The sequence below is a fragment of the Diuraphis noxia genome, unplaced genomic scaffold (genome assembly GCF_037042655.1).
Source record: "Diuraphis noxia isolate RWA-SAM2 unplaced genomic scaffold, SU_Dnox_SAM2 contig0007, whole genome shotgun sequence".
NCBI classification, from domain to species: Eukaryota; Metazoa; Arthropoda; class Insecta; order Hemiptera; family Aphididae; genus Diuraphis; species Diuraphis noxia.
In genome coordinates, this window is record NW_028301717.1 from 189,139 (window position 1) to 333,317 (window position 144,179).

Here is a 144,179-nt window from a genome sequence, read left to right on the forward strand (position 1 = left end):
GTATTAAAATATTTTATAATTTAATATGCGTAATGCGTATACCTACATCTTCTCGGATATCTTTGTAACAACCATAATGCACGACTGAACGACTTACCAATATTACCAAATTGGTATCTGCAGGTAGTGAGATTATACAACAATAAGGAATCAGCTCATACCTACCATTAATGACTTGGGAATCAACTCGTATATACCTAATAATGACCCGGGAATCAACTAATACATAAAATAGGTCTCAGGAATCAACTCACTTATCGCGATTCCTCGATAGATGCTTATCCACGGATTTATTTTGAATAAATAGTGACCTCAAGCACCAACACGAAACGTATTAATATTTAAAAAATGTTTTAACAATACTCATATCTTTATATTTTCTCATTCATAATTAAGCTCAAACAAAATCAAATATAAATGTAGCCAATGTAAGAACCTTTATATATAATAATATATTCTAATTTATTATTATAATTATTTTTCTCTTATTAAGTACGTATTGACGTATTGTAAATGTTACTGTTATCGATATCCACAAAATGATTCACCAGTCATGCTCTACCATTTTTTTTCATTTAGAAAACGCCTAAGTATTTTGAATCGACGTTTTGAAAGACATATAGTAATAATCACTCAAACTCTATCAACATTAAATATGCACATTATTTCTGATGACATTTTACTTGAAGTTTTAAGTGACGTGAGACATAGATGTTATCGACAGAATTCTTATGAGTTATAAACTTATAAAGTTCTGGGCGTTTATATATTTCCGAGTTTTGTTTAAAATGCCACAGAAATTCATTAGCAGAAATGCAGAATAGGGCACACGAGTTTATATGTGTATTTATATTTTAATGTCAAATAAGCGATCAAAAAATTTCATTCGATAGAGAAACAGCAGAAAAAGTAAGAAAAGTCTAATTTTTTTTTTATCCTAATTTATTCGGCTTAATTTAGTTAGGTACTAATCTACGACATCACATGCGAAAAACTTAAGTACCTAATATCTTATTGTCTTAATAATACCACCCGTCCAACTCTAACCGCGATATAATTTAGTCATTATTATTCAGTAGTCGTGCTGCAGATCTCGTACCTGAATAGTGTATATATATATATATATATACATATTATAATATTATAATGGTCTAAAACACTTATAGAAGACCATTTATAAATATACGCAGATGCAATTTTTATAGTCTCATAAGATACTAATAATTTTTCAAACATCACACACGCAAATATACGGTTAATATTTTTATTACGCGTGACTGTCGTGTTTTTTCCTCCTTAAAACGAGTATTTTCGACAGGTGTTGAGTCTATGACACCGTCCTGTGCGATTAATTAACCGGATGTGAAGGAGTCATTATTGTTTATAAATTATAATATCTTACCATACGATTGCAAAACGTCCGGTGTATATTTTACATATTATAGTGTATCATCATTTACTCGTAGACTTAAACCTTCGCCGATTTGGTGCGAATCGAATCCTAAGGAATCGCGAGCATATTATCATCTATATATAGGTACCTAAATACACCACGGAGGTGAGAGAAAAAATTTAACGAAATTTTCTCCACAAAAAAAAGGAGAACTTTGGTTGTGGAATATTGTTTTTATTTTTTCCATATTAGTTAGAACAACAAAAAAGAGTTGTTCAAGTTTGAAAACTATACAAAAATAATAGATTTTCCAACAGTAAAAACTTTTTCGTATAAATGATATAAAAAAATAAATAAAAACGATATTTCATAGATCATGTTCTCATTTATGTATATTGTATATCAATTTAGAGTTTTGATTATCACTATATAGCCCGAGTGGTTCTATTCTGCGTGAAACGATTTTTTCTAACGATTGTACACGTGTTGCGTCCTCAGAGCTAGCGTTCTGAACGTTATTCCATTATTACTATCGGTGGTTCGACTTTACACGTAGATTCATAGGAGTAATTATGGGGGATTGAGGGATTTACTCCCCACCAGTTTTATCCGTAGACCACCCCAGCTTTTTAATCATATTTTAGTTTAAAATATAAATTATCATATTATTAGTCGAGAAAGACATCGTGAGTGAGCCAAAGGTAAAATTTCAAAATAATGATATATTCCTGCTCTGCTTATAATAATAAATAACAACATTTCACTATTTCATTCAATGCTTGACAATTTAATATACCTATGCGGCAAACGAGACGGCTTATGACACTATACACGCGTATATTTATACGTTCGAAATATTATATTAAGCGTACCGTACCTATTGTAATTTGCGTTTTGAAGAGTGTCCGGACAATATATTATATACGTTTTATGTCAGAGCAATTTACGTGAATAAAATTTTTTTTAATGATAATACAAACGTGATCGTAGGTACGATCAAATTAAAATTAGTCATTGTATAGCATTATACTATATATGTATATTATGCTAGCGCTTAGAAGTAATAACTTTGTAATCACCGGTGTAATGTGACATCACTCTTATTTCTGTTTTCTTATATGTGTAAACGAATACATTTTGCTAAAATTTAGTAAACAATTAATGTGTATATATTATGACCCTGTACTACTCGATATTTAATTTTTAAACACAACCTCGAGCGGAAAAAATGCGTACATTACAATGCAGAGCCTCTGAACACACTAAAATTCGTGACGATCAACGTAAAAACTATAAAAACGTGTGCACCGATTTATTATTGTAGGCGCCTATACAGTGATGGTTCTAGAGAATGATTCAGGGAGTGAGGGGCATAAACATCATTCGAATTTTTTTTAAAAATATTTTATGATATATTTATACCTATTCAAATATAATTCAAAATCAGTATTGGTCGGAAATCATGCGAATTATTTTTAATAATTTAAATTTGTAAAATCATTCAACTTATTATTTTCATAAAAATAACGACCTATTTAATAATCAAACGCACTATCTATATTGAAAATTTTATTTTCAGTTTCTCGATATCAGTAGGACTAGCTGGATGTAGATATCGTTGATAATTTACCTGCATTAGCTTTATAGTCTCAGTAGGTTGAATACCATGTTCAGTAGTTTCATTTTACGACATATAGATGACCTAGCTGTATGTCGTATGAAAAATTTAAAACATTCGGATGAATAAGGACGAGAAGAATTTTCTGTGGAGGTGCCACGGTCGGATGCGCAATTTCGATGTAATAATCCGGTACTATCGTATATACATACCTAATTAAATGCATTATTAATTATTACCCGTTTCGCGTTATACTGCAGAGGAAACATCGAAGTTGCATGTGCTCGCTTGGAGTGTCATGCTTTTCTCCTCAAAGTTGTAGAAAATAACAATTGCCCTCAGTGATTTCCCGCGGTGGTATAAACCATATATACCATATACTCGACATGGACGACATGCATGTATGTAATAAGTATACTCGACACTTCCGGTTTTTATAACACGTATTACATTATATACAATATGCGTTAACAGTATAATATTGGCACTTGCAACGAGCGCTGCCAAAACGCGTTTGAATCAGACGACGCTTGCCGTATACGCGTTTAGGGAGTTTATGATCCGCGAAACAGCTATATAATGTTATGGTCGACGAGCGAGGGGGTGATAATATTTAGCATCCCACTGGCCGGTTTCCAATAAACGCGAAATAACAATCCACGTCGTACAATATACTGCAGAACCGGACGTCCGCGGGCGTATACAATATTATACATATATACCCAACAATACAACACGCATACTATTATTATTGCTGCTGTTGTTGTTGTTGTTGTAATAGACACGAAACCTGGAACCGATGAGAAAAAACCGACTTATAACCGAAAACGTCGCGAATATATATTAAGTAGCTCTAATATTGGCAATTCTACGACCCGAAGTGTTTTCGATTATTGACGGCAGCTTATAGCACTGCAGCAGCTAGTTTTTACCCTAATCGTGGTAGGTACATAATATTATATAGCGACGTTGCAGATCTCTTATCGCCGAAGTGCACCACGTGAAACCAATGCAATCGATTTTTTTACTTTTTTTCCCACCCGAATTCGCCGTCGGATATCTGTCGTATTATGTGAATTGTTATAGAAAATCTCGGAAAAATAAAATGTTTCACACAACCACATAGCACCCGTTATTTGGTCGCTCATCGTATAGCAACTATATTAACGAGGTAAGATAATAATATATATTTTAAGCGTATAGTACTTAGTGTTTAGAATAATTGTTTCGGACAAAAAAGTTCAGTAATTTAACTTTATAGGAGTAAGAAACTATTGTCGTATCGTACATAATATAATATATGAACATAGACATTATTAATATTGAAAGTATTAACTAGGTTAAGTATAAATACGTATGTAATGCGTAACACAATTTATTATTTCAAGACTTTCAAGTCTCAATTACGCAGTAAGTTTTAGAATGTGTATAACAAAATATTAACTAGATTAAGCAATAATATACTTATAAGTGATAGGAGTTGCCAAATATTTATGGGTCTTTTCAGCCAGCTCGTTTGATGCGGTCACTGCGACTCTGTTGGCTAAAACAGTAATTTTAAGTGCAGTTGTGTCTCAATTATTGTGTGTATTTAGTAGTTTATAGATAATTGTATTTTATTTTATTTCATCATTGTCTTACTATGTAGAATTATTTTCATTTTTATTTTTTATTTTTGTTTTTCACAATAATATAATATAACAAAATACAAATACAATACCTATTTACAAAATATATATTTTCTATAAGTATCTATTTTTGTAGTGACCTATATGTCATAATATTATGAAATAATTTTATGATGCATGTATAGCTTGAAAAACTCGGAGAAAAGCGCAATCATTCAAGGCAACGCGCGACGCACTATAATTTTTCTTTTTGTAAATGATTTCCTTTTTCTTTATCTTGTTACACACACATATATATATTTTAAGGGAATAGGATTTAAATTTAAGTCTGTGCGCATAATTTTCTCTTAATCCACCTAGCTAGCATGTTGATTCGCTCTAATATCAAAAAGCACATCTCGCTTTTGAAACTAACGAACGAAAATTTGCTTTGTCTTACGGTTGGACAACAGACGTGTCACACGTCACGTGTGGGTATATTATATTACGTATATGCACGTACAGTGTTATAGGAAATGTTATGCACATTTTTTTTCTTTTTTTGGTTCGTGTTGGTTTTGGATCCTACGCCGTTCTCCAATTGCAGGGAACGTCATTTATAAATAAAAAGACCCACGAAACAATCTGGAAGGACACGATGAGCTGGGTTACTGGGTCACGTGATGTAACAGCATTATAATCTGTTTAGTCTGGACTTGTCGGGCACATTTGGTATAATTAACAGCCAAACCCAAACTCGCAGACGGCGATTATATATGTATAACAATAACTTCTTAATAAAGCTGCTATTATGTGAAGATGGAAATTGAACAATATATTATATTATATTACAATTAATTCTTAGACGGGATGAGCGAGCAGACGATTGCGTGCCACGTGGTGTATTTAATATTGCGAGGTTAACTCAACATTACGATTTATGGAGACAAATAACTAAATATGTCGGACGTCACGGGGATGGAAAAATGTTTAATTCTACCCTGCGTGTAGTCACATATGTATTGAAATACAGTTATCAGACGCCCTTATATTATGGATGTTTATTGTGCGGCTACTATAATATTATTATAAACGCGTGACAATGATTTGGACGATCATCCCTCCCCCGCAGTACCCGTCGTGAGTTAGTGCATATTTATTATATTATTATATCGTCTGCCAATGATTCCGTTCGACCACTTTAACGGATCATGAGGGTGAGCGTGATGATTGACCTGCTGCAGCATTACAATATGTTATATGTACGGAGTGAGTTGCCAAGCTTGCATTTCATTCCCCAATCGTCGTTTAATAACAAATAATTGTTCAAACTCCAGCTTTTGGAATTTCTAAGCAGATTGCTGGTACTAACAGTACCATATTTTCAAATATATACATGTTCATGCACTTGCTTGTACGATTTAGAAATTGTACTGTGATGGTGAAGGAGAACTTTATCACCCTTTGTATTGTTAATATTTCAAATCTAATGATTTTTTTCAAAAGTGTCGATTCACTTAGAACGCAATTTGAACTAGTTTATAGTTGTCGAGTTATCAAACTTAAAGTATTTAATACAAATTTATGCTATCTATGGTAATATTAGGGCGTATTGAAGTTAATTTAAGGGGTTATGATAAATCGAAAATTATAGTAACTTTAATTATTTATCTATTATAATGTACAATAAGATATTATATTACACATGCCGAATACCTGGGGTAATGGTAGTAGGCTTAAGATTATACACGGATAATTTGCCTTACTATTAACAAGGACTTTTATCCTTACCGTACCTATGTGAGTTTAACTGTATACAGAGTGAACCATTTAACGCAGGACAATCATTATTTCAAAAAGTATTAACATTTTTCAAATTTTTATTTTTTATATATCAAAATGTTTTAACTGTCTAACATTTTTAATACCCCCTATTATTTTAACCCTGCGAAACCACTGTAAACTTTTAATTTTTAAATGGCAACCTATGAATAAAATTTATAAAATTATTTATTGTTTTATGAATTTTAATATTATTACTTTAATTTTTGACTAATCCGTTGCTAAGATTTAGCCCCTCAAAGTTAGGTGTATTTTGTAGGTGCTATTGTATTTTTCATTTGTAAAGACCAGGTGTTACAACATATAATAAAAATTATGTTGTCCAAGTTCATAGGTAACCATAGTAGGGATCAAGGTGTATTGATATCTATAATAAATATTTATTTTCATACTAATAAATAATAATAAATGATAAGATAAGACGATAAGACATTATATCCTATCCATGTGTTTATTATCTTATATTTATGTGTGTAATGTAATAAGTGTTTATAAGCCACCCTGATTACTCTGATTCAAAGACTATTGATTTGTATGATTGATCAAAAATTAATAACGACCAGAGTAAACAAATACAAAATCTTTTCTAATATCGTTTTATTTTTTTATATCGCATTATTAAACTGAAATAAAAAATTCAAACGCAGAAGTTCTTAAAAAAAAGTTTTATGATTTTTTGCCAATAAATATAGGTGTTGCCATTTAAAAATTCTAAGTTGATTCATATTTATCATATGACAAAAAATTTGAACGTTTTAGGAATATTAATTATATGTAGATTTCATTAAATTTCAACATTCTTAGCAAAAAAAAAAAACTTAAAACTTTTCGAAATAATAAGTGTCTTACCTTAAATGGATCATCTTGTATATCAGGGGTGGCTAACTTGCGGTTCGCGTCTTATTAAAAAAAAAACCAATATTTACTTATTAACGACAAAATTATAAAAATTACAAAATGTATTTATAAACATTTTGGTTCTTGATATCACCGTATTAATCATTTAGCTGGTGGACGTATTCATATTAGCCACCCCTGGTATATACTGTATAGAACACTAATACACTGAAATCTCCTTTAACGGACACCTCTCAATAGCGGACACCTCCAAATAACGGATGGAATTTTTGGAACGGTGAAATGTGTACTCACTGTATTTCCCCTCTTAATAGCGGACACCTCCAAATATCGGACGACGTCTAAGCGACCAATAGTGTCCGGTAATTAGAGGTTTCACTGAATTTCGAATTTTAATGTCAACATTTTCAAAAAAAAATCATCTGACTATAAAAAATTACAGTAAAAATCGGGATGCAACTATAGGTTACATAATTTGAAAAAAAATTGTATCGTCTACACGGTATAAGTATTACGCTTCTTAAGCGCAGTATCGAAATCTTGTTAGTATCTAAAAATATTATGTGATTATAACTGTATACCCACAACCTAATATCAAAAATGACGAAAATCAGAATTCGCAGTATCATATAATTATTAAATTGGTGGACAAATCCAAAGAGGGAGGGGGGAGTTGAGTCGTTTAATCCATCTTATCCTATACATACTTATATATAATATACTATAGCTGTACCATTCGAGTAGGTATACATTACTATATCTATATATACGTATGCGATTGGTGTTTACAGAATCGATTTACCGGAAAAAGAACTTGTCGATTCGCATCTGCGGGGTTGGGGTCGTATTTGTATAATATATGGCAATAATAATCTCAACGACGAATCGCCCTAAATCCGTATACGCATCGCACGTCACTGCGTCTGCAGACTCGGACGCGCGTTTTAGTTAAATCAATCACGTGGACGTAACATTACGCAATTCCATACATACAGGGCGATTCTTTTATCATTTCCGCTCATGTTATATCAAAGACTATTAATGCTACAACATGGTTTCAAGTTATTACAAGACAACGCGACGGTTTAAAAAAAAAATGTTAAATTGATATACGATATTCATGGATAATAATATTACATAGTTTGAGATAAAATATAATAAATCGATATTTATGTCAATTATGTAAGAGTCACTCTTCGAGTAAAAATATAACATACTGGCTCATAGATTTTCGGGCAGCAGACAATAATTCGTTTGCACCAGAGGAAACTACCCAATATATTAGCCATCAGGGGTGGCCAATTTGCAGCTCGCGTGATAGTCGTATTCGGTTCGCGTCTCGTATAAGAAAAATAACCAATATTTACTTAATAACGACAAAATTATAAAAATTATGAAATGCTTTTATAAACATTTTGGCTCTTGATATATCTTTATATTTATCCATCGTGTGGTTCATGGACGTATTCATGTTGGCCAGCCATGCAAATCTGCAATATGTATTGTATGTAACAACATTTTCGCTAAATACTTCATATAATATTATACACCACGCGTATACACACAATAGTGTTATTGCGTATCTATTTATATATCATCGGTACATACCTACGTGAGGAAATTAATAAAAAAAGAAAAGAAAAAACATCGTTTTTTAGTTTTTAGGATTATTATTATTTTAGAGTCATCGCCGTCAATAATCATGACGCGGCGGATAGATATAATATAAAAGCAGGTACCTAATATTAATAATAATAATAAAATATTACAGTCGTCGCACGAAATAGCCGATCGTCGCAGTCCTTGTGCAGCATACCTATGCCACACCGTCCCGCCGCCGCCGCCGCCGCGTGTGTCGTATCATTGGTTCGACGATAGCTCCGCCTAAACGCCTAATTATACCTGCTCGACAGTAGCTGCTGCCGCCGCCGCACGTATACACATAATAATATTATATATTATACACAATACACACACATATGTATATAATATTTATATATATATATATATATATATATACGTAAACAGGTATGGCACGGTGGTATAGGTATACAATTTATGGGTAGGAAGGTACACACACAGATGCGTGTCGCGCGCTAACCCACCTATATATACATGTATAGAAATACGCGTTATATCGCCATACGCATCAATCGACCGGTAGTTATAAAGTATATACATTATTTTTATTTTTATTTTTTTTTTCGCATTTTATTTTTCCTCTCCCGTCCATCGTTCTCATTGCGCGAAATTCCTCACGAATATATGCGTGTGCGCTGTGGATTAAATCCGCCCGCGAGAGCGCGCCCGAAGAGGACTGAGAGGATAATATTCGTACTTAATTGTGTGCGAATTTCCATATACGCTACTCGCTCCCCCGCTCGACCTTCCACCACAATACCCATATAGTCGGCAGGGCGTATTATAATGGTCACGAGACACGATCGAGATGCACACGTACATTATATACAGTAACATACTAACATACGTATAATAATATGTGTAGCAACGGTGTGTGTCGTGTGTGTGTGTGTGTGTGTGTGTGTGTGTGTGTGTGTGTGTGTGTGTGTGTGTGTGTGTGTGTGTGTGTGTGTGTGTGTGTGTGTGCACGGGTCACGCGACTGCACCGTAGAGACTTCAACGAGATTTTTCTGAACGTCTATCGGTGATCGATGACGTCGAATTTAATATTTTAATGTCGTTGAAATATTATAAAAATTTATATCATCGTAGATTAAGTTATATGTTGTTAAATTTTATAATATGGTTTTATTAAAAATCACAGATTATCATAATGTTAAATGTAAAAATTTATACTTAATTCGCTTAAACACATATCTATTATTGTCTTTCTAGGTGGTTTTCAACGAATATTATATTTTAATAACATCTATTATATAGTATACCTATTACCTACCCGACGAAAGTTACATTATAAAAAAATATTTCATCTACATGGGGGCGACCGTGATTTTAAGGGGTAAAACGGCCCGGTACAAAAAATAAAATAAAAATATTTGCTGTTACGTCTGATCTGAAATTCTGCACCAACACGCACGCGTTTTATAATATATTTATATATATAGGTGACCGGACGGGATGATTATCGATCCCAACGTGAAAATAACTGCAAGTCGTGTCGTCGTGATGGTGTAGCTGATGTCATAAATTATATATATAATGCACATTGGCGCGCGCGTCACTAGCTGTAGATAATAATACACCACAAGCATACACCCCCGCGGGTTCAGTACAGACCGAGGACAATTATTACTGTTGCGTATAGTTATAATATAATAATACCATGTGTTGTTATATATAACTAGTCTGCAGAGAAAGTTAATGATTTTTAAGTTTTTTAATTGAGATAAGTCGAGTTTGATAATTTAAAAACTTTATATAGTCAATATAGTTATGCTAATTTTTTTTTACTCAGTTAAGTTAAAAGCTATATGAAAACTCGATATATATACTAACTTAAGGTATTATTGTTTTTTTATGTTTTGATCTATAAATATAACCAGTTATAGATAGTTTAAATTAATAAAAAGTAAATTATGTGCAATTTATGTGTATGAATAAAAATTGTATTTTATTTATTATTTAATTATTTATAAATTTAAGATATAGCTAGGCGTATTGAATTCGATTAAAAAGTAACTAGTTATTTATTAAACATGTATAGCAATAAAAATCAATTGAGTTAAATTAATGAAAACAAATTTGAAAATCAAGTCAAAGATTTATAATTAACCTAAACTAACTCGTTTTATAATGATAGTGAATCAGAATCACGTATTTTGTTGATTTATCGTTTGTACTTTTCATTTTAAAACTCGATAGTTGGAGATGAGATATCAATTTACAGGATTAGTGCTTAGGGTGGATGTAACAGTACTATTTGATAAAGATAGTAATATTTGCAACGGAAATTTGTTAAATAGAACTGTTACACCTTATATAGTTATGTTTCATATTTTTTTTATGGCTGTCTGAAGCATTTTGCTTGGATTACTTCGATTCCAAGTATATATACGTATAAGAATAATGTGGAGTCTAAAATAAAGTTGCGATACTCGACAAGTCGCCCAAATGAGGTTAGTGCGGAGGGGAGGAAATACTTATAAATGCATAATACACATTTCATTTAATTTGTTTTCGTCGATTTACAGATGATGAATGCGGGAAGTAATTTTATGTGCCAAACACGTTAAATCTATAATAATATTATGTGAAATAATTTTTATTTATGATAAAATATGTTATGAAGTTATGACGGCTATAAAAACATATTAGGGTTACCAGGTATTTATTCAGCAGAGGGTGGGTGACCCACCCGCGGTAAAATCGCCACCTCTATAAGATCTGCGTATGAAGAAGTTCGTTATGTATTTAAAATACACATTTTTATAATAATATTATACATAAACCAGTTTAAAACTATACACGCTCGCGCACAACTTCGCGGCGCACGTGATTTATATAGTTTTATAAAATGATAATATTATGCATCAGAAATAATTAATATTTTACACGTATTACACTATTATAATATTATATACAGTTATTAATCGTCGACGGTTCTTAATAGGTTCTAATCATAAACATTATGAATAGCCGCACAAGCGAACAAATGAGTATTATACTTATTATTACACACATTTAAACATATATATATATTATATATAGGTACCTATAAACACGCGTGCCACGTAGCGAGTATCATATAGGTAATATTATAATATTATATTGAATTTGGTTAATTCGCCTCGCCGTCAGATGTTTGACGTGTTTAAATACTGTTGCTGCACATCACAGCACACGCACGATAATAATTAAATATTAGTAGGTTCCACCGGTTCCAGCTATATAGGTACCTTATATAATATTATTATACTCGCTGTGTAACCGCAGTCACGTCCGTCGCTAAGTAGGTATACGACAGAGTCGATTGATTTACGATTACCCGTCAGCTAGTTATGTGTAAAGTATTTGATTAAAAGTATTGACAATTTTTCCGATTATATTCCGATGCGTATTATAGTATTTCGAATTTGACCCATTTGTGTTTTAAATATAGGTAGGTATAATAATTGTAAACATTTTAGATGCGAGCTTAACATCGTAAGATACTTTGATGGGGAATAAAAAAGATAAACGGGGGAGGGGGGAGGGTACTTAGAGACATTTTGCGAAATCCACAAGGTTAGCGACTTTCCCCTTTACCACCCTCACCCCTTGAAGATGTCCCTGGTTCATATTTTCAAAAGTTATACGCGAACATAACATTATAATATGTACCTATACCTACCCGATAAATAGGCAATATTATTTTAAGCATGTCAAAATTACCACGTCGAAGTGACGTATTAAAAATCTGGCGCCGAACCATATCTTAATGTATATCTTTAGGTATAGCCTAATGTAATTCGGGACCTGAGTACCCAAAAAAAGTACAAAATATTTGGATTTGTGACCCCAGTACCTTTACACCCAATGAGTGCATAAAATTTAATTTTGTGACTGGATTCTATAGAGCAGTCACACGTCTGTATATGTGAAATTTCTGCGACGCAAATTCCGGTCCTAAAGACAATGGCCTGAAACTTTAAACATATATTATACTAAAATGTATGACGTGTAATGACGATGTTATAAACATGACGCAGCACACGGTTATAAAGTTTCACGTCTTGTCGCATAGTGTTATACACAACTTGAACATAATAATAATAATAAATTATTATTATTATATTGTATTGTAGTCGTATCGTGTCCGCCGCCCGTCACCGTGGTGTGATATATAATATTATTATATTGTGTTTGACACGCGCGATATTATAATAGAATAGAATATTATAAACCGTTATTATTCCGTCGAGCCTTGGAACCCACAAAGTATAATTATATAATATGATAATTTATAATATTCCCACGCGGCGTCTGAAAATCGCGAGCTCAGTTGTACGGTAGGTATACTATATAGGCAGAATATTATACAGAAGACACAACTTTCCCAATATATATTAATCTTGGTACTTAGAACATAAACATTGATTTATAAATTATTTTTCAAAGGCTCTAAGAGCCTAGTAAAATTTATGGGAAAAAAATGTTTGTAAAATAAAAAATCATGCAGTTAAGGCTTAAAATATATGTAACAGTCCAACGATGAACATAATAAATCATATTCAATTAAATACATTTCATTATGAAACAATATTTCAATCGATAGTGTTTCTATTTTAAGACGTTATTATATACATTTCGTATTTAAAATACATTTTTTATGTGTTCGATTTTGAGTAATAATTATAGGAGTACCTATTGCAGTTATGAGCTCAACATTCTAAACGCAGAAAATTAAACTAAATGAATCGGATAAAATTGTAAAAAAAAAATAGTCGCCTTCTATAGGACTAATCCATGAGGTTACCATTGTATACCTAATACCTATTAGTACGTATGTATAATGGTTGAATAAAAAAGATTTGATGGATTTTTCCTGATTCAACCAGAAAACAAAGTTGAATGTAAAAAGATTTATTTATTTATCTTATTTCGTCGAGTAAAAACTATATACATATACATATAGATAATAACGGACAGTAGCGAAATATGAACGCTAATCACTTGAGAACTCAGTGATAAGATTATAAAGTTTTTTTTACCCCAGAATATGGGGCACATTATTTTTTCAACGGCAATACTACTATTAATGTATAAATAAAATTATAATCATAATAATTTCAATATTAGTTTTACGTAAATAATTATAATAGTATTAACTTTTAGTTACCAGCTATACGTATCAGTAATTTACAGGGTCGTCTAGGGAAACGGAAAAATGTGAAAGAATTCTAATAAAAGTAAAAAAAAAAAGGTTTTACAAGTTATATTATTAAAAACAAAAAGGTAAATTATATGTCATTAAGAGTCCCAAGGTTAAATTTATTTTATTTTTTAAATAATGTCCGTATACCTATAGATGTTGTCCATTCGTATATACATATGCATTCCTGAAATCGATCGCTGACATAATATGTGTTGTAGTGTTGAAATTCCTGGCGAGCCGCAGTCACACTGTCGCCATTTTTGTAAAACGCATCTAAAATTATCAAATAACAAGCATTAAAAAAAACCTCCAAAAATCTTCATTATAAGTATTAAAATAAGCAATTAAAAATCTTTAAAACAACTAATTATGAGATTTAAAAAATGATAAATCCCTTTCTACTTAAAAGTCTAAAAAATAAAAATAACATCATAGTCTCCCCTTAAGAGTTCCCATATCAAATGAGGGTCATATTTTGATGCAAATACAAAAAATTAAGAGACTGATTCATTTAGCCTATGTTTAAAATAGGTGCACCAAAATATAAAGTTTATCGAAGTCTTTTTAAATTTACAGATATGTAAAACTAATAACTATTGATAAATTATAGATTTTACCGTGTTTTATTAAAATACGTTTAGAATCGTAATTTAGAACGGTCACATCGAGCTTTCTTTGATTTGTAGATAGATTAAGTATTGAATATTGGAAATGTATTTATTCAGTTTAGAAAAATAAATAATTTAACTATACAGTAGAACCTCGATTATCCGTGTTTGCGATTAACCGTGCTCACTCATCCAAAAATTTAAAAATAAGTATGGACTGTAGATATATATGTAGTTATAATCTACCCTGAAAACCCCGGATGGTCAAATTATTGTCTACTATCTACCACCTAACGTAACTTCCATAATACAACCAATGGATCAAGGCGTGATTTCCTGTTTGAAACGAAGGTACAAAAAGATTTTTCTCCGTTATCTTTTGCAAGAAGATTGTTTTGATTCGATGAGAGAACTTTTGAAAACGTGGACGATAAAAGATGCCATTTTTGCAGTATGTAATGCTTGGGAAAATGTACCTGCAACTACGTTAAGACTTACTTGGGCGAAAATTTTGAATCAAGACTATGATGACGAAGAAAGTATCGAAGATACGGTCGATAAGGATATAAAAGCTTGCAGTCTTGATCTAGCTACATCTATTCCAGATTTCACTAATGTTGATGAAGACGATATTGTTGATTGGCTACAAAAAGATCTTGAAAAAATACAGACAAGCCAAGCAATGGAAGCAGTTGATGTCCTCTTGAACTTCTGCGAACAGGAAAATTTTGACTTCCATGACGTTATTGGCTTAGGAAAAATTAGAAGTGAAGTAAGGAAAATTATTTCAAACCAAAAAAAAACCAAGACTGATAAATTCATATTTTAAGCCCTAATGACTTGTATAAAATTATTGCATGTACATTATTTATATTTCTAATTATAATTGAATCAAATTTTTAAAATTTCATTATTATAAAATTGTACCTATGTATTTGTAATTAAAATTAAATAAAAAATGTCATTATTATAAAAAGTCTCGATTAACCGTGATTTTCATTTATCCGTGTGACCCCCCTCACCATCATTACCCCGGATAATCGAGGTTCAACTGTATTATATATTTATGTACCCTGCAGGCTTCCAAATAAAATGTCGGGGCTCGGTTCTAAATGTTTTTGGGGACGCTATACAAAACTATTCCAATAAAATACAACTCATTATAATAGCCATAAAAGTGTCCCTTACATAATTCTTACTTAATATTATATTATGATATATATATTTAGTGAGTATAATTATTAATTTCTATCAAAATTTCAAAATTTCAAAAATCACAAATTCATTTCAATGGGCCCCAAAAATAGTCCCTGTCTAGAACTCTATAGGTCCAATAGCCCTCCTTTGTGTGCAACGTATGCACTTATACCTACTCTGAATATGCTCCGTATTGTCTACTGCTACTCCCAAAAAACTTTTTACGTCGATTGGATCGCAGTCCCGCATATCTGAAATTTTAGTAGTTAATACTTAATGTCTTAATGTGATATTAATATAATAGTGGAATTTTTTCTTTTAAATTTAAATTATTCTTTTTAAATTATGTATTATACTGGACAATAGTTGTAGCTTATTGTGTATTTTAATTGAAATTGTATGAAACATTAAAATACGTTAGGTAACCGGAAATTTATTAGGTACGTTCCCAGAGTGAGCTTTTCTTGTTTTTTTGAATTTATTTCACATAATATAAAATATGTTTGTTTATTATTGAACATCGAAAATGTATTTAATAATTTTTTTAATGAATATTATAATATAATATATTATATAACATTTATTGTTTACACACCTAGCCGTGCTAGCCTGAACAATGAACACCGTACCTAACTGTCTACGCTATTATTTCTGTTCTCAAAAAAAAAAAAAAACTGTGCACATATATTGGACCGCAATCCCGCTAGTTGTGATAGTATTGATTATAATAATATATAACATAATAGAACTACACAAATACACAATAATATAAGCTCGTCCCACACTCGTTCATTCCTTTATTTTATTATTTCTACGGATACATCGCGAGTTTAGCGCGTACTGTGCGATAAAATTTCAAATAATAATAATTTAATAATAATTACTTATATTAATGTAACATTGCATGTATACAAGACGTCTCCGGATACACAAGAAATTATAAAATATAAAACCTTATCTAATAACAACGCAGCTATTAATATTATTATAGGTATTTTTCCTCACATATAGAACGCGCATACCTATCTATAATCCACTCGAGTCGATATTGGGAGGAGTTTTGGAGACGACGTCATCCCGAACAATGTGAAATATTATTACCTATGTTTTTTAAGCACATTTTTACGCCCGTGAACACGCGCGCGCGCTCTCTTAGTTTTCGGACCACGTGACACGACGACAGTGTGGGTAAACCTCTATATTATCATATAATATTGTACACGTTGTTATATTATTATTATTATTATTATGTGTATATAATCGTCGTTATTATTCGTGTGCATAGTTATTATAAATATTGTTAAGTAATAATAATAATAATAAAACTGGATAAGTGGTGCTCTGGGGTGGTGTGTGAGTAGGTAGATAGGTGTACGTACCTATTATAAAATATACCAGACATCGTGTAGCCAGCGGATTACAAGAGACCGCGCGCGCGCGACCACTTAGGTATGTACTTACAAGTAGGTATAAAATATACCACTCACGTATATATATAGTATACGTGCTTTATATTTTGTCCTATACGGATCCAATTAGGAGACTACGCGACCGTCGCGCATATAGCAATATTATATAGACCTAAACAACGCGCGTTTACGATATTTTATACGCTAATAATATATATATATATATATATATATATATATTTATTTTTGTTGTAATAACAGGTTCTAAAATTTTGACGTTGGGTCGAAACGGAGATAGGAACAAAAAAAAAAGAGTTTTTTAACATCACCAGAGCATAACGCGCTTGTGTGTGTGTGTGTCTAATTGTTGTGGAGGCAAAAAACGAAAACATCGGAAAAAAAATCCAAGACGCTGTTTTACGGTCGGGTCAGCGCTGCAGCCGTTGGCGTTTGCGACGACGAAATACCAGAGCTATACATATTAATATATAATACCGCAGCAGGTATATGAATATGTACCAAGGTATACCACGCGTTCCCACGACACAGCCCCGCCGAATGGCGTTCGATGCGATGTTAAAATTAAACACCGTAACTCTTTTTTCCCCTCTCCCGGCGCGTTTGCATTTGGCGTAAAATGCCAACTCAACCTGCTCCTCCTGCACCTGCGGCTCACTACTTGGGGTGCGTTATTGCAGGTTCGACCTCCTCCATTTGGCGATAAAAAACGACGTTTTTTTTGTATTATGTGACGTTGAAATATCTAGATCGATATATCGTAGTAATATTTTATACGAAGCTCGTATAGATAACAATAATATACGGTTATGTGCGCCACGCGGCGGACAATAGCCACGACGATTGCATTTATAGACATTTTGGTATGTAAATACTACAGTTATTCATAGGAATAAATTTGAGTCAGGGGGATGAGGGACCTTAGTCTCTTAAATATTTTCGAAACCCCTCAAAGTATTTCCTGGGCGATTGTAAACTCTCTCGATGGTAAACTCTCCTGGGTCTACTCCAGTACTACCTGACAAAAACGTGTAAACTTTCCCGGGTTTATTCCTGTACTACCTAACGAAAATATGTAAACTCTCCCAGGTCTATTCCTGTAATACCTGATGGAAACATGTAAACTCTCCTGGGTCTAGTAAAAATCATAAAATAAATTTAATTGACATTCAAGTTGCGTTTAAAAATAGTCAATGGCAGTCAATCATATATAATAACAATATAAATAATTAATGTCTTTAGCTGCTATGAGCTATAATATTATAGTCAAAATACAATAAAAAATAAAATTTCGAAAAATCTAATATACATATAAGTTTCTTTTAAAAATAGTCAATAATAATAATAATAATCATGACATAAGTTACGAATACAAAATATACGTAAAAATGTTAAAATTATTGTATTTTTTAATAAGAACATACAGATTTTAAAAAAGTTAAGGAATCTATTTTTTTTTCTAAAAAAATGTTTTAACATTTAAAACAACTCGGGAGAGTTTACATACCTACTTCCTATAAGTAACTACGAGTATAAAGTTAACCCGGGAGAGCTTGCACATTTACTTTAGGTAAACATAATTTTGACCCAAGAGAGTTAACTATTTTTAAAAATCGGGAGAGTTAGCACCGCCCTATTTCCTAACTTGCAGGCCTATAACATGGTAATAAGTATGTTAATACGCGTGTTAATTTATATATCCAGCGCTCTGATTTCACCAAATTTACGCCCGTACGACTAATGATGTGTTGCTGTTAACATTTTTGGTAAATTATTCATAAAAAATTGTTGAAAAGACCCAACAGCAGTTGGCGCGGGGAAACATAAAAATTCTGCTGAGCATAATGTAACTGCACTCATCATGATATGCGTTTTCAAACACTAACAGCACATAATACGTATACCTATATATCACCTTAGAATTTATATAGCTAATGGCAGGTACATTGTGTATCAATCCAATAATCCGTGTTTGTAAATCTAACTGTAAATCTCGACCAGGATCACGGTTACAACCTCGTACAACCCAATACCCGGTATCAAACTTAAATCGACCAGGCAACTTATAACCTAATCTAGTACAAATAATACGTGTAGTCTGTTACGAATATTTATTTTAATTGGTTCAGATTTTCATACAATTGTATACGGTGGACATCTTGTTAACGTACAAATAATAAGCCAATGTATTATGTATTAAATTATCATGTTGTTTATCTATGAACTTGACGGTATAACACAAAGATGATAAATTCAACTAATTGGGTTCCGGAGACCTGCAAGCATATAATTGTGCTTATACCAATATTTTCTTTTACTTGTTCAAATTCTGATTTTTGGAATTTTGAAGTATAATTAAGGACCTGCACATTTTAAAATATTAGAAAAACATACTTAAATTACTTCCATGCGATTTAAGGCTTGTCCTGTGAGGCTGTGGCAATGAAAACTTTTTTTTTACAAATAAAAACCATCCTTTTAATTATAAACTGTTGAGCTGATGATTTTCTCAAACATTTAATGTAATACGTAGGTATTTTAAATAGAAACTTTTTCACGTGTTACACGTGTTCTCTAAATTGTTGAACAAACGGTATATAACACAGAATGCTGAAAATCTGCTACAGTGGCTGATATCACGCGAAAACCAGAAATTAATTATGTCAAAAATAAATTTTTTTTTAAAATTTTATATGCGGTTTGAAGATAATTATTGTTTAGTTATAAAATTTTAGCCAATTATACATTAGTTTATCCTTGTAATAAATAAATATATTTTTTTAACTCACCTTTAAAAAGTATCACTCTTTTTTTCTTTACTTAATTTTTATTACAAGTCATTATCTATCTTTTCTTATTTTTTCTTGTCACCAAGTTTAGTTAGGCAACTCTTCCTCTCCGATGCTAAGAGGTTTCACCTCAGTGAATAGCGATACTAGTTTTATATTTTTGTGTACAATTTCCTGCACCTAGCTGTGCAACATTTAACCTAGAAAAAAACATTTATTATTATTACTATTATATTGCTCTTTAAAGCGTCAACGGTCGATACCGATTTGCATAGTATAATATAGCAACTATTAAAATTTTTTTAAAGCGATTTTAACCTATGGTGGAAATAGTTATTTTAACACTGGGCTGAAGTTTATATACCTATTAACTAATCGATTCAAAATATTTTCGAAACAGGTCTCCTAATACCTTCGGGTGGGTAGTAATAATATGAAATGGTGATTAAGTATACTAAGTATATAACGATTTGCACAAGCGTCCATCACACATTCTGGAAAATAACGCACACGATACCTACGTGCGACGAAATATAGTTTGCAAATAAAATATTTATAATACATTTTGTGCAGCACAAACATCCGTTTCGGATACGAAAAAATATAAAATATTTACAACGCACTGCTGTGTTGAACGGTGTATATATAAGTACTGCAGAGAATATTAATTATGGGTGTATATACGGGGTGATCCATTTAGACACACTAATTTATTTCAAAAAACAGCTGCAACATCGTTTTTTTTTTTTACACATAATTACTAGACGAAAAGGATTTTGAAAAAAAATTATATTTTTTACCATCAATTATTTATCATTATAATTTTTTAAAGTTTTTGTTGTCTTTTTGAATGACAACTATTTACATTTTCAATTTCACATTCTGAACTAGAAAATTATTCGTAATATTAAAAACTATAAAAATCTAATCTTAGATAAAAAGTGTATTAGTATTACCACCTGATACGAGTACGTATTTAAAGTTTAGATGAGCGGAACAGTGGACCTGCATTTTGCGAGGAATATACCACCAGTATATACACCTGCAGACTACAGTATACTACTCCACAACTCCACTCATAATAACTTTAAATGATTTTGTTTAAAAATTTAAACGTATGTTTTTATAGATCGACGATATATTCTCCAAAAAAATATTCTGCTTTGCAGTATTAAGGAATTAAAAATGCGAATGTTGTCATTAACATAAGTAAGTAATTATTAAACTGATGATGCGCCGCGTGCATTCGTCGAACTCTACAAAATGGCTATCTTAATTTTTTTTGGAAATAATTAAATAAAAAAATATATTTTTAATTTTTTTACAAAAACATTAAAATAAATTAAAAAATTATATAATTGTAGTTCTTAATTTCTTATCCCCGTGAATCTTATTATAAAACCAAAATTTTAATATTTCCATTATTTCGTGAGATATCAAAGTGGGTAAATCCTCGTGGGACACCTATAGCTGTGTATGCAATATTCTATTGTTTTTTTTTTTTAATCGATCGGTTTTCGATATGGTGATTATGGTGTCGGAGTTGTATATTCAATGACACTGTATACGCAGCATGGAAACGGCTATAGCAGGATATTTTTTCGTACATTTTTTGGAGGTCATACACGAGGCGCAAAAAACGTGCGTGCCGATAATATTTGTTAAATTCGATATTGGACGTGTATAATATATAATTATTTAATACTATTTTGAGTACACTCGCGGCCCGCCATAAATTTTTTATATTATTCGGGTTATATATGTGTAAAGCACTAAAGCCGTAAAGGTATAGAAACAATATGATAGAATGTACAATATACCCACACGGTAAAAAGATCGTTATCATTACAATAGTAGAAATATTATATTGTCTATAATTACTTGCGTTTAGTCATTATTTTTAGCTGATATAACGTCGCTGCAGTCACGGCAGACGATTTTTTGACAACTACGTTTTTTTTTTCGAACAAAAATTATAAAACCAAAAATAAATAAAACTACAACGTGCAAAGTGCGTTAAAACTTAAATGTAAACTTCAATATTATGTTAAATATCCAATGGATATCCAAAGTTAAAAAAATCCATCTGAAAGGACTATAAAATAAATGAAATAAACCGACCGATTAATAATGAAATTAAATAATAATTCGAGTATATATGTGATTGTCAAAATAATGTTTATCATGTATTTTAATTTTATTTCCTGTATATAGTATATAGGTATATATGTATTATATATTATTGATTATAATATAGGTTACCTACTTTGTTATCATTTATAGATAGGTAATGCAGTAATTGAATTTGGCTCTATTAGTAACAAATAAACATTTGTTTTATGTATTGTATTAGACAACAATAATTTAACAATAACAGATAACAGTTTATAAATTATAAAAATATAATATTTCAATACGTATATTATTATCAATTTTTTTTTGGCTACTTTGGTTTTTTGACATTATATAGAATATTAGACATTATTTTTTTTCAATACCGCGAAAACTCGATATGAAAATTCGATATGTTGTCAATTGTGATATATTACATGATTATTGTTCATACGCTTCTTCCACATAAATTGACATCAGGTATATAAAACATTTGTAACAATGGTTATACATTTTTAATAATTATTTAAAATTAAAAACAGAAACGGCGTGGTGCTGCAATCTATTCGGGAAAGTAGTTATTTACAATTAGCAATATTATTCTATCTCATTAATATATTATTGTATTAAACTTGAAACGAACAAAGTTCCCAATAAAACAACGACGTATTATATACAAATATATTATATTGAAATTCGTCTACGGCGAGTAATATAACTCAGAAAGTGACGGCTATCGTTTTATTTTATTTTTTTATTTATATAAGTATTCAATTTAACAGACCGAATAAATTAGTTTACGTCGTGCAGGTTTGCGGAATCCACAAAATAGCCGTGAACAGCACTACATTATGCTCATCCAAATTATATATGCAAGCACCACCATCACCACTATCGGTGTCGAAAATCCTCGAATCATCGATAACACAAAATATATTTTTATCAACTAAAATCCCGAAATCTGGTTCTCCGGAGTGGATCACTTATTAACCACATTTTAAGACCCGCGCGATAACTCCTTCGAGCGTATTAAATATTTATATATATTATAATTTACAATATATAATAATATGACAAACATTCGAATCGAATTTACGCCAATTTTTTAAAATATACTTCGATGTACCGAAAATACAATCACGTGCACATTGTTTTAGAAAAAAATAGTTTTGCGGTACGGTGGAAGTCAAGACTTGAGAACACATCACATTGAGTAAGTGATGGTAGGTCAAACATATCCGGTTATGTCAAAAAATAGTTTTGAGTAAAAATTCTTTTTTTTTCTGATTATATTACTATTGCAAGTGCTGTCCGATTTTCAATTTTCGATCTCCCATCATATTCTATAGTACAAACTTGATCCAAATCAGAAACCTTCCTCTAAAGTTTTGAAGCACCGAAGCATTTTTTCTATTAAATGTACGATCACTATGATCACAAAAACAAACCACACACACACTACATCGTTGTATAAACCAATACGTTTATCACTCTGTTCAAAATGTATATAAAAAAAAGTCATTAAAATATATAGTGACATAATTATGGTCAGATCCACACGCGGGACAAGTCTTTCGTGCGAATATCATGAAATAATAAATGGTGTAGATCACAATATAATAACGATGCGGAAAATGACAACACGATAGATACAATATTTCGTCAGCTCGACCGCCGCAGTCGGTATTCCTATATTATAATAATAATATTATTGGTTGCTTTTATTAATATATATCAATTATAATAATATATTGTGTATGCATAAAATAACAAACCAACGTACCGCCGCGGAGTATGGTGGTTAGTGTTACGGACTGATAATTTCGGTATTTTGCGATGACACAATCTCGCGTGTCGTAACAATGATTGTGATTATAATTGTGTTTTGTAAACCATACTCGGGCTGTCTAGTGCACATTATTATACATATTCTATAGATACGTATCACTAAATAAAAAACCTTTATAACGCGTATTTGGACCAATCGCAAATCACGTTTTTTTTAAATGAATTCGTTATCGTTTGTGAGTTGATGGAATACAACACCGCCGCTCGCAGGATACAATATTATACGTACCTATATACGGAGCGATCCATTTGAACACTATTATTACTACCGTGCTCACACATTTTCAGTATCGAAAATATTTGTAGTTTATTGGAAAATTGCATGCAGCTCCAAGTACCTAACACTTAATTATAAGACGTAATTACCTACATGTTTTCAGTTAGTGTAGTTTTTTTACACTAAAATAACTAAGTTTTTTTTATTAGGCATTTTAGACAGCTAACTGTAGTTTAACAGCTAATGTTGTATTCTAAAAACGTCAACAAATATAAAATACATAAGTAGGTATATAAATTATATATTTTCATTTTTTAACGTAAGTCTAAATATTTCAAAGTTAGGTATTGAAATTTTAACTCAAAATTCCGTGTTGGGTTCTTCTGTGCTCAATACATACTGCCACTGCAGTTTGAGGACTGTGGATTTTTTATGTATTCAAAATTCTTGACGATAACATCACACAACAAAGTATAGTAAAAATAAATTTCGTAAATGCATAAGGTTATTTCTGTGTATTGTTTTTCGTCCAATTCTTCGACGGCTATCCGACAGTCTTCAATAAACGGATACTTCACCACCTTGGCGACAAGTCTTCCACGACTCTCGTAGTAGCTATTCACCTTATTGTAATACATGACAGCCGACGACTCGACCTGCTGCAGCAAATCAAGAATGTTTTTTTGGACGGATACTCCGAAACTGTTTCCGTCTTCAATTTTCGGTATCGATAACGTTATCCAAATTCTTATCGAACGGTTGTCTCGGACTAATTGCATGATGCTGGGTTTAAAGATTTCGACGATTTCAGTCACATTTTTATTGGACGGCACGAGCATTAGTCGTGGTGCTGGAATCGTGTCTGCAAGTGGAGTTTCTCCCTCATCGGCGCAACTAATTGTACTGTTTTCTGATTCGGCGATTGCAGTTCCGGGCACTTCAAATTTGTAGTTTATAAAATTTGACGTATACGATTTTCGGGCGTGTTGAGCAATTCATAAAAATGTATTATTCGTTCAGGAAATGTTTGCAAAACAACATTTTCCGCGTCAGCCTTAAGTTTTTCGTGAAATTCCTCAGTCTTCGTAGAAGCTTCAGCAGTCTGCAGCGCCATGGTGGTCCTCCGCGAATGAACGATTTGGCAACCGCTATGTAGATTGTATTCAGATCAATATAGAATAATTGGATGGACACGAGTCAAAAAAGTAATAAATTATCTCACGATGGTAGCTCAAGTAAATAGATTAATATTTAATAGAAAAAATTAATCACCGTGAGAAACGCGCAGATATTATATTGTTATATAACAAATTGTTTTTTTTTTCATTTATTTAGCAACAAAAATTAACAGTTTGAATGACGAAATAAATAATGGAGTAAGTGTAGATAATATCTACTTTATTTACTTATCAATCAATTTATCATCTATTTGGTTTGGTTTAATTGTCAACCATTTGGCCGGATATTTTATCGCTTTTTTTCTTAAGGCTTTTACCATCTGACGCTTTACTTCTATAATAGTGGTAAACCTACTGGTATAGAATCATCAAAGAAAGATAATGCAGCAGTTTCTTCGGTTTAATACCACAAGTATTTTTTTTTTAATTATCCCGCGGCAACTAAGGCCATTGGGAAGTAGGTAGTACTGTAGGTTGTTATGGAACTGAAAGTTGGTTTTACATGTGGGTGAGAGTTTTTGGCAGAATTTATATTGGGGCACCAGTAGGTTTCTGCCATGCCCCGGAGTGGGGGATGGCGGCACTTGTTCTCCGGACACCGTGACTTGCCCGGAGAAAAATGCCGCCCGATGGTCGAGGATCGAACCCGGTCCGGCTGAGCCACAGCCGACGAGGTAGACCACTCGGCCACCTCGGCCCCCTATATTATTATTGTGGACATTAAATTTGTATTGTGATTATTATGTTGCCAGTGATAAAATGAAGGCAAATATATATCAAATTAGTTGATGGAAAATTTCATACGGGAATTTTGGAATTTTGTAAAATTATTTTAGCCTGCACTATAATAATTAATAAGTATGAAAAAATACTTTAATAATTGTGTTTTCTTACAGTCAAGTCAATATACTTCACGAACCATTGGAGATATTAAAAAATATCATATTATAATTATAAAAATTATAGGCAAATTTACTTCAAAATATATAATATAAAGAATGTCGATATTTCTCAAGGTTAACGAAATATTTATGGAAATGTGGAAAATATTGAAAAATTTATGGAGTTCAAACTTAAATTATAAATCGGCACGGGTTAACCTTAACCGATTGGTTTCAAATTTTTTGAAGTTATTTTTTATACATATACGCACACATTTAGGGGGTGAGACCAGAAATATTAGGATATTTTTTTTTCATCATATATACCTATATAGTTAAGGAACACCCTAGTAGATATACTACAAAAATTTTGGATCCATTAGGTATTCGACTTCTTAAAAGCCATGCTGCAGTTAAATTAAATTCTTACTTGAAATATTTTTGCTTATCAAAAGTTAATTGTTTAGCGTCAAATAAATAGTTTCTGGAATTAAGCTGTATAAAACACCTAAAATAAATCAAGGGTAAAAATATTGTTCTATATGATATGTTAAAGACTTATTATCCGTATATGATGTATATAGGTGCTTATATATTATAATGTACATACATCATTTAATATACACAAAAAATTGTCTTATAAAAATTTAGTGCAATCGGTTGGAATACTAAAACAGATATTACTCCTGCATAGGCGCTGCAAATAATGTATATACCGTGTGTTCATCAATTTAGGGAACATGAATTTCTCGACCGGATTAAGTTGGAATAAATCGAATTTTTATTTACAAGCTAGGGGTATAAAACCATTTATAATTATTTATTATTGGTTACTCTTTGAATATTTTTACGTATACAGTTGTAATCAATTTTAATTAAATAATTTTATATCTATATTATGTTAATCTTATTTATAACACGTATATAAAAAAAAAAAAAAAAAAACGTAAAAATATTCAAAAAGTAACCAATAATAAATAATTATAAATAGTTTTATGCATTTTATAATGAATTTTAAAAATGTATTATTTATTAAAATTTGAATGGCTCTCATTCAGTCAATTTTGGTTTTAGAGCCATGGTTAATTGGTCAAAACTACTTATAAAAATTCAGTCTATCCGAATTTGGTATCAAAAATACAGGTCGCTATTTAAAAATAATAAGTTGCGTTGCGTAGTATGCGCATACCGAGAGGGTTAAAAATTTGAAATTTATCTGAAATTTAATTACAGATTTATCTGTGTATTTATACACCACTATAGCTTGTAAAAAAAATTTGATTTATTTCAATATAATCCGGTCGAGAAATTCAGTGTTTCCTAAATTGTTGAACACTCGGTATATATATGTATATATATTTTTTAAGGTGGGATACAACAAGTTAGAGTGTGCTAGTGTCCCGGTTATCTCACTATTTCCATCTATGGATTACTCGATCCGTATTGATGATAGATATTATATTATAAGTTATACGATTGTAATTTATATTTTAATAATTATTATCGATATGTATTACAATAATATGATCACTGTACGTAAGGTATTTTTTTATTACATGGTGAGCGTTTTGGATGAAAATTCCTTCCAAACGTTCATATCACATCGCTTTATTGTATATTACATAAGAACTTGATATATAGAAACATAAACCTTCCCTCATCACCATATTTGTCGTGGTAAATTTCAAAGACCAGCATAGATACATTTCAAACGGATTTTATAATTAGAATATATATGAAATTAATAACTAATAATATAATATTGTTATTAGACAGGTTGCTGCGTATTGTTCTGATATTATATTATGACGCTATCGTGGTTTATGCTAATCGAGTCTCACACCTGAACAGTAAAAAAAAAAAATAATTTACAATTTGCGTTTGATTATATAAACGAAAAGTACACCAGTTGAGTTTGCGACTGCAGGAAACAAAAAATAGCCAGTTTATTGTACTTCGAACATATTTTAAGGTCGATAGACCAGTTGCGATTGGTCATTTTCAGGGTCGATAGACCTGCAATAGCCGTTAGTCATTTAAATTTTATATGTGTACTATTATTATAGCGCCTGCATTTTCAATACAATTTTATTGGGGAAAAAATGGCACGAAGACCTGTTAGGCGTGTTATAAAATATAAAAGTAAGATCTAAGGCATCCGCTGATGCTTTCATTGATATTTAAATTACGATGAGCATTTTAAAGCTATAAATTGTTAGTAATAGTTTTAAAAAATCGTTACTTGCAAAACTAATTCAGTAAAAAAACCACCGAGTTGATAATCTTGCATTTAAATGTTATAATAGCTAGGTCATGTCTGACTTAAGTTCTAAAATTAACTGAGTAAAGTGGATTTTTGTTAACGTAAAATTGCCTTATTGTCTGACTTAAGACTGAGACAACACATGTGGGTGCTCACCTATACGTAACAATTTGATGCATAACATGCAATCCCTTGTATTGTATTAGTCGCAAATTTATCATATTGTCCATATTTAATATTAAAATGCGCACTACGCGTCAAAAGATTAGAATATGCTAAATTGTATTAAAAAAAAATAAAAAATAAAAATATCCATAGCCGTGAAAACAAGAAGATTTACGAAAACCAGACAGTACAATAATACTCTGCAGTCGGGTAATAATTGTGCGGTATTGTGCAATATTATATTGAAGCGATCAACAAAATATAATTATATCAAACTGATCCGATAGTGGTGAGGGACGAGGGAGTATAGGTGTAATGACTAGTGGATGGAATGAGAAAATGCGTGTAACCACATACGTGTTTATAGGTTATAATATTATAACACAATATTGTGTACCTATATATAGGTACAATACGAATCAGCAGCAGCAGCAGCAGAGTACGTGTATTTATATATGTGTACACGAAAAGCGAATAAATGTAAAACAAATGCAGACACGTTAGAAAAAAAAAAACGAAAACGAAAACGAAATAAATAAAAAAATAATACCAGTTTGTTTAAATTAAATGAAACCGTGAACGCGCGCGCGCACACCAGAATGCGCGTATCGATCGAATATAAATTACCCAATGTATACCGACTATTATAATAATATTATTGTCTTGCGACGCGCTGACGATTTGGGTCAGACGAATCGTTCTCCTCTCTTTGCACATAACAATATTACATTACTCACATCAAATCGACTGTGTCCAATCAAAAATCGAATAGGTATAATATATAGTACTTATAATTCTGCGCGATTACTGCAGCTTTTAAACGGGAATACGACTGTACAACTGCTGATAATGTTATTGGGCTGTAGGTATTGAAAACGTCAAACGACGTCGACGCACTGTGACGACCGACATAATATTTCTATTGCGAGTTGCGATAAAAGTGTCGAAAACGTATAGGGCGATGCACCACAACACTATCGAAATTATTGTTCGCACCTCGGACGAATCACACCCGGTATTAATCACGATTCGAAAATAAATATTATTAGAATTCACTGTTCAAAACATTACGAAGAACAAACAATGTTAATTGTTATAAAAATTATGTGACATCATTATACGTCCTACTGTGATCGTGGGTCGTTTAAAACAATACGTTATTAAGCGATTCCATAAAAGTATAAAACGTACTTTTTCCACAGCTTGTGCGATAACTGATAACATCGAAGCAGAAGAAACGTGTTTGATAGACTGAAAGTTGCCCGTAATAATGACTGAATGCATTATTGTATAATATAAAAGTCAGAAACAATAAAATATAACAACTTTTAAAGTTCGTTTCACACGATATTATTGTATAGTTATTTCAGTGGTATCCCTAATGTGTGCGATAGCTTGTATATTATAGCTTATATAGGTCAATGTGAATTTCAAAAACGTGTACTAGCTAAACGTGCATGCCGTGAAGAGTTTGGGAACCTCTACACTTGATTATATGCGATATTCAAAACTATCCATAGTAGTTATACTCAACTATTTGATAATATTATATGATGCATTTATGATTTTATTTTGTAGGAATATACCGTATATAATGAAAAAAGTGTATTATTTTCATTATTTTTTCAAGATTACATAATATCATATAACATTTATTCGATTTTGGCATTTTAAACACAAATAAATAAAATTGAATGAAAATTATGCGCACTCGGATCACGAAAAACACGACTAATGTATGATTTACGAAAACCTATTCAGTAATAGACTAGGTACTATATTATACTTGTCCCGATAGGTGTCAGACAAAATAAGAAAACGACTTCGTCAAATTACATGGACTATACCTAACTATAACTATAAATAAAACGTTATTTCGAATCTATTGACTATACAATTAAAACTTGTGGCTTACTTAGCTATATTTTGGACTGATTAGAAAAAACACGCGAATGCTTATAAATCCGAGCCCTACATGATAATATGACGTTATCGTGTGAATTAGGCACAAGTTTATAAGATATCGCGTAACATTATGGACATAATTTACCGCTCTATATTATACGGAATCGTCCGATTGCACACAGTAGCGGATTAATCGTTGGTATTTATTTGATATATATTTAAAAAAAAAAGAAGATGGCGAACGAAGCGATAAAGCAAAATTAATTAACACTATAAAGTCTCTTAAGATTATCATCGAGATCGTGTGTGTGTGTGTAGGTACTCACGTCTGAGTTGGCCGCAATAAAATATTGATCGCAGAATCTCCGACGAATCTTGAAGTTCCTGACAACCGTGCGACAGATGACCGTGTAGGTGGGTACTGCGCAACTGCCGGCCCGTCGGTTTCCATCGTCCGGTTTCCTCGATAATCGTCGTTTATATACGAGAGAGATAATGAACCGTCCGGTGAAAATATGAATTACAGAAAATGTTATTGTCGTCGGTCGTGATGGCCAATGAGCGAGGGGGGGGAGGGGAACCGTCGCGAATTCTCATCAGCCGCCGCCGCCGATTGGTCGTCATCGTTGCGAGGAAAAACGGTCGCGGATTTTTTCTCGACACATTCGTGCCGTTCTAACTGCAGTGTTTCGGACGAAAATCATACGCGGTATGTCATAATAATATATTATCTCACTGTCGTAATATTCTGATTAATTCCAGATTTTTAATAGCAACTGAAATCGCGGCATAACCAGAATAATGGCGGTGATTTTTCCAGAATTATTATTGGCTTCTCGTGCGGCACAGATTCGCTTTAGGACTGTGTACCGCGATAACAGCTGCTGTTGGAGGCGGTAAAACATCTCGCAATGATGCATGTTTTAACGACAAAATACAGTGATGTAGCCTGTTTTGGCGACAAAACACAAAACTATCCATCATAATCATAATATTTTACCCCGCACTTCAATTGAATAAACAAAAAGCTCCCTCGATTTTTTTCTCCATCTCCACTTTTCATCGCTTGTCTAGCCGAGAGGTTGTGCCTATTACAAGAACTTATTGGTATATCAGTGTTGCCCGCGTGAACATAAAAACCGACGGTACAATAGATAATTAATGGTACAACCTATTGGTACAGTAAAAAATATGGTTGATAATTTAATTTCATCAGCCGTCGAAATTAGCAGGAATAAAAAAGAATTTTTAAACGGTCGGATTCTGGCTACACTGATATACCGAAAACTTTTCACGATTTTCGAGTTCTCATGATTCAGCGATTCGCCTGGTTACGGCGTGTGCTTAAACAGTGAGAGCCGATAAAAATCGTTAGTATAAAATATTAAATATCACTGCGTCGTCGAACGGTTCTTAAAATAAACTACTTGCACATAGTATAAAGTGATTCACTGATTCTTATGATATTTTAAAGGTGAACCTGTTTTCAAATGTTTTTTCCGAGGGTAATGCTTCATACGTTATTCCAAGCAATCGGATTTCGAAGAAAAAGTTTATTAAATAAGTTTATTCTATAACTTGTTAGTGTGTGAGCTGTTGAGACGTAAAGGAGAACGTCGTAAATTCGTAAGTACCCACTCGTTACAAAATATTATATTTTTATCGCTATAGTTTTAAAACTTTCAACATTTTTGAATGACAAATTACAATCTTAATTTCACATCTCAAAGCTGGAATGTTACTAATATTAGTCGGTTAGGTTAGGTTAGAAGTATTTTTTTGTATTTTGATCTACAAACATTTGAGGTTCAGTAGATTGTATAGTGGACCAACACGAGACGTAATCAGAGTTGGGAAAAATTTTATCTAGATAATTATTCGAATAATTTTCACAACGATTTATTCGAATAAAATATTATTCGATTAATTTTCGTTTACTTAATTGATTAAACATTGGTTGGTAATTTTAAACACGCAAATATTAAAAACAATAAATTAGGTAATTGTAAATTTTATTTTATTTTTTGAAATAAATGCAAAAAATAGTATAAGCAAAACAACTTTTAAACTATAAATAAAAGTTATGAAATAGATATGTTTTCTTTAATTTGGATTACTAATTACTACAGTGTAAGATATGTATTTATTTTTACTAACTACAATTAAATTAAATAATAGTAGGTACCTAACTAAATAATTATAATAATAGTAAAAAAATATTCATAATGAATTTTAAATCTCGATAAGTCTTGTATAGAAGCTTACTATAATTATAATTTAAATATTAACAAATAACTTTATACTAACGACCACATGAATTTTTTATCCGAATAAATCGTTGTGAATATTATTCGAATAATTCTTTTTTTTAATTATTCGAAGAATTGTGAAAAATTAATTCGAATAAAATTTTATCCAAATAATCGTCTAAATAAAAAATTATTTGAATAATGCCCTATTCTGGACGTAATGCATCCCCATGGCCAAATAACTAGGTATGATTTAAGATCTTATAGTTCCGTGATACGAATGAAGATGACGTCAGCCGGAAGGAATCATTAACAATTTTATATAAAATCATAATTCGTCTGACAGGATCCTACTCGTAAAACTGCCGGTTGACGTCACCATATTTCAGTGGCAGAAAAGATAAATTTGTTGGCCTTTCCATGAATGCACTCATTAGACCAAATTTGTTAATCATATTTGATCACATATAAGATGTAGAAAGACCAGACAAAAAATAAATGTATGCTAATTAAACGTATGACAAAAATTGTAAATATTTTATGATATAAGAAAATCATTTAAGAAATATACTCGCGTCAGCAAATTTTAAGAAATCGTATTTAAAAAAAAAAAATGAACTACTTGGCTTAGATAAATATTTTTTTATCCAAAATTTGTTTAATAAATTTAATTTTTTTTCAGTTCTAAAAATAAATATAAAAAAATGTATCATACAAGTAGCGCTAAGGTCACTTTATGAAAAAAAAAAAATATATATATATTAATTAGAACAAAAGTTATTCCGCAATAAAAGTCAGTTAGGTACACCGGCCTTGTATATATAACCTGATTAATTAGCCATGGGTTACCCGGTGCCACTTCACTCAGCCGATCACATTATTTCAAACACTTTTGATTTATAACTTGGGTGTATGTATTGTAAATCTCATAAATTACTCGTTCGAAATTCGTTCCAAGTATTTTTATACATCGAAATACCTACCTAAAAAATATTCTGTTTTGGAATAAGAAATTAAAAAGGCATGCGAAATTGCACAGCAATCGAAATAGTGGTGGAAAAATATTTTCAAAAACATTGGCGCGTTTTCTGAATTAATTGGTCGGCTATATACGCGTTAAATCGATCACTCGGTATATAGGTACGCATATAAGTACCTACACCGCAATCAATATAAATAACGCATCACATATATATAGTGAAACGCATATAATACGTGTAATACAATCATTACCACCCAATCTAATCAAGTCACGCTTGTGTGCCGAACACGGTGTTTTTTGACGTCCCTCCCCCTCGGCGGCGACGATACTTTATTTCCGCGCGCGATCGAAAGCCGTTAGACCGCAGTCGGACAACGCAACAATAACATGTAAAATACGACATAAATAATAACGCTCGTACCTATATTATAGTTTATGGTTCATCGTATACGATGGGCGTGCCTAACTTATCATAATAATATTATAATATTATATATACTATGTTGTTATTATTTTTACCGCAGAATGATGGGCGGGGTGCAAGGGAGTAAACGAGTAGTATATTATAATGCCGCTAAGTTGCGTCGACGATTTCGGTTTAGGTCTATATCCGCGTGATCTCTAGACTTCTGCAGCAGGATTTCCGATTTTAAGTTATTTTCTTTTCGTTAAACCGTGGTCTTGACCTATGTATACAACCCATAACTAGATCAAATAAAATAAAAAACGGTACCCATTAAAAATAATATATAAATATAATACAATGTGAAGATAAGCATGTCCGTCGTCTAGATGCTGAAAATCTTACACTAGTGATGGGGGGGGGGGGGTGGATGGGGCTGTAAAAATATACAGGGAGTAAGATTTACCTGCAGCAGTTATGTGCTAGTTATAATAGGACACCTACGAGTATCTAAACAAACCGGCAACTGATAATAACGATTAATTGATAATAAGCTTTTGGTGGGCCATTTTAAAATTTCACAAGAACCCCTGCGCTGCCGGGGGAGGTTTCAAATTAGGCGCCAACGTCACAGAATCGCGTAGAATCTAACGAATAAGTCGTTCGAATGATGCTTTTTATTTTTAGAGTTTACCTATACGCATTATCAAACGTATACGTCAGTCTATGGAAGGTGCTGTGTATATAGTACACGAACTTTTTAATATTATAATTCTAGTCAGCATTGTCTATGTAGTTTTCTCGAAAATTTTTAAATCGTGATGCGACGCCGCGCGTTTTTAAAACCGACCGAATTTCGCTGCGGAGGTTTCGCAGTTTTTGGACGCTCAAATTTCACAGAATAGATAAATTTCTCTATGGATGCCTCCGAAATTGGAAATAAGGAAAAGAAAAACTTATATCATACGTATATCCTGTATGTACCGCACCCCTGTATCGACCACGTAGTAGGCACTCGCGTCGCGTAGTGTTCCGTAAAGTCGTTTCGGACACCGATTATTATACGCCGCGGTGCGAATAAAAGGAAATAGGACGACGGCGGTGGCGGCGGCGCGGGCTTCCGGAATAATCCTCGGCACGTCCGGTCGGTTCGAAAACGGCTGCAGCCGGGCAGAGGACCCCGCGCGACGTCGTCGCAGTCTTAAAAACGTTTATTTCTTCCCTAGCTCGCATTCTCTTACACACACACACACATTTATATTGTATATATATATACATACGATTTGCGACACGACTTATTGCCGCCACTTACATGTAATGATATATACACCGCGATCGTATAATATATAATATATAATAACGTGAGGCCCTCACGCCCGACCCGATCGGCTGGAAAATCGATTTTCCTCCGCTGCCGCTGTCGTTTGGTGTCTTGTATATATATATATATATATATAACATTATAACCCGTATTAGTCACATCCGGTGTGGTGTCCAGCGACACAATATCTTTGTTCGCTCACGTATGTGCAGTATACAGGAGGGGTCGCCAAACACATTTTTTCGCGACTCTATACCCCGCGATTGTCGCGGTAATCTGCAGTTTTCGGGGGTTAATCTGAAAACATAGCAAATAAAGCAAATCATTTCATAATACGATATTCAATGACTCTAAAATTTCGTATAAACTGAACTACTGAAGTCGAGTTCGACCATCTTCTCCGCGAAGGCGCGAAAGAATCTGAAAAGCAGATTCCTGCTGTACTGCAGCCCTGCAGCGATGCGTTCAAGAAAACCCTTTTTGCCCCCCCCCTCCCTCTCAGTACATTCATATATACATTCTATATAGTTCGTCGGGCCTACATTACCGATTTGCGATCGCTCTGTATACACAATATTATACGCTTTTCCGGCTCCGGTCACTGTGAAAGGCGTTCGAGCGCGTTATAATACAATATAGTATAATAATACCTAATGTATATGTTTAAGTCGCGCGCACGTATATACATGTTTATGTTGTACGAAACGATCGTAAAAACCATCTGAACTAAATCCCGAAGATTTGATTTTTTTTTCTTTGGTCCGTTCGCCCTTGCGACGTATTATATCCGAAACACTATATATATATATTAATAGACATGCGCGAGCGGCAGTATAAACGCTCTGGTAAGCAGTGATCGACCCGCCTGCACGTACCCTAACCCGAACGAGTTTCGTCCGAAAAAGTCGTTTTCCGCAGTGATTATTTCCTGTTCGTTTTCCTCTCGCGAAAATCGGATGTGACGTTTATAAATATATACGAGTTTACGTACTTATAACGAGTAAACTACTCGTGGCTCCATCACAGCCTGCAAGATTGTGCCGATAGACGTCGTATTTATAATATAAAACTAATTATTTATTTACAAATATATTATGCGCTTAACACTATTACCACCGTGTGACTTGTCTTGGTGACTCGGTGGCTTTAACATCAGTTATATTGCAGTTGGAACTGCACACTTTATGAGGCACTCAATATTATATTTATCGCAGCGCATCATGTGATGATTAAAATCGTTTTCATAATCTCCGTAGTCCATGTGCAGGAACTTTAGGTTTGTTATATGCACGTGGTTACATTATTTTTAAGTTTCCTGTATTATTTCAACTGTTGATAATTATTTTATTTTTATTATTTTATTTGGGGAACACGCGGCAACATAATAGGCAACATCATTGGGTGAGGGGTGTTACGGTAGGGGTTATTTTGTATATTTTGTTTGTAGGTTTTTTTTAAGTCGGCAGAGTCGTAACACGTGTTTGCGTATAACATGTGGCGAGGATATACGTTGCTAGAAATTCTGGACGATGGTCACCCATCCGGGAGCTAGCAAATGCGACCGGTCGTATGCTCAGTGCGTTTCTGCAGATTGAGTGCCTCTAGATAATTATAGATTATTTTCACCGATTATTATTTATTAATATTTACATAATCCTATTGAAAGGAAGTCCCAAGAGAGACAGGAAGGCGATCGCGCCAATCAAAAAACTAAAACCATAGCACGCTATTCGATATTTTCCTTTTACAACGAATATCCATAACAATCATAAATATGTTTTTGATATAATAAGTAACCACGACAACGAGCCCAAAAACTTATTTATGTAAAAAATGTAACAAACAAAAATCTAAGAACATATTATGACGAAAGCTTAAAAAAAATAAATTTTATCTGCAGTATAAAATATTTTAAAAAAAGATGAGCACATAATATGATGACATATTATATGTCATTAGAAAATACGGTCAGAGTGTAATACATTATTCTTATGGCTATTATATATATGACAGCTGGAATTCTCAAATATTAAAATTCTAAAATCAAATTTTTAACGTGACTTGACCACGATTAAATCTTAATATTAAGCAATTAAGCTGTTATCAATATTTTTGTACTCGTTAGTTTTCTAAAACTGATAGGAATATATTGATTGTTACTTGTTATTCAATACGTTTCGGGCAAATATGTTGTGTTCTTTTAGCCATTTAATATATTACAATAAAAATATGTGTTTCTTGTTTATATGAATAGCGAACAAAACAAGATGTCAATTTTGTATATAGTTAGTGAAAGTTTTATTTATCATCGTTTCCACTGTGATAAAAATATGAAAACAAAAAGTTTGTTTTATATTATTTGTTTTTTCCCCAAGTTTTATTTGAAATTGTAATGGTGAAAAAAGAACCATATAACTTTTAACTGATAAAATTTTCTATATAATTAATTCGAGTTACTCTATCTTTGAAAAACTTTCAACTCTCAGTGCAACAATGTTATAACTTAATAAAAAAAAAAATATATATATATAATAATAATAAAAATGCATAACTTTTATTTAAAGTATTAAAGTCGGCTCGAATACCGTATAAACGATTAAACATTTAAACAAAATATACAAAACTGCAGACGCCTTGTTCTGTATAACTTCGAACTAGCGTTCAATTTTATTTAATTCGTTTAAGATTCTTAAAAATGCAATATAGATAGAGAAAAAAGACTGAAAAAAGTCACGAAATTACTATATTCTGTCGACAAAGCGATACGTTTAACAGCAAGCGAAAAAATAAAAACAATAATAACAATACGGTATTCAACGAACCCGCATGGTCTCCTAATTACCATAAAAAGTCGGCGTTATGGTGTTGCAGTCTCTCGTCCGGTGATAGACATAAGCGCCAAAATGAGATAAGAAAAACAAAAGTCGTATCGAACATAAGCGCCAAAATCTTAGGCGTGCCATGGTTAATAGATATTAAACAATAGTTATTAATTTTAGAACAGATTTATTAAATTTATGTTGATTTGCATGTATACAATATATATATTATTATAATAATTGAACAATTTATTATAGAACATTTTTTTTTTTAAATGTAACATTCCATTTTTTACAAAAGCAATTCTTAAAAAACTACTTAATATATAAAATATTAATTTCGGCGCAAATTATATTTTTGCACTTTTGGCGCTTATGCAATAATATAGCCCTCTCGTCAATGTATGATCCATCGCATATGCATATGATGCGGCGGCGCGATTCGAATGATAAAAAGTATGCGATTTCGTGCCAAAATTAAAGCGAAAAGCGCGAAAGGATCAATACACGCGCGTGTACCGATCGAGTGTGTGTACGTGCGTGTGTATATACGCTGCAAAAACGGCGTGTGTTGATCATTAAAAAAAAAATAAAAATACGAGGTCGACGATTTACGACCTTTTGCGTACGGCAGATAGAAGGGAAAAAAATATTGAAGTTTGTATGCTATTATAATATTATATATATATATACACACACACGATATCATATGCGAGACCGGTTTTCGTGTTATTGGCGACCGCGACGTAACGATAATATTGAGGTATATAGACGGTAACATGGCAGCAATCCGCGCGTAATAATAATTAGGATTTAAACGCTTGAACCTAAAGGCGCAAAGAAAACGTACTTAAAAATATATGATTTACAAAGTATAGTATTAGCTATATATTATGATGCGAGTGTATGAACAATAACGTTACGGATATTTAAAAAAAAAGCTCCCAAAGAGAATGCGCTTAAAAGCTGTTTCCGACATAATTTTTGGTAAAAATTATTTAACTAAAAGTATAATTAGTATTAGTTGTATACTTGTGCATGTTTTGTCGTTGGTGCGATTTGTACCACGAAACGATCGATATAATGTATTATCATGTTTTATATATTTCAGTCTGCAGCCTGCGCGATGAGATGAAAATTTAGTTTTGCAGCCTGTCTGCATGTCATTGTCATATACCAATGCGCAGTTTCCTCGACTTATGTCTGGTAAGTAGAAGATATAAGTTATATAAGGATACACATTTTTTACCAGACTTTATATTGTAAAATTTAAGAACAATGACTTCAAAATATAAAAATCCGAACATTTTTCCATAAATTAAAAACACAAAATAAAAGTTTCAATTTAAATTATATTGATGCACATTAAATACGTTTTTTGAGTGATCCACGCGTATTCAAGTCGGCGTCATAATAATGATATTGTGGCTAATCATAATATGTATATGTAGGTATAGGTACCTATAATGAAATGGGAGAAACCCTCTACGCAAGTGCCGCACCCTTCTCACAGATATCCTCAACCATATGAATGACGAAACACGTGAAGTATGGTGTATAGAGGACCCTTAAAAAAAGAGAATACCCGGGACATCCACTAAAGATCTTTCAACTCGACCCCAAGCGACATCCTCCATAATACGAAATACTGAATTTCTTGATGCTGCAGTGAGGAATCTGTGATGAGATCGCATTGCAGGTGCAGGTGTGAACTGTGGACCAACATTTTCAACACTTGATTGCATATTAGCTTTGTTGTTTAAAGAACATTCTCTTCTAAACAATAATTACTGACGGCCACGTTTCTATATATATATATATATATATACAGTAACAAAATAATATTTTAGTAAGTATATAATATTATATTATTATAGTACCTATATAATAAATAGGTTATAGTATATATCACATTCTATACTATGGGATTTTGTCCATTCCGTTTTCGTTTTTGGAGGAAATGTAAACTTAATTTTTAAAATCCAACAATTTGAGGAATTTTAAAGGTAAATAATGAGCAGGTGTCTCTCTGTAAAAATGTTCTCAACTTCGTTAAAACCAACGAATATAGTAATAAACAGCAGTGGTCATAATATTGTTTTCAGACTTGTTTTTTGGCTGCCAGCATGTCGTCTCTTATAGTCTTATGCGTATTGTGAAACCAGAAATTTTACTAAATGCCTAGGAAAATAGTTAAGGAATTTAATTTTCATGCAATTTCACTATCCGCCGAGACTTCTAGTCAAATGACTATTTCAAGTAATAATTAAAACAAAACAAATTTATATTGTTTAAATAATTTAATTATAGGTAGGTATATTTTCTAGTAATTAATTATTGCTGTTTTACATAAAGAATAATATTATTGTTTATGATTATGTAAAATACGTACCTAAGTACCTATATGCAGTATCGTACGCAGGATTTTAGTTCGGTAAGGGTTTTACATGAGTAAATAATTCAAATAATTTGCTTAACAGTATTTGTTTAATTGTTTATAAAAAATTATGATTAATAATAAATCAAAAATTTAATTTATGTCTGTTAAAAATTACAAATCGACTCTGCGTGTATTGAAATGGTGGTATATAAAATTTTTGTGTAAAACATTTCAGGGAGGGTCAGGACCTTGGAACCTTATAGGTTATACCAGTAGCGGCTCATAGAGTAAATACTCTGGGGAGCTTAGGTTATATAACATAAATTCCATATAACAAAGGACAAGAAAAACCTTTTTATCGAAAAAATAATGTGAATAAAACGTCTATAATTATACGCGAACTACGCGGCACGGCAATTATTATTTATTACTGTCGTTAACTCAGGTTCAATAGCGTCTATGATACGCAGCTTATTCTCCCCGGCTCCCTCCGACCTAACAGCCATGCCATTACATGTTACGATTGCAACTGACGAGCTTTAGTTTCACTGAACCGGCGACCGTCGTAATGAGCCGTAATGACCCGCAGAATGACTAAAATAGTAATTCTATTAAGATAACTATTAATAGGTTTTCGATTTTGTGACTTTCGCGTTATAATAATAAACAATGAAAACGATATATTTTAAATTCAAACGAAAATAATATTTATCTAGGTATACATTATTAATTTTAATTAATCATATTATTTGCGAGTAACTAGTTCATTTTTAAGGGGAGACGCAGTCTCAAAGTCTCCCCTGACGAGCCACCCCTGAACCCTTACCCCTGCGTACGCCGCTGGTTGGTATGAAATATTTTTTATCTAGTGTCCACAGGTGTACGAGTATAAAACATGAATGAAAAGTTATGTTACAACTAAACATTTTTGGATTTTTAGATATTTCTTGTTGTTACGTGTTATCATTTGCTGGCATTTGCTGGAACATTTGATAACATTTTTCGAACAAAATGTTTCATTTTTATCATTTGTCTGACTTGAAATAGATATTTAGTTAAATTTCTAGTCATTCAATAAAATTACTAGGCATTTAACTATAAATATCTAGGCGGATGGTGAAATTTCGTAAATATTAAATTCTCCGACTAATCTATAATAATAACAATCTATAATATGTAGGTATAACAAAGGATCGATTTGACTTTTGAAAGAGTCGGTTCGACTTTTCCTTTTACGACTCTGTTAAGCATGCTTAGCGATAAATATTGTCGCCGCTATATAATATTGTACAGCCTTGGACAAAATACAATATTGCAGTGTGTGGGTAGATATTTATTTACCTTGAAAAAATGCCATCACAAACTTATTCTTGGTCCAAAATGTATATATATATATATATATATATATATATATATAATATATAGTTACTAGAAATATTATATTACGTATGTGTACGTATAAAATATGACAAATCCGCAATCGCTTTAGATAACATTGACATTAAAATTTTATAGTTGTACAGACAGCAGAGTACATATTATAATGTTTCTTTACAGTCGAAAGCAAGAAAATAAAAAAATATTGAAAAACGACGCATGCGGGTCTCGTTGAATTTTCGCGATTTTCTGACCGCGAGAATATAACGACCGCGCGGGTGCCCACGAATCTCTATTATTTATATATACTGCAACAAGGCGACGTCGTGGGAAATCGATAATATTATATTATATAAACCCCGAGTGCATATATCTATATGGAGGAAAAATATTAAGGACGGTCTCGCGCGCCGAGAATATTATCATTATTATTAAAAACGATAATAATAATCATCGGCATAATAGTAATCGTTAAATCGCGTTTTAAATGTTTTTTTTTTTAATAACAGTTATAATAACGGCAGTGCTGCACGTCGATATCGGTTTTTTTAAGGAACATATACACTGCGCCGCGCGCGCATATACCCGGTTATGGGTTACCACCTATATAATATATATATATATATATATTGTGGGTGCGTATCGGTGCGGGTTATAATTATAATCGGAAAGGATAGGATAATAATAATATTATCGTGTACACGGAGGTATACACATACTGCATAATATATATTATTATTATTATTATGTACTACTAAGTTATAGGTTTAAGGTACATACCTATGTATAAACGACGGGCGCGACAACGGTGTGGGAGGAGGAAAGTGTTTATGTGTACAACACGATGACGACCCCTTCCGCGCGGCGCGAACCTTCGTCTACTATATAATAATAATAATATTTTATATTATGTAGTCTTCGCCCTTTTTCGTCGGAATATTATCATACACGCGCGTGTGTTTTACATATAATAATAACAGTACAACTATTATACACACATAATTTCGTTATTAGGTACATCATCCGATGGTTTATAATTATTGAGTGCGCGCGGTGGTTAGGTATATATTATATACATATTATATAATATATATGGCCATTAAACACTGGAGCTCTCTGCAGTGGTATATATATATAATACTATGTTTATATAATGTATATATATATATATACGATAACGATATATAATGTCGGCAGAGGACTAATTATTATTAATATATATTATATGGTTTACCGCCGCCGCCGCCGTGATATGATTAGGGCGCTGGGATTTCAATGCGTTTGGATTTGTATTTTTGATATGATAACGTCGTGTTTATTTTTTTCTATTAAATATGACCTATTTCTAGGAATGTGAAAAACGAGTTTGTTGTTTTTACTAGTATCACATCGAATCTCTGCGCAGAACGATTTTATGATGTACAACATTGTCAACATTATTTGCCCAATGTTTATATAAAGTGTCGATCGGGTTTTTTTTTTTTTTTTATCAAATATCAAAATTCTATTGTGCATCGGGTTTCAGAATCGAAAATTACTTTAAGCGCATTTAAAATTTTTTTTTTTAGATAATTTAAACCTATAAACTATAAATTATAATTGTATGTAAGTATTCGTCACGCGTATACGACATTATCAGCGCTGTAGATTTAATGTTTTTCGCACGTATATCGACAGATTTCCATTTTGAATTCGAAATTATGCAATAAAAAATTACTTGTTTTACATATTTTATACATATTACTGTATTAGCGCATAATATAAATACATATAACTGTTTTTATGTTTTTATATTGCGTATTTCGGGAAATAATATGGATTTATCAGTTTTTTTATCAATATATAATAAAATATTTGAATATTAATAGTTTTTAATATATTTTTTAAAGCTTATCTATTATAATGTCCAACAATAATATTTGTATTTAATATTTTACATAAATTTTTTAGGTGTTCCTTTCAAGATGCTATATAAACATAATAATATATTATAACTTTGAATTTATTTTAGTAACTAAATTTTGCATAAATTCGCAGTTTGAAATTTTTCGTGGATATATTTTCCGCCATAATATGCAAATTGAATATCAACATTTTTGAGTGCAGAAGTGCACGGGTTTTTTTTTTAATGCATTCAATTCACAACCCTAAACATAACTATTATTTGCATTGCCATGACGAGATATTGTTGTAATCGAATAATTTATTTTTAAAAAACGATTTCCATCATTACATTTACACCATGTTCAACCAAATTTTAGAAGTATTAAAAAATGTAATCAAATAAAACAAACAAAGCATCATACCTAACACTGATTTAATATTTCTGATAACGTACGGTTATAGTGCCTCGGAGTAGGAAACCCGTGCACGATTTAAAAGGGTGCGATTATTATTATTATTATTATTTTCACCGAGGCTGGGCGTTTAACGAGTTAAAAATTAAATTGAAGCCGAAACACAAAGTTAGTTTTAATTAAGTCACATAATAACGAGATGGTATATTTGTTTACTTTTTTTTCCTTTTTTTTTTACGTAGTCAACTTAAGTGTTATAAAATATAAGAGTCTACATCCAGTTATTATAGTATATAATAATTATTGTGATATAATATTATTTTGTTATTATAGGGTAAACGATAATGTACGAATAAGTTAAAAATGTTTTTTTTTTAGGATTTTTCTCCCAAATATCGTGTGCTGAACAGATAGAGCCGATTTTTAAGTCTATTATAACTGTAAGCAATAAGTTAATTTCGTTCATACCTAAGCGAATATTGTATAACAGAAAGACCGGAAAAAAATTATACTAATTAAACGTATGGCAAAAATTGTTAATATATCATATATGATAAGTAAATAATTTAAGAAATATACTATTGTCAGCAAATCCTCAAAAATTATATTATTTTTAAAAAAAGTTATTACGTTTCAAATTAATTTAACCGAAAAAATATTGAATTTTAAAAAAGTTTTAAAAAATAAACAACTTGAATTAGATAAATCATTTTACCATCAAAATTGTTCTTATAATCAGATTAAAAAATAGGCTATTTTGAATTTATCCAAAATATTTTTTATTAAATTAAAATTTCTTTAATTTCAGTACTAAAAATTAAACATAAAAAAATGTATTATTATACATGTAGCACTAAAGTCACTAATGAAAAAATAAAAAATATTAATTTGAACAAAAAGTCAGTTCTATCTGTTACACCTTTTATACACTATTGTTGACTTTGAACTCGATAATCTCAAAATATTTGTCGACTTACCCGTACTCGATTGCACTGCAGAGTTCACTGACCTAACCTAGACGTATAATATTATGTGAGGTAAAAAACATAAGCGCCAAAATGAGACAAGAAAAAATAAGTCGTATCGTACATATGCGAATCCTATTAGGTACCTGTGTGATGCCACGGTGAATATAGGTATTGAATAATAGATATTAAATTTAGAATAAACCAATTTATTAAATTTATATACATATTTTATTTGCATATAATAAGTGCATTATATTTTAACAATTTATTATTGAAATTTTTTTATAAAATCGCAACCAATGTATTAAACGCATATTGATTTGCATGTATATTATTATGATTTATTATTGAACGTTTTCTTCTTCTTCTGGCTTTCATAACTCACCAAGAGTTTTCGCCGCCATCACCAAATCACTCCACTTATCACGATCCTGCACAATCTCCCTCCAATCCTGCACTCCAAGATCTTCCAAATCCTTTTCTACAACATCCAACCATCTCTTCCGAGGACAACCCCGTGACCTTTTTCCTTCTGGTTTCCAATTCAGTACCATTTTGGTTACTGCATCAGAATTCCGCCTCATGACATGTCCTAGCCATGAACGTTTTCTTAATATATATATATTATATGTTATAACATATTATACATTTTTTTTTAATAAGATAACAATTTTTAAATAACTATACTTGTATAAAATATTAATTTTGGCGCGAATGCTATGTCATTTTTGCACCTCTGGGCGCTTATGTCCTACAAATGTTGGCGCAAACGATATAGGTATGTTTTGTACCTATAGCTTTGGCACTTATTATGTCGTATAGCCATTATGCCCATCACATAATATATATATATATGTATAACGTGTCCTGTTAACACTAACAGTTTTCGAAAAATGACGATATAGTGTGTGTCTTGCGTTAACAAAAGAATCACTCTGTATACGGCCTGCACATCGCATAATATATAATATACCGATATGGCCATATACATTATACGTATAGGGACACGTATAATATTATTATGATTTACGAATAATAATATTTCTGTTATATAGAAAACAGTTGTTCGCGAAAACACACACACACACACATAGACAGATTACTATTCGAGTGTGCATAAATATATATACACACATGAATTACATATTATATGTAACGTGCACGTACGTCGTCGTATGTAACATGTATATATACTCATAATATTATAAAATAATACTATTTACATTCAAACGGTGCACAAGCGTTTTCCATAAAAAAAATCCAAGTGCAGTGCGCGCGTCATACGACATTACAACGCATATATAATAATATAACATATTAGAATAATATTAGGCCAATGGCCATAGACGCCGAGGCTTATTATTTATTTGAAAAAAAAAAAAACTAAATAAATAAAAAAACATATTTATTATAATAAACGCGCGCCCTCACATCTGTGTACAACGCTTAGCGTATATACTTGAGCGCATGCCAATCGCTGCCCGTACGCCGTCAATCGCGACGTATATACGATTATCGTTATTACAATATAATATTTAATAATATTATCGTAAATAAATGTGTGTGTGTGAGCGCATAAAATGATTTTTACAAGTTATGACTAATATTATTGCAGTATATAAGATCGTCGTCAAACGCATACAATCACACACATGGTCAGCGTTATAGCCCAGCCTCGGGTTATTGTTATTATCATTATTATTATTTTTTTAGTTATCTCTAAAAAAGTTGACTTGATATATATTGTATGTAAACTGTTTGATCAACCGAATTAAGTTACACACTTTCAGAAAAATATTAACTATAAGCTCAGATTAATGTCACATTTTTTAAACTACTCACCCTCGTGTTTGTGTAATATCAACTGCAAAGCTGTCTAGTTGTTGTGTGTATGTAGTCACTGTCACAATGAGCACATTAGAATTTTCGATTTTCAAAGTCGTAGTCTGTCGTCTCATCTGCTTCTCTTGCTCAGAGCAGTTGAGCTCCAACACTAACCAATAATATTGTTTTACGTACTATCCTCGATAGTATACCTATACTGCGGTATTGTATATTAGTATATTTTATCAACGGGTTTTTTTAAACCAATCAATTAGGTACCTATGTGGTATCACGTTTGATACACAATTCGTTTTTTATTTTTATAATTACACTCAGAATTTTAATATTGTACAATCACACTCAGACTAATCATCATGACGACTAAATTGCATATTGCCTAAATATTGCCTCTTATATTATATTACTCACTATAGCATGTCCAAAATAAGTCGTTTCTTAGTTATCAAAATGTTTGTACTAAGGATAACAATCCATAAAAATGGTCTAACAAAAATATAAAATATAGACGTTAAATTGTATTTAGCATTAATTATACTATATTGTGCCATTTTTACAGACAACTAATATTAACGACTGAAATTTTGAAATCATCACAATATTGTCAGTATAAACCTATTACCATAAATATGTTATCCTCATAGAACATAATAAGTTTGATTGCGTTATTGAAGAAAAATGGGAGTGAGCGTGTTTGGCAAATCACTCTGTACAAAACCAGAAATATAACCGAATCGCTAACTTACCTATATAGTTATTTGTTATGAAACATAATTAATTTCTCAACTAATTTAGTTGAATATATATATTGGAAAAGTTATAAATTAATTTTATTGTTATAATTACAGCCCTGCAGACTTGAAAAACGCGACCACATGCGGATACCGGACAAGCAAGTCGCTGCAGCTTTGAGGTATATTATTCATTCTAAATAATCGTTTTTGATCTATGGCGTACAAATCAAACCGTTTTGCAGGCGTCCCAAAGTGCAGCGGTTAACTGCAACATTATATTTTTTTGTCATATAGTCCTCACTACCTATATAATATTAAAACAGTATACTTTTGTACCTTATTTTGAAACGTACGTATATTACACCTGCTGCGATGAAGTAATAAACAAAAAACCACAAATATTTGAGAGAAGGAATGTGTTCGGACGACGACGAAAATTCCGACGAAGGGTCGAATGACGACCGTTACAACCAGGGCGTTCGGATTTTATAGTGCCAATACTAAAATTAAGCGCCTTAATATGACCTTAAAAATCTCGAAATAAGCGATTGACCTAACCAACGCTATAATATGCTCTAAAAACATGCGGAAAATAACAAAAATTCAAATGTATTCTGTTTACAATTAAAAAAAAAAAATTCGTACAAATGTACGACAGAATATATATTGGGCTAAAATATTTATATGCGATCGGTAAAAACGATAATGAATCATGATTAGGTACTTACAGTTCGATGGTTCAATTCACCGGACTACTTAAAAACAGATTTTAATGTAAACAAAAATGTGAGTATTTAACTATTTTTCCTATGGTTTCAAATAAAATATAATTAGAATAAATGACTAACTTTTTACTTATACTTTTCATGTCACACATTACATATTATTATAACTTATAAGATAATATATTCATGAAAATTAAACGTTTTATCATACGAATAATTATCATAGAAATAGCATAAGAATAGCTCACTCTCTGCCACTTAAATCCGCGTGTCCTATATAACAATATAATTAGCAAAAGTGCTATATAAAATCCGAGTCCTGGTTATATTAGCTAATTATAATATGCGGATGGGTAAAATATTATTATGTGATGGACACCGCGAGAATACTATTTCGAAATAAACTAATAATATTATTGTCAACGCCGCCGCGGACTTGATGTGCAACCTACCCATATTATATGTGCGTCACAACACACGCACACTTACTCATGCCGCAGCACGTCTACAGGGCACTTCACACGCACGCACACTTGTAAAATCCGTTCAGGTCCGAATGCTGCTCAAATACACACACACACATACACACACACACACACACATACACACACACACATATATATACAGTTTACACTATAGGTATAATATACTTGATATACTTATCGGGCGGATCTCTCGCGCTTCGTCTTCATCTTTGGAGGTCTGCGCCGCCGCCCGTCTGCAGATCGACCGGCGCGATAATAAACGTATAGATACCTATGTGTCTGTATAGCTTTACTTTGGCACTGTGTCAATGCGACTTCAGCGTTTATACGGTGTGTGTGTGTTATATATATACGTTTAGGAGGTATAACCTACGAGTTACGCGCGCTTATTGTACCTACAATTTTTTTCCTCGATTTTAGACGTGCCGCCAAAAAAACCAACGCAGCGTGTAAGTCCCGTGGATAATATATTTATAAATAGCCTGCTTGCCCAACATCGTGGGCCACCGAGCGACGTATCATATATATATATATATATATATATATATATATATTATTTTTTAGGAGTTTTTTTTTAAATTTCTTGTCGCCCCACCATGCGGATTACGTTTCGTTTTCCGCGAAATAGTCCTTCCGAAAGGACCCGTGATACCGGGAGTCGAGGAGATTAATTGTTATTTAAGAGGGGCGGGGCCTGGGTACATCATATAATGTCCAGGGGCCTATTACATACGTATATAGGTTTATAATATATACTATATTTAATAGTCATATAGGTATAGACATCAACTACGGGTTAAGCGCGCTGATTGTGATATTTTTTTCTCGTTTTTTTTTTTTTTTTTTTTGTTATTTACCGCCAAAAAACACCGCAGCGCATAACTCATCTTATCGTGGAGGAGATATTTATACCCATAACAGTCTGCTGCAGAGTCTCGTATCGTCGTGAAGCGACGCAAAAATGTATTATTTTTAGGAGTTCTTTCCAAATTGTGCAATCTAATGACACGGGCACTGTTGATACAGCCGAACAATTATTTGAGATAACAATAAATACACACGAGACCCCCCTCTTGTGGAAGCTATGAGGGGCCATCTTTCTCTCTTATATTATATAAAAGTAAAATACTACCACTACCCATTGGTTACGGGTTAGGTTATAGGTTTGCCAGCATTTATAAAGCCTATCCAGGCTATCCATTTTTATGTTCCGAACATTATATGCAGAACACTCAGCTTTTCACAAAATATTATAATACATATCATTTTGGCACGTCTACAGGCAGAGACCAAAGATATTCAAAATTCTTCGCGCCGGCGAAGATGTATGGCAAAACGTAGCATTGTACTCGTCGACCACAGTACGCAGGGCATGAAAAATGTTAAAAATCCAAACCCAAGAGACAATATCTTAAGCAGAGACCACGAACTTAAAATTATTTGAGGATTTTATAGATTATATATAGGTACCTAGCTAATATACTTACTTACCATTCATTTTGTACACCACTTGAACACAGTTTGCGCTCGACCTGCAGCTAAACGCTTTGCATTGTTGTAGATAATGTGATGATCATGTTTTATGTTGTGCTGTATAGTTATTATTGTTAATAATCGTTTTTGAAGATTTTAGTGGTTGGCTACGTTTAAAGATTTGTATACAAACAATAGCGACGGTAATGATACCGGCACAGCTGCAGCGGTAACAAAATATATCAGACATGAAGGTTCGCGACCAACCTACGTTAGGTTTTCTGTTCGTCGCAGTCCGGATTTTGGCCAGATTTCAAAACATTACGAAATATTGTCACCTATATAATAGGTAAGTGCAGACATGAGGAAAAGTAGGACATGGATATTATTATTATTATATATACATATATAGGTATTAGGTACAATATTATAACATTAAACATTACGCCGCTCGTTTGTCTAAATCGTTTAATGTTTCTAAAATAATAATAATAATAATGATAATAATAATAATAATAATAATAATGATGATAATAATAATAATTATAATAATAATCTAACTAAATATCGTATGTACAAAGCTTTTCTCGGTTTACATCAAACGGTATACACACATTCATATTTATATATTTGTATAAATTTATTTACATCGTAATAATCGTTTAATATATATGATATATATTCTGTAAATCATAATTTAATAAATTTTACAAACTATAATAAATTATCTCGTAATATTATATATATATATATATATATATATATGTATACTATGTACAAATCTGAGTTCTAAACATCGTTTTCTGTACAAGTTCACATTTTAGACTAGCTCATAAATAATATTCATCTATTTGTTTTATATGTATATATTTTTTGTTTTTTTTTTTTTTCGTATAAAATATGCGTTTTATATTGATGTTAGACATTGTACGCGCGTTTCAAAAAAAAAAAACAACAATATATAATATTATATAAAATAAAAACTGGTTGTTTTGAGTAAACACTACATCGCCGTCGTATATAATATGTATAAATGGGCATTATAGGCGAAAAGAGAAATGAACGTAGTTCACCTTTGTTTATATATTATATATCATACATTTTTTTGTGGGTTTTATCAAGTTTTAAAATAAGGAGGATAAAAAAAAATTAAGAAACAATACATAATATTATATATTCTTGTTCGAAAATTCAGGTCGGCCATCAATAGGTTATCGATATGCGAAACGAGGAACAATAATAATATTTTATATATATTTATAATTATAATTTATAATAATAATGCTCGACGACGTACGAAAACTATATATAATAATATTATATACTTATACTTACATACATACATACATACATACATACGTTATATGTATACTGGCCATAAGTAATCGCGATCCTCCACAAGCGCGCGTATGTGTGTGTGTGAGAGAGAGAGAGAGAGAGTGTGTTTTTATTTTTCAGCTTCTCTTTTTAACCGGAATATTAATAGGAACTATGAGTATATATGTATATTATTATGTAATATGTATATTATATAATATTGATGATAATAATATTGATAGTAGTAGTAGTAGTAGTAGTAGAAGTAGTATTAAAATAATAATTATAATAATAATATGTAATACTATAATGTTTGTCATTCGCCGACCCTGCTGTGGTTAGAGTGCCCGGGAAACGGCAAATCCAATAATCACGCGTACTCGGATCTCCAATTAGCCTATATATGAACAAACAAAAAGACAAAAACCGTTAACAATAAGGCGACGAAAGCGTTATAATAATCATTAATCCGTAACCCTCTTTTACCCCCTCCGTTGCCAATATCGTATTTTTCGTTAATTATTGTTAATAACTAATATATATGGATAATATATAGAGCAGCGGTGTCCTCACTAACATTTTAGTAAGGGCCGATATAATTTTTAAAAATAATTTGCATTTTTTTTTTAATCATATTTATTTTAATTTGTACAACATGTATAAAATATTTGTTCAATAATAAGCACAATAAATGAACAATGTATACTGAATTTAATGATGAATAATAAACAAAATAATAATAATAATAATTAAAACGAGCCAAGATATTATATTGTTAGGAAAGGGTAGTGTGGGAAAAGTTCATGAATTCATGAATGAAACAAATGTTTTTTTTGGATTTTAGAATGTATACAGTTTAATTTTAATGCGAGTCGCATTAAGGTTGTTAAAGGGCCGCATGTGGGACCGCTGGTATAGGGAGAACTATAATATTATTCAATTCCAGTGGCGCACAGAGGTATTTTAAGAGCACATGCAGTTAAAAACAGTTAGCCACCCCCCACCCAATTTTTTATTTATAACAAATATTTTCACTTGTTATTCACTGTAATTCAAAGAAATCAATTAGGATAGACTATAGTTTGTTATATAAATTTTTTAATTTCCCTGTGAAACCTGCAGTAGTACACACCCACCCCCTTCGAGAACACATGCAGTTGCATTCCTTGCTAACCTGTCTGGGCGCCACTGATTCAATTATACAATGAATAACTATTGTGCCTATATTGTTTTATATATAAAATTAAATTTTTTTTAAATATATTTTTGTAGAATTATTATTCGAACTTTTGCCACCAGCCGACTAAGCAAAGCAACGTTCCACCAAATGTATACAAGTGATTCACAGGTAATTGGATTTTCGAGTAAATATAGTTTAACAATAATTATTGCACTTACCATCGCGTTTGACGATGTGGGCAACCCGAGTCCGGTGAGCGACGCCATGTGGTGGTGGTGCGGGTGTATGGGCGCGGTGGGTGCAGCCGGCTGCGTGGCCTGGTGATGGTGATGATGGTACATGGCCGCGGCCGCAGCGGCCGCGTGGTGATGGTAGTGACTCATTGCCGCGGGGTGCGGGTGCAGAGCCGCAGACGCCGGATGGTGATAACCGGCGCCAGTGCCGTCGCCGCGCATCATGCCGGACAGCGACAGGCAAGCGCCGCCGCCTCCGCCACCGCCGCCACCGATGCCGCCGCCGATTCCGCCGCCTAGGCCACCGACTATCGAACCCTTCTTCTTCTTGGACTTGGACGACAGCTTCCGGTTTCGTGTCTGTATTCCTTCCTTTTTCATCGTCAACGGCCGATTAACCTGCAGCATAACAATAGAGAAAAATGACGATCATTGATAAAAATCGTTACATATTTTTACACGCGATAATAATATAGCCGTTGTTTACAGGAAGCTACAACCATTTAACAAATAGCAAAATCATTTACAAAGATAAGTATGACAATGTTAAAATGCATCCAGTATTCCAGTGGACGAATATGGCGCAGGACGAGACAAGAGCTTTCTATAAATGATGAGTATACCTATACCTATATTTATTTTATTTTTGAAACTTAGTTTAGATTTTAACGCGGATCCTTTAAAACTATTATAATTCTAACAACAGGCAATGATATGATACAATACTGCATACAAAATAATAATATATTTATTATATTGAATTTTCGATTTTAAGAGCAGTTATATTATATCCATCAGCGGTGAACTACACTCGACGCTGTCGTCTTTCGTCAACGCGCGGGCCACAACAGCAGTGCGTTTTTATAAATCTGATGTCCTATCGTATACACTACTGCACCAGAACGTATATATATATATATAATATATAAAGGTATTATTGTAATATGATTATATTATTATTATTATATACTGTAAGTCGCGCGTCACACGTGATATTTGCTTCGAGCTCTGAGAGAGTGAGGCTAATTCGCCAAATCCAATATAATATATAATATAATAATAACGGACGGATTCGGTACGCGCCGCCGAACGCTTTGCCGGCACAATGGTAATCGATTTGCGGAAGAAACGCCGGAATAAAGAGCAGGACGGTCGCATTATCGTGTCAAACGAAAAATACCGTCGACACACAATACCGGCGTTTATATTATATTATAAAAAAAAAAACCTACACAGAGTATCAATCTTCATATTATTATTATTATTATTATTATTTGTATAATATATTATTGTTGCTGCTGCTGCTACTGGTCGGGCTCCGGTCGCGGTGCACACATATACATATACTGCACACACATATTATTATATCGGTCTTTTGTGCACGCGTATACTGTTTCGTAGCCACCGATAATAGGTTTTTTATTGTTGCACATCGCGGTGCATCAGCTGCCGCCGCCCATTCCCATTGATACGCACTTAAAAACGTTGTACCATACATAATCCGCGCACCGCGATATTGCGAGTGTGTGCTCGTCGTCACACAGTATATAAAATGTATAAAATATTTCCTCGGAGGCACCCTCTCGGAAAACGACCCTCGACGCAAACGATAAACACACACACACAACAATAATATTATACGCGACGAGCTAGGGACTTCCGCGATTCGGCGACACGCATGTACACGTGTATACCCATCGCTAAATACACGTATATATATATGTATATACGCACCGAATAAGTGTTTTTCGTAAAACATCTCGACGGGGTTGAGATTAGAGGTTATGTCTCGCGCAAACCGCGAAATCCTAAATATAATATAATATATACGTGTTTATGCAGCGCAGTGTTGGCGATGACGAGAGGTCGCTCGCGGAAAACCGTTTCGGGAATCCTCCCCCCCCCCAGAAAATCGACGAAATAAACTCACTCACTCTATCTGTACTTGGTATCTACTTACCTGTATTATCGCAATGTTATATACAAACGAGCAACAAATAAGAAACCAAGATACCAAGGGGGGTTGGTCCATCACCTATATCACCCCCCCCCCCCTCTGCAAATACACCACAGATGGATTTATGCCGTCGCGGCCTTACTTTTTTCGTGGCACATCACTATGACATAATATATTTTATGGGCGCGGCGGAGATGACGATGACGGTACGCGATCTCCCACAAACGATTATTATTGTCGCGTCGACGACGGAAACGGTTCGATATTATAATAAAATAATATAATATGTACAACGATATTATGTTTCTTTTTTTATTTCTATCGCGGCCCATCGTCGGGCACAATGGAAAGAGCCGTCGGGGTCTCATCGACGAAAACGACGGCGGTCGTACACCTCTTCTCACGCGCGAAGAGCGGTTAACGATGATGATAATAATAATAGTAATACGAAATCATTATCGTCATCATTGTTGTTGTTATAGTCATCGTTATTTTCCGATGAGGTTCGAAAAACATGACCGACGCGCGCGCAAGAGGTGTTGACCCGCGGTAGGGGATTTGGTTGCACTAAATAATTTGACTTTTCGTTTACGTTGTATAATATAATTAGTCATTAGCGGTTTGCGCGCCGTCGACCGACGTGGCGGCGGCACCCGCGGAGCGCCATCGCGACCCATTGTCTCAGGCGCGGTTTGTACATTATTATCATATTATATATTATTATTATTATTGTGCGCGCCTATCCTCTCTTCGGCGGCGGTGCCGTTCGTCATTGTTACAATATATATATATTATATTATTATTTACGACGATCTCTCGCTGGCCGCCGTCGACCGTGACGGAATTGATTTTTTCTCAGGGGGGTACGGTACACAATATCAAAATCAGGCACACCACCACAGGCGCAACTATAGACATTTTTAATGGGGCTGGAGGGGGGGGGGGGAGATAATTATCCTATAAGCACCGCAAAATCTAATAATTATTATTCTAAACCAAAAATTGGAGCGGTGGACGCGCCGCTGGCTACGTACCCGACAATGTGCCCTCGCATGTCTGTTATACCAAGCCGGTCGGTTAGGTTAGGTTAGGTTAAGTATTTTATTAGTATAGGTAGCTATAGGTTTCACTAAAGGCAAACATGGACTGGTAAAAAACGGCACGTGATGCTATGTATAATTTAAAGGGAAAATAACAAAAATGTTTGGGGCTGATTTAAAATAATACGTAAATTATTCATGAAACGTTAAATCGTTTTATTTTGTTTCAATAAAATATTGAAAACACGTAAAAACCGTAAATATAGGTACCGAGTTGCAACAAGCATTCAAACAAAATTGTTTACAATAGTTTAGATAAAAAACAAATGTTAAATCATTTAATATATTATTTTAGGGCGCTTGCCACTACTCGGGGGATACGAGACCGCGGCGGCGCTAAGACGTCGGCCGGAGGGATATACGAGCCCTCCACAAAAAACGTACACAACAACGAGCCGTGACGTGGAATAATGAGTATCGATGATATTGTGCATTATTATATTATGGAGGCATGGAGGTTTGTACAGGTAGGTTGCGCAGTGCCGAACGCGTGTGTAATATTATATACAATATTATAATCTCATACATAAATCCGAGGAATTCGATTCCGAATACCTATCGTAGCTGCGGCGACCCGTGACGACGAGACGGTTTATTTAACATTGTTTTAACATTAAAACGACGACGATATTAAATTAATATATTCGAGACCTGCACCCCTCGCACGGCCTGTTAAACATACGCGACACACACAACGACGAACAAAATCACAAACTGAACTGACCGACGACCGTGAATAATGTTTTATCGGAATAATAATTTAATAATCAACGTCGTCGGGGACGACATTTTATCGGACGATGACAAACAACGGCGTTTCGGCCGTCGTAACAAGATAATCGAGCACCGTGTATTATAATATTATAATAATGAAAAAACATGTCGACGGGCGGTCCCGGTGCAGTATATAACCATTATGGTACCACGTCAAAACCGCATCAGCTAGGGCGCGCGCGCACACACACTCGATCGAAAGCTATTTAGCATATTTTATATTCATATTATACCTACGAATAATAATAATCGGTCATGGTTTCTATACTATTATATTGATATTATTGTGCGACGAGCCTGCATATCGTGTTTTATGTTATACTTCCGTATCGTCCGTTTACCGACTATGGTATTTATTTTTTTTCGTCAAACGTCCGTCTCCGGCGCGGTGGCGGACGTCCGATCACGACGTTCTGTACAATGATAATAATATGGTGTATCACGGCCGTGGGATACCGTCATCGTATACGACAACGACGACGCCGGAAGAGAATAATAATATCATAGCTATACTCGTCAGATTTTTGGCAGGAAACACGACCGCGGTTATGGTATTATAATGTCATAATATACGGTATATTATGTGCACGGTGTACGTGGCTGCGGGTCGGAGGATGTCAAGATATTCGCAGTTCGCACGCACTCGTGACGACGACAAAGACGGCGACGGCGGTGTTTGTAAATATTTCTGTTTTTCTTTTATCATCATACATATATACCTACACTCTTCCCCTCTTCGCTTTTTTTTTGTTTTTATTTCTCTCCTCCGATCCGTCATTGTCTTTGCTGCACCGGCGTCTATTATATGCATACACGCACAGGCTCGCGATACAGGCAATTATTATCATTATAATATTGTCGCGCGCGTGTGTGCAGTATATATATATATGCGGTCGTGTAAACGGGACCACACGGCGAGTTGTTTAAAAACTATATATATATATATATTATATGCGTTGTATATGAACGACACTGTTTGTTAAGCGCGTCTCGGCCGGTGAAGGCTGGTGATAGCGATCGACGCCGAGAAAAATAGACTGATAAGTTTATGAAATAGTACCTACTCTGAGAGTGCGAGATCGAAAAAATAAATATACTTTTCAACGTACGATACGTATTATGATTTCGGTCGAGACTTGGCTGTGCATATTTTCTCCAATTAGTCCGTCGCCGTCGGTCCTCGCCAGCTATTGGAGGGTCGGAGCACCCCCTCCCCCCGTCCACGCGCGATTAATGCACCGCGACGACTAATTGCGCGCGCGTTTAAATATAATATAATGACTCTCCTCCGCAAACGCTCATACTAAACGTCTGTAAAGCTGTGTATAATATATAGATACATCAGTATTATTATTATTATTATTATTGTCATTATCGTCGGCTAGTCGTCGTTTGATTACAATCGTCGAGTCGAGTCGCGGTTATATTTAAATTTTTAAACCCGCAGCGATGATGACGCACATACTTATATATATCTATAAACAGCCGCGCTTGCGCAGGTGCTCGATCCAAGACTATAATATTGCTGTGTAAAAAGGGTGAAATAAAAAAAAATAAAAACGCGAAACCGAACGGGTCATTAAACGGTCTAGTTTATAAATCGGCGGTATATTACTCGCATAGTTATTTTTATAATTCGTGTTACTGTATATAGCGCGGTATGCCTGGTTACACATATTGCAGCAGTAAATACCGTATATATAATATATATGTGTATATATATATACTATACCTAGGTCGAAACGGGTGGCCGCTGAGATACCCAATGTCGGTTGGCAAACGAAAAAAAGGAGCTAGACCGGCCCCGGGGGTGTGCAGTATACGTATTGTACGCGCCTAAATGCGTTTCGGAAGTTGTCGGTGTAAAGCGCCAAAAACCCTCTCGGCGTGGTTTTCTGTACGATATTACTACTGCTATTATTATTATCAACATTATCATCATAATGTGCAGCGATTATTATTGTATACATGCGACGGGGTTGGCGCCGGACGAACGGACGCGACGACGACAATAACGACGACGGTGCATATACTATTTAGGCGAACACAATATATAATAAATATACAATATACGCACCAGAAAGGGTAGTTTTTGTGCAGATGAACAAATAAAGGACGTAGAAAACTAGCGAAAATAATATACGATATATAGGTTAGGTACCTACTAAAATACCATATATTGTGTTTTGTGTATAATGTAAATGTATAACGGAGTGATATGAAATGAATATTAATAATAATATACACTGACATAGGTATTCACACGCGCTTTTAATTTATTAATTTATCTTAGTTTTGAATATAATATATAGGGTGATTTTTTAAGCATGCTCACCTCCATTTTTTCCTTCAACAGTACATTTCTTCGAATTATGATTTTCAGAATTTTTAGAATAATCTTTAAAAATGGTTTTATAAAAACAAAAACTATAAAAGAAATGTTAGATGGTATTTATTATATACCTACTTGAGTCATTTTTTACAAATTATTTATATTGATAAATCAATAATAATATTGCTAGCTTTTTCAAATCGTCCAAGCCTCTTACTATACTTTATAACTCGCCGTTCCACCATTATCATATTATTATCCTTCAAACAAAAAGTTGCATAATTCAAAAACTATACTAACTTGAATTTCGATTAAAATAAATCAAGATTCTTAAAAAAATAATGTTGTTTATTGATAAAAAAAAGGAGGTTCCTATTTAAAAAACTGAAGTGTTACAAACAATTTCAATGATCCGAAAAATGGTCTTGGAGTGATGTATTATATAATTCCAAAAATCTAAATTTCAATATAAAATGCATTATTTGATGATAAAAATAAAACGAGCATGCTTAAAAAATCACCCTAAAACATTGAGACATAAAAATATACGCCTATAACATATAAGCCATATTACATATATGTAATAATAATATGTATATACGACGCAGTCTGTTATATACTTAATATATATATATATATATATATATATATATATACGAACACGGCACGTCGAGTGCGCACTGTATAGACGGCGATGTGGCACAGGTCGCGGAGGAAAATAAAATACGTTTTCTGTTTACTTACGTTGTGCAGTTTGTAGTAGAGACCGCAAGCGTTGCAAACGGGTTCGCCGTTTTGGTTTCTCCTCCACAGCGTCGTGGTGGACGTTTTGCAATTCGCACAGCTCGTCCCGGCTCTGCGCGCAGCCGATTGCAAAGACTGTAAAACCAACACGAAAAAAAAAACAATCGGATTAGTTCTCTTTTTTATATTATCTTACGTACTACATTATTATAATAATATGCTAATGTGCAAGCGACAGAACAAAATAAATTTAAAAAAAAAAAAATGCTCGACGAGGTAAAATCGTTACGGAGGTTCGGGCACGAACACACTGCATCAGGTAACGGGTAATATATTATTACGTAGTATATACATAGACGGTGATGGGGCGAACATTTTATCCTGAATAAGGGCAAATATCGAAGCTACAAATATTATTATTTTAAAATATCAATTAGCGCTATTGTAGGTATAACCTAGAATGCACATATTATACAATATATAATAATATTTTGTTTACATTTCCTCTATTATTACATACAGCATGCGTTTTGTTACCTATACTTGTATATGTAATGATATCGTGCTGACTTCGAAGACTAAATCAATAAAATTTAATAACGCTAATTTATCGCATTCAATTAACATCTGGAACACATCACTTGTTCCAATAATAATGCCCAATTAAATATAGTTAGGTTAGTTGGTATGAGGATATTTTTACAGCCCACCAAAATTATCCATCCACCTATTCAGTGCCTCACTGGAAGTACAAAGTGCGTCGAGATTTCGAAATAACGAATAAAACGCGCGTATCTTAGAGTACGGCTCCAACAATGTTACGACGAATATTAATATGACAACAATGTCCGTCAGTTATTGCGGGAGAAAAAATATTTCGCAACATCGATTATCGACGACGATTTTGCCGCGCGTTTCGAATACCATTTTTTTTTTTAAAATTATTATTAAACGACCGTGCAATCCGAAGAACGACTCGGCAACAACAACACATCACGAAATAATGGCACAGGTATTATAACTTACAATAATATTATATAATATTATATGTTGTTGGTCGTGTGTTTGCTTACACACATATTATTATACCTACACGTTGTGGCGCGCGTAATACGCGTGCCCTTCATAAATACTTTACCTGCACAATAGTAGGTACTCACCAATAGAATAATATTATGTATACACGTGTAGGTATACTTCCAGTAGTTAGCCGACGTGTATACATACATATACATACTGTATATTATAACATTAAAATACACGCGCAGAGCCCGGTAGTTATGATAATTAACAAAGGTTGTAAGTCGAAAAGATTTCTTCTCGTCCTGGCTGGCTATTGTATCAATTAGGCCTCTCGCGGTATGTGTTTATTTATTCGAATTAAAAACATTCCACCGCATTAGCATAATATACAATTCTGTGCGCGTTGTTGTAAGCTGTCGTCCGTTCGAAATCTATAACAACGGCTACTGCGGCCAGGTCTGATGGTACTTAATATTACAATATACGCTACCTACATAATATATTGCTATACATACAGGCAGGCATGCCTAGTTAATTTAGTAAGAATGTTTCGAAATATTTTTGTTGAAAAAAAAAGAATTGAACGTTTTATCATATTTATTTTTCCTTTTTTTTTTCGGTGTTACCACTCCGCCGTTTGCCGGATGCATTTTAACGTCTGCAGCCGAAAAAATAAATGTGCTGTAGGTACATATATATATATATATATATATACAATGAATTTCGTGTGCGGTAGTAACATTTAGACCCGTTTTTCCGAGACAAACACGAACAATAATCCCCGCCCTTTTCCTGTAATTACCGTTTTATTTAATTAGTCGTTATAATATGCTGCGCGTTTCCAGGTGTTTTGACCTCACGGCGCGGATGCGATTGTACGACCAAAAAAATGACAACTATGTAATAAATATTATATTATTATACGTGGTGTTTAACAACAGAACGCGTATTATGTTTATAATTATATTATATTATATTAGAATATAACGATACGAAAAATTCAAATATTTAATTCCGTGTCGTATGATGGGTAAGGTAAAATGCTTAAAGTATTAACAACACTGGTGCCTCGGAGCACAAACATTTTGGTATACCTACACGGCTACACATAAGGTAAATCGATACCTGCACTATACCTGTACATATTGTATACGGTTAAAATGTAAAATCGCTAAGTGGTATGAGGAAAAAAAAATCACGTGTTAAGTACACGATAGGTGTCAAATTTCACAACAAATGTCATTCAAAAATAAATTCGTTTATAATATGAATATATATACGTATATATATACACACGCATCACTCGACTACGCACGTTCGTGTATTATTTCTCGTCGGCCCTAAAAGGTTTTAAGCCATTGAAATATTTTTATACAATATATTGTATTATAATATTGTAGTGGAGACATCATATTAGAGGAGTTTTAAAATATATAAAATACCTACCTACCTATACATAAAGCGTCCATTAAACGCATCGATTTGGCGTGCACGCATCACGGGAACGACGCCACCTATATACAATATATATATATATATATATACCTACGTTTTATAAAATCTATATAGTATATACGCCGTATGATATGGCTTTTTATTTTTCAGCCCCCGACGACCCTAAATCGAACGACCGTCGAAAAACGTCGGAAGGATTGAATAGCGAGTTTTATACGATTCAAACTTTACCATATTATATACAATGGCATAATCGCTGCTGCAGTTAATAGAAAATAATAGAATACAATAAATTCTGTGCGATGCGGACATCGGCAAACGGCGGAGAAGCGGCCACTGTCAGGTAGGTGGATACAATATTATAATGTTATAATAGGTGGGTATTTAATGCGAACGTTTATGGAACGGACACACACTGCACAGGATGGTTCTTTTGTAACGCTCACGAATCGAGAAACCATAATAATACGACACTGTTGTACTATACAGCTTATTATATCTACGCGCGTATCTTCATATGTGGACGATTTGTTTTTCTTTTCAGATAAACTCGAAACGGGACTTTTATTTTCCCTCTCTACATCCGTGGCACGAGTCCTCGATCACGTATGTGCCATCTCTATATATAATATTATTATGTTATACAGGTATAACTTCGCGGAGCGGAGAAAATACTTCGTCGCGTCAATCGAATGTTTAGATCGCCCTGTATATATTATATTATAATATTATACCGTCCAGCTAACAAAATATTTTTATTGCCCGGCGAACAAAGTATCTAAATATTATATATCTCGCGTATATCCGCATCGTGTATAGGTACATTATAATATGTAATAGACCGCGCGATACATTATAGTGACGCAGTTTTTTTTCCTTCAAATAATATTTATAACAAAAGTTTGTCCATTGTTCTAAACTGCAGTAGGTCTCTCTGCCAGCGAACGTCTCATACATTTACGTTTACAGATATTATTATAAGGCATTAGTCGTTCGGAACGCGCACGCAAAAAAAAACAAATTCTAAACAAGCCTATTGTTTGACGAATATCGCGTTAGTCACTCGTACAATAATAATAATAGTAAAATATTATACAACGCTTCATATTATTTCCATGAGGCCACAGAATAATGACAATATAATGAAATGATACTATAAAGGCTATACACGGTCGCGTTCTCTGAATAAGTTGTGTAACGATTTCATGATCCATGTTTTTCGGGGGTCTGCTTCCGCTGTCACGAGATTGATTTCTCCGGAATTCCACGGGCGCCGCCGCCGCCGCACGGTCGACAACATAATAATAACATTATAATAATGTATAATAATGTATATATAGCTAGGTACCTCCTCCGTATACACATAATACGCTGGATATACACATAATAATATCATATATATATATACCTACCCACGTCTAATGCGGCGGCCGGCTACTTATATCGTGGTCCGAATATATATATACATATAATATAATATAATATTATTGGACATCACGGACACTGTAGCTAGCGTAGGCATACATCATAACCGATCGCAAACGACTTGTCCGGTTGTCAATATTATAATAATAATATATGTATACGTATACACGTGAACCGGACGTCAGTGCGCACCAATAATCCGATCGGTCTTCGACGACGGTGAGCACCGAAAACGGTCGTATATATTATATACATATCGTATATATATATATACATGTGTTTAGGCAGTGGTTTTATTTAATATATTATATATATATACATGCTATATTATATTGTCTGTCTTCGCGGGTACGAGACTTGGGCCAACGAGTCCATTAGAGGCTCCCCTGAGACGTAGGCGTGTGCACGCTATACATAATACATTATATAAATATATAATATGCTTATATATCTATATATTATATTATATACAAAACAGCCCCGCGCCGTCCGTCCGGGACGAAGAGAATAAAATAATATCAAATAATAATAATAATAATATTACGCGTCGCGTCCGTATTATAATACGCCGTCCAATTTGTGACTCGTCATTTTATATTTCTTATTTTTATTTTTTCGTTTTCTTTTATTTTCCTCGCCTTTCCAATTATGTATCACGCGCGCGAGATATCCATAAACGGCACGTCAATACATCGTATATAATATCTCGTACGAAGTCTTCGGCGCGCGTGTAGTGTATAATCTGACACGATAATAATATTGTGTTCGCCGATCCAATCATTTGATAAGTGCGCTTGGTATTTTGATAAATGGACACACGACGACGATGGCTGCTGCAGAGACGCAACGGCGGCGGCGGCGGCGGCAGCGGTATGGAATAATAACAATGATAACAGCAAACATATTTTGCTATTCAATTTTCGGGATTCGATACGTGCACAAAATATTGTACGACGACGAGACATAATAACATATAATATACGTATTACAGATATATTTACCGCCACCGGTAACCGCGGTATACATCAGCGTCGGTTTATTTACTGCAATGTTATACGTGATGCAGTTCTACGAATATATACGATTATTAAGTATGTATAGATATAGGTACATGATATTATATGATCAGAGACTTCTGCTGCAGCGGAATGTTGAAAATATATATTACACAGATTAATTATCACAGCAATTATTATATATTTTATATACAAACTAGTTGGCTCGTATTTCGTGCAGCGCCGGATGACGGAATATTATATAATATTCTTCGGAAATCATAACGTCTCCTCTCATATTATAATATATTTATGTGGTATACAGTGTAATTACTCGGGACGCGAGCACTGCACTAATTACCGTGAGATTTTGTCGTTATAATCGCGACTGTGTGGGGTTATTGTTTTTTACGCGTTCGCGGGTTAATCGTCGTCGACTCCGGTGGAGAAAGGTTAGGCAATAAGGTGCCTAATCAGTGCTCTTGATGTAGGTATATGCCTAACCTAATATACCACGGCGGAACTTTAAAAACCGTGACAGTTTTGGTACGCTTATGCGCGCCTAAAAACAAGTATAGTATCATAATATCATCAGATTTCAATTATTGTCAGAGGAGCAGCGCACCGCAGACGAGTGAAAATTCTGCAGAAATCATAGTGTTAAGTATACTCGGTGTTTGAAGAAGGTATATGAAATATTTCAAAAATATGTGAAACATTGACATTTTTTCTAATACAGACGTTGATGATGATTATTAATTAATATCTTAACCAGAGGAAACCATCATTATACAATGAGTAATGGTCACTATAAATAGTTATTAGTTAATGATTGTTTTACCTATAATATTATAAAATTCTGTAGGTAAGTACAAAAAAAAAAAATAATTATAATACTACTGAGATAATTCATAATTTTAAATTTCACGAAATTTCCAATCATTTTATGCATACAACACGAGTGACTGCACATGTACCCATATCCGTCGGATCAACGATCCCCGAGGACCCGATTGAGCGTGAGAAATTGCTAATAGCTCCTGTCCACCAGATCCTCCACCCTCTCTCGTCGACATAAAAACGAACACTCTGATCTACCCTATTATGTAATATATCATATAATATAGCTATACGCGCGCCGCGCATGATGATATTATGATAATATCCAAATCGCCGATGCGGCGGCGGCGGCGGCTACGACCACGTGACGACCGAATAAACGCGATGCCCGTGTGGTAACCGAGGGCGATCTGTATAACGACATTGTAATCGCTGCTGCAACACACACGCACACTGCATATGCACTACGTGTAACCCACTCGCGCGTACGCGTATAAACTATATATAGGTACGACGTTATACGAATGTTATACATATATACCGCGGTACACATGGTACGTACCTATATGTAATGTATTACAATATATTATACGCGTATTAAATACATTATAATATGCGCTAAACGGTCGTGCGCGAGTTTATTATAATAATATAGAGATAGGTACCTATATATGTATATGTGCGTCGTCGCGAGATATCGGGACCGATAACAATATATAATTGGTGGAAAAAAAATTAAGTACAAAAAACTTAATGGGCGCTTCGTTCTCTCTCTCGTTAGGGTTATATACATAATAATATGTGTACACTCGTATACAGTATATATGTGCTCGCGGTCGTGCGCTCGACGGCTACAGCATCGAATAACGATGACGATAATATAATAATATTATAACAACAACAGCGCAGCGATGATGATAATAATAATAATAATAACGTAATGTATAAGAAAAACGGCCTAGATCGCTTCGTCATGCACAATCAATTACGCTATTAGACGATCGTGACGGGGGGTGCAAACACACACACACATCAAACAATTCATTAGGGAAAATTTTCGACCGCACCGCGAACCCACCACAACCGTTCAGAGTACAATGTATAATAACACGTCGCGACTCGCGAGAGACGGCATTTTATTATTATTATTATTATATTGTGTATAGATGGATGCATGGATAGACGAATAAGAAGACGACGACGACGACGGATAATCCGTTCGAATAAAAAAACAAAAAAAAAAACAAACGTATTGTGCCTACATAATAATTGCGGGGTACGTGCGGCGGTATAATGTCCACCCACCCCTGTCGGAGTGTTTATTATTATTTGTGTGTACATCAACGATCGTTCATCTCGGCCGAAGTCCATCCGCGGAATATAAAAATAATAATAACCCTTCTTTCTCGATGTATTTAACTTACTATGCAGGTAGGTAAATGTACGCACGCTCACATATTATAATATTATAGCCCCTCGAGACTCTCGTCGATATCATTTCTTCTGCAGCGCGCACGGCGCACGTATATATATATATATATATTAATATGTACCTACACACAATAACAATAAGTCAATACTATATTATGTTATCGTCAAGGTCGACGATAATATATAATATAATAATATAATATACTGTGTGAAAACACACCGGCGGCGGCGCCGTTTGGTACACATATATGTATACATCTATAAATATAATAATATAATCGAAACGTACGGAACTAGTTTTCGTGTGAACCGTAAAATTCGTATCCGTACATAATATATATATATTCACGGGGTGTTAACGTGATGTAATTAATATATGCTATAGCGCATATTATACATTGTAATAATAATAATATTATTATTATCGTCCGTGCAATGTATAAGAGAATCGGCCGAGGCGGAGGAGTAGGACGACGAAGACGATGACGACGACGCCGAGGACGAGCTGCAAGTGCAGGGGGAGGGCAAAAACAACTATACATGCGTATGGGTTATTAATCGATTTCGATAAAGCTGGGTGTTACGATTAAAAGTAAGAATAATTAATAGGCTAAAGGTTATAATTAGAGGTATATATTCTCTCCGTTAATATTTACTGTAAGATCGTGACCGAGGGGACTTTGCGCAGCACCACCCACCGCACGCACACACACATCGAGGTATATATATTGTGTACGCGCGTATATTAAACCTATAATATTATTATCATTACATTCTAGCGGAGTCTATAAATATATATATACATATGTTTTTATAATATATTATTCGAGAAAGGAATAAAAAAAAGTAATAAAAATAATATACATGAACCCGGAGTACATAATATATTGCTGCAGGTATATAATATATGTAGGTACGCGCAATAATACATCTCATCAATACACCGAACAATAATAAAATTATTATTTTTTGTGCGCGAGAAGATTCGACGATTGTGAAAATATCAAGTACGACACGTCACGTCAAAAAACATCGTGCAATTCAGTGTTATATATGTATATATATATAACTAACTCGTTCGAATTTTCATTCAGATGTTACATCAACATTCTCAACAACAAAAAAAGTCATCTGCTAAAGAATTTACAGGAAAATAGCGTGAATATCACTTAAGAAAATATGTTTGTAACATTTGTGACACGAATATATAAATCACGCGCTCAATGATGGTTTGTGGCTCCGTCCAAATTATTAAAACGACAACGATGGCAATTCGTTATGACATTCATCGTTAACACGAGCAAACTCTAAAATAAAGCTATAACATCTTCCAATATATACATACATATACGTATAAGAAAAGTAATAATTAAATGCCCATTGTATAATGATATACAATTTCTGAATATTTGAAAAAACATGATTCTTAAAATTGTGCTTGGAAACTTTTAAAAATTTGGACTTTATCCATAACATTTGAACGATACACCGCCGTATAGGTATAGTAGTATCATAACGCCGAGATATTACCATAATTATTATTTAAGTGATATCTTATATATATTATAATGCTCAAACCTGTGCTGTCCTATAATAATATTATAATATTATCATCTAGACGTCGCGACGCGACTAAACTAAAATCTCTACAAGACATTATTATTATAATATCATGATATCCCCTCGGGAATCGATGCAAAATATGCGTAAAGAATTTTTTAAACGTTACGAAAGATTAACACGCGTCGATTATATTACACGGTGATTATAAATTACCGCAGCGCGTAAACATGGTTTTCACCTATATATATATTATAAGCGATTATGGTATATTAATATTAGGTACCTATAGGAAATATTGTTATTTTATACATCAGCTGCCTCGCCGCTTCAGCCATACTGCACAAATATGCACTAGCGTCTAATTTATGATTTTTTATTTTTTTTTTGGTTCGACTATATTGTAGGAAATGAATATTCAAAACCGTTAATTGAATTACAACCGAATAGCCCGAATACAATATAATATAATATAATATATATTTATACGAGGCAGCATAAATAGGTATACATATATTATACCAACTTTAACGCGTATCGATTCTTGCGCTCGTACGATTTATTTTATTTTTTAATTTTTATTCGGAACCGGCCAGCGACGCGAAACATAATATACTTACATTATAATTATGTCGACGTATCTACCTATAATGCATAAAACGATAAACGCATCACGTGATGAATATTCATGAGACAATATCACCACCCGATTTTTTTTTTTTTAAGTTACGCTAATATAATATAAAATAGACAGACATGATATTATAATGTTAAATATCGTATGAAACACGTTTCCGCGGCCATACACGTTCGCCGTACCTAACCTGCAGCGGCGTTCAAACGGAATATACTCGTACGGGTTGTTATAACATTATGGTCGCGATTAAAACGGAATTTATCATTCGTATACACAATATAATATATTATACACAACACGCCGCGCACATTACAATAAAATATACACACACTGGCAAATTGCTGCAGTGCTATTGTCGAAACACGAAAATGTCGTGTTTGCGCATATTTTCTCGTGTTACTCACAACAACAACAACAACAACAACAACAATAATAATAATAATAATAATAGTAATAACGCCGAGGAAATCGTTCGTGCCAGGTTCGTGCGAACCCGACGGGCCGCGACTACAAAAAATAGGCATATAATATTAAGTATAAGAGGAAAAAAGACAAAACGGCTTTTCGAATGATGACGATAATAATGTGGTCTATTGTTGAACAATAATAAAATGTATTCTATTTTGGTCAATGGCGGCGGCGTAACGAAATATCGCGAACGGCGGCTATATATAGTCGTAATATATAGTTTACCTGGTACCAATAATATGATATTATCGTGTTGTGTTTTTAGTACGCGTTTTTCAACACACACACACAACACACGTGGAAATATAAACAAGCACGCCGAGTTCTGTAGTAGAGGGTACAACGACGCGCGAGGGGAATGTGAGATCCGAAGAGGGCGGCGCCGGGCAGGGAGAGACCAGTACGGGGTCGGGTCGTTAAATTAGCATACTAAAGCAGAAAATACACATATATATGTGCACACACGATATATCCATATATATATATATATATAGCTACTACTACGACTCTCCCTCTCCCTTCCACCCTCTCACTCACTCTCTCTCAGTCATTTGATCACACACGCGTGTAGGACGGAGAAACTGAATTGAATGTACGTATACATAGCGAGTACATATTATATAAAATACATTATAACTTCGTACCAGCTATATTATCATAATATACTAACAAATTGGCCAGCCAGGAATCCGCTTTCTCACTTTTTTTTTACTCTGACTCGGTCGTTGCTATTTTTTATTTTAATTTTTGTGTTTTTCGAAAACGCCACATGATCGCTGTTGCATACGACTGGTGCAGTCGTTCAGCGTGCACATATTATATAGATACGATTTATGACCGACTTGCGATGGCGACGACGTTACCACAGAAATCTATGCCTATATACCCTCTACCTTACTGATTGAGTACGATGCGTGAATCCATCAGTGATGGCAAGTTTATTCAAAAATTAAACCTCCAAACATCGATTTAACTATTTTTTGTCTTATAGCCTATAAATAGTTTCTTTTATTCGATCATACAAACATTATCGTGATCGTAAGACGCAAAATCTATCGTTTATGTGTACGGGTAAACAGTCATATTATATTATATTACACTATACATATACAATCCTCGTTGGCGGGGTGGTGGGCGGTGCAGGCGACGTTGAACAAAACATGTGTGCGTTATAGATTATTTTTGGTAGTTTTAAAAAGAAAACAATATATTGGGGAAAATAATTGTGGATTTCGGACTTATATAATATAGCCCCCAGCACGTCGTGTAGTGTATAAATTGTGGAGCTGGAAGAAGGGGTCAGACCTAGAGACGTCCGAGGGAGCAGCGGGAGTGGTAAGAAGAAATCGTGCGGAATTAAGTGGTCCGAAGAAAAATAATGGTTTTCAAACTGAAGGACCTAGCTGCTGGCTGGCGGTGGCGTTCGGGAAGGTTTTTCCTCCGAGCGAGTAGTTTTTCCGACAGCGTCGGTGGTGGTGGTAGGAAAAACAGACAGAGCCGTGGCGAGATGGGTGGTTCGAGAGAGCTCGGGCGGCGAGGGACAGTTTCTGCGATAATAAATCACGAGGGATTCGTAACGTTTAGAGAAGATAACGAAACAAGGGAGCTTTGTCATCGGTGTATATATATGCGACGGGTTGCGGGTGGCCTGTATAATAATATATAAATAAACGGATGCGGAGGGGGGGAGGGGCAGGAGAGTCGAGTGTAGAGTACTATACGGCTGGAGGACGGAATAGGAGAGAGAGAGAGAGATCGTTTATCAACGCTCGCGCGTCGTTGGTTCGCCCGCGCTCGGCGCGTCGCAGATGACTCGCGGTGTGGGAGACGGGACGAGCGGCGGAACCGTACTTGCGCGCGCGCGCGAGCGTGTCCCGCTGCAGCGGTGAACCGGAGCGACGGAGACCGACGCCAACGCCGCTACCGCCGTCGATGTCGTCGCGGCCGGCAATTGCGCAGTCGATACTATCGCACGCCGCGCGCTTCGCGTCCCCCTTTTTCGCACGCACGCACGCACAATGGTCGTCGTCGTCGGCGGCGGCGGCAACGGGTGGGGCGAAATACATTTTTACCGTCCCCCTCATCGTTTCATCCCTTATTCGCCGCGGCGCGCGGGGCGTCGCGCGTGCGATTCTTATCGGACGGCCCCTCTTCGGGTCGGTCGTTGTCCGGGGGTTGTGGGGCGGGCGGGATGGTGGAGGGTTGATATAATAATAATAGTAATAATTTCCTCTATACATACGTGGGCTATTTTTTTATTTATTTTTTTTTATTCCCATTATTTCCGTGAGCGTTTTTTACTTTTTCCATTCAGGTGTGCGATATTATATGTATTATTATATAGGTACCTATGTATTGTACGGTATTTTTTTTCAATCCCGGCCCGGTGAAAATGGCACGACGGGGGAGATTCGCGGACCGGTAGTGTTTGGCGGAAGGCGGGTACATTATATGGCCAGGTCGACGGCGATTCGGAAATCGGATGACGTGAAAAAAAAAAAGAAACAAAAAACAATCGAATTTCCAACTGTCGGTTGGACCCGTGAATGACGATGATACACAGCACGCGTACACGTTATATATATATATATATATATATATATATACCTATTAAAAATGGATACTTATTTTTCCCCATTATATATTGTTGTGTTGTATAGGTATATACGTGTTGTACAACACGGTTTGACCGTACGACACGTTATTTTCCTCGAAGCGTATCACTTGGCAACGGATTTGTTGTGACAATCGGAAAACGTAATACCATTAGTATATTATTACAACTTTGACGATAAAAGCTCAGTCAAAGAACATTGTTATATGTGCATTTTTTGACGCGTATAGAATATTTCGTGATAAACTATTTTTTACGCGTATGCGGACGCGAACGAAACGCTATCGACGACAAAGAAACAATGCCCAATAATGTTACATTATGCGGAGGCAGGTAATGTTAATATATAATAAAATAATGTATGTAAAAAACGAACGTTTGCGAGGCGGCAGAGTTCAATTAGACGACCGGTGGCGGCTGGGTTGTTGTCAACGACCGTTATCGCCGTCGTCGCGCGTCCAACTGCCATTCTGTTGTCGTCGGATCAACCGGGCCCGGTCAATCGGGAGGTCTCTCCGGCGACCGGCGACGATACGGCGTGTATTCACAATCACGCCGGTGCCGCCGCCGACTGAATCGCGTGCGTTTATTTATTTTTTATACTCCATCATTACTTTTGTGTTTCTTTAAATAATAATACGACGACGACATTTGCATACACTTTGCACTATGCGCGCTGCACACCACCACTCAACCATGGTATATTATGAACGTACACGACCGCGGTAATAAACGAAAGCGGCGGCGGCGGTTTGACCGACAGCCGGTTGCGGGCGGTACGGCCGCCACTGTTCGCCATGTAAGGATTGACGTGCCGCCTGCACCGGGCGCTTTTTTAGCATTATATATATTATTATATTTACGCTCGCGCACGGGGGCTTTGCCCTAATTAACTCCCGAGGTCTACATATTATATATATTTTATATACTTCTGCCATCACTGCACGACCATCAACCGCGAGATGGGCACACATGTACGACGTGCCTACGTATAATCTACATAAAATCATCGCGTGTGTGCGATTACCTATATATATATGTATATACAGTATACACACTATATTATAGGTACAATAGGTATATAGGTATAAGTATATTATATATGTTAGTTGTGTGCACTTTGCCCGTTCTAAATATGTACAATCCATAAAAACCAAATCGTGAGTTGTGAGTCACTCATATTATATTGTAAGTACAAGTTGATCAAAGGTGCAGATCGAGTTAATGCACAAATTTGACTTGTGCTGGCTGTTATAGCTCCCCATGTCAACGTTTATAAGAACGTTGAGTTATAATAGTTTATATAGTCAGCAAACAATATATTGAACTCTGTAGAAGAATTTTAAATCAAAAGTTAATATGGGGAAAATTATTAATCTAATCCAATCATACGTCAAGTAATGAAGTTTCTAAGTTGAATTCTATTGAATAACTGCAGTGCAGTCGGGTTAAATGCAACAGATAATTAATGTTTTGACTTGGCTTTAATATTTTTAATCGTAATGTAAGTAGGTAGCTACATATTGGTGATAATTTTTTAGTAAGCTACAATATGTAGGATGCGCAGACGTGGTGCATAACCGAAAGTGGTAATTATTCGTAAATCGTCCAAGGCCTCGTAATAATATGTATGTTAAAAATTTAAAAATAGGTGTGATTTCGCGCCATTTTTCGATGCTCTATAGCGCGTATCATAAAGTATAATATAGTATGCGTTGTATTCGTAGTAGCGATATATTATAATTATTGTTATTATTGTTGTATAAATTATGCCGAAAAGTAAAAGCTGACAATGGGACGAGCCGGGCAGAACGAACGGACCGCGTGCGAAACGCACCGGAACGAACCGGACAAAAACCGTCTGCCACCGCCGCGTCTAAATGGCCAGCCGGAATATGGAATAGGTATTGTAGTTATTGTAATTATATCGTTGTGTTATAGAGATGGTGAAAATCACGAAGATTTCTTTGCCCGGCGATCGGAACAAAATGTATAATAAAAATATTATATATATATTAATATATATCAGCACGGCGTATAATTAAATGCCTATTATCGTTGCCGACGGACGCGTGGACCAATTGCAGTGACGTAATATCGGCCGAGAGTTTATTAGCGGCGCGAACAAAATGAAATAAAATAAAACAGCCGTAGTATGTAGAAATTGAATTGTTTGGACCACTGGTTCGAGTGAAATCGGATTATCTCCCCTTCTCGCGCGACCAGCCAATGCTTTTTCCTTCGGTACCTATTTAAACATGATATTATGTTTTCTCGGTGTACGAAACCGTATTCACAAGTGTGAAGTGTGCAGTATTATTAGTGTGGCCACAACGTATATATAAAGCACGTCATCATCATCATCATCTACACGACTATTTATAATATCATCCATATAGTATATGTCAGTTCGTGTGTGGACTCTGTTGGGAAAGTTTTTACCACATTCGATTCGTATATTATATATTGTTCAGCGGCGAGTGTACCGTATAATATGCGTTTTTAAATACGTAACTCATAAAATATGTATATAAAATATACTTAATCACGAGGAGAAAAAAACGGATTGAACTTTTATGATCGAGAACGGATCGTTCGGCCGAGTGTAATACATTTATGTATATCAGACGAAACATTATTTTAATGTTCGCCGCTGCAGTAACGCACGCGTTTGGTGGGCGAGGGGGTGCAAAAGAAAACCATTATGCCGAACGCCAACGATCATAATATATTATATTATGTTATTATAATACTCTTATATTATATATGTATATAGGTGCTTACATTATATTATTATACATTGTGCCGTCTGACACGAGTGCGAAAATAAAATAAGAACGAGAGTAATAGGTGCTGCAGTCACACCACCGACGATAATAATTCATATTTTCGGATACTTTATTCTATACATTATATATATATATATATATACCTACATGGTATACAAAGTTATATATTATATCGTTATATAGGTATATAGTAGAGCCACCCGAAAGTGTTGTGCAGTGAGCTCACTTTGCTGGCACGCGATATATTATATTATATATTGCTCAGCTCCAAACACGATGTAGCACGCCGGCCGACCGTTATGTATAGACTAAACTGCACACACAATATCGTGTATGTGTGGTACGCGTTCTCCGTAAGTCTTGTGTGTGTGTATTGCGCAGCGGTGCTCCCATTATATGTAAATTCGGTCGTCGTCGGAGGCCAGGGGAAGAGGAGGCGGCACATAGTAGGTCGGCCGCCGTCGGTTTAACTTTAACGCCGATATCGCAGCGGCGTATTATAATATCATATATTATTACGCGCGTATGGAACACGACAAAATGAATAAAAAATTGTTCATAATATAATATATGTTTGTATAACTATATAGGTGCGCATAATATTATGCGTGTGCGTGCAATAGCGAAAAACGAAGACCGTATGGTGACACGGCGAGACAAATTTGTACGACTATTATAATACGATCATATAAATACTATAATATATTATAATATGTATATCTCGTGTGCTGAGACCAGTGAGACCGACGATCGTATACGATAGTAATAATAACAAATAAAAGCGCGCTCGACTCCATTGCAATATAATATGTATATGTATTTTTTAAATTATTATCTAAAATAGGCGCTGTTTGAAAGATATTTTTAATGTAAGTACCTATATATACCAAATATGTGATAGAAATTCTCTCCGTATACAGCAGGGAGTGACATTTTTGGTTAGGTACGGAAAAGAAAAAGTTTTAAAAACAAACGTATATAGTGCAACTATATCATATAGGTAGGTACATGAAAAATTTTAAAGCGAGTTTCAATGAAAATCCTATTTTTGATTTTTTTCTTTCGTTCGACGAATCGATTTCCACATCTATATCATTACATACATATCCACTTAAATGGCACGACAAGCCACGCGATATGACTCGATTGGGGGGTGTTGACGAATATACGAGTATATATATATATACCTAGTATAGAACGAAGTATACGAACAGTTATATGCGTCAAATGATGGTCGCGAGGGGTAACCGACCGTGGTAACCGGTTGTTATGCCGGGGACGAAAAATAAAAACGTAAACGGGGTTTTGAGCAAAGGGGACGAATTTCGAATATGGCTACTCCCCGCGGTCCCAGCAGCTGTCGCCCCTCGTTTTTCGTGCAGCTTTCCCACCGGCGCGCGACCGAGTAAAATACATATAGGAAACGCAGTGCTATATATATATATATATTATATACAGGGGACTATATATACTACACACACGCAAACGTAGAAAAAATATATGTATTCTATAATATATATTATATAGTTGCGTATATACAGCGTATCAGACAGAAAAATCAATATCGTAACGAATAGGTATAATGTATATAATATAATATAATATAGGAGGTTCTGGCGTGGCCGTAGTGGTGGCAGTGTCGGTTGAAATCATCGATTTCTATTTACCGAATAGTGTATAGCGCGATGATTACGTTTGCTTTTTTTTTTTAATTTCCGTGGTTTTGTTAATGCGTATTTGTGTGTGTGCGTCCCCCCTCCTCGCGATCGTATATTATATATTCGCGAAGTGTGTAAAAAAAATACAACATAATACAATATATATATATATATATTATATTAAACCGCCATAGTTTGGTCGATACACGCCATACACCACATTCGCCTTTGACTGTCGGTCGCGTTTCACCCGAAAATATAATATTGTATAGGAGAGGTGCGAGGGTAATATAATATGACATAATAATTCTGTACTGAAGAGATAAATCGAAATATTACACACATTGAATCAGAAGTCCGACCAAGTATATATATATATAGGTACTGCAAGACGCAATATTATTACTTTCTATCGTCGCCATAATCGTTTTAAGAAAAGTGCGATATAAAAGTGTTGTATAGGTACCATAAACGCGCAGGTGGTGGAGGGATGAATTTTTATCGTATCGTTTTTCCCGCTTTTTTTTAGACGCACGACTGTCGGGTCGTTACTCGTATAATATATAGGATATTATATACTACGCCATCATGCTATCCAACGCATATAACATTTTATATTTTAAATTATGCTTAACAGACGGTTTATTTGAAACTCGCGCACAGACAATTTATTCATAAATTCTACATAATTTATATGTGCATATTGAATATATATATAGAATAATATTATATAATAGGAAATAACATATTGTGCGCACGCGCGCGTGTGTGTGTGTGTGGTGTCGATAGGGGGATAATGGCAGATATATTACAAATTAGGACTTTGTTTTTGTCGTTCGGCACGTGGAACATAAAATATATACCTAAAGTCTGAAGAGAGAACGAATTTACATTTTTTGCAAACGGCAAAACAGACGTATGTCAGTCAGTTATACAAATAACGCATAATGTATTTATATATTATATTGTCTTTAGAGAGTATAATACTAAAAAAGTATATTATACTGGAAGAAAAAACGCAGGTAAATACGACGACCTTCGTTAGAGGCACACGTGGGTAGGCGGCGGGCGGATTATCGTAAAATTTCGTCACGTATTTTAATAACGATATAACTATATATATATATAGGTACCACATAGCGGGTTGCACCATAATAATTCAATAAAACACATAATATTGTACAGGATCGATGATATTCGTGTTTTCGTCGCGTTTGTTTTTTTTTTAAATTTCTTTTTTTCTTTTTTAACCATTCGCGTCTAAATTCCAACGCGGGGTAAATATATATTATATTATTATATATATTAAACGTATGCACACGACAGAACAATAATTTCATTGTGCATATTACACACACACACATCACGCTCGCACATGATGATATACACGCGAGCTCGGGTACATAATATATAACGAGCGCCAAAAGCGAACAATGGTGGCGATATTACTCACCAGACGTCTCTTGGGCTTAATCAGCGGCCGGTTTTGCCCGTTCATTTTATAGTAGAGGCCACACGCATTACACAGGTAGTGTCCGGTGCCGTCTCTCCTCCACAATGGAGTCGACGTGGCTCCGCAGTTCACGCACTCTCGTCCTTCTGCAAAACAAACACACAAACGCGTACACGTGTATAAATACAAAAAAATCGTGTACATATTATTATTATTATTATATGTTATTAGTAGGCATAGCAGAATGTCCCAAATCTGTTTGTACACTACATCATCACCGATCTATATACCTCTACCCATTATAAATACGTCATGTTATATAGCAGTATACGATAATATAATATAATATGTAATGCATATTAACCCCGCCAAAGGAGGTCTCTCACCTGGACGAGTGGCATGTACAATTTTAATGTTTTTTTTTTTTTTTTTGATAATGACCGACCGCAGAGCAGAAGACCTCCCCCCATCCTCCGGGTGTCGCGCGACGACGTACCGAAAATAATATTCCAACAATAACGGTATATTGCAATAATATTATATAGTATAATATATAGTATAGTCGGTATAATAATTTATCATCTGCAGATACTTGATTAATTCAAACGATTAGGCAATTTTTTTTTGTAATTATTGTACCAACAACCTTTTCTAATCCCCGCAATATTATATTTTATTATACGTATAATATATATACAGCATAATATACTAGGAGGATTTGACAATTTTACATTAAAATAAGACCTTTTATTAACATGTCATATCTTCCAGATACATCGGCAAAGCAACAGCAATAGTGTGGTTATGTTATGATTGTAATATTTATATTACGGGTCGACTCCGTATATCGATTTTAACAGATTATTCTATTATAATATTACCATTATGTTATCGCGGAGAGAGCAAGCGATAGATGAAAATGATCACGCACACGGCGTGCGACTAAAAGTCAAAATAATTATTGTTTCTTATTAAAAAAAAAAAATATATATATATATATATATATATATATATATATTTTAATTACGTTAAGCACACGCGTCAAAGGTGTGGCGGCACGTCATCGCGCACTGCCATTGTCCGGAGGAGGAGAAAACCGTTTAACCACACGTCGTGCCAATGCTGAACCGATATGGGTAGTAGGTATATTGTAATATAGGTAAGATGTATGTAAGCGTTTCGCAGTGTGAAAGCCAAAAAAGAAACGGAAAAAATAATTTCCAAGAAAAAATACTGGCACACAACGACCTCGTCTCGAGCGCATACATATATTACCGCTTCAGCTATACAATATTATAATTTATTATAGGATCTAGGTATGTATACAATATATAAATACAATATTATATGCACGCAGTGTTGTTGTGTTCGATCTGTCGGACGTTAACGAAAAATCCCTTTTCTATGTAATATATGTTATTTGCATATACTCTATAATAAACTTGTGCGCGCGCACACACACACACACACACACATTGCAGGACACGATCAGCGAGCGTATATATTATATTATATTTATCGTATTCGATTTCACGTTATAAATAGGCTGTTTTCATATCACACATTATAATATTATTATACACACTGCTGAAGCAGCAGCAGCAGCAGCAGCAACAGCAGCTCCTTTCCAAATTAATAGCCACAATAATAACCCGGCACCCGGCCATTATCTCGTCCCGGCATCACGAACTTCTCTGTATATATGGATGGATACTTACACCTATAATGTACACACATGCGTACGTATTGTGGGTAATTACGAGCGCGAGAGAGCACATATTACGCGCATATATATTCTTTTTTTGTTTTTTTTTTTTGTACCAACTCGTCCCTCTGAGATATAACGCCGCGTTGCAGTTGCCCACAATATATACGTATAGGTATATATAACCACGTGTGTGGATCTCTCCGCAGCAATCTCATTTCGAACTTTTGCAACTATCTGTTATATCTATTATATACGTGCACACGGTATAGTTAGGAAGGTATATACTGTTATTATTGCGACTATATACCAAAAGCCTAATAACAAAATTGTTATACATATGTATGGTATATAACGGAACGGGTATACCTATATGGTTGTAATATTGTATGTGTTGTATATATCTACAGGTATAACAATGTATAACGTCTATAATAATAACGAAAAAAGGAAAGAAAAAAAATGATAATAATAAAATAAATAATAGGTACAACAACAACAACAACGACGACAACAACGGTGCGATGTATATAATATATATACAGTTCGTGATGCGTGGGCACTAGAAACGACCGTCGGTATGTAAATTTCACTGCTAATTAGACTGTATAGCGTATCATTACCCGGAATGTCCATTGGAATACGCGCGCGAGCTCACACACACACACACACACATGCATATTTTATACATACACATGTATACGAGTTGCTGCCGGGACGAAAATTATATTGTGCGCGCGTAATACCCACATACATATATATATAATATGTATACACCTACTGTAGCGCGCGAGTGTGCGTGTACGATATTATAGGTACCTATATATGTTTACTTATTTCACTCAAGACTCCAAGAGTCTTATTTTATTTTATTTTTTGCGAGGGTCGTCGTCGTTATATTATTAGCTGTCAACCGAGTGTAAGGTTTGTGGATAAACGAGAAGGTCCATTGTTGTGTATATACACACACACTCATGTAAAAGATTTTATTTCCAATCTACTTAAAGATATTTTATACCCGGCTCCGAAGAATACCCTCTTTCGGAATTGATATCTCTCTCTCTCTTTATATATATATATATATATAGAAATAATAAGTGTATTTACGGGCAACTGGTCATTTGGAAAATTGAGTTTTTAACCGATCCGAATGTATACACGTATATATATATATATATATATATAACGGGTATATTTAAGGATCAACCGTCCAAACGAAAAGAAAAAACCGTTATCGCACCCCTCATGCCATTCAATCATATAAATATAAAGATAAATGTTGTTTGCAGTGCGCGCGCGTGTGTGTGTATGTATGAAATTAGTAGAATAACGATGACTGACCCAGTTTTTGTTTTTAACAACTCGACTGGGCTTAAGGGACGATAAAAAACAAGTCCAACTGCAAAAAATAAAAGAGGAAAACGTAATCCAGAGGATCGTAAAACGCAGTTGGTCGTAAAATGACGTCGATCGCTGCTAAACCCAGCGGCTATAGAGACTATGATATAGATATACACACGATATGTATTAAATATATAGACTGTCCGACTGTCGAGGGAACGCTTATAATTTTTTTAGTGAAAAGGTCGTGTGGTGATGGCGGGAGGGATGCGATTAAATTTGAAACAGCGAAATTCACCCTGGCACAGACGACACATCACGACGATAAGCTGAAAATAAAATATGCATCACTCATCTCGCCTCGAGAAAACTCGCCACTAAACACTATACGTGGCGGAACCGCATGAAAAGTGCATCAGGCGGTCCATTTTCATTTTATCATATTATGCGCCGGAGGATAATACAATATTATTACGATATCGTACACGATGTGCTGTATACGACGGATATATATAATATCAGTGTGCGCTGCAGAGGATCGATTTAATGACGAAGATTTATCAATATATTATATGATCGCAGCGTACAGCAGGGTTGTTACGGTCTCTTCTCCGCAGGAAACGAATTGGAGCGCGCCTGCGCGTTACGTATAGGCCACTTATACCTATATAATGTATACTATATATTATTCATTATTCAATATTATAAACATATACGCTTCGCGTATACAGAACTCCGGGCCAAGGACTCATTTCAACCAAAACTCGAGTCGAGGTCGTTTTTGTAGTATATTTTTTTTTCTTCGAGCATGCGCGCGCGAACTTAACCCAATTACATACATATTACCTATATTAAACTAAAATATAGAATAGAACATATTATGTTATAAAAGATATTTGACAACAGTGCAGGGACTGGGAACGCCATTTGAAGGGAGGAAAAGTAACAATTTAAACGATAATATTGGCCTTAGATAAAAATGTATGAATAACAGTCGTATAATACAGTACGGTGCATTATAATAAAATTATAATGGTAGCACTTTTTTCATGCTTAAACATCAAACCGATTAAGATAAATGCATCGCTGCAACACAATTAAGTTAGACAAAAGTAAAAGTAAGCAAACAATAATTATTATGACATGTTATTACGCTTGTGTATATAACGTGTAAGAATTATATCGGCCTCGTTTAGAATTGAAATGGCGTCGCCAAAGCGCACAAAAAGAATATAATATTTTATACTATATAGGTATATTGTCAATGCGTCTTATTATTGAATTAGTTTTCAGCAAGCGAAACACCCCTCAACCAAACGCCATGTTAATATAATGTTGTTAGTTTTTGTATAATATACCTACTGCAGTGAGCAAAGAAAAAGTACCTCTATACATAATAATTCATACATAAAGGTTTTAAAGCGGAAGTATAGTAATAATAATATTTTAAGTCCGCGGGGGTGTTGTTATCATGTGAGGAAAAATAATGTATTGTATTGTATGTCTAATGACGAGAGCTGTAAAATTATGTTATTTACGTCGTATGTTTGTGTGTGTGTGTGTAATGTCGGCAAATCGTCATGCTTCAGTCGGTATACATATATAATATACCGATGCATTGTATATATATATGTATATAAGTAGGTACCATTAACGTGCGACCCGCGCAGCCAATATGGCGGCCGCTCCAGTGTCGCGTGGAGGTAATAACGCAATTCGAAATGAAGAATAAAAAAAAAACTATGGTCAGCGTGCGGATATAAATTATGTATATCCATACCCGTAGTATTTAAGCGTAAGTACTATAATGATATTATTGCGGTGACAACCGTGCGTATTGTATTATTTGGGATTTTTATAAATATTAAATTTGACACTATCTTATTAACCGTCAGAACGTTGAGTACCGACACGCACGATCAATCGAGGTAAGTATATTATGATAATGAGTTTATTTTAATTTTAATTAACCATAATAATATTATTTACAGAATGTGGAAAAATTAACTTAAAATAATAATATTAAATGATTCGGCTAAACCTCGCCATGTGCAGTGTATTATCGGTCATCAGGACGGAGGTCTAGAAAACGAAATAGCTGTTGTTGGTACATGTCAGTTTCACGAAAAACGCGTTTATCGTTCATAACGACCTCTTCCTCCTCCGTAAATATAATAATATTATATGATATTATTACAATATTATGACGACAATGATAGGCAAAGCGCAGGTACCTAAGCTGTTGCTGCTGCTGCAACAAGCAACCTTGACGAATATCTATCGAGACGGGTTGATGACATTACGCGAGACTACGCGCACACGTCGTTATTATATTATTAATATAATAAAATTAGACGTTCAAAAGTTGTTCGATTTCGTGACATGAGTGGAAACATATCGTATAATAAATATTATATTATATACCCACGTAGATGTGCGGATAGCAGGTTTATATACATCATAATATTATACCTAAATGCAAGATTAACTAATTTAGAGATTTTAATAGGAGACGTCGCGACCAGATATCTCTGGATTTTATACTGTGTATAGTGTGTACCTTGTGTATGTGTAATTGTCAATGTGTGTGTGTTTGCGGTCGTTAATGTTGTTTGAATATTTTAAATTAACTATATATAGATAAGTAATTATTTAATAGTCATTTGGACGAGTAATAAAGTCAACAGCATAAATCAATTATCGTAGTAATATGTTAAAATAATACCGTATAATATGTTATATTATAGGTATGTAAATGAGTTAGTACTTAACTATACTACAATTTAAATTTGTTCGATTTCGACAATTATTATTAAATCGAGGTAAAATAAACGTAGACTTTTGTCATATTATTGTAAACGATTGTGCTTAATATCTTGAGATTAAAATATAATTACTATTAATTTCCTATGAATAAACGTGAGGGTTTATTCGTAAATTCAAATCGTATGGTTATCGCACGTGGACGGAAACCTTTGACGAATGCAAGTTTTTTATATAATATATACAAAATCCACGACTTGGTACTGGTGAATTTTTATAATCTCGCATTTAACACGTTCATCTATTTTACGTATTAATGTTGGAATGTCATGACCGAAGGTATATGGTCGCAGAGAATTTATGAAATATGTATTAAACGAAAAAAATTCATACATTGCGTCGACGGCGAAGCGATAAAAAACGATTAACGTGCAATTAATCTCGAATTAACGACCATAATAATTTGTGGTAATATACACTCGACCGCGGATATATAATAATTCGAAACAGTGAACTTATATTATAAAAACTATTTATAAATAAATTTATACAATACCGGAGACGGAATTAGAATAATTTTATATTTATTTTGCTCGCGAAAATTGTGCAACTCGAAACGCCGCCGCACCCATATAATTGTATGTATTTTTTGTTATTGCGCGTGTTTTTAAGTCGAAAACTCTAATAGTGCGAGATCGGGTCGACTATTATAATATGTATACACGACAAACTTGAGGTAATACGATAGCTCGTTATGATAACCGGTATGTACACTAATGTCTAGTATATTCAATAATGTAGTATAGGTTAAGTACTAGTTAAATAGTAAGTTGTGACTGGAATTTCGCATTATATATATATAATATTATATGTAAAGATATACACATCACATAGATATTATAATATTTATGTCACAAAATAGTCAAAGAAATAGTATTGGTAAGTGTATAATAAAATTGTTAGGTATACATATTGTATAAGGATAAAGGGAGTGCAACTAAAGTATTCAGTACCTTATATGTTATGTATTTGTGTAGATGTCAGATGATGAGTATAAGCAAAAAATAACATCGGATGATGAACTGTAAAGTAAGCAGAAATGAATTATATATTATGCAGCTCTGCAAATATGTATATATATAAGTATAGTTATAGAGAAGCGACTAACAGTGTTAGAGGAAGATTATAATATATTAATAAGATTAACTATTCGTTAGTATATTATGTTATGTAAAAAATGTTAAAATATTCTAGTGCTGTCATATATCATTATTATTATTATAATATTCGATCTACACAATGTTATGGTTATTATTATTGCCGTGTTATTAAAATATTATATATTAGACTGTTAAATAGGCGGTTAATTATTATTATGCGTGTCTGGGGCAAAATGGTCTTACCGGCGCTGGTTCTAGACTTATTTCTGGACGACGAGGACGAGGAGTTTTTCATGGCGTTGGTGCCGGGCGAATGGCACGAGGACGAGGGGTGTTTGGCGGGCGAGAAAACGGTGGGGGCGATGGCCGAATGGTGGTGATGGTGGTGATGATAGGGATAATGGGTGTAGGACGACGAGGACGTCGGGGCAGCGGTGCCGGCGGCCGGTTCGTGTTGACCGCCGCCGCCGCCGCCGCCGAGTTGGTGATGATGGTGGTTCAGGTGGTACGCGTTAAACGAGGACGAGGCGGACGTCGAGCTGCCGGGCGACGTGGCGCCGCTCGACGACGAGGTACCTTCGCGCTGTTTGGACGACGAGCCACCGGACACCAGCATGGACGGCTTCACGTCCTGGACTCCGACGCCTCCGCCTCCACCTCCTCCGCCTCCTCCACCGCATCCCTGATGGTTGTCCGGGTGCAGGAACACGCCCATGGACGCTATGGAATAGGCAGTGGCCGCAGCGGCCGCCGCGGCCGCCGCGCTGTTCGAAGACGAAGACGACGACGACGAGCTCGTGGCCGTCGTCGTTGCGGTGGTCATAGAGTCGGGCGTACTGTCCTTGGGAGGTGTCGGCGGGAACGTGAACATCGGATGTCCTCCGCCGCCGCCGTTGTTGCCTCCTCCGCCGCCGGAATGTTGCATATCTTTGGACGAGGAGGCGACCGCCGATGGCGAGTCGTCCTGCACCGTCGGCGACGACGAATACCAACCGCCACCGGGTGACGACGATTGCATTTTGGTGTCTAACAGATTGTTGCCGTTGTTGTTGTTGTTGTTGTTGTTGTTACCGCCGTTCAGCCAGGCGGCAGCAGGATGAGAAAAGTGAGACGGCCTACACATGTTTCTCGTCGATCCTGCAACAATAAATTTCGAAAAATCAGTACCTATATATTATGTAGGTTTAAATATTATTATTCAAAATTATGGTGATGTGAAAAAAATGAATATTATATATTATTTGTTATTTTACATCACAGATAATGCTGAATCATTTTAACATTTGATAAGATATATAGATTTATTATACATATATTACATATTATATACCTATACCGGCTATACCATATACTACTAGCAGTACTAGCCATCATAGGTATATCCGAAAAAAAATTTAAGTATGAAAACAATTAATAGTAGGTTATATAGGTATATGAAAACATTTATGATTTATAAAAAAGGAAAGTAAAATGCAGTTATGATGGTGATACATAGTTTCATCGATCCCTACGAAGATTTTTATCACTATATATAGTTTCAGGGCAACGAGTTTGAAGTCATTGTTAATCGCTAAATTCAATATTGTAGGATTTTATATGTTTAGCTACATTCACCCGATTTGAATGCAGTTTCTAGCTTCCGTCGCCGTTTCAGTCAATAAAAGTAATTACGACGTCCTCCTTCTCCGAGCAATAAGCACACATTGATGTATACCTCCTACATATAAATGGTATACATTTTTATTGTTTATCATAAATGGCTGCAAATTTACAATTTGTCATTTACCACCTGCCGCCGCGAAATATAGTCGTTATTATGTTATAATAATATTATTATATTATTATTTATTCACACGTGTCGTATATACCTAATACCGATGCGTATAAATGCATAATAAAATTCGCGGCACAGCGTATAATTTATGCGTTTCGCAGATCAGGCGCGACGATAAATCGACGCGTGCATATTAAATGCATCATACATATTATACGGGGTGATCCATTTAACGCGAGACACTCATTATTCCATAAATCAATAACGTTATTGAAAATATTTTTTTACACGATTTAAAAGAAGTAGTTACAAAATAACATTTTTCGAGAAAAAAATTATATTTCTATCGTTTTTACTCTTCCGAACGACGCACACATTTGTATCTTCATATATTCCGTACAGTTAGTTTAGTTAAATGCATTTAAAGTTTAGACGAGCAGAGTAGCGGTCCAACATTTTGCGGGGTCCTCTGGCTCCACTCAATTTATAGCTCGTCTTAAAAGTATTCTACAAAGACATTTTCTGTCGCCGTCTTACAAGTGCGTACCTAGTTACCAAATTGTACGATTAACAGCTCACTTATGGCTCCGTTAGTTTAAAAATTAGAGTGAAATTATCCCTCATAAAATTTTATGTGTCGACGTAGCGTCCTCTAAACTTTAAATACATCTTGCCCAAACTTTCATTTTTAGACATTGAAAAACTTAATAGAAAAAAAAAATGAAAACAATTATTTAAAAACGTTAATGATATAAATAGTATAATTCTTAAAGACGTTAATATAATTTGAAATACGAGTAATAAATAATGCGTCTCACGTTAAATGGATCATCCGGTATAATACTATTGTAGTATGCGTGCGAGCAGCCTCGGGATCTCCGTTTCTCTCGTCTTAGCCGTACTGCACCAGCCGAGTTAAAAAGGTATTTATATAATATCACGTGATAGACATACACATAAAGTAGTTTGCACCTCTGTCAATAATACATCAGCAGCAGCGCGCGCGTGTGCATTACGTTATTGGCCATATTTTTTTTTCTTCCGCTGAAATCGATTTATCGCGATGCCATTGCCCCTGGCCGAGCGTAACGCGCGCCATTCACCGTTTGACTAGGCATACACATCGTCGTTTACGTAACGACAATAATATATTATATAGGTACACACAATTGTAAGTGGTGTGTACATTATACATATTAATATTATACTTAAGCGCACAACTGTATACGACGACGACGACGATGATGATGTCTAGAGCAAAAGGTATTAAAATCCGTCTCGTGGAGAGGTCGTCACGCTGGTCACTATACTCTACTCGTCTCCGCTTTCGTCTTTTTCAGTCGTCGTAAATATAATATAGCATAAAAATCGTTTACAGTATGTATAACATCACGTTTTAATTATATATAATATTTATATTAAGCATTATTATGCGACCCGAAACGAATTGTCTCGGTCAAAACGGGACGCGTTCATGCGCATATACAGGGTGTGCCAGAAACTTGCAACGATCGCGGCCTCTGGCCCTCGTCCAATTACGGAAAATAATGATAATAATATATTAATAACGACGATGTGACATATTATATTATTACACTCGCGCGCAATATTATACATTATTATTATTATTATGTGCGGTACGAGTGTACGCGACCTCTTTGAAGATGGGCGGCCACAGATAAAGGGCTGCGTTTTTATTCGTTCACACGCGCGCGCGTAATACACATTTCGAGAAGAGAAAAAGCGCCATTAGAGAGAGAGAGAGAGAGAGAGAGAGAGAGAGAGAGGACAAAGCGCGTGCGTTATCTACGCCATCGAAACGCTCTCGTGAAAACGCGACCAAAAGTCTCCGCGGGAGAGGACAAAACACGATTGAACGTCTCCCCCCCCCCCCCCCCCTCGAAGACCGCGCGAAACGTTTATACAGTTGTTTAAACACACCACAACGAGAAAATAATTTTATGCGCCTTTGATGTGACCTGCGAACTCGTAATGAAATACTGTGCATATGTTGTAATCACGCGACGGCTATTATTACCAAAAATAAAATCGCCCCGTTAATAGGATTAAATCCACAAAACGCGACTCTCATCGTCAGTTTGTATAGGACCGTATATTTAGAAATAATTGTCCACTGTGCAGGGACAAGAAGAAATTACAAAAATTTAAATTTTCTCACTCTAAATTGTGATTCAAAATAATATAGTACTTATTTAATTGTATATATCATCGCATAATACCGAAGACGACGTTTTTTTAGATGTTTACGGTGTATGATTAATGCTGATAATTATTGTATTATATTATAAATTATCAAAATATAATATAATTGTTGGAAATAAACGAATGGCAGTTATGCGAGGATTAAAACTTTGCATTTTTTTTTTTTTTATATTAGCCGCCCAGGGCAACAGCTTCCTGGCTCACCACCCTAATACAGTCACCCGTTCGGCCTAAATTATATTACAATCCATAACGATATCTAATAGCGATAATATTATTATTAAGATGATATTGTGTTAAGCGAGAAACGTAACGGGGGGGGGGGGGGGGCGCTAATCGCAGCCGATCGTGTGAAACACTCGACCGTTTACGTAACATCGGATTGATTTTTATTCTCTTGGTTTCTGATCACTGCTCGGCGTACGCGACCGCCTTGATGATGCTAATGTAATATTATTTCGGTCGATTAATCAACGACGGCGGTCGGATTATAATAAAGTAATATGAATATTAATCTCCGAAAACGAGCAGCCTGTGTGTGACAACGACTCTACAAAAATATCGTGAGCGTATGCGTCATATCGTGTTAAAACAAACGACGACGACGACGACGACGACATGTACAGTGGACTTCGTGTAAATCGATAAAATATAAATGTTTAGAAATTAATACCCGTGTCGCTATGTTCGGGCAATCGATCACGTACACAACCGAACAACTATTCATGGACACCTCCCAATAACGTACAATATAATAATAATAATACATTATATTATTATATAGCAATAGTATATAGGTACAGCTAGTGTATTGAAAAACGAGTTCTCGCCTCAAACACAACTGTCGCATTCGTAATGCGAATATCATATTATTATTATTATAACGCGCGTTATATATTTTTTAATTTATCGAATTTTCTAAACCACCTGTGCGTACTAGTATTCGAATCGTGTACCCGCGAGTAGTGTATCTGTTTGCATGTGTGTGTACTGTGTATGCATCGTGAACGTTTTCTATATGTTATTATACACTTTTATTACGCCGTTTCGTAATTAACCGTCTCTGCGCTCCGTAGCTGTATTTTTTTTTCTTATCCAACGTACCTATATTATAAGATAACTATGTTTTTATGACAATAAAAATGCGTTTTATTATTATTATTATTACTATTTATTTTTTCTGTGTAATGGACTTTTCATATAGAATATATATATATTATATATATATTATTATATTTATGTATAGGCGTAACTATTATAAGTACTGGCGTACGTATAAGTGATAGTAAAATCGAGAAAGTCTGGCGGACACTGTATTTTTTTTATACATAATATACACACATCGGGATTCTAATGATCATGTCCAAGTTAAAGACTACACAACCGCATACAAGCCTAGTAAATGTATTTTCGTGACATTATCAATCGTTTATATTATATTATTAAAACGGTTAACGGTTTTTCGAAACGCATCGCATATAATATAGGTACATACAGCTAGTACTGCAGCAGTAGGTAGTTATTTTCATTAGCAGTGGTTATCAGTGGCGGTCGGTTACATATTATTATTATATAGTTATGGTAGAAACAAACGCGAGGAAATTCTCACACGATGATAGCTGCACTATATTAAAATCATGCATACATAGTCGGTATAGATATGAAAAAATAGGTATTATGATTTATAGAAAACAAATAATGTATATTATTATGGATAATCCGTTTTTAGAATATTTTGTTTCGTTATCAATTATTAAGGACGAGAATAATAATCCAGGCGACCGGTGTCGGTCAAATAGTAATTTCGAGCAATACACGCTGCGGCTGTATCATATAGTAATGTTTATAAATTTTAATCTAAACGAAGAAAAAAAATTAAAAAACAGGTGAATCGCTGCACCGGGCCTGCAATTCGGAGGTACCTCTAGGTATGTACAAGCCGGCTAAAGATATACGCGTGCTTGGAGGTGGACAGGTGGAGTCAGAAAATTGTCGCTAATGACGTGTCTTGCACACATACACACACATATACACGTATTATCAAAAACCGTACACGCGTACGTCGTATAATATTAATGAAGAAGTGACGGCTTCGGTCCTACACGTACGCGCAACAACTATAATAATAATAATAATAATAATAAAAATAATCGTTATATTATATTATTATGCGCGTACAATATAATAATATATCCGTCGTTTGGTCTTCATTACGTGAGAAATTGGCGATTCAAAGCGCGGACCGGCGGCGTAGGATATATCGAGAAGATGTCATGCGCCACATATTAAAAAGTCGTTTATAACTCGCGCGATATGAAGTCTATATATAGTAATACAAATTGTATGAAATACTACATTAGAACGTCCTGGTATGTGTATACTATAATCGAGAGAAAAAATATTCGAAAATAATAATATTATTAATAATACATTATATGAATAATATTATATACAATAAATAATAATAATAATATATTAGTAAAAAAAAACCGTTCATACCAAAGCCGACGGTTTTAAAACCCGCGCGCACGTCTGTTTTCGGTCTCGTGTGTAATAATAATAATAATAATATTATAATATTTCTTATATACTATAACGCGTATACTACTTATACGTATATGACATTATAATATTTAAACACGTAGATAGGTGTTGTACGCGTGTGTCGAAAAACTATCAGCTCGCCACTGCGTCAGACACTTATTTTGGCTGTCAATTTACTAATTGAGTCTTTGGACGCGGCGTACAAAGACCGTCTGAACGGACGGGTGCTGTTGGTGCTGCCGTTGAGCCGAACAACGTTGACGAAGACCTGCAGCAGAAGGTGGAGCTGAGGTGAGAGACAGACAGACAGAGATAGAGTTGGGCAAAGAGAGAGGGAGAGAGACATTTTAGGGGAAAAAATAATAATAATAAAAAAGGAGCGTACAGTTTTGACACGCGCGCGTCACTCCCGAAGCCTCGGTCCATTAGTCAAATTAGCTACCGCCCGCCGACGTACATACATATATATATATATTCCAAGTATATACAGACAGACACACACGCACGTATAAATATACATACACATAATATATTATATTATATTATATGTGTCTGTAACGCCAACACTCGCCTCGGGTGCACGCGGAGAGAAAAACTAATAATAATAATACCAAAACCGAACCCGTAATATATCACACCCCGTGTGTCTGAAGCAGGTCCCAAACGACTGCAGCATCGCCCACGCTGTAGGTATATGCAACGTATATAGCATATATTATAGCTATATAGTGCTGTGCTACACCACATCACTGCACACAATCACATCTTATATATCCAATATTATATGCGCTTATGCAGTTAAGAATAGTATTAGACTCGATGAGACGATGACTGTGCGTGGTGTACCTACGATAATAAAGGTGATAACGAAAATATTATTATGATATTAAGTTCGCGGTGATGAAACGATGAGCAGCATCAGACGACTTTTAATCGATTTCAATATTTTTGAGAGCTAATCGTTTTCCTATATACCTAACACCAATACATACAAAAGTCGCTCATACGTCATAGAGATTAAGGACAATAAAATAAAATAAAAACATTTATAATTTCTTTTTTAACTGATCAAAACGACTTTGGTGGATTTCACATAAAAATATATTTCCTATAATATATACTAACAGAAACACACGCGCACATACACGAATGCGCGCACAAAACATTTGTTTAGGAATTCGAAGCTGTCAAACGGAGAATGATTCGAACTTCCTGAATGATAATAATTTGTATTCCAAACGCCTGTGCGCTCTTTTAGACACGCATAAACCGGTTGTTATATACCCCTTAAGATCATGATATTATATTATTATACATAGTATACCTATACATAATGTGTTATTGGTCCGGCGTGGTTATTCTGCATAAAATATAGGTACGAGTTTTTTTGTTCTCTAGCAATACCTATATAGTTTTGATTTTTTTTTCAACTACGTATGGAATTAATTCAGAACTGAAAAAATAACTAAGCTGTCCAATGCGAATCACATATTTTATGCATGCGCCATCTCGTGTGATATATAAAACAGACACGTTATTACTGCAGTGTACCTAACCTAACCTAACCTGTACAAATGATGTGTGCGTATATTGATAATAATATGACTTCTAAACGATCCGCGAATAGAACATTTTGTTTTCAATTTCGCGAAGGCAAGCAACGCTACACTACACGCCAACGACACGTTTTCAGTACTGCTGCAGCCGGCAAACGTCCGGTACCATTAGTGCGGTTACAAAAAATATTTTTATACCTATATAGGTACTATTGGCACACCACCGAATGGGTGAAAAATCCTTGAAAGATATTTGACAACAATAATGGAAAAAAAAGTAGATAGATACCTATACCTAAGCGCCCATTATATTATGATTTTTTTCAACACGAGACAATAGGAAAAAAAATACGCCATAATGTGTTTTGAAAATCAAAATACGAACTACATATTGCTATATATATAATATTATATATACATAGTCGATGCAAATAACAAAAAATTTCCTCCGCATAAATATTGCTTGTATAATGTATACCTGCCGATAAATATATATTACGAATCTGCAGCAGTGCTAACGACGCGAGGTTTGCAATAATTATAGCTTGCTTTGACGACGACAATGATATTTTGTTACACACGCAATTTACTCGGATTGTACCTTCACATTTAAATCGGCAACCACATACATATTTTGTTTATTCAAATCATATTATAATGTTATGCTCACATATTGCATTTTCAATGCACACATATTTGACAGTCACCATACATGCAATGTCAGAATAACCAAATAAATGGAGTACAACTATATAGAAATTAGACCATTATAGAATTTGTTCCAATAGTCACGACATTTATTGACTTTGAAACGATGATATTATCATAATATATTATTAGGTATCAAGAAAATTAGGAAGACATCGCACTCGCGTGTGTTTTGACACGCGTACGACACTACGACATAGCAAATGTTCGTTCACTATTGTTTCAATAGTAGTGTGCTTCAGTTAGATTTGATATTAGAGTGAATTTAACTATCATAAAATTGAAAGATAAAGTTAATTTCTAGGGTCCCCGCGTAAGGTTTTATTGATATTATAATTTTCAAATTAGTTATGACCTTTTTAAAGCTGTACATTTTAAAACGACACTTGCGGGTGCAACGTCATCTCAAATAAAACATATGTTCAAATCACAGTAATCACTCATAAATCCGATCAAAACTATGAAGTAGATTATAATATGATCGTAATTACGTTTATGCTAAAAAACGTTAAACATAAAATTAATCATAATATATAATAATATGTATGTACCCATACGAATTTACAATTCCACGAGTTCCGTCGGGTCTTGCGGGCCACCACGTGCACACGTCCCGTTACGTTCTGCCATAATAATATTATAACGACGTCGAAACTAATACGATCCCCCCCCCACCCACCCCGAGACGTGAATTTCGCAGGTATATTATTATACCCGAAACACGACTCGCACACAAGCACACACCGGTCGGTATATGACACTCAGCATCTCAGGCGGCTGCTGTGGCGGCGATACCTGTTTTACCCAACGACAACTTAAAGCAGTGACATAATTTTCAATTCTCCTCGTTTTTTTCGTTTTTTATTATCATTATTTTTTTTCCCGCCATGTATACGTTTGTAATAATAATTATTAATGCGCGGGCCTATATAGTAGGTAGGTAGGTATAAGTATGTGTGTGTGTGTATACGCGTTTATATATTATTATTATTATTATTATTATTATTATGTTCGTCGTGTTGGTCGAGTAACGCGCGCGACCGAGCGAGAAAGAGTGAGAGAGAGAGAGGAAAGAAGCCGCCACCGTCCCAAGGAAATAATATAATATATGTACATGCAAAGCCTACGCCCTTCGTGTTGGCGCGACACATACAACGGGCGCGCGGGCCAACCGCGAACCGCACGCGATATATATTATTATGTGTATATCGTATATGCCTGCGTGGCCGACAAACGTCGGGGAAATTAATAATGATAATGAAAAAAAAATGTATATTATATACGGTGACGGAGTCGTAAGGAAAAATTGTAAAAAAAACACGACGTGTGCGCACAATATTTACGACGTATCACGCGGACAAAGGTGCCGAAAAAAAAACGATGCGACATCAACCGTTCTTATGAAAAATAAATAAATAAATGAAATGAAATATTACGTTATATTATATTAAATACGACGTTCTTGCAGCAGTGTGTATACAATATACTAATATTATTAACTTTTTTTTATTATATACCAATAATATATTATAAGATGTATAATAGACGTAGGTACTATATACTATATATTATTAAAATATGCGCAAAGAAAAAGAAGAAAAATAATAACAACGGCAAAGTTTAAGCGCGTATATGTTATATAAAGACGAGCAATAGTTATATATATATATATGTATATATATGTATATGTATGTAGTAGCTTCTATATATGTGTGTGTGTGTGTGGAATAGTAGCTGCCGAAAGAAGCGCGGGGCGTTTATTTTTTCGTCGGCGACGGTATTTCCGGCCATGTTCAAATTGATTTATAATTCAAATAACGACCAAAAGGTGCCACAGTCTCACGATCACAACAATGGGCCACGCATTCCACACGAACCGTACGAGCCGCCGTTCGTTGTTACCACCTTCGGCATTGTTTTTACCATATCGAATAACATATCATACGAAATATACGTGTAGTGTAAGTATATAACTACACATATATATCAGTTTAGTGTGTATATATAATGGTTAGACCAAACGTGGTATAATGGTCCCGTCTGACCAGCCGAGTTTTAGTGCAATACCAATCCGATTAGTATAAACTATATATAATATCGGCGTGAAGAAGCAACATAGTACCTACATATAATAGCAGTGTCCAATGGCCATACCTCGTAAGTCGTAAGTCCGAAAAGCCAATTTTCCAGGACACTACGCAATGGTATAATAATATAAATGAAAATATAAGTTAGCTGATTCAAATGGAATTATACGAGGTATTGTTTCTTTATCGACAATATATCACTATAAATTATTCGGCCGTTACCGCCGCAGGTACCTAGTTATATATTATATATATATTGCATAGTAAAATGCATAATATTATCATGTGCTTAAAAAAATTAATATCATGTTGTATTGCGTCGCGAGGACACATCGCGAAATTCGTCTGTATACTTTTCTTGGACGTTGCGCACGATGCACACTGATTTTCGCTGGCCGTTATGACACACTTCGGCCACGATACACATTCAAGCTGTGTATACGAGCGAATCCACACACTCAGTCACACACACGCCTATAATAATAATAATATAATAACAATATTATAATGTCGTTGTAAAACGTTGTTAATTAGCGCTCGCTGCAGCTCCGCCGCCACCATTTCAGATACCTAATAATAATAATCATAATCATAAAAATACAGATATTTTGTTGTTTTATACTCGTATTTTTTTATTCGAATTAACGACCAAACGCCCAAGGACCGCTGCGATACTGCTGCACATTATAAGAAGGTCGTCGCATACTATAACGTTATAGGTACCTCCTATGGTATAATAATTCTACACAGGCGCACGCACAACAGGATAATATAATATGTAGTATTAATATAGGTATGGGTAAATAAGTTACCTATACTCTCGTCGTAATAATTAAAGTACGTACACGCCGTATCCGCTTGCGTATAATTAGGTTTATGTACGTATACTTATTCATACGTGCGAGTGCGATGTATATAATATATTATTATATACGAGTGATATTGTTCTAACAAATAATAAACAATTTTTGTTTTTATTAATACTCTCCTGCGTGCGTCCAAAAAAAAAAAAAAAACATAATATATTGACATATTGACATATTGTATTATTATATTATTATTGCAATACTGCGGATAAAACGTCACTATTATTTGAATACAAGTTATGACATAATAATTATATTATAACATAGGTATTTAGCTCGTCGCGATATAAAATTAAAAATAACATTGTATAGGTGACGAGCAAATAAAAAGCCGCCACGTCGTGTATAATTGATAAATCGTGTGCAGACGACAAGCGAATTGAGTGTGCACAAAAGTAGGCAAATTATAATAACAATTATTATTATAAGAAACCACGAATAGAATGAAAAAAACCTCCGAGTAAAAGTTTTTGGCGAAAGTTTTTACACGAAATGAACTTACGGCCGCGGGGATATTGTTGTTTCGCGATAAAAATATATATTATTTTATTATTGCGATGACGACTAGTTAATGTAGTAATATAATATACTGAGTTATTGTACGCACGCTACAGGCCGCGGCGAGGGAGGTTTTTCATCACGGCTTTCTCTATATCTCATAACATATTATACATATATAATTACAGACCATCATCGTATTACAGTGTCGAAATTTCGGTAAAAACAGGGGAAAAGTCAGTGCAGTACATATGTAGAAACAGTTTTAATATACCACGAAGATAGAACGTGTCTATAGGCACGTTATCAATAAACTACTCTTGCCGATGTATTTCGCACCACACCAAAATAATCATGTTCGTGCCTACCATAAGTCGTACCAATAATTATTGCAATCGTATAATTTGATCACATATCGTAATTTAAAGGTATGGTAATTTACTCGACACGACACACGACGCACTCGTAGCTATGAATCCGGCTTAGCACATGACCTATAATATAGGATATATTATGTACCAATTTTCAACCGCTAGCTGCAGTCGTCTTCGCTAATGACAATAGAATAATGATAACGATAACAATACCTCCGGTGTTCATCGCATTATGAACAAAGAACAAAAGTCTAAGTAGTCGCGGGGAGACCGCGGTACTTTGTCACGGCACATTTCGACGATGATATGGTAAGAGCGGACCCGCCCTCTCGAGGGGGAATATTATGTTATAAAAATAACAGAAGAGACGCCACCAAAATATGTTACGTTATTGTCGTCGTTGTTGTGCTGTTATTATGTACGTCAAGACGTCCCCCTCACCACCAGACCACTGCGACAGAACTCCCCCACCGAGGCCGGGATCCGGGCACCGTCGGGATCGACCAATCGCGTACCGAGCTCTTCCGGGGCAGGAGGTATAAACGTGCGCGCGGCACGTAACGAGACCGACGGACAGGAATGTGCGCGCCGGACTGTCGCGGCCGCGCGCGACAAATGCGCGCCGCCAGAGCTGCGAGCTAGGACGACATGTATTATTATTTATAATATTATATATTATTGTGGAAAAAACTCCGAGAGACGTGCGGCGCGGCGGCCGCGTTCTCGTCGGAGTGAGAGCAAGCCGGTTGTGCCCCTCGGAGACCGGTCGATTAATCAACCGCCGTCGCAGTGCGTGAAGCGCGGCTCGCGCGCGCGCGCGCGACGACCCCGTTTGTTGTCTTGTCTCCGCGCGCCCGGTTGACGACGGCGTTGGCTGATATTTTATTTTAATAGTTACGGTGCGCGTGCGCGCGGGCCTAGAGGCGAACGAACAGTAAAGACACGAACATTATCGGTTACACCAAAAATTACAAAGTTGTAATCGTTGTCGTTATTATGTTAGTTTTTGTACCGTATTATACATAAAATAACATTAACTAGCCTATATATCACCTATATTATATGTGTATATTGTACTGTATAACTAGTTCTACCAACACATCACATAACTATATTATATGACCACACGGACAATTGCAACTGAGAAAATAATTAAGTAGTAGACCGCAGACGATGACCGAATAATCAGTTCAGGACTTGAGGCATTACCTTATTTCTGCGACATTTTTTTAGAACGTAAGAAAAAAATAGAAAAGAGACCTATTTTTAGTAGTTCAAGGGGGGGGGGGAGGATGGATAACCTTTTTAGTTTATTTAAATGTTTTTTTTTTAAATTTAAATGGTTACGATGAATAGTGATGAATACGATTTTTTAATGCTTTAAGTCTTAAACCCTGAACTCTGCAGGACCAGTATAATACATTATTTACATATAGAATGTAAATAGGATGAGGACATAATAATATTTCCAGGCAAGAAAACACGAAATCTGGACAGGAAGTATATAACACTGGAGAAAACGAAAATGCGTGTTGTTTTTGAATATTGCACGTTTCCTGTATAAAGATACCTGCGTCGAGTATGTTGCCTATCTCGGTGTAGTTGAACACATTGATTAGGTACAAAACGTTAAAAAAAATGTTTATTTGGTTTACCGACCGTTTATGCGTGGCGTAAATCGCAGTGATTTTTATCGGATTGTCAAATCGGTTTTTGTAAAACCGCATAATACCAACTATATAATTATAAATAATAATCGTACCTACACCTTCATTATATATGTACATTTACAGTATATTATATATTATTATGTATTATATAATAATAATAATACATTCTCTGTAGCAGATACGTAGGTATACGCCGCCGTCGTACTCGAAAAGACGCTAAGCACAACGATTACAACCATGTTAATAACATTAATATGTGTAGTTTTTGTCTATAAAAATCGCTCTAGTATTATATGAGTTCTAGCTCTCGTATTCTAGCCGCGGGGCCCGGCCGCTGGAATAATAATAACAAAAAAAAAGCCATAGCAAGAAACATTCGCGGCCGAAGCTGCAGTGATATGGCCGGTGGTTTAGGTATATTTATAGTTATATAGGTACACATTTATACACACACACACATACACATATTATGTACGAATTTAAATACATCTATTATATATATATATATATATATATATATATATGCTGAGTGAGCGTTTTATTTTATTTTTTAGAACGTTTTGCAAAGTATATTATATTGTGTATCATATATAATAATAATATATACATAAAGACGGGTTAGCCCGTTTTATATATAGTTGTAGGTAGGAACGTAATACCTATATTATACTTATCCAAGAAGTATTAATATATACATTTATATATATTCATCATGCCGCACGTTATTATTATTCAGGACTCGAGCCAAGAACGGCGTATGTATACTATATAGAATGAAAAGTGTTGTTTTTTTTTTATAAAAATACAAACGTCTGTGGTAGACCAATCCTGGGCCATCGATGATGACGCGTTATATATATTATATACAATGTAGGTAATATTGACAATATTGTATGTAATGAAATGCATTGCCGAGCAATAAATATTAGGTACCTATACCTATATGGACAATACGTGGAAAGCATATATTGACGAAAACAAAATATCTTAATCTGTCGGGACGTCCGATCGTTGGACATTTTAATGCTGAAAGCTTGCAAGAGTATAATATAATATAATATAATTGATAATATTTCATTATTTTAATTCGGCGCGACACGGCGGATCGATCACGACGAAATTAGTTCCGCCGCTGGACGGTACCCACACACACACACACACACACACACACATACATACATATATATATATAATATAGATGTAGGCACTTATTATAAAATATATACGCATGATGCACAAAACGAGCAGTGTATTTATCCATAATTTACAAGTGAAAAAAAAAGGATGTAATATAATGTGACAGATCCTTATCTCGAGTATACTTTTTCATATTTTTATTATTATCGGGTAAGAGCCAATTTTATAATGATAACCCCGTGCTGCACGGTATCCGGTGCGAGCATGCAGGCCTGACCGGAAAGAGTGGAAGAACATTGCGTCGCGTTTCACCTACATATAGTTTATGAACCTAGAAATGCGGTAGTCGGGGAAAAAATTAGCCCATTATTATGACATAAACATTATTTTTTTTACTCGTGTGTACAGAGCGCATGTATTATACTAGTTAGTAATATATTTAAGTGACGTTATATTTCCAGGTATTTTAGAAAAATCTTTTCGAAAAGAACTACGACGACTTTTAACTGTCCAAGAGTGGCCTACCAAAAATGGTCAAATGTGGCTCAACACCATCACCTGCAGACACCAATGCGCGTATTATATAGGTTTAATATTATAATAATATGATATTTTGGTTCACAGCGTTTAAACGCGTTTCACGTTTGTGACGTACACGAAATGTGATATTTATATCCTTTTCGGTCGACCATAATATTGTTCAATGATATAGCTAGGTTTAGGTACGCATCGTGTTTATTATAATGTATATACCTGGTACAAACATAATCCTAGTATAGGTAATAATAACAACACTACTCGTGGTGTGTGTAGGCTATACAGTAGATATACCTGTCTATGTTATACAGATATTATATGTCCAGGGATAATTCTACGGTCCGAACGCGGTTCTTACCGGATTCTCGGTTTACACGCTTACAAATTACCGATTCCGCGGTGGTACAATAACACACACACACATACACGGCCGCGGAGGCGAAAACAAAATTTAATACGTGTAATAATAGTAATAATCGACGGGATACGAAACGAGAACGACCTCTGAATCTGGAAATCACAAAGCGATCGCGAGCCGTTAATTATGCCTGCGGAGCGGTTTAATGAAACGCTGCAATGGGCGCGCGTTATACATAATATTGATATAATAATGTAGCACGGCCACCGCGGAGGAGGGCCTAGCTGGCGTATATAATGCATAGAAATAACTGGTAATGTTCTAAAAACGGTGTTTGTCGGACACGACGAGGGACGAACAGAAGAGAAAAAACCACCAGTAAATCATATACACAGAGTTTTGGAAACGAAATTTCGGTGCACATATCATTGATAGGCCATATGTATATGTATTATAATATATTGTATACAATTTAGTGGGCCGTTGATGATCGGGTGTCCTTAGAAAAAAAAAATACCAAACGGAGCTCTGCACATATCATCATCGTGTACATACATCACACAATGGTGCGGCAGCATAATAATATTATATTATTATAATAACACATCATATTATTATTATACGGCACGCATATATTATTATTATTATTTTCTCTCGGTCGTTTTTTCGTCGTGTTTTTCACTATATTATTGCGAGTTAATGATAGCCGACTTGTGTGTGGTGGTCAGCCAGGTGTAAAGAGTCAGCGCCATCATCAAGAGTATATAGATAGGTACCTACTGCTGCAGTGTGCTATCTCGTCCATGACTATGCCACTATAAAATACAAATCCTTGACGGCACGTTGGCAAAGCGTTTTCCACGGGTGGCGTGTGCGTGCGTGCGTGGAAAACGACAACGCGGTCGTGGTATACATATTTATGTATATACATGTGGTACAATATTTAAGACTGTGTACATCATCGTGGGCCAAAGTCGAGTCTCCGGCGGGACTCTATATAATATGTATAATACGTATTTACCTACCTATATATAATATATTATATATAGCTGGTATGCGTTAGCCGCAGCAAAAATGGATCACAGTGTTTCACTTTCTACACTTGAAAATTACTCAATGTCCGGTCAATATGATTACATACATATCATCATATTAATTAATAATTAATGAGATGGCCGTTAAATCGTGTACTGCGCGAACGTATACACAGTATAATACGAGGTATAATATACGGAGCGCATTATGTGTTGTATATTATGCCGGATTATTGTACGAGGTTAATATTGATGTTTTTGCGAAGGAATAGATATACGGCAATAAAAGTAATGATATACATATATCATACCAATAGGTGCGTGGTTCGACAGACGACTGCAGCACCAATAATAATACAGTTAATCCTATATTATGATATTAGCATTATTGAATAGCGAAGTTGCAGCATCGTCGACATGCCGGGAGGAATAAATTACGAGGGAGTAAAAGACAAGGGGCGTGGGCAACGCGAGCGATGGGTGAAATTTCATAACTGTAAAAAATATATATTATAATATTTTCGCGGTTTTCCAACGTCATATTTAAATATTACGTAGTTTTCGAAATGTATTTTGGCACCAAGGTCCTATCTATAATAAAATATTATTGCATCGTTTAAATGTGTTACTGGTATAATTAGTAGACTTATATAAAGCATGACGTGCTACAAAAAGCCATTGTACATCTACCGTCTACACGTCGAATCGATCAAATGCGCGAATCGCTATAAAAACATTAAGTGCAGTTCCGTTTTATGTTGCAGACAAGACGCGTTAAAAACGGACAGCATAATAAGGGAGAGGTCTGTACCATATTATTATAAACTTATTACAAAATATATTATTAAATTAGCCATAGGGAATGTTTCACAAAAATTACGCACAGCGACTACTAGATAAATCGGATTGTGGAAATATATTATCTAGAGATCATTATTGCAGTTGTTGTCAAGCAAAATATAGATGTATACAAAGAAACGATTAAAAATCCGTCAATTACGGATATTATCCTGTATTAAACCGCAGGTTTTTGTAACAATAAAATAATGAGGTTTTGCACATTTTTTGAAGTTTAGGTACTACAATAAACGATTGCGAGAAACACTGTAGGTCAACTGAAAAGCGTACATTTCTCCCTCTTTAACATTAAAAGAAAAGTGGTTTTATTAAAACCACAGGGGAAAGTGAAAATAAAAACTAATTCCAGAATTCGATTTCATTGTAATTGAAACGTTAAAATATACATTTTTCTAGAGCGATATTCGCAGTAAAAGTGCTGAGGACTTACCATGCGAAGACGTTGGCGGAGGCGGCGCGAACGGTGAGTGGATCTGCTGGTGATAGTATCGAGCGGTGACGGTGAGCGAGTCGCGGTGATACGGCGCCGCTGCAGCGGCCGTGGCCGCCGCCGCCGCCCGGTGATGATGGTAGTCCCTGGCAGCAGGGTGAGCGTCAAGCGCGCTTACGTGGTGATGGGCGAAGAACGAGTTCATGTGGTCTGACATGTTGTCGGCCACCAGTGGCTCGTCCCGGCACGACGACGACGACCCGGCCGGCGTCTCGTACCAGCTCCGGTGGTGCGGGTGATGATGGTGGTGATGATGAGCTCCGGCACCGCCGACCACTTCCATGCCGGCAGCCATTTCCATGCCGCTTTAAACCGCTCGCACGGTTGTGATACGCTAAAAATAGAAAAATAACAAAATTAATTTAATTATTCAATTTGTGATATTAAGATATAGCTGTATAAACAACACCCTATTATTAATTTATTCTTAGAACCGTTTTATTCCGTCGGAGGACTCTTGTCAAAAATTCGTCGAAACGTGATCAAACGTTCCGTAATAATTTTGGGAAACAAAGTGGAGACCTCTAAGAAAATTATAATAATATTTTTCTCGTTAATTTCCCATAAGAATTTTGCAGTTCAAATCGTTCAATGACAATAATGGGTTCATCCCCAGAAGTCTAAATTTGGTTTTTATGGATTTCAACAACTGAGTTTTCTTCGAAATGCGTCGAAGAAACTCCAAAAAATGATTGATATTATCTAAACATTCATGTTAAAATATAAGCCTAATATTTTGAATTTCTGATTGAAACTAATTTTCTGGAACGTCAATTTTATTGATGCAAATGGATAATTAAAATGGCTGATTTATGATAAAAATATCCAAGGCATTCACAGAGACGTTCTGCACTGGCAGGTGGATATAATATTTTGAATCACAAGTGGAATATAATGTGCGTGCACCGGACCCACACTTACATTGGAATATCTAAATATAACTAATAATAATATGAAAAATGAAAAGCTAATCAAATATGCATGTTTTACCACAAATTACCGGAAATTTGGTGGTTTACTGACATAAGAACGACGCGGCGGTGGCTCGTAAAATTCAGCTTTCCCCGTGAATTTCTAAACGCGATGCACATGCGTAGTACGAGTGAAAAATAACAACAAACACGCGTATTTATTATAACTATTTACACGGGATTTAAAATTTAAATAGGTCGTTCCATTTACGCGCTCGCGTTTATTCACAGACCATAATCCATAATATGGTGTTGTACCTTATACCCAGTTGTATATGTTAACGAGATCTGATAACGTAATTATTACAATTAACCGCAACCAGTCGAGTTCGTTGTAATTATCATTTTCGTTTTCATATTTTGCAGGCGTAGATACGCATTTATAACACTCGGCCCCTACGCCTCTCGCGACCGAAGACTGCACACGTCAAAGGAAAGTGTTTTTTCTTTTTTTTTTTTTTTAGCAAAGAAATAATGCTATGCGAGTACCTTCGAATGATTATGACCACCATTTACACATTATTCAGGTTAGATGTTATATATTAACATAAACTATAATAATATATAAGTTTGCATAAACAGCCGAATTTACGTTTTTCCAGACGAATTACATTAATTACGATGGTCATAATAAAACGTATCCACTACCATAGTGTTAAATGACGTATAAAACCGCTGGCTATCGAAATATTATACGAAACCGTCGAAGCCTCGTATAGAATACAGGGGTTTTAGAATTGTGGTACGCGTACCACTTATGGAACGCAAGGGGTTGCATGCTGGTACTAGGTAATTAATAGAATAATATTTTTATTTGTCTTGGTATGTTTGTTATAGATTCATCATTATTTTATGTTTCGTGTATAAATATACTATAGCCACATGGATACTAAATACCAGTGTATTAAATGCATTATATCTCCTTAAATTAGCATTATTATTGTTAAATATGTATTGAAATGTGGAATGGTTACATTTTTTGTCATAAGTGGTAGGTATGCGAAAACAAAAATGTTCGAAAATCCACCATTTATAGATAACTATATTAAATTGTATACCCACGCTTATTATTATAACAATTACTATTTTATTATAAATAGGTATAAGAATAGGTGCCTACCAATACATTATTATTAAATTCGCTGCACCACGTCCGAGGGTCATACGTCCCGTTTACATTATTTATATTATTATATAATATGCGATGCTCATGTTAAACACCTTGTGCTAATAATAGCTGCTGTGAAGTAAATTAACTTGTACGCGAAATTACGTAAATCGTATTCATTTAATATTATTATATTATAAGTGTGTGTGTACCTATGTAAGTTTACGTGTGTTAGTGCGAACTCTATAGAACATTAATCATTGCGCGTGTTTGGAATTCAAGGTGCCCATTGTTCGATGGGAAAACAGTGGGAAAGACGATAAAACACACGATTTTCAACATAAGAAAATATAATAATAATAAAAAAAAAAATCGCCGCTACGTATTTTAATTGGAAAACAACAGGCGCCCGAACGTTGACAATGATGAGAGCATGTACATAATAATAATTTATAATATACCTAATAATAATAATAATAAATACATCGCTGCAGTATACTTAAACATTATTACTGTTATTATAATTGGTACGATATAATTGTAACAATATAGTGACTGTATAAAATACAAATACTATTAGGTTTGCTGTTAATATTATTCAAAAAACCTATCTGGTTAACCGCTTCACCACAGTATGATATTTTCACTATTCTATAATAATAATAATACTCGTAATTAAACAGGATCGTGTCCAAACTTCTTTAAACCATTGTATATGTACAAGAGAAAATTGTTTTCTATCGTTATCGTTATTATTATTATTATTATTAAAATCAATAACGGATACGGTACAAGTGGTACAAGTATATAGAGTGACCTACACGACGATACCGCGGTACAAGAGCGATTGTTAGCGAATTGTATTTCACATTTTTACATAATACACATACACACGCATATTAGGTATAATCGATCGTAATAATATCATATTATTATATAGTGCTTACCCGTGCTTACCCGTGTGTATACGGACTGCTGAAGATATATCATACGTATAGTCCGAAATAAAAATAAATAGGTAGGTACCCGATGAGGGATATTATAACATAAACCTGATCGGAACAAAGATATTGCGAATATTTATGGAGGTCTCTTGCAATTTATTCTAAATACTGTATACAGCGTGCACGCTAAGTGGGCTAATCTTCTTTCCACATAAGGACAGACACCTGTAGCCACCATTGTTGGGGATACTCCTTGCGGCTTATTATATTATATATTATATATTATTATTATGTACAAGCTGCTTGCTGCTACTTCTGCTTCAGCAGTAGGTATATACTCCTACAATGCAGCGTTTATATACATATATATAGTACCTACATATTATTCTACATATATGCATATATACGCAAAACGGGAGGTAATTGGCTGCTGCACCCCGAACATATGTATATTTAATACTTTAATACTTATATACACGATACATATACATAAATATATATATATATATACGTAGTTATACTGGCGGAGATTTTCTGTAAAATATTATGTGGATGTCACCAATAAACAGTTGTTATGACGAAGGGGGGCAATATAGCTATTAAATACATGAAAAGCATCGACGCTACATGGGGCAAATACGTATTGTATTATACACGGTTATGTTGGTTATATACGTATAAATGTGTGTGTGTGTGTGTGTGTGTGTGTGTGTGTGTGTGTGTGTGTGTGCATGATATTGCATAAATTGTATTATACTACAGAGTTTAATTTTGAGGGACCACCACTGTGAATTATTGTGCTATATATATATTGTCAATATATACATACAAATAGGTAAGATATAGGTACAAACTGTATATATATATATATATATATTATGTTAAGACTATTAAGTGTAAACGCTTACAGCAACAAAAACCGTTCGATAGAAAAACAAAACTTTTTTATTTAATTTGGATAGACGGGTGGTTTTTTAAGCATGCAAATTCTATTTTCATGGTTAAATTTTACACATATTGAAATTCAGATTTTTGGAATTTGTATTTACTCTTGAAGACCATTGACATTGTTCCACTTAAGGATAATCCTGTATAATACAATAACAATTTCAGTTTTTCAAATAGAAACCTACCTTTTTTATTTTTTATATTAATAAACTGTTTTTTTTTTTTTTTTTGAGAATTGTGATGTATCTAAATCAAAATGCAAGTATAAGTAACTTTGTGTTTTAAGGATAACATGTCTATAGTAATGGGTGAAGTGTAGTAACGGGTGCTTAGACAATTTGAAAAAATTAGCAATTACAATTGACTTATAGATATGAATAATTTGTATAAAAATGGTCCAAGTATAATGAATACTACATCTAACATTGCATTTATTTTTTATTTTTACAAAACCATTTATAAGGATTATTACTTATTCTTAGTATAAACATTTTATTAACACAGAAACTACTAATTAGAATTTTGATTTGGATACATCAAAAGTTTCAAAAAAATTATTTGCTTAATAATTTTCAGTAAAAAAAGGGAATTCTCGTTCAAATAAAAATAGAAGTTGGTATCACCACAGGGCACTCCTTAGTAGTATGAAAATGTCAGAATTTTTAAAATATTGTCTTCAAGTCTACTTAAGAATTCTAAAAAACAGAATTTGAACAAATGTACAAGTAAAGGGAAAAATGGGGATGAAAATATTTAAAAAATCACACTGTACACCTATACCTAGTATGTATTATATACATTTTAATACGACACAACATAATGTAATATAATAATAGGTATACTATGTTGGACGCACCTATGATCTAGCGAATACTGATCGTTAGAATATAGTGTCAATTTTAGATTTATAATTAATTATGAATAGAAATTAACAAAAAGTACATAGTTTTAGATAAATAGCTAAGTGCTAAGTACCAATAAATATATACTATATATAGGTGCCTATACTGCCTATCATGATGAAATAGGAATTTAAATCTGCTGCAGATATGTAATTTTTTTTTTATTTGCTTTTTATTAGAAAATAAAGATATGTAATTAAATGATATAATTATATTTATGCTAAAACAATTCGGGTAGATAGATAGATATTAAATTTATACGTAACCTTAGAATCTTATACATATTATACAATAATAGGTAATTTGATAAATTTTAGAATAACCAAGTGTGTTGAACCTAAACTTCTTTTTTAACATTGAATGGTTGAAAAAAATAATATAGATTTCGTAAACTTGCAGTTATAGTTTTATTAAATTTAAATATTATATCAGTAAAATTCTCAAAAAGTGCAGTGTGCTTACAAAATAAGAATTATAATAATTATTGATAAACAAATAAATAATTGGAGGCATCCTCGTTAAATTAATTATATACCCATAAAAGATATGCTTTTATCGTCATTTTTATAGTCATCTGATATTATTATTATAAACACGGGTTTTTAAATTTTCGAATTTTTAACACATTATAGTCGATGTAGAATTGGGCATTTATTTTCCAGCGACGGAGATGTATTTTAAATTTATAATATTATATGTTTGTAACTATATAAATGAGTAATTTAATTATATCTATAACAATGATTGAATATATGTACCTACTAAATAATTGAAAAATATTTGATTACGAGATTTTATTTATTTTTGTGTTTCGTTTTTTAATCAACAAATAGACAGTAAGACTTTTAATTATTTTGGATACCTACTATATATGAAAAATAAATAAGTAAATAATGAAAATAACACGCGTATGGAAAGTTTTTATTTATGATTAAAAAACATTTAAGTCTTAAACCTTAAAGCAAAAATACTGTTAGAAATATTTCTGAATCATCTTAAACTTAGTGTATTCCATGATGAGTTAAAACAACTTTTATATATTTCGATTAATTCGACTCTTAAGATGTAAGTATACTTGAACTATTGTACTTACTTATACGAGTTATATACAAACAAAGATCAATTATGTTCTATTGTATAATATTGGGACTTTTTTTATGAAAAGGGTGCTTTTTGTTAGTATTTTTTTATTTAAAGAAACCTCTTAAACTGTATTAAGTACATTTACAATTCGTATTGTTTATACGCGAGAAGTGTGGCACTAATATACACTAACGGAATAACACGAATTATAATTTATGCATAGACTTTATTCATTATTGATATGTATATAAAAAATAAAAACCTTAAAACCTTAAAACGGCAGTTAATTAGTTTATTCAAATCTAACACACAACATTTTCGTAACCATTATTATTATTTTAATTGGACGATAAAAAATTATTGTCCAATACAAGAAAACGTATCTCGAAAAATGAAATAAAGCTGATAATTATGGTGTTGATAATCATCAATTTTTTTTAGAAAAAATTAAATAATTAAATAAAAATAAATTCGCATTTGAATATTTTTAATTATTTATTAACATAGGTAATATGAAATAGATTGTAATTGTGAGATGCATAAAAGCAGTACATTTATGTGCCGTTCAACTAAACGTTTAATTTTATTCCAAATTCTAATTAATTTAATTATTTTGTAACAAATAAAATATATACTATTTTATGTATATCAATACTATTGTTGTTATAACTGTTTGGTAAATTTAAATTCTATTTAATTATACAATTACGAGTATGTAAACGTTTTTAACACTAATTAAGCATAATATTATGATTTCTTTTGAAAATTAATTATGTATAATTATGTATAAAATAAATATAATAGCACCAAATTTTACTGTTCAAAATATTATTTTCTTTTATATTTCTTAGTTTCAGCATTCAATGATCTCATTAAATATTTTCTTCTATAGTATTGTACATTTAAATGATTTATAAGATAATTGAGTGACTATCAATGCATAATATTGTATTTGTCTGTTTAATAAAAATTTTTAGATATAAAATTAACATTTCATCCACAAACATAATTATTTGAAGAAATACCATATATTTATTTATATACATTAGTAATTTGAGAAAAATAATTAAATAGCAAACATTTTGTAATCGTTGCATACAAAAAATGATTGCAACAGAATATATTATCGAAATATACTTTGATATCATAATATGTAAAATATATTTTACCTACCTATTTATCTGATAATATTAATTTTATTGAAATGTTGCTCATACCCACATTTAATGGTTTTATTATAATAATATATATTATTTCCCAATAATAATTACAGTGCAAGTATCTATATTTCAATTAATTGTAAAAATATGTTTGCACATAGTCTTGTAAAATAATATTTAAAAAAATGTGTTTTGTCTATAACAATATATATTATGCACGATAACTATAAAAATATGAAAGATTCACTGAAATAAAAATAAAATTAATAAATCTGTACCAAACTATATTATTATTATGTATATTGGTTGCAACTATACTGTAAATATACTTAAACAGTTTTTTTAATCAAAAATGATTTATTTGCCACCACTGTAATAGCAGGTTAAGGTTTACTAGCTAATTGGTGTGGCATAGTTATTGATATACCTAAATATCATTTAGAAAAATATCTGAGAATTATGTATATATATAAAAAAAATATATTTTTAAATATTAAAAAAATCTGATGTAAGAACTTTACTGAGTTTTTGGATGGCACTTATATCATGAGGTATAGCACCAAAGTAAACTATATTCTACGCAAGTGTAATATAAATCATATAGGCTGTTCATGTCGAAGGCATAAAAACAAAGTTAAATATTATAATTTTCAGCTTACACATTTTTTACACTCTTTCACATCAATATTGTGTCCTAACAATCGTAGTAATTTTAAATTTAAAAAAAAAAAATCGGATTAAAAATATTAAACAGAGTGCTCTCAGGCAGTAAATTATATTGAGAACTTATATACAGCACAAAATATCACTAAACTATTCGACCTTAAGCGTGGCATAAATTATATAGACTACCTTCCTATATTATATATATATATGTGTGTGTGTGGCTAAGACGAAGTTATATAATAATATTTATTTTAAATTAATTTTTTAACCTACACTTCACGTTTACTTCAGTGGGTATAAATTTCCTATAGCAGTGATAATGATTTAGTGTTTATAGTGATTTTAAATTTAAAAAAAAAACATTATACCTACAGATCGAGTGTTCGCGACTTGCGGCCGATACTGAAAGAACTTGTATACAGCACAAATGACAAAATAATACTAATAACAATATTTTCGACCTTAAGTGTTCAATAATTAATGCTATAGACTACCTACGACCTACCTATATACTATATACTTTGAATTAATTTTTAAACTTACATTTCACGTTTATTTCGGTGTGTATACAAATCCTAGCAAAGGGCGATTTGACGTGCTAACTTCATGACACGATGAACACTGCTGCAGCGATGAGTCAAGTCGATCGATGACATGTGCTCATGGAAATCACGATATCACTTTGGAAGAAAAAAGTTTTCAACCGAAAATCGGACGACGACGACGAATACGACGAACCGCACAAGCGTTGTGGCGTAACAATAATATTTTATACACTGCACCAAGTGCAGACGGCGCACGCGCGAAATCGATAAGTACGCGAGAAACTGTAAATTTACCTTAGAATACCGGCGAAATTGTTCGAAACTGTTCTTCGGAACAGGCTGCACGCAGGCGTGTACACGAACGGCAGCGGTGACCTCGCGGTGGCAAAATACTCAAAATATCAGTAGGCAAATACTATAATATTATTATGATATCGTTGTCGCCCGTGAGACGGTTTATGCAGCCGATAAGATATTATTATTAAGATTAGGTACAGTTGTGGTGCGGTTACGGTGAACCGATGTCGAGAGAGCGCGGACGGACGGCGGAACGGAAAAAAAATATTTCTCACATGGTACGCGATCACAACCGGTGTCGAACATTGAACTGAACGGCGCGGCGTCGTGCGGCTCGTCCGTGCCCACGGCCCGCTGCAGACCCTCCACCCCCACTCTTGGTGCGCCGCGTCGGCCAGGCGCCCGAGCCCCGCCCGCGTCGCCACGCCCTCCTGATCGCCCATTGGTCGAGCCTCCGAAACGGTCCGGCGGAGAGGCAGGCCAGTAAAACAGGGGAAACGAAAAAAAAAAAAAGAAAAAAACCCAAAGAGGAAAACAAAACGTAACGAAACGGAAAAAAAACGCACACACACGCTACTTACGCTCACTCGCGCACTCTCTAGCCCTCTTACCCACCCCACACGTACCCTACGACCCACACCAGCCCGCCACTGCAGGTCCACGCCAACTGCAGCACTATGACTATACATTATGTATATATATAGGTATTTAGGTATATAATATTTTTACCCATTATACCCTATATTCGGCACACCAAGGAAGAAACGTTATTACTGAGCGTTTTTTCGTACTTATGCTTTTTTCATATATACCCACCCAACTCCCAAAAAAAAGCAGTAGTCGCGGTGTGTACTTATATATTATATAATATATACCGATATTATTATTATTTATATATCATACAGGAATTTGGTGTATATCATTCTATGTATATATAGAATATACATATATATTATACATTATGTATATATACATATACTCGACTATACAGCAATAGAATATGCTCAGTTTTCAGTTGGTACCTATGTATATACACGCTGCAGTAGGTATACAGAACTAAATAAGTAGGAGGTACGTATATTTAAACCGATAAATAGATATTTAAATTAGGTAAATGTACCAATATATGTTATAATATTTGGATGTTGACTTAGAAATTACAAATTACGACGTGTTTGATGACCCGTCAAACGAAATATCAGAATTTTTTTAATCATTTTACTCATTATAGTGATCTATTGATCTAGGTACGTCTACAATGATATTAAATTTACAACTATTTTTTGGTTTTGGGAATTAAATGTTGAATATTAGTTATAAATCCATTATAATAGTAAGTAGATACTAGATATAGTTTATAGATATAGATTATAGATACCTATTATAGCATATTACATAACTCGAGTTTCGGAATTAATCTTTCACGAAATTTTCTAAATCTGCCAGATTTTTTAACATGTGTAATGGCATGCAGTGGAGGTAGAATAGCTGATTATGTTATATTGACAGTAATTTATAATTCTCCCACCTAGCAATTATATATATTTGTAATTTTATATATTAACGTATATATAGTGTAGAAAAATGCTAAGCTATATGATAGGCACACCTGATAATACTATACCAATCTATAAGTATATATAATGTAGGTATGCCAAATAATTGAATCAATATTTTAAGGTGGTTAGAAAAATAGACAAAATCGGTTAGGTGCATGATGCAGATCAAGTAAAATAATTTTAACTTATTATTTTATTATGACAGCTGAACACAACTTCAAAAATCTTAATTATTACGATTTTATTTTAGGTTTTATATATTTCTAGATACCTATAGGTTTAATATACCTAATGGCTAATGTATATAAATAGTTAGTTAAAAAAAAAAAAAATAACTGATGCTGTAGGTATGGTGTTCACTGCTCAACGCTCACTGTTGATAACGCCCTACAGATGTGCATCAAAATACATACTGTTTTAGTGTTTTCAAGTTAAAAATATACTTTCAACTAAACTTAATATTTTCCTAAAAATGTGTGATTGGACTTCATGATTGATTCCTCAAATTTCTTTATGGTTTTAAATATATAACTAACGTATCTGTTTATGTTATAAAATTATTATAAACATTATTTTCAAAATTTGGTTTTCCTAAACAAAAATGTAGGAATATGTAGAATTTTGTTATTCTAACTAGTAGTTTTTCCGTGTTTATTACACATATACATATTATACTTATATACACAATGTGATTATATAATGTCAATTATATATATACGTTTTAGATAAACATAATTTCGAATATATAACTGCTGGATGATATGCATTTACAATATTTACATATAGGTATGATATACATTATACAAAATTAAATTTCATATTTTAATTATCGTAGTTATTATTGTTTTATTGTACATAATACATAATATCGTCTCACATTTTGCATAATGACATCTAGTGTTTAATTTTAAGTTTTTAACACAGACAATTTCACATGCAAATTCATCGTTTATCATTATCATATATTTTAATTTTAATTTTTTCTTTACTTTTCTATACCACTAACTATAATAAGGACTCTTATTTAACGAATCCAGGTGCTCTCCCTAACTAAGTAATATATTTCCATGTTCTTTTACACCATCATATCATATGTAGTCATTTTCTTGTTATACTAGAAATAAATACATATTATATAGGTATATGTAGCTGCAGGTGTCCAATATATTATAATGCGGTTCGTGTTATAATAATATGGTTATATGCAGGTTGTCGGGTAAATATATTTTGTTTTATGCGCGGCATTCCGTTTAGTATACCGCACGTGTAGAGTATACCTATGGGAATTTTTTTTTATAAGTCTTTTCGGAGTTTCTGGCGTTTTTCTACACACACTACGGGACTTGCGGTATACATATATATATATATATATATATATATATATATATATATATATATATATGATGTAAAAGTGCACATAGACGCACGTATAGTTACATCAAGTGTATATACCTATACCTAAGAAGCCCGAGAGGAATTCGTGCGCGACGACCGATCGAATGCGGTCGACATCGCAATCTATACATTCATGCAATACATATGCAACATTACGGTAATATACGTGCCGCACAAACAGCAGTGGTCGTCGTCGTCGTGCTTCGGCGTTAGAAAACCGCTTTTCTCGCGTGCTGACGAGGAGGAGTTGCCTCGGCCATTTTGTTATGTTCTTATATAGGTACGTATGATGTGCAAGTACCCTCCCACGTGGTTCCGCGCCAAAGACACAAAAGCACGCGCGAAAAAAATTGAAGATCAACTGTTACAATATAATATATACATACGTATATTGTGGATACAAAGCCGATCGTATACCGCGATACCTTTACCGCGGTTATTGCAGGTTACTTCTAATTTCTAATTCCAAATCAGAATATTTTTGGAGCATTTTTAAGTATAAAAATTTAATTTTGAACAAGTTTAGTATAGTTATAACTGTTATAAGTATTAATAAGTTTTGATGAGTGGTGAGGGGCGAGGGCTGAAATAGGGGTACATCTCAAAATATGGTTATATAGGTTTGCTATTCCGCTCATCAAAAATTTAAACGCACTTATATAACTAATATAAATTATTTTTTCCGAATTTGTAGAAATCAAAAAATACTTGGAATAATGTTCATCTTCGCAATATGAAATCAAAAATAATGGTGCTGATATTCCAAAGAGTAAAAAAATTAAAAATTAATAACTAAACAAAGGATACCTATCTACTAAGAATCTATTATTTTTTTTTCCAAAAATGTTGTTCTAATATTATTATTTATTTATATTAGCTTAAATGTACGCAAAGTAAATATACAAAAACGTTAAATAATTAACTTTAAATAATTCAAAAACGTTTGTATTTTTTCTGAAATAATGAGTGTCAAACGATAAATTAATTGATCGTAACTTATTTATTGATTGTGTATGTTACCTGTTACCTAAAAGACTCATAACCACGGTTATATTTAATTGTTGGGATAGTAGATACCTGATATATTTTATAGTAATACATTGGTACCTAATTATAGTAATATTTTAGTTAATTAAAATTATTTTATTTATTATTTTTTTAAGCGAGTGCACTTATAGTTTATATTTTTGAGGTTTGCATTACTTTTTTGTTCAATATCCCTGAGTATTAAGATCTTTGTAGTATATAAAAATATAAACTTACCAAAATATCTTATATAACATTTATTAACATAATTATTAACTATATGATTTTTTTCATTAAATTTCAGGTTGGTATTACTCGTATATATTATAATAATTATATTATAACCACTACATCACATATAACCATTCGAGCGTCTCGAGAGCGGCAAGCTTATGCCAATAATCGGAAGCGTTTATAAAGTGTCATAAATATATTTTTTTTAAATCAAATTTCTTATACTCAGCGTTTATAAAAATTTAACGCCACTTCCCCCCTCCTCCCCCATCCACCCATAAGTCTGTCTCTGCGTTAACGCACACGTCACACAAAACCGACCAACCGCGCGTCATGTATTGTATAGTCATGGAAGTATAATAACGCGATGAGCCGCTGCGATATTACAGCTATCATATTCGTTGTACAATAAAACGCGACTACCTATATATTATAATATAGTACATGTATTATTTTATTATAAATAGTATTAGCAGGGGTTGTTCTATAACTCAAATTTCAAGTTTTGAGCTAAAGGCGCGACATACCTACTTATGTCAAGTTCTTAATCCCAATTTCCCCCCTTATACAATAAAAATATTATTGAATAAATATAGATTTTCTTTACATTTTTTAAACACAATATAATATATCTATCTATTATACACTTATTGCTTTAAAACCTAAAATATTTTATGATATAATGTATTGTAAAATTGTATTATAGATTATTAGATCATACTCTTATAATTCGAGTAGGTACGTACTTTAAATTATAAAAAAAAGCCAGTGTATATAAATGAAGTTTTTAAAACAAGGTTTAAGATACTTGTTTAGATGATAAAATTAATTAATGAAATATTTACATTCTTTCGACTTGACTTTTCAAAACCATAAGAGATTGAATATTTATACACGGGGACGCCAAAAATATTAGCACGGGATGCTGCAGCGCCAACCTGCCCGTACACTAAAACAGAAAATATTATATCTATAATATTTATACTATATAATACCAAGAGACCAGCCAATAGAAATGAAAATTGTAAATTATATGATGTAAAATACCGGTATACAAATTATTATCAATATTATGAAATAAAAGTTCGAAAAAATATCATTAACTCAATAATTGCAAACAATAATAATGGCTAAAATATTGGGTACCACAAAAATATTGGACGATTACACAACATTTATTAAATTAATATATGCATTTATATTATTACTTATAGTTAAGGTACTTAAAGTACCTATATAATGATTATAGGTTTATATTGGTTTGTTGTTGATTTTTGAGGAATTATATGCCTGTAAAAATGCAGTGTGCAGTAAACGAGACATAAAGTCGGGACCTAGCTACCTATAAAAAGCCTTTAATATTTAAATCCATTGCAAACAATTATAGATTTACGTTATTAGACCTACAAGATTTGCAACAATTTATGGTGACATTGTGTATTACATTTTACCTATTCGATATTACGATAAAATAAAATATTATATTATATTGGTCATTGGTGTATACTCTGCTAAATAATGAATATCAATTCATGCTTTTACCGATAACAGGGATTTTTACGTGACACCTCTAGACAATCACCTATGCCCTACTGTACATTGTACTCATATTGTCTACTACAACTTTGAATAAAATTATAAATCTTATATTAGTATTAATGCAACTCTAACAAAGTAAAAATTACTTATTAATGTTTATAAATAAATAAGATATTCATATTTAAAAAATAAACGCATGTATACCTGCGGGCTGAGATCAATATCCTGGGACACGAGACACACGACAATACAGCTCGGCCCAAAGAATTTTGTCCTCAAACGTTGTTACATTTTCTCATTGGAATAGCAGTATGCCACATAACGATTGAAATTTATTTGTAAAATCCTGGAATGCAAAAAAAAATATTATACAGATTTCATCCATCTTATTATTTAGGTAAATATTGATATTATATGCCGTTTTAAGTATAGTCGTATAGATATATGCATTGTATACTATATATATATATAACACAGCATTAAATTTTAATGTTAATCAATCAATCCTCATTAATAATTGAAATTGAATATAATAATAATAGTCATAGATATATAGGGATACACAATTACAGTGTTGGGTAAGTTACTTTTTAAAAGTAATGAAGTTACTTACTTCAACCAAACGGTGACTATATTATATTATTATTATAAATGTTGCAGTTCTTCATCTGCGCTTAATCGTTGTTTGGAAGCGACCGGACGACGACTAAATATTATTATCATATCGTCTGTCTGGTGTTTTTAACGACAATCGTCAATCGATAACGAGATAGCGTGATACACATTGCACATGGCATATGTGGACTGTGGCAATGTGTAATATGCAAGACAGATAACGATTCCGGCAACATAATAATATACAAAAATGAGAGATAATTTATTTATTTTTAAGTAAAACTACCAGTATTATCTATAGTAGATAACCGTGAGTGAATCCAAATGATATATTTTTAATATGATTTAATATTTTAACATAGTTTAGTCTTATAATGTTATCGGGAAAATATAGATAAGTAAAAAAAGCGGGTAAGTCGTGGATGTCGCTCTACTGTACAGTAGCTGTTACTAGTGCAGGTAAACTGTAATAGATGGAATTAAATTTGAATCCAATGATATTATACCATTGTATACGACAAACGATTCTGAGCGGAGACGGTTTATCTGTCTAGGATATATTATAGATTATTAAAAATTTAAAAATTTTTAGATTTAAATAGAAATTTTTTATGAATTTCTAGCTTAAAATAATTTCCGAATTTATGTGATTTTTACGTATTTTGTCAAAATTCAAACTTTGAATGCTTATAAAAAAAAATATTAGTTATGAATTTATTTTATTTTTTGACTGCTATTGTAACAATATGTTAGGAGCCTTGTATTAAATTTTCAAGCTTTTCTACCCAACAAATACATTTTTATCGATATTGATTTTTAAAAAGCGGGTAAGTCGTGGATGTCGCTCTGCTGTATAGTAGGTTACTGTAATGGATGGGATTAAATTTGAATGCAATGATAGGTATCATTGTATACGAAAAACGATTCTGAATGGAGATGATTTGTCAGTTTAGGATATATTATATTTAAATATTGTCATATATTCTATTTTGAAACAAATATTTTATTTTTCAATTAAGACGCATTTTGCATAATGCATGGTTAATCAATTAGTGTAGTTATCATAATTCATAATACCTTATATTATCATAGATATACATATACCTGGTTTGAGGATAAATCGTTATCATTACGCGATTTCATAAAAATTTAAAACTCAAACGCTCAAAACATTTTTTTTATAATGACACTTCAAATTTTCTCTATAGCTATTTGAAGCAAAACTTATGGAAAACTTATTGTTGAATTTTATAACCTTAGATAAAAATACAAACAATATTATGAATTTTGAACTACAAAAAAATTCGTAAACATTCATGGTTTTGACGAATTTTTGTCAATATTTGAAATTTAAATGCTTATAAAACTTTAATTTCCAATTCCGGTGGACATTTTTTTTTTGTGATAAAGATTGAAAAACTTGTAAGGAATCTTGTATTAAATTTTCAAATCTTAGATTTAAAAAGAAAATTTTTTATGAATTTCTAGCTTAAAACAATTTGCGAATTTTTGTAATTATTACGTATTATGTCAAAATTCAAAATTTGAATGCTTATAAAAAAAAATGTGACTATGAATTTCTTTTATTTTTCAACTGCTGTTGTAACAATATATTAAGAGCCTTGTATTAAATCTTCAATATTTTCTACCCAAAAAATAAATTTTTATCGATATTAATTTAAAAAAAAACTAATAATGATCGAAAATTGCATATACCTATGAATAGTACAACATAAGTCAAACATTTTTGAAAATTTCATGGCGGGTAGAATATACTTATAAAAACATTTGGTGAAAATTTCATGTATCAATGGTCATTTGTTTTAAAGTTACATCAATAATCAAAATCGATTTTGTCGAAAACTTATTGTGCGTAAAATTTCCCGTTTTTCCCTTAATTTTTAGTTAGTTTATCCCGATTATTTATACCACCAAAGTACCAAATAGATTCACTTTCTGATCGAATACGGTACTGAAGTCAAAAATCGAAGCACTTTTACTGCCCCAAAACGAGATGACAGACACAAAAAAAAATATATTCATGGTTTTGACGAATTTTTGTCAATATTTGAACTTAAAATACTAATAAAAGAAAATTGTGCCTATGTATTCTTATAATTTTTCAATCACTATAAGAATAACTTATGAGAAACTTTGTATTAAATTTTCAAGTATTTTTATAGGGCCAAAAAAAATTTATCGACACATCAAAAAAAATTTTTAGTAAAATTGAAAATTTTAGTTGTCTATAAATATCTCAAAAAAAGTCAAAATATTATGAAAATTAAATAATGTAAAGAAAATGCCAATCTAAATAACTGGTAAAATTTTCATGTGCCTACGACTTATACTTTTTGAATAATAACAATAATATTTAAATTCGTTTGAGGATAAATCGTTATCGTTACGTTATTTCGAAAAAATTTAAAATTCAAACGCACTTAAAATTTTTCCCATAATGAAGCTTCGAGTTTTATCTATAGCTATTTGAAGGAAAAAGTATGGAAAACTTAGTGTTGTATTTTTAATTCTTAGTTATAAACACAAAAATTTTTATGATTTTTCAACTTCAAAATTACTTGCAAATATTCGCGTTTTCGACAGATTTCGTAAAAATTTGAACTATAAACGCTTATAAAAAAAATTGTGACTAACGATTTTTAATTTTTTTTAGCTACAATTAGAACGACTCATAAGGAACCTTGTATTCAATTTCCATGTTTTTTTGGTTGTCCAACATTTTTTTACCGACACTTCAAAATAAAATTCTCAAAAAAATTGAAAATTTCAGTGGTCTATAAATAACTCAAAAAAAGTCAAACATTTTTGAAAATTAAACTGTATATAGATAACACTAACATAAAATTTGGTGAAAATTTCAAGTATTTGCAGTAATTAGTTTTTGAATTACAACCATATAAAAAAATCGATTTGGTCGAAAACTGATTTTGCTTAAAAATTCCCGTTTTTCTGTCATTTTTTTTTTTGTTTTTCTCGATTTTTTTGAAAACTGTTAGAAAATGTTTGCTTTTGACCTCTATAATGCACCGAGGATCTTCAATTTTACATCGGAAACCACCCCCAAAGTTTGAAATCGAAGCATTATTTCGACTAGTTATGCTGTACACAGACACAAAAAAAAAAACATAACTAATGATGATCGAAAATTGCATATGCCTTTAAATAGTTCAACATAATTCGAAATTTGCATGGTGGATCCTTATATAAACATTCGGTGAAAATTTCATGTATCTATTGTAATTTGTTTTAATAAATTACATCAAAAATCAAAATCGATTTTGTCGAAAACTGATTGTGCGTAAAAATTACCGTTTTCCCTTAATTTTTAGTTTGTTTATCCCGATTATTTAGAAAGATATTGAGAATTTTTTACTTTTGACCCCCAATAGTACCAATTAGATTCACATTCTGATCGAACGAGCTACTACAGAAGTCGGAAATCGAAGCACTTTTACTGCCCCAAAACGTGATGACAGACAAAAAAAAAACACACACACACACATCATGGTAAAATAAATACATTCTTCGCTCCTCTCAGAATCTAAAAAGTTAAATATAAGTTATGAAATTGTAATGATATAGGTACGATCTATCTATGTATAAATTTACTATACACACATATATTTTATTTTTTTTTGTCAACCAATATAGGTGTTGTTCAAATTTAGTTCACATATAATATACATTACTACACTATTATAATATATAGGTAAGTATTATACTACTATATATTATCACTTATCAGATTATAATTTATTACGATCCTCAAAATAAATCAAGGAGATTCATATACGTTCGGACACAGCTCGTATTCCCTTTTTTTTTGTGGATCGTTAAAAATATGATATTTGCTGGATTTCAAAGCTTATCAAACCAGAACCCAAGTAATCGAAAAAACATAACAACACAATTGCATAGCATTGAAGACCTTGGCACGTGTAAACAAGAATAGTCCATTAGACAATAACTCTAAAAGCCAACACGATACGTCGATACAGATAGAAAATTTTTTTGTAGTGCAACAATAATGACCGAACACTCGACCGGTTAATAAACCACTGCAGTAACGCATGATAAGGGTTATCACTGCTTTAGTTAGTCGTTATCTGATCTATAATAATAATATCATGTTATACATATGGGGATAAGTGTCGTAATACAACTGTAAATAACCAATCATCATTGCCTGTAAGATTTTTGTAAAATTCGTGTATTTGTAATTTAATATAAGACAAATATACGGTTGTAAATTTTTTAAACATGTTATTCTACCTTTATAATATGGTTATGTTATACCTATCTATATTATACGATTTATTTGAAATTTTTAGAAAACTGAATTTAGTAATAATATTATCTGGCAAAAATGATAAATTTTTTTAATATATGTACCTGAGTAGTGAGTTGTGAAATTACACGGCCGAGATAATAATAATAGTTATTTTTTCCGTATTTTACCAACATATAATAATATACAAATAGTATAATATATATAATAATATATAATATATATAATATAATATACAATCACCGTTGTATTTCTGAACGATGACCAAAAATATTAAAGCACCTAGCTATAAAACATTTTATTTAATTTGATCTTTAGAAAAATACACATCGCATTTGATGTACCTATATATTTTTAAACATGAACGTACGACACAACTTTATGAAAACATGTCAAATAGGTAGAATTATTATTGTACAAATGTCAATATATTAGCAGAGTGTATAAAATACTATAAGTATACGTCTAAAAAATATGAACATAAATCTGTACCATTCTTTCTGGACTTGCCTCCAATAATGATGATGCTTAAAACGAAAAATTCGTGAACAAACACATCACTTATAACAAAGCATAACAATGCGAACCACGTGATGAATAATATACTGCCGAAAAATAAACAGTATCTAAAACCACACCAGCTGATGTAGGCACACGAAAATGGTTTTGTAAATAAAATATTGTGTATAGTTTATGCGCATCATTGAATTCGTACAATATGTTATAAAACTCAATATTATAATATTCGTACAATAATATAGTACTGATATCACTTATATATATATTGTGTATATGCATAGGTAGGTATATATATATATATATATATATATATATATTGTCATATAGAGTTTATATTTATGAGGAATATTTTTATAACGACTAAATAGTCAGTGTCGTTAGTGGTTTTATTCACAATATAGATACAATAACAAACAAAACAGTTTAGTAAATCGTAAATGTAGCCAATATAGTTTGAGATATATGTATATATACAATATACATCATATATATATATAGGTACAATAGGATACAAAATAACTGTCAAGGTATCAATGTGTTCAAATGATGCTTATTAAGACGCCATATTATTTGTTATAATACTTATAATGTTGTTCTATCCATATTTTAAAGGATTCTATTTCTATGAGTTTAAGAATAATATATTTATATATATACTTTTATATAAGTATAAAACGTAATTTATGTTAACAAATAAAATATGTATTCTATTTACACGTTCTTGTAATATAATTTAATATACAAGTTAAGTTAAAACTATGCATTTAAGGATGTTATGTATCTCAGGTTGAGAAAATTGAATACCAAACAACAACAAATATTTGATTATGATTTGTAACACACATAAACACATTGCGGGGTTTTCTATCGACTATATAGTACCTACTTACGTACTACCTACTTACTGTAGGCACTGTAGGGAAAAAATAATAGATAAGACACGTTATTATGATATATATTACATAACTATACTATGTTAATATATGTATATAATACATATATATTTAGGTAAATCGTTGTACAAGCAGAACTCGTTAAACCGTAAAATAATGTGCACATCATAAGAGATTTCGACACTATATAATATGTATTATAAGGAGGGTGGCTGACATCTAATTTTTTTATGCTTGAGCACAATATGAAAATATTCATTTATATCCGAACTCAGTCAAAAAAGTATAAAAGTATGTAGGTTTTACGTTTTACCTAAATTATTGCAATATAACAATGTACATTGTAAAGTTACGGGTTCACATTTACATTGGCTGTAGTGTTCAAAAGTCGAACTTGGCTCAACTCAGAAAATTTTACGGTTGATCATGGTTAGTGAATTATATCATGATTACGACATCCAATCAAAATACGATAAAAAGCATACGACAGACCATGGTTAAAATACTCGTATATCAACAAATAACCGTTCTGCGCATAAGGTATGTCCTAGACTTTGAAAAAAAGCAAAATAATTAAAGAAAAGTCAAGGAAAACGATATTGTAAACTATTATTATCATGAATTCTTTATCAACACTCCAATATAGATTTAATATTTATTCTAAGTGTATAACACATCCGCAGTGATAAGGAAAATATGTAATTTTCTTGACATGCCTGTCATGACCTATATATGCCGTATAATATTATGCTATGACAAACATTTGAGTTTATGACATGGGTTGGTGCTTTTAAGCTCAAAGTCTCAATTATAATGCCTTTGGGCTTTGGGTGGTTATTTGTATTTGTACATCTATTACATCATTTTCTCGATCGATCATACAATAAATTAATACAAAAAATAATGTTTCATATTTTCTGTGTGATGCTATCCTTGAAAGATCCAGATTTTTCATCCAGAACTTCTGGATCCACGTACAATATATAAAGGGTATAATAACTTGGTATAATAAAACTGTCATCATATATATTATATACATTTATTCTGCTCAGCTATCGTACACATTTTACGATCAGAAATGCAGCAGACAGTGCAGATTATAAGTTAAAAGTTACACAATGTATCTATTGTTACAGTAAATATATTTTTAATCGATAACTATAACATTTAATATAATATGATAAGTAATAAGTATGCTTATTTACCGGTTAGGTCTATCATCGAAGCAGTTATATGTTATATGACGGACAAACGTTCGCTGCGTATACAAGTTCCTGGTGACGATGAGTTTTCGACTAAGTCGTGCCGAAACAGCTGTGCAGCATAAAATATTGACAAGCAAATTCTATCAGGAACGATAATTATTGATAGAAAACCAAAAATGCACGAATATTCGAATGAAATCTTCATCCAGCTATAGATGAACACGGACGGAGGTGTATTTTTTTTACATAATTATGGTGATCTGGTGACGAAATCTTCACGATCAGTTATCATCTTTAAAATTGTCAAATTTCGGATCTATTTCAATAAATATAATAAAATAATTAATTGTGGCATAAAATACTTCTGTGTTTAATATATTATATATTCAAGCAAAAGTGAGTATATAACAATCGAATGGTTTCCACCAAACCATGGTGGACGTGCACGCGCGTCGAAGTATACCTACACGATTTTCGCAGCTTTTTCCCCTTTAAAACACGACAGTCGCGGTTTTATATTAACCAGATAATAAAAATTATATAATATAAAGTTGATGCGGATAATAAATTTTGTTTTTTATTTTAAAAAGCCCGCGGAAGTGTACCCTAGTCCAATTTTTGAGTTTCCGGCAATTCATGAGGTTGTTTTCGGGTAATTATGTTTTAATTCTTTTGTGGAAATAAGAAGACAACAAAATAAAAGAGATATAAACCCCCCCCCCCCCCTGGTCATAGGTTCCAGTGCAGTCTCCTTCTTTTTTTTTTGTTGTGTTATTATATTGTTTTGTTTTCAACTTCAGAGTACACGGAAAAGTTTAAAAATAATCGTAAAATATCAAAATTCACAATGCGATTATGCGAATTACATACAACAGTATGGCTTTTTAGTATAGACAAATTTTAAAAGTCATATATATATATAGTTTGAAACTTTCAGCAGTGAAAAATATTTTTTAATATCAAATAATATAATATATGCTTATGATATTGTATGTACTTTCTAAATATTTTATAATGAACTTTTCATGAACGAAGGCGAAGTTAGAGGGTGTGGCAAAATTCTTTTAACATCGGATGCATTTAAAATTATCCCAGTACCTACTTCGAATTATCATAATTACAAGTGTTTATTACTGCAGTTGAACATAAAAATAATAAATTTCCTTATACCTTAAAAATACCACAGCGACAAATATTGTGAAATCACGTTACGCGCGGCGTGTTGAAATGAGCACCAAAAATACATATTACTATTGAACACGTCATAAGATCATAATAATATATATTTTAATAAGGTTAAATGTATTATTCTACATTATTGGCGTATTATAATCATTATTATGTTGTACAATGTATATTCTTAATTTATGCTCGAGACTTCTACCTTTTAACACTTGTCCCCAGGAACTCACTTGGATACCTATATCACACGTTGCGACACAATATGAATAATAACAATCGACTATATGAGTCGCACATTGTCTAATCCATATATAACATTATAATATAGACACTTCGTATATCGCTTACATTCATCCGTATTATGCATAGGTACCTATATATATATATATATTATAGGTAGGTACATTGTAGCTCGTGGTTTTACACAATTTATATTATAATAATACGCGCAAGTAAAAACATAATATTATATATCGATAAAATATACGAGAATATAGTATAATATATATATATTATAGCGTGTGTTGAATGACCGCGGTTTTCAACGAGAGGTGCAAGGGAGGTGGGAGAATATAGAATATTACCATATTGTCTTCACTCGTTCACTCATCGTCACCTATACAATATAATATACGGAAATATATGGAATTATACATATATATGAAAATAAAACAATGGACAAAAATATATACAATTTAAATAGTACCTAATTGTGATTGCAATAATCGCGAAGCATTGTATAGTAAATATTATATATATTTACATATAACTAATAACTATATATAGTATACCTAATATTATATTATACTAATTATTATATATATTATACTAATATTAGTAATATTATTGAAATAAAAATAAAAATCGTTTGATAGTCAACGATGAATGGTTATTATGAATTAAACTCGTCACATTACCAATAACCTATTAAAACTTAAACGTATAGCTTGAATGTGGGCTCGATTAACTAATAGGTATTATTATAATAAATATGCGAACAACTACGTGAGTATCTACCTGACCTATAACGCGGGGAATCGTGTTTAAGCAAAAATGTCGGGAAAAAACACGAAACACGCGAAAGAGCCATAATATATACGCCTAATATAATCATATAGTGCAGTATGCGACGAGCACGCGGTTTTCAGTTCGTTAATTTGGTGTAAAGAGTGAGTATACTGCGGCAGTATACAAATATATATACATATTGCTATCGAAGTCTGAAATCTATGTAGGTACCTATACTATAAACACTCACTCACTCACACGCTCGCGCACACACACATACACGCACATATGAATATAATATATAATATAATACCTAGTGTAATATTATTTTGTTCAAGATTCGGGCGAAGAAATATTTATAAGCACTAGAGTTTATTTAATTTTTTCAGCACACACTCACAGCAGCGATGATATGCCGCGCCAGATTAATAATCCCGCGCTATATTTTAAATTATAATACATATTACATATAATTATATTCTTTTGCGACGTCTTTCTAGTAAATACGCGACCGTTGTAAGAATGTGCATTATATATATATATAGGTATAGGTACACGCATTTATACCCTTTGATAGTTTGATACAATCTTTTTGACCATCTTTTTATGTTATCATTGTGCGTGGCACGTTCTAAATAGTAAATACATTTAATATCTCTCTCTTTCTATATATATATATATAAATATATATAGCTGCAGTGCTATTATATACCTCTTCCGAGCTTTTATCTCCTGTCTTGAACACGTATATATAATATATATAGGTACCGAGGCGTCTTATCTACTGCAGTTTCCCCTTATTTTATTTACATCTGGAACCACTCCTATGCGCACGTATAATATGTATACACTTTTCACTTACAAATTAATTTTACATCCAACGACTATTATTATATTATAATCACATTATAAAAGCATGCTGTAGCGTCCGCTACGGCGTCTTTCAGATCTCTGAAGCAGAGGACGTCGGCTGCAGTTCTCCATACAGAGTGCGGACTGCCCCTCGTTTTTCACTGTCTTCATCATCGTCGTCTTCGGTAGAGTCATTTTTTGCAGTACACAAATATTAGGTAACTCCTATTTTTCACAACGGTAAAGTGAACTTTTCGTTGACCTGATAAGTTTGAAAAGACGTATTTTTACAACCCTTTCGACAAAAAACCAGCCATTCACTGAGCAGCTTACATCTTATACGCGAACGTGAATATCAGTGAAGTAATTTACCCCACTCATTACTTTTTTTTTCTCTATCTTTAATAATATCTAAAGTAATAAAAATTTAAAAATTTAAAAAATTTAAAATTGAATAAATAAATTATTAAACTAAAAAATAGAGGCGATTGTGCTTAGCGAATCACATATTGTATTAAATATATTATAATATGTAATAGGTCATTTAAAACAAAAATTTTATTACTATTCTCTCGTATTCGGTCCATCGAAAATATTATACTGTAGATAAATTACTAAAACAGTGGTAAGTGGTTAGCTATAGTCCTACTGGGTCTAGGGTTTAGGAAAGAACTTACATCTTTCCTAAATTATATTACATATTTAACAGTTGTTTGTTATTTTATTACAGCAATCAGTTTTTATTTAATTTCACATTTTATCACATTTAATTATTAGAACTATGATTGATTGCAAAGGTTACAAATAAGCAACAGCTGCTAAATTATACGAACTCATCATTATAACTTATAAGATATCCATTACAGCGAATTAATCCTATAAAAACATTTCACATATAGATTGTCATACAAGCATGCATTAAATCTTATAAATATATATATATGTATTATATAGGTACATATAATATATCTACTGATATAGATGTAAAGGTACATAGTATATGTAGGGTCATCAACCTACGTATTATATATTATGTTTCTTCTTAACCAGTAGAATATTGCTATTTTTCCGTAGATTCCAAATAATAATAATAATAGTAAAAAATAGGTTAAAATGTTTCTTTTAAACCAAACAAACAATACATTATTTTTACGAGTGTATTTTTATATTGATTTTGAATTGTATGTTATATCTTTTGTAGATCTACTACTAAGTATCTAAGATATAGATTTAAAAGAAAGTTCAGCAATATTATATACGATTTATACGTACGTCATGGTAAAGATATGATGATGAGTATATTTAAACACATAAATATCATATACAAGACCTATTATTTAACAAACAATTATGAAATGTCTATGTTTAAAATAATCTAAAAGTTTCATGTTCTTTAGACAGAAATAATACCGTAGTATTCTAAATTGTATATATAGGTATTACACTGCATTGATATCCACATCAATATAAAATATATAAGTTTGTAAGGAATATATATACAATAATGAATGATGAATACAATTGATACATATTTATTTTCAATATGGAAAATATGAAGAAAAAAACTGCACAAATAGCCTGTAGTAGATACAATATACTCGTAATGTAATATAATATAATATTAGACACCAACACACACGTATTCTATATTAGGCACTTACCAATGTGTGCAGTGCACACATTTACAGTTATTTTATCGTCTTACTTAATTATAAAATATTTAAACTAGAGCATATATAAAATGTACTTTTTATTAATTCAAGAAGAAAAAAAAATAGTTTTAGTATCATAATTATTATAACGTAATTTTATTTGGTGACTTTCCCATTAACATGTATACGTTGGATTCTATTTAAAGTAAATTGGAATTTGGATTTTATTTCAATATAGTATTATCTAGGTATATATAGGTATATTATGTCTCACTAATTTATTTTATGGTCTCACGTTTGATAAAATATATACCTGATATAGTTAGTGCGCGAGTTCTCACATTATTAAAAATTTTTTTAGGTGTTATAGCAAATGCGTCATATATTAATAAACATATATTTACCATACTCTAAATACCAGATATTAGGATGAAAAATCAACTGTTTATATTAAAACAAACATGCAGGCAATTAGTGAGTACAATTAATGATGCGTAGGTACTTACAACTATATAGTAGAAGGTTATAAAAATCTCATTTAAAAAAAAAAAAAAACTATTTAATGATGGTCGACGAGTGATATAAAATTGTACTTTTCAATTTTCATATAATGTGTATATTATTAAAATAATATTTCTACGACAATATATTACAAAATATAGGCACAGATAACACAAATAATAAAACGTAAAATAAATTTAGCTTTGGTTTTTTTTTTTAATACAAAGCTTATGCTAAAGAGAGAGAGTTTGTTATAGGGCAGTTATTTAAAAAAAAAAAGAAAATGTCAAATAGAATAAACTAGTAGTTGCATGAATAAAATTAAATATAATCATAATAGAAAATATTTAAATATTTAAAACGAATGCGAATATGTTATATACGTTGTACTGGATCTTAAGTACTGGTATGATGCGTATTGAACTTTTTAAAAGATTTAAATTTTGGAATATTTAATTCGATAGTTGTAAACCTATACATTGATTGGGCCTCAGATTAAATATTAGATTTTTGCTTCCTAGTATTATACTTAAAGTAAAACTGTATGTGTTCGAAATTATAATAGAATGCACATAAAATACAATTTACATTATCAAAAGATAGGTCAGAATAGATATATTTAAAATTATTCTAACCAGATTATTTAATGATATTTATTGGTGAAAGATGTAATTTTAAATTACTACCCCAAACATAAATTCGATAATTAATTATCGATTGAACTAAAAGACATAATGTAGCTTATTATAATTTACTAGGTACTTATAAAGATGAATAATGTTTTTAATACTTTACATTGATAAAATAATTTCCTAATTAGATTAAAAATATAATATACAGGGTGATTTTTTAAGCATGCTCGCCCCATTTTTATGCTTAAATTATGCATATATTCAAATTTTGATTTTTGGAATATTTAAGTGTAGTTAAAGGCGATATTTTTGAGTACTTAGATTTTTCACAACTTTTAAGGAGTATCCTGTAGCGATACCAACTTTGGTTTTTCAAATGACAACCTATATGTTTTAAAGCAAAATGTGATTTAGATAATTTTTCTGAAAATTTTGACATATTGCAATCAAAATTCGAACGAAAACTTCCAGAGTTATTCTACTTGAAATACTAAGGAATAAGGATAAAAGTCTAATACTTAAATGCCTACGTTGTAAATTGATACGATAATTATAATTCGGTATACAATATAAAATGTGCTATTGTACACTATTGTTTGGTATTTTATTATAAGTAGGTATACCTATGCTATACAAATATTAACGTTGCCTATAAGGTATAGGTAACATGGATAAAATAAAAAGGATATTATTTTATTCATATTTTCTTTTCTTTTGAAAATTGTCAGATGCAATATTTGGCCATTTAGTAATAAGTAGTGATTATTAACAAATATTTTATTTTTATATTGTATACCGAATTATAATTATCGTATCCATTTACAACGTAGGCATTTAAGTATTAGAATTTTATCCTTATTCCTTAGTATTTCAAGTAGAATAACTCTGGAAGTTTTCGTTCGAATTTTGATTGCAATATGTCAAAATTTTCAGAAAAATTATCTAAATCACATTTTGCTTTAAAACATATAGGTTGTCATTTGAAAAACCAAAGTTGGTATCGCTACAGGATACTCCTTAAAAGTTGTGAAAAATCTAAGTACTCAAAAATATCGCCTTTAACTACACTTAAATATTCCAAAAATCAAAATTTGAATATATGCATAATTTAAGCATAAAAATGGGGCGAGCATGCTTAAAAAATCACCCTGTATACATGAATATATAATTTTTTTGGTTTAAGACTATGATCAAAGATAGCATCTAAATATCTAGCCTTAGAAACATTTTCAAGTACCTATAGCCTATATTTGAATAACGTTTAAATTACCAATAACGATAAACGCAAAACATGTGTAAATTTTTAATCCTATATAACGATAAACGCAAAACTTGTATAACGTTTTAATTCTGAATAACGATAAACGCAAAAATTCTGTAACGTTTTAATTGTAAATAACATGAAACGGAATTTTTTTTTCTAATTCGAGCCCTGCCTATAGGTGTATGCCAATTATTATTTATTACAAACTATAGATTATTTCATAAGCAATTGAAACTACTTGTTACGATTCAACATATATTCACATGACGAATATTCATTTACTAATATAACTAAATATATTGTACTGAATAATAAACTATGCCTAATAAAGAGCAATCCACTACAAATATTTTATTTAATAAAGTTGTTTATAAATGTGCAATGATATTTTTTTAAAGGATTTTTGAATTATTTATACTAAAAATTATAAATTTATAGTAATCGATATTATAATGTTCAAGAAAGTTGTTATCAGCTGTTGCATTGATTCTAATTAGATGGAGAGAGATCGTTTCGTGTAAAAATGGAGGCAGGAATGTTAATGATAGACTCGTTTATGATTTACGAATTATATTTATGTACATTAATTATGAATTGGATTTAGTGATGGTGGTGGTATAGCCAGTGTAGGACTGTAGGTTAGTCCTCCACAATAACAATGCAACGATTGGTGGGTGGGTGATTATTTTAAATAGGTAATTGCTTCGTAGAAAAAAGAGTTTACAACTGCCACTGAATTTATATAATACATGTTGTATACCATTATATAAAATCCACTAAAATCCGCTGGTTTTCGGGAGATTAATTGTTATAACAGAGGCCAAAAAAAAAGATGGGTACAAGAATTATACACTGTATATAATAGTACAGTATGTATCGGTTAGGTCCCAGCACAGTGTATCCTGCGTAATGCAGTAGCTACCTCTATTATGTATAATTTTTTTCGTTTCTATTATCGGTTTTGTAAAACGAGATCTCATTTAAAAGCAACAAATCAATGCGGGTCAGCAGTCCTGTGCCATCATGCCAGTGTACATATACATATATATATATGTGCAGTGTAGACGAAAGGTTCCTGGTTTTATAAACTATATTGAGAAGAAGGTCGTGGAAGGAGAAGAAAAACTGCACTATATACATACGATAATAATAATAATAAACTACGTCGCCACTGAAGCGGCGTGTGACATGTACAGCGGTGGCGGCGGCGGGATCGCATGTCGGTCCGTGTCGGCTACTCGGCCTACGCACCGAACAATGGTTCATCGCTACGATATATATTCGACGTGTGTATAACGACGACGACGATGACAATGGGGGCCCCCTCGTCCCCACCACCGCGCCGGATTCCGTCCGTCTATATTATTATTATTTGGAGTTTTTACATTTATTATTTTTTTTTTCCATTCCCCTTGGCGACGGCAGTACATTTATTATTATTATTATTATTATTAACCTTTTATATTATATCGACGACGACGACTACTACTACGACGACTACGACGGGGGTAAGAGAAAATATGTGACAGTGGTCATTGTTGACGGTGGCGCCTGTGCGCCGAAGAACCCGACGTGGGCCCGGCCGGACCGAGGGACACATAATATTATATTATATACCTGCACGCCGACACTGCACCCGTGATTCCATTCCGCCGGGACACTGCCGCCGCCGCTGCAGACGGTATTATATTATATTATATTATTATTATTATTTAGGCATATATATATATATATTACTACAACTATTGGGTCGTCGAGGGAATATCGTATTATCATTATTATTGTTATCCTTTCAGACGTGGGCGAAACCTTCCCTTATTATAACCTTCTCGGAAATAATATATACCAATATCGTGTATATAGGTAGGTACCTACCTATAATATGTGTATACGACAAGACGCCGGCGCGCGCTAAATAACACAATATAATATAAAACGGGTAGTTTGTATTGTGTATTTGTGTACAAGCACGCGTATATGATTTTCGTTTGTTTGTTGTTTCTTTTTCCATTCCTATTTCCCAACCCGTGCGAACGCCGCACGGAGTAGCTAATTTTCACGAAAACAAAAGACGGTTTGTCTCGTCCCCTTCGATCACTACACCCCCCTCCCCTCACGTCACACCGAGTTTTTATTACGCATATCTATCCCACTATCACATATATACCCACCCGACCCTACCATACCCCACCATCATACCTATGTATGTATGTATTATACCTATATATAGGTACGAGCGACGATTCGGCGAAACGTTGCGGTTCATCCCCGACAGTCAATTTTAAGAACCTGGCACCCGCGGCTGCCAGACTCATAAAACGATAAGTGGCGTGGAAAAAAGTCGCCGACGACACCGACGTCGTTTTTATCGTACGTAATTTACGTGCCGTAAATTTGTCAAACGGCTCTACGGGATTATATATAGGTAGGTCCTATGTAGTATAATAGGTATATATATATTATATATAATATATATATATACATATAGAAGCTGTAATTTATATTATTGTATATACTATATATTACATAAATTGTTTTTATATGTGTACATGCGACCAGAGAAGACAATCGAATTTGCGCACCTGCTTTATATATATATATATATATATGTATATATGTGTGTGTGTATGCTGATGCATCGGCTTTGCGACTGCAGCACAATAAAACGTTTGTTTCCTATAGTGAGATTCGTGTATATTATATAGGTATACAGAGGATAAAAAATACTAAACATTAAAAAATTTATAAACGCGTTATATATATAAATATTAAATTAGTATATTTTGTTGTGTTCGGAGTATTATAGGTACCTATTATATTTTAACAAGTAAAAAACTTATTTATTGCGTTTCCAAAAAAAAGCCACAATTATTATTATAGTCAAGTCGTCAAGTGTATACTACATAAATTGTGGCTCGCCGGTTTAGAATAACAAAAAACATACGAATAACTCGGAATAAGTAATACATAATATGATTCTATGTAGGTATAAGTTTGAAAAGTTTGCAAGGAAAGAAATGCAAATAGATAAAATTAATAACACTACATATTTAATGATTCAAATCGTTTTAATCATCTGTTTGTATGCAACCTAAACAACAAAACTACTAATACTTTTAAATTAGGGTATACAATTCTATTACCACTCCTCTGCAATCCGAAAAATTGATAATATCTGCTAGGGCTGAGAAGTTGCAAGAGTTATTATTCTATATGCTATCGATTTATAGCAGATCGAGTTAGAAATTTGAGCTATACAATGGTGAGTTTAAAAATTTAAAATGCAAATTTTTTGAATTTCATACGAACCATTCTCATATCGTACATATTTAATATAGTATAAAAAAAAATTGATTTGAAGAAATTTTTTCTTTCTTAAGCTGCAGTGCATTTTATAAAACATAATATTATTTAATGCATGTACTTATTGCGTCGCAATCTAGGTACTTTTAATTTAATGACAATAGTGCAATCTGCATTTAATCTCTATCCCACTAATATGATGTATCTATTGTTGTATACACCTACTATCTTTTGAATTATATTTTTTAAACTATTTTTTAGTTCAATAAAATATTAAAATTCGAACAGTTTTCCATCATATTTAGAATATAATATATTTATTTTTCCACATTTAAAATTTTTTTTTGTGCCAATAATTGGTAACAATATATAATGGTTTGTGTGGAATTTTGAATTTTGATGAATATTTATTACATTTATTTTTGCATATTTGAAATTTTCCATGCATATATCTTCTAATTTTTAGCTCCTAAACTTTTGAGCCCTAATGATATTTATCGATTTTTCAAAAATACTCTTGGTTTTAATTTACGTAGGGAAAAAAAATTAAAAACACATAACGGACTTTACAGTGACCAACAATATATTACAAGGTTTCCGCACGTTTTAATTTATCTAAAATATATTAATAGTTTATTCTGTTGTCACAAGCCATCAAGCAGTAACTCCATTTTTGTCAAAATCAAGTTTTTGGTGTCTATCGAAAGAGATTTTAATTCTCTAGAATGTTCATGATTTTATTAAGATAAGAAGCAAAAAAGCAGTATGTCCAAATACTAGAACGAAAAGCAGTAAGTGATCAGGTAATTCCTGGAGTTGCTGATAATTTTCCTAATAATTATTAATTTATTACCTATATTCAGAAAGCAGCATCTCCAACACATGTCAATGGTATCAGAAGTCATTTGACATCAACTCCAAATAAAAGTGTACTTACCGCTTTTAATCTTCTGACTAATATAAGGTTAAAAGCAGAAAGTCCATTAAGACCCATAAAAATGTATCAAAAAACTTTTTTTTTGTGTTCAATAGTTTCCTCATGAAAAATATAATAATATACTATCTATTAAATGTTTAAAAAATTATTATTTTTACTCCACGGTCTAATTTAGTGATGAAAACTCTTTAATTGTTTCCTGAAAAACTCGTGTTTTGGAGTTACAGCTTAGTAGTTTATGATGGCAGTATTAAATGTATATAAATAGGTATTAGTGGTATTACTTATTATGTTGTGTGTCTATATGTAAACGAACGTCGTACGCGTTATTAATGCTTATTATATAATATTAGCAAATAACAATATATACAATATATACATAATTATAAAATAGATATAATAAAATTACCTACTAACTCGAGGAAATCCACTATACCTACCTAATATGGAAATAAAAATACACATACATACTGTGGAGCCTATATAATAGTGAGTACTTAGTTTAAAAACTGATTTTAAAAAAACTACAGTAATAAGCCGTAAAAAAATCACCATTAATATATAATATTAGTGATATATTATCTCTAGGTATTAAAACATATAATATATTATGTACTATTATAAGAGTCAATGTTTTTGGTTTTTTTTTTTAATTTGTTATAATTATTACGTTTTGTATAGGTTTTTATGTCTAATTAGAGTTTAAATACACATTACTATTATTTAATTACATTTGAAAAAATGATTAACATGTTGCATGTCGGATTAATATTTTTACAAGATTATAGAGGTTGGCTATGCATATAATATACATATTATATAATATGCAGTATGCACAATAGGTGAAACCAAATTATGATACACAATGTTAAAAATGTTAAAATACAACGAATGTCATCGTAACATTGTACTTTGATAAATATGACAATATACTAGACGGTATCTTTACACTAATTATCGTATATATTATGTGTGATGTTTTAATTTCTAATTCTATAGACGATTTTAATTAATTCAGAAACGCCGAAAAATTCATTGAACCTATGTTTATTGTTTATATACTCAATACGTGTGTAGACCATTCGAAATTTTGATATAATATATTATATCATATCTGATTCGAATATTTCAATGAATGAAGTTTTATCAAACTATATATATATAAAAATACGTATAGTAAAATATGAATCTATACATATAGATTACCTATATAGGCAATATTTAGAAAATATAATGACAGGAGAATGAATGATGACAGAATAATATTATTAATAAATGATGTAGGTAGGTACCTATAAATTATAATAGATATACTCAATAATATTATTAAATCATTGTAAGTTTCTTGTGCAATTTACATACATGGTCATAAAACTTTTTGATAAAATAGTAACAATATTTAACATTTAGACAATTATTGGTAAGCGTAATTAGCACTAACTATAGGACGTGGGTAGTAAGTTACTGGCTATTGCAGTGGAATATGTTAAAAGAAATTATTTTCAATTCTATACATGATAAAATAATTTTATTCGCTGCAGACGAATCGAAGGATGGACAAAATGTGCGGTAAACAGTAAACACTCACGAGAGGGATTTATTGGATGATATCGTATTCCGTAATTGTGTTATATTTTATTATGTAAGGGTCTCTCGAAACTGGTTGAGTAAAATGTTCTTATTCTAATTTTTTCTACCTGTCCAAATAAATATGACACCATTCTCAAGAATACCAATATCAGTACCTATAATAAACCTGTTACACAATAATATACAAAAAATATAAAAATATGCACGACGAGGTGGTCGGATGTGCAGTGGTTGATATTTTCAATTCTTGATGTAAAACGATCAAGAAAAAAATTGATTTAATAATATTAAATATTATATTTAGTAGGCCACCACATGTGAATATAATAACTGCTTTTCGGGCATAATTATTATACTCGTAATATAAGTGAATACGTTCTTATTTAAATTTAACTGTTTTCTAGGTTTGAGGTAATCTATAATTATTGACTTCAATTTAAAGAACACGTGAAAACAAGTCAACTACAAAATGACAAAATGTGTAAATTTATTTTATTGCTTTAAAAAAAAATATATTCATTTAGAGAATTATTATAAACCTCAATCATAATAATGCATTTTTTTTTTTTTATCGATTATTATATTAAATGCTTATATTAATGCATAACGTATACAGTGTTTTAAATGTTAACGTCGTTATAAGGCGTATGCGCCTAGTATTTATTGGACAAAAATAACAGAATCATTATATTGTTATTGGCCTTGTAGGTGCAGTAGAACTTGCTACAGAGAACCTTTGCTCTCTCTCTCTCTCTCTCTCTCTCTCTTTCTCTCTCTATATATATTTATATATATACACGTATAAGGAACGATGACCTAAGGTTTGGAATTTTTTTCCCCTTTACACGATCTTAGATCCACGCCAATATCCAATGGACGTGTCCTGTAATTAAAAGTGCATTTCAGAGTTCCGATATCGATTGGCAACATCACGGGTATAATAATTCTATGGCGTATTTTTTTAATACTATATATACAGTCTACAGATGTACACACTATACACAACACATACATATTATATATATATATTATACGAATATAGTATAAGGTGTTCCGAGTTTGCCAGTCAGGGTCGACTCCCCGGCGGCCAAAACGTGAAGACTTCGGCGTCTGACCAATAATATGTATATACCTATACTTGTTTTTTCTCTCTCTCAAGAGTTGTTATGCAATTTACCATACAAATGTCAATTCCCTACACCAATATAGTCGTGTCGCAAACGCCTTTACTCAGAGGCTATATATATATATATATATATATATATATATATATATATATATATATATATATATATATATATATATATATATTATTATATATCAGTTGGAATACTTATATTATAAAATATATAAAATAATATATACGTTTTACGACTTTCGCATCACAATTATATTATAATATAACTGCAGTACCTATAGGTACATATATTTTATATAGACACGGAAATTTATTTTGACCCGAGATGTTTAAGATAAATGTGGATTATCATATAGTAGCCATATTATAATACTTACATAAATAAGAATTAATAAGCACACAACCACAGACACACACACACACATTGTTCATAACATAATAATACATATTAAGTAATAAATGCATGTAATTACATATGTATAATTATACACATAATATGACATATACGATATACAGATGGTAGTGTGGTACTCACCTTTAGAGTGCACAGCATTAATAGTTTGGACATTTAGCATATATAGCAATCGTCAGTTGTAGACATGTTGCATGTATTTTGTTCAAATTTTTAACCATTCTTTAAAAAAGTGATTGATTGGAACATTTTGTAGATACAATTATTGTAATTATCTGTATGTATAAACTGCGTAAGACCTAAAACAACAAATATCTGCACGAGTTAATAATAATAAAATGCATAAATATAAAATTAAGATGTGTTTTATTGTTTGTTTAAAATTTAAAATTATTTAAAAAAAACAACAATCAAAGAAAAATATTACAATAACTTTTAAAAACTTTATATAAGTGCAACATAATTATTATTTATACAAAATAATAAATATAATTACAATGGGTTTTTCAAATTATTATCCATGTTATTTATAATTAAAATAAATAAAAAATATAAATTTAATACTTTTGTACCTTTATTAACTATTATTCCAAAACAATATTCTATATTATCCATTTATAGTATGATAGTAATATAATATTACGATTAAGTATGACTTGAGGTATTAGTAACTTATTAACTTTACCTTATTAAAAAAGTAAATATTTAAATAGTCAAGTGTTGAAAATCATTATTAAGTCACATAAAAATGATGAAATAGGTATATTGTACACTGTAGACACTCTAATTTTCAACTTTTAACTTATACAAATTCTACTTACTAATTACCATAGTATGCAATTAATTGTTGAAGTGTAATATATAGTACTAAATAACTATTTTATTTAATCGCCATTCTATTAACAATGTACGATTTATGTATACAGTCAAACTAAATGTATACTAGGAATGTCTAGGATTACATAATATTATTATAAGACTTAATAAGACTTAAATATATTTAATAACACTCGATTCATCAAATAATATGAAATAGTCATGATAATTTCCGAATAAAATACATGCATATAGGAATAGATTTAAAAATAACTTCACTTATTATACTGTAGTTGTTGTAGCATAAACGAACCGCTATACTGCGTCATAGTTATACCACCACAGCTTTTGATGCCGCTGTGTTATTAATTATTATATAATATATATATCGTGGGGTTCGAGCGTTCGAGGGTGCAGTGAATTTTACCATTGATTTATTTTTGTAATATTCAAATATTTATTTTGAGAGCAAATTAATCATTATTGGTATCCGTCTTAGGTAGGAGCTATAAGAGTGACGAAAATATTTTATTATATATATTATAACATGTTTTATGTACATAAAGGTGAAGTATAATTATAAATGTTTAAATGAACTTCGCGAAATAATGTGATAAAACTATATATATATAGAATACCACACAAAGTTCTTTCACCGCGACCACCACGGCGGCCAAGTTTGCCTCTCTTAAAATCTTCGTTGTGTGCGCACAGAGCGTATGGGTCTGTGGTAGTATATATTATATATACGGGGCGGGTGAATCTATGAACAAAACGTCCCTTGTCGGTCGTATTTATATACAGCAGCAGCAGCCCGCCGGCGGGCCCCCTCCCCCCAACTTTAGATCTGATAACGAGAGCGCTCGTCGACGGCAGACGCGGGCGGCAAAGGGTTGGTTTGTTGAATGCAAAGGACACGCGGGATCCTTTATGTGCTGCATATACACATATACATACATACATAGGTACCTATATATGTTATATAAACAGGAGAGATAGAAAGTGAGAGAGAGAGAGAGAGTGAGCGGGAAAAAAGGGGAACGAAAAAAAGATAGAAAAAAGCGGTTAGAGCAGCTGCCGCTGATGCACTTTATAATAAGAAGCGCGCGCGTTATCCGTCCACCATCGGACGCGCATTTTCTGTTTTGACACGCGGATCAAAGAGCACGTTCTCCGTATATTATATACTTTATATGTTTTATGTATATAATATATACTTTTTTACATGGTGATGGTGTAGCAGATGAGAGTGCCACCGCCGTAACGGCAAGTCGTCGTCGGGTCGCGCGGACTATCCGCCGCCGTTGTGATTATGGCAGAGAGAAAGTCACCCGCCGACGTCACCGTGATCGTCGTCAGAGTGCGGGGCGGGTCGTGTATATGCTGGGAAAAGTGGGCGAGGGGGATATAGGAGAGGATTATGTTAAGGGGGGGGGGAGTGACGGGAGACCACAATGGCTTCGTGTCGATCGACGTCCGCGATAGTGATGCGCGCGCCTCCCGTTAAATTCGTCTTCTTTTCGTGTATATAAAGAAAGAATCTGCGTGTGTAGGTACATATTATTATAATAGGTACATTTAGGTATATATACATACCTTATATATATATTTTGATTCTTTCGCTTCTAATTCATATTGTTTTGTTACATTCTATATATTTACAATTATTTACCTATAATGTATTAATTAATGTGTAATCATCATTCGCGGCCAATGACCTATGTTGTCGAGGCCTTGTTCTTTATAATAAAAAAAAAAAAAACACCTTATATACTTCACATATGTCATATATGTTTTTAAGGCTGCAATGGCGTTAGCAGATATCCAAATGTTAAGGAAAACTTTGATAATTTTTAATTTACTAAATAGACCTTTACATACTAGATATAATCTTAATATGAACCTTAAATGTATACCTATATACCTACTGCAGTATAGGTGATTCATTTGTGTGGTTGCGCTAATCGGCATAGTCAATTTATTCAGTGTTTAAAAAAAAAAAATTGTGTCTACGGATAGTGTGAACTTTGAAGTAGTCATTATACCTAATACTTATTAAATTAAATTTTACATTTAAAAAATATTTTAAGATCTAATGCCAATCATTGTTTTTAGTATTATACTCGTACTATATGAAGTGGAAAACTTAATAATTAACTTTAAATATGCTTATAAATACAACACAATAAACTATAATTCATTACCATATACAATTTAAAAATAATTATTTTGATATCTATTTTTTAATAATGTAATCTTAAAAACAAATCCTATTTTTCTAAATCTTTATTAAATACTTTTGATATTTTTTTAGTTGGGATACATTTAACTTCAATAGAATTATTGCGTTATAAAATCTTAATATAAATACAATCGTAACAGTTACGATTGTTAGTTACTATTACTAGATAGTTACTATCTATCTATGCACTCTGGCCTCTGGGTAAGTATTCAAGAACTGACACACTGGGGATATGGTGTTTTGAACTTATAATATTTATAAATTAA

General features: G+C 33.0%; 2 protein-coding genes and 2 long non-coding RNA genes across 5 annotated transcripts; all 4 read right to left on the reverse strand.

The window, feature by feature from the left end:
* Positions 1–14,238: 14,238 nt before the first annotated feature.
* Positions 14,239–20,368, reverse strand: LOC149054309 (uncharacterized). Its single transcript, XR_016192286.1, has 3 exons — positions 20,175–20,368; positions 16,135–16,209; positions 14,239–14,426 (listed from the first exon to the last, which is right to left on the reverse strand). It is a non-coding gene; the product is annotated as an uncharacterized LOC149054309 (long non-coding RNA).
* Positions 20,369–24,740: 4,372 nt separating this feature from the next.
* Positions 24,741–25,465, reverse strand: LOC149054310 (proteasome activator complex subunit 3-like). Its single transcript, XM_089230276.1, has 2 exons — positions 25,324–25,465; positions 24,741–25,261 (listed from the first exon to the last, which is right to left on the reverse strand). Exons 1-2 carry the CDS (start codon positions 25,463–25,465, stop codon positions 24,741–24,743), a joined length of 663 nt encoding a protein of 220 aa, XP_089086402.1.
* A 25,784-nt stretch (positions 25,466–51,249) lies between these two features.
* Positions 51,250–113,411, reverse strand: LOC149054311 (uncharacterized). Of its 2 annotated transcripts, none has more exons than XM_089230245.1 (7): positions 112,792–113,411; positions 104,407–104,800; positions 86,329–86,889; positions 78,784–78,929; positions 60,436–60,570; positions 53,514–53,927; positions 51,250–52,512 (listed from the first exon to the last, which is right to left on the reverse strand). In XM_089230245.1, exons 2-7 carry the CDS (start codon positions 104,765–104,767, stop codon positions 52,486–52,488), a joined length of 1,644 nt encoding a protein of 547 aa, XP_089086371.1. In that variant the 5' UTR covers positions 104,768–104,800; positions 112,792–113,411; the 3' UTR covers positions 51,250–52,485. The 2 variants fall into 2 exon arrangements, with proteins under 2 accessions (XP_089086371.1, XP_089086370.1); XM_089230244.1 differs by having other exon boundaries at positions 85,996–86,889.
* A 4,740-nt stretch (positions 113,412–118,151) lies between these two features.
* On the reverse strand, positions 118,152–119,540 carry LOC149054312 (uncharacterized). The gene is made up of 3 exons (XR_016192268.1): positions 119,457–119,540; positions 119,048–119,189; positions 118,152–118,253 (listed from the first exon to the last, which is right to left on the reverse strand). It is a non-coding gene; the product is annotated as an uncharacterized LOC149054312 (long non-coding RNA).
* Between the last annotated feature and the right edge of the window lie 24,639 nt (positions 119,541–144,179).

Excerpts from the sequence above, each read along its gene's own strand:
- LOC149054310 (XM_089230276.1), bottom strand. The coding sequence starts at position 25,465 with ATGGCGCTGCAGACTGCTGAAGCTTCTACGAAGACTGAGGAATTTCAC. Across the intron at positions 25,262-25,323 it reads GCTCAACACGCCCGAAAATC|AAAACAGTACAATTAGTTGC; the intron begins GTATACGTCAAA and ends TCGCCGAATCAG.
- LOC149054311 (XM_089230244.1), bottom strand. The coding sequence starts at position 104,767 with ATGGAAATGGCTGCCGGCATGGAAGTGGTCGGCGGTGCCGGAGCTCAT. Across the intron at positions 78,930-85,995 it reads TAAGTCTAGAACCAGCGCCG|AAGGACGAGAGTGCGTGAAC; the intron begins GTAAGACCATTT and ends TTTGTTTTGCAG. Across the intron at positions 53,928-60,435 it reads TCTACTACAAACTGCACAAC|GTTAATCGGCCGTTGACGAT; the intron begins GTAAGTAAACAG and ends GTTATGCTGCAG.